Source organism: Bubalus bubalis, chromosome 4 (genome assembly GCF_019923935.1).
Source record: "Bubalus bubalis isolate 160015118507 breed Murrah chromosome 4, NDDB_SH_1, whole genome shotgun sequence".
NCBI lineage: Eukaryota > Metazoa > Chordata > Mammalia > Artiodactyla > Bovidae > Bubalus > Bubalus bubalis.
In genome coordinates, this window is record NC_059160.1 from 54,423,899 (window position 1) to 54,545,794 (window position 121,896).

General features: G+C 43.1%; 1 protein-coding gene and 2 long non-coding RNA genes across 5 annotated transcripts; 2 read left to right on the forward strand and 1 right to left on the reverse strand.

The window, feature by feature from the left end:
• Positions 1 to 12,855: 12,855 nt before the first annotated feature.
• LOC123333075 lies at positions 12,856 to 16,091 on the forward strand. The gene is made up of 3 exons (XR_006550247.1): positions 12,856 to 13,571; positions 15,060 to 15,225; positions 15,960 to 16,091. It is a non-coding gene; the product is annotated as an uncharacterized LOC123333075 (long non-coding RNA).
• A 19,919-nt stretch (positions 16,092 to 36,010) lies between these two features.
• GNPTAB (N-acetylglucosamine-1-phosphate transferase subunits alpha and beta) lies at positions 36,011 to 121,454 on the forward strand. 2 transcript variants are annotated; one of them, XM_025283627.3, is made up of 21 exons: positions 36,011 to 36,371; positions 71,424 to 71,509; positions 79,413 to 79,532; positions 80,581 to 80,622; positions 83,097 to 83,302; positions 91,250 to 91,314; positions 91,583 to 91,717; positions 98,822 to 98,983; positions 99,572 to 99,751; positions 99,971 to 100,141; positions 101,529 to 101,652; positions 102,691 to 102,894; positions 103,534 to 104,612; positions 106,659 to 106,858; positions 107,078 to 107,297; positions 107,959 to 108,072; positions 111,207 to 111,292; positions 111,543 to 111,641; positions 115,270 to 115,437; positions 117,418 to 117,508; positions 120,056 to 121,454. In XM_025283627.3, exons 1-21 carry the CDS (start codon positions 36,255 to 36,257, stop codon positions 120,131 to 120,133), a joined length of 3,747 nt encoding a protein of 1,248 aa, XP_025139412.2. In that variant the 5' UTR covers positions 36,011 to 36,254; the 3' UTR covers positions 120,134 to 121,454. The 2 variants fall into 2 exon arrangements, with proteins under 2 accessions (XP_025139412.2, XP_025139414.2); XM_025283629.3 differs by having other exon boundaries at positions 36,012 to 36,304.
• Positions 38,521 to 48,212, reverse strand: LOC123333241. Of its 2 annotated transcripts, XR_006550468.2 has the most exons (4): positions 48,125 to 48,212; positions 47,460 to 47,629; positions 42,366 to 42,515; positions 38,521 to 38,629 (listed from the first exon to the last, which is right to left on the reverse strand). It is a non-coding gene; the product is annotated as an uncharacterized LOC123333241 (long non-coding RNA). The 2 variants fall into 2 exon arrangements; XR_006550467.1 differs by lacking the exons at positions 42,366 to 42,515; positions 47,460 to 47,629; positions 48,125 to 48,212 and adding exons at positions 39,580 to 39,686; positions 40,118 to 40,244.
• Positions 121,455 to 121,896: the final 442 nt, after the last annotated feature.

Genomic DNA, 121,896 nt, shown 5'->3' on the forward strand with positions numbered 1-121,896 from the left:
AGGTTGTGGGCTGGTCTCTGGCTGTATCAATAACCAATGTGGCTGGACCAGCCTGTGTGGTCATTTTGAGTGCAAGATGTCCTGTAGCAATAACCATCAAGAAACTTTGAAAAGATAAGGGGTTATTACTTATAAGACCTGGAAATCATACAGCACACTTGTGAAGTCAGAAGCACACCTGTGACAGAGTGAGAGAGCAGGCACAAATGAGCCTGGGTTCTGCTTTTATTGGGGTGGGACAGATTCCTGCAATTTTTTTAGATTATGGGAAAGTTACAAAGATAGCATAGAGCAGGAATTTAAATCAAGGGAAGAGAAAACAAAAAACAAAAAAACAAATAGTCCACATGGTCAGTTATTGAAGTCGATAAAGATCTCTTAAAACAAAGAAACGTGCCTCTTTATCTAGTGTGTGGCTGGTAATATGTTTATCTCAGATGGTGATCCTTGGATGCCTTGGTGACCAAATCTTAAGTCAGGGGACTTCCCTGGAAGTCCAGTGGTTAAGACTCTGCACTTCCACTGTAGGGGCATGGGTTCAACTCCTGGTTGGGGAATGAAGATCCTGCATGCCGAGTGGCAATGAGCCAAAAAAAAAAAAAAAAATGAATCAAGCTCTTGCATCACAAAAAAGGAAAAAAAAAAAAAAAAGGTCAGGGCTTACAATACACACCAGCACAAAATAAATGCTTAATAAATGTTTTTGAAAAAATGTGTACCGATGAATGCTTGATACTAGTTAAATACTGTTACCGAGAGAACCTGGTCTTTATACAGTCGTACATACTATCAGGACATTAACGACTCCTAAGAGACACTACTTCCAAAAGCTTCTTATCCTCATCCATCAGAGGGCAGACAGAATGAAAACCACAATCACAGAAAACTAGTCAAACTGATCACATGGACCACAGCCTTGTCGAACTCAATGAAACTATAAGCCATGCCATGTAGGGCCACCCAAGATGGTTGGGTCATGGTGGAGAGGTCTGACAAAACATGGTCCACCAGAAGGGAATGGTAAACCACTTCAGTATTCTTGCCTTGAGAACCCCATGAACAGTATGAAAATGCAAAAAGATATGACACTGAAAGATGAACTCCCAAGGTTGGTAGGTATCCAATATGCTCCTAGAAAAGAGTGGAGAAATAACTCCAGAAAGAACGAAGAGATGGAGCCAAAGTGAAAAAATGCCCAGTTGTGGATGTGACTGGTGATGGAAGAAAAGTTTGATGCTGTAAAGAACACTATTGCATAGGAACCTGGAATGTGAGGTCCACAAATCAAGGTAAATTAGAAGTGATCAAACAGGAGATGGTAAGAGTGAACATTAACATTTTAGGAATCAGTGAAAATAGACTGGACTGGGTGAATTTAATTCAAATGACCATTTTATTTACCTTAGAAGAAATGGAGTAGTCTTCATAGCCTACAAAATAGTCTGAAATGCAGTACTTGGGTGCAGTCTCAAAAATGACAGAATGATTTCTGTTCATTTCCAAGGCAAGCCATTCAATATCACAGTAATCCAAATCTATGCCCCGACCAGTAATGCTGAAGAAGCTGAAGTTGAACAGTTCTATGAACCCCTATAAGACCTTCTAGAACTAACACCCCCAAAAAGGTGTCCTTTTCATCATAGGGGACTGGAATAGAAAAGTAGGAAGTCAAGAGATACCTGGAGTAACAGGCAAATTTGGCCTTGGAGTACGAAATGAAGCAGGGAAAAGGTTAACAGTTTTTCCAGGAGAACACACTGGTCACAGCAAACACCCTCTTCCAACAACACAAGAGAAGACAGACTCATCAGACTCACATATGGACATCACCAGATGGTCAATTCCAAAATCAGATTGATTCTATTCTTTGCAGCCAAAGATGGAGAAGCTCTATACAGTCAGCAAAAAATAAGACCAGCTCAGATCATGAACTCCTTATTGCCAAATTCAGACTTAAATTGAAGAAAGTAGGGAAAACCATGAGACCATACAGGTATGACCTAGCTCAAATCCCTTACGATTATACAGTGGAAGTGACAAATAGATTCAAGGGATTAGGTCTGATATGCAGAGTGCCTGAAGAACTGTGGTCAGAGGTTAGTGAGGTTGTACAGGAGGCAGTGCTCAAGGCCATTCCCAAGAAAAAGAAATGCAAAAAGGCAAAATGGTTGTCTGAGAAGGCCTTACAAATAGCTGAAAACAGAAGAGAAGCAAAAGCAAAGGAGAAAAGGAAAGATATACCCATTTGAATACAGAGTTCCAAAGAATAGCAAGGAGAGATAAGAAAGCCTTCCTCAGTGATCAATGCAAAGAAATAGAGGAAAACAATAGAATAGGAAAGACTAGAGATCTCTTCAAGAAAATTAGAGATACCAAGGGAACATTTCCTGCAAACATGGACACAATAAAGGACAGAAATGGTATGGACCTAACAGAAGCAGAAGATATTAAGAAGAGGTGGCAAGAATAGACAGAAGAACTATACAAAAAAGATCTTCTTGACCCAGATAACCACAATGATGTGATCACTCACCTAGAGCCAGACATCCTGGAATGCGAAGTCAAAGGGCCATGGGAAGAATCACTACGAACAAAGCTAGTGGAGGTGATGGAATTCCAGTTGAGCTATTTCAGATCCTGAAAAGATGATGCTGTGAAAGTGCTGAACTCAATATGCTGGTAAGTTTGGAAAACTCAACAGTGGCCACAGGACTGGAAAAGGTCAATTTTCATTCCAATCCCTAAGAAAGGCAATACCAAAGAATGCTCAAACTATGCATAACTGCACTCAGCTCACACTCTGGTAAAGTAATGCTCAAAATTCTCCAAGCCAGGCTTCAACAGTATGTGAGCCATGAACTTCCAGATGTTCAAGCTGGTTTTAGAAAAGGCAGAGGAACCAGAGATCAAATTGCCAACATCTGTTGGATCATCGAAAAAGCAAGAGAATACAAGAAAAACATCTATTTCTGCTTTATTGATTATGCCAAAGCCTTTGACTGTGTGGATCACAACAAACTGTGGAAAATTCTTCAAGAGATGGGACTACCAGAGCACCTGACCTGCCTCCTGAGAAATCTGTATGCAGGTCAGGAAGCAACAGTTAGAACTGGACATGGAGCAACAGACTGGTTCCAAATCGGGAAATGAGTACATCAAGGCTGTATATTGTCACCCTGTTTATTTAACTTATATACAGAGTACATCATGCAAAATGCCAGGCTGGATGAAGCACATTCTGGAATCAAGACTGCTGGGAGAAATATCACTAACCTCAAATATGCAGATGACACCACCCTTATGGCAGAAAGAGAAGAAGAACTTAAAAGCTTCTTGATGAAAGTGAAAGAAGAATGTGAAAAAGTTGGCTTAAAACTCAACATTCAAAAAATGAAGATTATGGTATCCGGTCCCAACACTTCATGGCAAATAGATGGGGAAACAGTGGAAACAGTGACAGACTTTATTTTCTTGGGCTCCAAAATCACTGCAGATGGTGACTGCAGCCTTGAAATTCAAAGATGCTTGCTCCTTGAAAAAAAAGCTATGATCAACCTAGACAACATATTAAAAAGCAGAGACATTACTTTGCCAACAAAGGTCCATCTAGTCAAAGCTATGGTTTTTCCAGTGGTCATGTATTAATGTTAGAGTTGGACTGTAAAGAAAGTTGAGTGATGAAGAATTGATGTTTTTGAACTGTGGTGTTGGAGAAGACTCTTGAGAGTCCCTTGAACTACAAGGAGATCAAACCAGTCCATCCTAAAGGAGATCAGTCCGGAATATTCATTGGAAGGACTGATGCTGAAGCTAAAACTCCAATACTCTGGCCACCTGATGCAAAGAACTGACTCCTTAGAAAAGACCCTGATGCTGGGAAAGATTGAAGGCAGGAAGAGAAGGGGATGACAGAGGATAACATGGTTGGATGGCATCACCGACTCAATGAACATGAGTTTGAGTAAACTCTGGGAGTTGGTGATGGACAAGGAAGCCTGGTGTGCTGCAGTCCATGGGGTCACAAAGAGTCAGAGACGACTGAGTGACTGAACTGAACTGAAGAGGTACTACTATCCCCATTATCACTAAGTGCCAAGATGGGAAAGTCTCAGTAAAGGTTTAGAAATTCTGGTTACTCAAAGAGAGAGAAGCCAGAGCCCTTTGTGGGAGTGATATCTGCTCATTACAAGTTACTACAGGTTTGGGCAGTGGAACCAGAAACTTCTTCAGTTTCATCATACTCCCTAACAGGTATTTTTAGGCTCCCAGAGATAGAGAAGAAAGAAAGTATTTGAGAAATTTGGGGATTTCCGTTACAACAAAGACAGTGAGAATTTCTTAAAAATTTTAAGTCTTTTTTTTTCCCTCCTTCCCCTTATGAATAGTTTCTAAATTAACTTACAAATATAGGAACTCATATGATCTGACTTTCTCAAGTTCAGTTCAGTTCAATCGCTCGGTCGTGTCCCACTCTTTGCGACCCCATGAATCACAGCATGCCAGGCCCCCTGTCCATCACCATCTCCTGGAGTTCACTCAGACTCACGTCGATCAAGTCAGTGATGCCATCCAGCCATCTCATTCTGTCGTCCCTTCTCCTCCTGTCCCCAATCCCTCCCAGCATCAGAGTCTTTTCCAGTGAGTCAACTCTTCACATGAGGTGGCCAAAGTACTGGAGTTTCAGCTTCAGCATCATTCCTTGCAATGAACACCCAGGGCTGATCTCCTTTAGAATGGACTGGTTGGATCTCCTTGCTGTCCAAGGGACTCTCAAGAGTCTTCTCCAACACCACAGTTGAAAAGAATCAATTCTTCAGTGCTCAGCTTTTTTCACTGTCCAACTCTCACATCCATACATGAAAAACCATGGCCTTGACTAGATGGACCTTTGTTGGCAAAGTAATGTCTCTGCTTTTGAATATGCTATCTAAGTTGGTCATAACTTTTCTTCTAAGGAGTAAGCGTCTTTTAATTTCATGGCTGCAGTCACCATCTGCAGTGATTTTGGAGCCCAAAAAAATAAAGTCTGACACTGTTTCCACTGTTTCCCCATCTATTTCCCATGAATGGGACCAGATGCCATGATCTTCATTTTCTGAATGTTGAGCTTTAAGCCAACTTTTTCACTCTCCTCTTTCACTTTCATCAAGAGGCTTTTTAGTTCCTCTTCACTTTTGGCCATAAGGGTGGTGTCATCTGCATATCTGACGTTATTGATATTTCTCCCAGCAATCTTGATTCCAACTTGTGCTTCTTCCAGCCCAGCATTTCTCATGATGTACTCTGCATAGAAGTTAAATAAGCAGGGTGACAATATTTCTCAAGTTAGCTAGTCTTAAATATTCACTTCAATAGTCCTACATAGGTTTTTCTTAGGAGGTGTAGTTTATGCTTTAGTTGTCATAATCTATGAAAAACTAAGGTATATGCTCATGTTTACTATGATCTCATGAATTTATTCTTGTACATAGTAAAGATATTATAGGAAAGGGGGGAAAAGATTTTGTCAAAGCTATTCTGCTTTTGATAGTCTGACATGAATTGGACAAGATTTGAAAATGGCTAGGATAATAGAAGAAATACTAGGAGAGCAGACTGTTGTGTGCCTCCCACTCATCTGAATTAAAAAAAAAAATGTAATTTCTCTTTTTTTGGCTATAACATGTGGCTTTTGGGATCTTAGTTCCCTGACTTGGGATTGAACCTTGGCCCACAGCAGTGAAAAGTACTGAGTCCAAACAAGTGGACTGCCAGGAAATTCCCCAAAAGTAATTTTTTGAAGAAGACAGTCCTTTAACAATTATTTTACTTACTAAGCTGGTAAAGAGTCCATCTGCAATATGGGAGACCTGAGTTTGATCCCTGGGTTGGGAAGATCCCATGGAGAAGGGTCAGGCTACCCACTCCAGTATTCTGGCCTGGAGAATTCCATGGACTGTATAGTCCATGGAGTAGCAAATAGTCAGACACGACTGACCAACTTTAGCTTACTCACTCAATGTCTTATTAAAGAACCAGTCACTCAAGATTTGTGGTTAATTCATTCAACAAACCTTGATTGAAGATGTACAAGTTGTCAGACATGCTTTGAGATTAATGATACATATAGTGAACTCTCAGTACCTGAAATTAATTATTTGGTGTTCAAATAAACTTGTTTTGCTTAGGGGGAAGAAAAGTGGTCCTGTGTGACTGGAACACATGAAGATAAGGCTGGGAGATCCTGGGATGACACTGTGAGGGGATTTGCATCAACATGGTAAAGTGATTGAATATAACATGGAAAAAAAACTTTAAGAAAAAGGAGAAAGTTCATGAGTAGGATGGTTTATTCTTTGTGGTGAAACTCCTGCAGGCCTTAGGTGAATGGACTCCAGATAGTAGTGGGGATTAAGGACAGGTTGGTTCTTTTAGGAAATGCTAACCAGAAGAACTATACTAGAAACGTCTTAATGACCCAGATAACCATGCTGGTGTGGTCTCTCATCTAGAGCCAGAAATCCTGGAGTGTGATGTCCAGTGGGCCTTAGGAAGCACTACTTCAAACAAAGCTAGAAGAGGTGACAAAATTCTACCTGAGCTATTTAAAATCCTAAAAGACGGTGCTGTTAAAGTGCAGCATTCAATATGTCAGCAAATTTGGAAAACTCAGTAGTGGCCACAGGACTGGAAAAGGTCAGTTTTCATTCCAATCCCAAAGAAAGGCAATGCCAAAGAATGCTCAAACTACACACAACTGCACTCAGCTCACACACTAGTAAAGTAATGCTCAAAATTCTCTAAGCCAGGCTTCAACAGTATGTGATCCATGAACTACCAGATGTTCAAGCTGGTTTTAGAAAAGGCAGAGGAACCAGAGATCAAATTGCCAACATCTGCTGGATCATCGAAAAAGCAAAAGAATACCAGAAAAACATCTATTTCTGCTTTATTGATTATGCCAAAGCCTTTGACTGTGTGGATCACAACAAACTGTGGAAAATTCTTCAAGAGATGGGACTACCAGAGCACCTGACCTGCCTCCTGAGAAATCTGTATGCAGGTCAGGAAGCAACAGTTAGAACTGGACATGGAGCAACAGACTGGTTCCAAATTGGGAAAGGAGTACATCAAGGCTGTATATTGTCACCCTGCTTATTTAACTTGTATACAGTGTACATTATGCGAAATGCCAGGCTGGATGAAGCACATTCTGGAATCAAGACTGCTGGGAGAAATATCACTAACCTCAAATATGCAGATGACACCACCCTTATGGCAGAAAGAGAAGAAGAACTTAAAAGCTTCTTGATGAAAGTGAAAGAAGAGTGTGAAAAAGTTGGCTTAAAAATCAACATTCAAAAAACGAAGATGGTATCTGGTCCCAACACTTCATGGCAAATAGATGGGGAAACAATGGAAACAGTGACAGACGTTATTTTCTTGGGCTCCAAAATCACTACAGATGACGACTGCAGCCTTGAAATTCAAAGATGCTTGCTCCTTGGAAGAAAAGCTATGACCAACCTAGACAGCATATTCAAAAGCAGAGACATTACTTTGCCAACAAAGGTCCATCTAGTCAAGGCCATGGTTTTTCCTGTGGTCATGTATGGATGTGAGAGTTGGACAGTGAAAAAAGCTGAGCATTGAAGAACTGATGCTTTTGAACTGTGGTGTTGGAGAAGACTCTTGAGAGTCCCTTGGAATGCAAGGAGATCCAACCAGTCCATCCTAAAGGAAATCAGTCTTGAATAGTCATTGGAAGAACTGATGCTGAAGCTGAAACTCCAATACTCTGGCCACCTGATGCGAAGAGCTGACTCATTGGAAAATACCCTTTTGCTGGGAATGATTGAAGGCGGGAGGAGAAGGGGATGACAGAGGATGAGATGGTTGGATGGCATCAGTGACTCAATGGACACGAGTCTGAGTAAACTCCGGTAGTTGGTGATGGATAGGGAGGCCTGGCGTGCTGTAGTCCAGAGGGTCACAAAGAGTTGGACACAACTGGGCGACTGAACTGAACTGAACTAAACTGAACTGGTGCAGAATACAGCATGCGAAATGCCAGGCTGGATGAAGCACAAGCTGAAATCCAGGTTGCTAAGAGAAATATCAACAACTTCAGATTTGCTGATACCACTTTAATGGCAAAAATTGAAGAGGAACTAAAGAGTCTCTTGATGAGGGTGAAAGAGGAGAGTGAAAAATCTGGCTTGAAACTCAAAATTTGGAAAACTAAGATCATGGCATCCAGTCCCATCACTTCATGGCAAATAGATGGGGAAAAAGCAGAAGCAGTGATAGATGTCATTTTCTTGGGCTCCAAAATCACTGCAGATGATGACTGCAGCCATGAAATTAAAAGAAGCTTGCTCATTGAAAGGAAAACTATGACAAACCTAGACAGCATATTGAAAAACAGAGACATAACTTTGCCAACAAAGGTTAATATAGTCAAAGCTATAGTTTTCTAATAGTCATGTGTGGATGTGAGAGTTGGACCATAAAGAAGGCTGAGCACTGAAGAATTGATGCTTTTGAACTGTGGTGCTGAAGTAGACTCTTGAGAGTATTTTGGACTACAAGGAGACCAAACCAGTCAATCCTAAAAGAAATCAACCCTTAAAATTCATTGGAAGGACTGTTGCTGAAGCTGGAGCTCCAATACTTTGGCCAGCTGATGTGAAGAGCTGACTCATTGGAAAATACCCTGATGCTGGGAAAGATTGAAGCCAAAAGGAGAAGAGGGCAGTAGAGGATAAGATGGTTAGATAGTATCGCTGACAAAGGACATGAATTTGAGCAAACTCCAGGAGATAGTGCAGGACAGAGGGGCCTGGTATGCTACAGTCCATGGGGTGACAGAATTGGACACGACCTAGTGATTGAACAACAACCTAAGGTAGTGGATTGTAGATGGAGAAAAAGATTTGGTGGCCAATTGAATGAATGAAATAAGAGAAAAGAACTGAAGATGAAAAGGAGTTGATTTCCTGCTTAAGAGGCTCAGTGCCTATGAATCATGAATTGAGCCAGGAAACAGCAGTATAATTTTGAGTTTGGTTTTAGATACAACAACAGTTTAATGATTAGTTTAAGATGCTCTAGGAGGATTTCCCTGGTGGTTCCGTGGTTAAGAATCCACCTGCCAATGCAGGGAACATGGGTTCCACCCTGGTTCAGGAACTAAGATCCCACATGCCTTGGGGCAACTAAGCCCATGTGCTACAACTAATGAAGCCCTCCTGCCCTAGAGCCTGTGCCCCACATCAAGAGAAGCCACTGCAATCAGAAGCCCATGCACTGCAATGAAGAGCAGCCGTGACTAGAGAAAGCCTACATGCAGTGATGAAGATGCTGCACAGCCAAAATTAAATAAATAAATAAATATATATATATTTAAAGGATGCTTCTAGGAAACCTAGGCCTACTAGGTATGTAGCTGGAAACTGACTTAGGTGACATCAGTGGACTGAGGCTGGGTGGCAATATTGAAATAGGTGAGATCACCAAGGGAGTAAATGACCCTGTGACACCAAGCACAAGAAGAAAAAGGATTGATTTGGGCAGATAAACTGTCAATGAACGTCTATCTCTATGAGAGAAATTTCAGAAGTGTGGTACGAATGGAAGTTTGACTGCATTGAACTGAAAGTAGTAGGTTTATATTTCAGATTCCCAGATGATAGAGAGAGAGAAGTACATGAATACAAAATGGGAAGATGCTCACATTGATGGGTTAGGACGGAATTCAGTCTGAGGGAGAATTTGAAGACTAATTAGCAGAGGAAGTAAGTGATGAGACAAGGTCTTGGTGGTGGAGGAGAAAATGAATATGAGCAGAAGTATATTTCATTTCCAGAAATTTTTTGAGTTTCTCGGTTTCTGTCATGTAATTTCTGAGCCTGTGCTTAGATTGGGCCTATTGAAACCGCACACCTCATCTCAGATGGGACTGGATCTCAGCCAAAACTCAGATTGGAACTTGAACCCAAGACTTGGAGTCCTCACCACTGGACTGCCAGGGAATTCCTATGAACCCATTGTCTTTTAATTAAAATCTCACATATAGTCTCAGGAGTTAATGAAGCTTAGGTTCTTCATGTCTCAAAGGGCAGAGTGATAAGTAAGAAGTAGATTTATGGACAGAGATACACATTTCATAGACAGTGTGGGTCATTTCAGAAGCTGAGAGGCCCTCAAGAATGGGTGGTTAGGTTTTATGGGCTGAGTAATTTAATAGGCTAGCGAATGGGAGAACTATTCCAACTATTTTGGGGAATAGGTGGGGATTTCCAGGAAATTAGAAATTCACTGCTCATTTTTTGGCCTTTTATGGTTAAGAGTTGGACACGGGTGAGCTATTGAGCTAAACTAAACTGATGTTTGGACTGTTCTGGGATCCGTGGGTGTGGCATTTAGTATACACTAATGCATTACAATGAGCATATAATGGGCTTCCTACGTGGTGCTGGTGGTAAAGAAAGAGAGAAAGTGAAGTCTCTCAGTCGTGTCCTACTCTTTGCGACCCCATGGACCAGGCTCCTCAGGCCATCGGATTTTCCAAGCAAGAGTACTGGGTTGCCATTAGAATCTGCCTGCCAATTCATGAGATAGAAAAGATACGTAGGTTCGATCCCTGGGTCAGGAAGGTCGGAGAGAGGATGGCACCCCACTCCAGTATTGTTGCCTGGAGAATCTCATGGACAGAAGAGCCTGGTGGGCTACAGTCCATTGGGTTGCAAAGAGTTGGACATGACTGAAGCGACTTAGCATGCACAGGCATATAAGGAGGCTCAAAGTCTACTGGAATTCGAATCTGCCACCATCTTGGGCTATAGTGGTTCTAACCAGTTTTCGTGTGTCCCTGAAGGAGGAAACAGACAGAGCTGGACTCCATCTTAGGCCAGGCTGCGAACATTAGGCTACATGGTCACCCACCCAGTGGACTCTAAACTTTGTGCCCGGTGTCTATAGAAATGGCATACCAATGGAAAACCAGACCCCCTGGATAAAAGGCCTCAGGACTTGTACTTGGACTCTCCGTTGCCTGAAAGAATATGCTAATTATCTCTGTAACAGAACAAAGTGATGAATTCCATTATGTTTATCTGGATATGATAAACATTGATAAATCCTATTGATAAATATTCACTGTTTATCTAGGCTTATGACACATGTATCAAGGGTTAACTTTGATCATATCTTTCTTTTACCTTGTCCAGACTAGTTTCAAGGAATTTGGGGAGGTGGGTTTGAGCAAGTACACTTAGGGTATACAAGGTTTTCACAAAAACTGCTAACGGTCCTTGGCTAAGAGGAGACTCTGCCTTGGGCGCACCGGTGTAATAAACTGCACTCCACTATCTGCATCGTCCTTCTGAGTGAGTTTGTTTCCTGGAACGCGTGGCTACAACATTTGGTACGTTGGCCGGGAAACTCCTCACTTTGAGGAGACAAGTCCCATTTGGGACTACTCCAAGGCCTTGCAGCTTGAATCTTCTAGAGGGGGGGAAGGTGCCTCGCCCTTGTGGAAGGATTCGGCTTCTCAACGCCTGGACCTTTCACATTAGCAGGTAGTGGATGCCAACAGGGGAACTGAGCGCTCAGGTGAGGAGGAACCCACCTGACAGGGTGGAAGAGGGGGCCTGATCACCCCCCTGAGAGGGACTAGAAGGGGCACGGGCCCACAGGAGCCTGGAATAGGCAGGCAACAGTGATTGCTTGGTACACAGGTTGACAAGCATATTAGGGTTTAGGAAGGAAATTTGTGAAGGTCATTTAGGAGGTGTGTCCACGTCATTTTGGGGAAATTATTACCAAGCAATCGCCAGGGGATTTTTAGGCGTAGAAACTTGGTCCTTGTGTGCTTGTATTCTACCCTCCCCCAGGAAGTGCCCTATCTGCTGCGAAACACCCAATCCCTTAAACTAGTTAGGGCAGAAAGAAAAAAAAGTGTATCAGTGAATACGAATTGGCCTTTCCAGGAGAAACCTGGGACGTGGGGTATCTAATTCATCTGTGTTTTTATCCTCATCCAATTAAGCCTGCCAGGACAAGAAAGACACCTAAAACATCAACAAGAAGGAAATCTTCCAGGATCCAGAGGGGAAGAACTTGCCCCACCACTGTACTGGATGATGATCCCACCAACCAACGCTCCTGAGGTGCCGAGAGCTTCCCCACAGGGAATTGGCCAGAGGCCAGTAAGCCTCCCAGAGCCTCCACTTTCACCAGTCCTCCCGACAGCCCCACAGGTTGTAGAGCCGCCATTCTGGCAAGCTCTGACCTTAGTTGAAGGGGCAACAGGCTACAACCCACCGGATTCAACCACTGCTGATGTCATGCGCCCCAAGCTCTAGCCTCCGCTCCCAGTAAGTACTACCGTACAAGGGGAGGGAGACACTAGAATTAAGCAGAGACTGCACTCTGCCAGAGAGCTGGAAGGAAAGGCACCACTACAGATGCTTCTTAGAGAAGTCCAACAACCTCCGGTGCAAGGGGAGGATGGTAATTACCATCAAGCTCCTGTAGCTTATTACTACCAGCCTTTCTCATCAACTGACATACTAAATTGGCAAAAGCATACCCCTCCTTCCTCAGAAGAGCCACGAGGTATGACTAGATTGATGGAAACCATCTTTCGCACCCATCGACCAACATGGGATGATGTCATGTAATTACTGACATCTCTTTTCAGTACTGAGGAGAGGCCCACCTTCTGGGTGGGCATTATGACTTATTTGCTCTCTCTATATATAGCCCCCATCCCCCCACCCCCACCCCCTCCCGCCCCCAGCAAGATGAGTTGCATGAGCCTCTGAAGGAAAAACCAGGTGGGCCGGAAGAATTTGAAAGAGAGCTAACTCAATTATTCCCCGAGGTCTGGGTGGAAGACAACCCCCCCGGGGCTGGTTAAACATCAAGCCTCAGTGATAATAGAACTCAAGCCAGGTGCCATTCCGATAAGAAAATGCCAATACCTGCTATTGATAGAGGCCTGGGTTGGCATATTACCCCACATCAATAGATTGAAACAAGCGGGCATTCTAGTAGAGTGCCAGTCAGCTTGGAATACGCCCATCCTGCCAGTCAAAAAGGAAGGAGGACAGGACTATAGGCCTGTACAGGATCTCAGGCTAGTCAACCAGGCTACTGTGACTTTACACCCCACTGTTCCAAACCCCTATACCTTACTTAGTCTCCTCCCACAGAGAACTAAAGTTTATACTTGCCTGGATCTCAAGGACGCCTTCTTCTGTATACGCCTCGCCCCAGCGTCACAACCCATCTTTGCCTTTGAACGGGAAGGTCCAGTCGGGGGCACCAAGCAACAGCTCACCTGGACTTGTCTCCCACAAGGGTTTAAGAACTCCCCAACCATTTTGGAGGAAGCCTTGGCTTCTGACCTGGACTCATTCCATTCAGAAGAGTATGGATGTTGGCTCCTACAATACATGGATGACCTGCTATTGGCTGCCGAGACCAAGGAAAAATGCTGGGAAGGGATGAAAGCACTGCTCCAACTGCTGATGGAAGCAGGTTACTGGGTGTCAAAGAAGAAGGCACAGATCTGCAAGGAGGAGGTAAGGTATCTGGGGTTTGTTTTGAAGAAGGGCACAAGGTTATTAGACCAGTCCAGAAAAGAGGTGATCCTGAGAATCCCAACACCTAAGACTCATCAGCAGGTCCAGGAGTTTTTGGGAACTACTGGGTTTTGTAGAATTTGGATTCCAGGATATTTCCAAATGTCCCAGCCTTTATATGAATGCCTGACAGGGCCTGAAGAAAATCCACTAAATTGGACTGAAAAACAACAAAAAGCCTTTGATGAACTAAGGTTTGACAGTTATATCAGCCCCCACTTTAGGGCTGCCAGACCTTGCCAAGCCATGTACTCAGTATGTAACTGAAAAGGACAAAACAGCAATGGAGTGTTAACTCAGACTCTGAGAATGCGGGACAGACCTGTAGCCCGTCTCTCAAGCCGGCTTGGCAATTTCACCACCAGGTGGCCTGGATGCTGGCAAGCAATTGCCGCAGTTGCCCTACTAGTACGAGAAGCTACTAAACTGACTTTAGGCCAAGATCTGGTTGTAAGAGTCCCACATGAGGTCAACTCACTCTTACAAGGAGATCCCCACAAATGGCTATCAAACTCCCAGATTATTCAATATCAAGGGCTGTTACATGAAAACCCTAACCTCCAGTATTGAGCCTTGCCAGACTTTAAACCCAGCCACACTCCTTCCAGTTGGAGAGGGTGGACCCTCATGACTGTGGGGAAGTCTTGGAAGACACCAATGCTAGCAGACCCAACCTCCGAGAGCAACCGATTCCAGACCCTGATTGGGTCCTATATACTCATGGCACTAGCCTGATAAAACAAGGACAGTGGCTGTCGGGTTACACTATAGTCACAGAAAAGACTATCATCGAGGCTGGCTCCTTGCCACAACACTGGTCTGCTCAACGAGCTGAGTTATGGGCCTTGATTCGAGCACTCCAGCTGTCAAAAAGCAAGAGAGTAAATATTTTCACCGACTCCAGGTATGCTTTTGCCACACTACATATACACGGGCTCTGTATAAGGAGAGAGGCTTCTTGACAGCTGGTGGAAAAGATATCAAAAACAAGGAAGAAATTCTGACCCTATTAGATGCTGTCTGGGAACCAGAAAAGGTTGCAGTCATACACTGCCAAGGACATCAAAAAGAGGATACCCCCCAGGTTCGGGGAAATATATTGGCAGATAAGACTGCTAAACAAGCAGCTTAGGGCATGGGGATAGCAAGTGAGGCCCCTATTAAAGTGCTCGTATTGGCGGAACTGCCTGAGCTAGCATTGGACTCTCCAAAATACACTGAAGCCCAAAACCAACTAGCCAAAGCGGAAGGGTCTATTAAGACTGAAAAGGGATGGTGAGAATTGCCAAGTGGCAAATTATTGGTACCAGAGGGGCTGGCACGCACTCTGGTAAGCCAAACACACCAAGCGACCCACCTACACCATGATAAACTGGAAGAGCTAATTCGAAAATATTTTTTGGTTCCCCGCCTCTCTTCCCTATGCAGAACAGAATCTCAGAACTGCACTGCCTGCTTACAGGCCAATGATGCCTCTTGGCACAGACAGAAACCTCCAGAGATTCAACTAAAAGGCACGCTGCTCTTTGAACACCTGGAAGTAGACTTCACTGAAATGAAACCTTGCCAACACTACCGTTACCTGCTGGTCATGGTATTTACATTCTTGGGATGGGTAGAAACTTTTCCTATCTGGACTGAAAGAGCATCAGAAGTAGCCCGGTGCTTGCTTAGGGAGATAGTCCCCAGATTTGGATTTCCTACCAGCATTGGATCAGACAATGGCCTGGCTTTCATAGCTAATTTAGTACAATAAGTAAGTAAAACTTTAAACATCAAATGGAAACTACACATTGCATAGAGATCCTAGAGTTCTGGGATGGTGGAATGGACCAACCGGACATTTAAAGAGACACTCTCCAAGTGGATCATAGAGACTGACTGCTCCTGGGTGGACTTGCTTCTGATAGCTCTACTCAGACTCAGGGTGACCCCATGGTCCCATGGCTACTCTCCATATGAAATTGTATATGGGAGACCCCCTCCCATAATAAAACAACCAATTTGCCTCAGGTAAGGGGGGATGGGATTTCACAGCAGATGGAGCAGTTCAGTTCAGTTCAGTCGCTCAGTCGTGTCCGACTCTTTGCAACCCCAAGAATCACAGCACGCCAGGCCTCCCTGTCCATCACCAACTCCCAGAGCATTTAGGTAAGGTAATTAGTCAGGTAACTAAGTTTGTACAAGAAAGAGTGCCATACCCCTTGGGGGAACAGATTCATGAGTTTACGCCTGGTGACCAAGTGTGGGTCAAAGATTGGAGACATGATTCACTAGCCCCTCGGTGGAAGGGTCCTTATACTGTTATTCTAACTACCCCTACTGCAGTTAAAGTTGCAGGTATTGTCCCTTGGATCCATCATACGAGGGTGAAGAGAGCATACCACGCAGATCCAGAAAACGCTGAGTGGACTATGCAGAGGGACCCCACTGACCCTCGAGAGACTAGGGTCATCCTTAAGAAGAAGAAAGAAAAGAAGATCCCAGACGAGCCCCTTCAGGATGAAGCCGCACAATCAACTCCTGCTGTTTGGCCTCATCAACTCATTAAAGTGAGTTTGAATTTAACTTCCATTTCAACTCAAGACAATGTTTTCATCTCTTGAGCACATTCCTATGCAGACTTCCACAACACTTCCAACTGCTGGGTATGTGGGGCTATGCCGCTGTCAGTGATGGATGGACTTCCTTGGTGGGTGTCACCGCTCTGCCAAGGAGATTTTAAACCACTTTGCTCTTTTCTGGGAGGACAAAAAGAGACTTTCCTCTCTCTTGTCAATCATAACCTCTCCTTGCTCTCTTGGTGTAAGCTAGATCTATAGTCAATAGACTCGGGTCATAAGGTTACATTTGATATAAATGCCAATGTAACAAAAGCCTAACCTAACACAAGCCCCAGTAAATCTACCTTATTTACATGCTAGGCGGACAAGATCTGTGTTTCAATGGTATGAGTATATTGCTGCCTTATTCGTATCCTCTATAGGGACCACAGATATTATGATTAAAGTAGAGGCCTTGACTAATTTCACAAAACAGGCCCTCCTAGATAGAACAAAAGCCATCCAAGCCTTAAATGAAGAGCAAATCCAAATGAGAAAAGTGGTAATTCAACATAGAATGGCTTTGGCCATACTCACAGCTGGCTGCTCAAGGAGGGACCTGTGCTATAATTAAGGTTGAATGCAGTGTATGCATTCCTGCCTTATCTGGCAATGCATCAACTGCATTAGATGACATGAAAAACCAGGTAAAAGCAATGTCAAATGAAAACATTCCTTTCTGGACTTCGGTCCTATCTTGCGTGAAGGGTGATTGATGGAAAACTATATTTACCATTGTTATAGTTGCCTTGATAGTTCTGCTTTGTGGACCCTGAATTTTACAATGTATTATGAACTTTGTAACCCGAAGGTTGATGTCATTCTCCCAAACTGGGGGTCGGAGAGCCAGGGTACAACATATCCCTATGAATGATGCTCATAATATGAGTTAAGAGCATCAAGAGCGGGGAATGAAGGAGGAAACAGACAGGAAACAGAAACTCCATCTTAGGCCAGGCTGCGAACATCAGGCTAAACGCATGGTCACCCTCCCAGTGGACTCTGAACTTTGTGCCCGGTGCCTATAGAAGTGGCATACCAATGGAAAACCAGACCCCCTGGATAAAAGAGCCTCAGGACTTGTACTTGGACTCTCTGTTGCCTAAAAGAATATACTAATTATTTCTGTAACAGAACAAAGTGGTAAACTCCATTATATTTATCTGGATATGACCATAGGTCTATTGATAAATATCCACTGTTTATCTAGTCTTGTGACACAGGAATCATTTGATCCTATCTCTCTTTTACCTTGTCCAGACTAGTTTCAAGGAATTTGGGGAAGTGGGTTTGAGCAAGTACACTTAGGGTATATAACGTTTTCACAAAAACTGGTCAGGGTCCTTGGCTAAGAGCAGACTCTGCCTTGGGCCCACCGGTGTAGTAAACTGCATTCCACTACTGGAAACTGTGTCAGACTTTCTTTTTTGAAATCACTGCAGATGGTGAGTGCAGCCATGAAATTAAAAGACGCTTACTCCTTGGAAGGAACGTTATGACCAACCTAGATAGCATATTCAAAAGCAGAGACATTACTTTGCCAACAAAGGTCTGTCTAGTCAAGGCTATGGTTTTTCCAGTGGTCATGTATGGATGTGAGAGTTGGACTGTGAAGAAAGCTGAGTGCTGAAAAATTGATGCTTTTGAACTGTGGTGTTGGAGAAGACTGTTGAGAGTCCCTTGGACAGCAGGGAGATCCAACCAGTCCATTCTAAAGGAGAACAGTCCTGGGTGTTCTTTGGAAGGACTGATGCTAAAGTTGAAACTCCAGTACTTTGGCCACCCCATGTGAAGAGTTGACTCATTGGAAAAGACTCTGATGCTGGAAGGGACTGGGGGCAGGAGGAGAAGGGACGACAGAGGATGAGATGGCTGGATGGCATCACCGACTCGATGCACATGAGTTTGGGTGAACTCCAGGAGTTGGTGATGGACAGGGAGGCCTGGCGTGCTGCAATTCATGGGGTCGCAAAGAGTCGGACACAACTGAGAGACTGAACTGAACTGATCTGCATTGTCCTTCTGAGTGAGTTTGTTTCCTGGAATGCATGGCTACAACATCCTCAACAGTTATGTCATTCTTTTAAAGATTGTGTCTTCGCATATACACACACACACAGACCTCATTTCAATATCATCCAGGGGTTCTTTCTGTTGCCCAAGGCAAGCTCCATGCAGAGTGAGGCCAAAGGAACTGAAACATTGGGAGTTTGGAGTAGAGAAAGGTTTGCTGCAGGGTCAAGCAACAAAAACCTCAAACTCTTGGTTTTGGGGGAGAAGTGTTCATAGGTACAATTTGAAGTTAGGGCTCCTGGGTGATTTATTTCTGATTGGATGGTGGTAACAGGGCTGTGGCTCCAGGGATCTTGTGCTCAACCTAAAGTTACCATCCTCCACCTAAGTGGAGGCTTTAGTTCTTCAGAAGAGCTCAAAGATATTATTATGTATATCCCTTCAGGAGGAAACCAGACCTACACCAAGGCTTCACCATTCTTTTTGGACTGCTCCTCCTCTGTTCCTGCATTCCCTCACTTTCCTGCTTAGTAACTCCTGTTTGAATCTGCCCTTTAGTACTCGGAGAAGGTCTAGGAGGCCTAAACCTTTTTTCCTAAGAACCACAACAAAAGAAACAGGGGACATAGAAAGGATTTGTATCCTGCTTGGTTTCATAATTTCCAAATTGAAGATTTCAGTTGTTCTTACTCTATAAGGTTAAACTAGTTAATATTTTTAAGGTACTTAAAACAGTGTCAAGGTTATAGTCAGACATATAGGAAATACTACTTTATTGTTATAATAGTAATTGACCTTCCCTGGTGGCTCAGATGGTAAAGCGTCTGCCTAAAATGCGGGAGACCCGGGTTTGATCCCTGGGTTGGGAAGATCCCCTGGAGAAGGAAATGGCAACCCACTCCAGTATTCTTGCCTGGAAAATCCCATGGATGGAGGAGATTGGTTGGTTTCTGTCCATGGGGTCTCAAAGAGTCAGACACGACTGAGAGACTTCACTATTCACTATAATAATAATTATCAGTATTTTGTTATAATTTTATTATACTGGGGCTTCCCTGGTAACTCAGTGGTAAAGAATCTGCCTCCCAACGCAGGAGACATGGGTTCAATCCCTGGATTGGGAAGATCCCCCGGAAAAGGAAATGGCAAGCCACTCCAATATTCTTGCCTGGGAAATCTCATGGACAGAGGAGCCTGGTAGGCTACATAGTCCATGGAGTTGCAAAAGAGTCGGACACAACTTAACAGCTAAACAACAATAAGTTATTATTACTAGCTTTGTTATTATCATTACTGTAAGCAGATATGTTAGGGAGTCCCCAGAGAAAGAGAACAAAGTGTTGACTAAAAAAGATGCACAACATGAGAGTTACGAGTAAAGCTTGTTCCAAAGAGGTAGTGGGGGGAGGTCAATATATATGATTTTGGTGAAGAGGGAGTTCAATGTAATCAAGCCCTTCTTTTATAAAAGGTTTTCTGCAATCACAAGGATCGGATGTCACCATGAAAGGATTTAGTGCTTTTCTAGATAAGAGGAGATGAAAGACTTAGATATGAAATCAGCTCCTGAAAATATCTGACTATCTAAAAACCTATTCCACCAGTTTGCCTGGAGCACAGAATGCCTCACTCTCCACTCTGAACTCCCTTCAGAGCATGTCAAAGGTCAAGAGCTGCAACAGCACAGGGTTCAGTCTCTGCAAATGCTATTGGAAAGCGCCGATTTGCAACTGACACAGGAATGGCTTTCTTGACATAAGAGAAGCCATTTCAGCCTAAGCCATATTTTTAAAAATTTATTTTAGGCTCTGCTGAGGCTTCATCCGGACTTCCCAGGTGGTGGATCTTCATTGCTGAATGCAGGTTTTCTCTAGTTGCAGTGCACGGACTTCTAACTGCAGTGGTTTCTCTTGTGGAGTATTGGCTCTAGGGCTCAGGCTTCAGGAGTCGTGGTGCCTGGGCTTAGTTGTCCTGTGGCATTTGGAATCTTCCCAGACCAGGGATGGATCCCATGTCCCCTGAATTGGCAGGCAGAGTCTTAACCACTGGACCATCAGGGAAGTCCTAAATGTAAGTTAATGGTGAAGTGTTTAGGTATGATGTATACTGATCTCTGCAACTTATTTTATTTTTTTAATTTTTATTTTATTTTATTTTTTAACTTTACAATATTGTGTTGGTTTTGCCATATAACAACATGAATCCGCCACAGGTTTATTTTAAAATAAAATTAAAAAAATGGATTAATGAATGGATATTGACATAACTGTTTGAATAGATATGTGAAAAAAGCAAGTAAGGCACTATGTTAATAGTATTGTAGAATTTTAGGAACTAGATGAGAAGGTGGAGGATATGTATTGTACTTTCAACAATAAAAGCTTCAACTTTTTAAAAAAATAATTAAAATCTGAAAAAAACAACCGTCTGGAAAAATATGCATCCTGTTGTTAACAAGGGTTACCCCTTGAGATTGGAAACAGGGCTTTGGAGGGAAGGAAGTCTTTAACTTCTTACCTTATTCAGTTATTGTTTTTATTTTTATGAGCATGAATTGTTTTGGAACAATAAATTTAAAGGTCAATTTGTGGGAATTCGCTGATAGAATAATAAACATCTAAAAAATAGATAAGTCAAAAACGAAGGTCAATATGCAAAACATACAAACAAAAAAGTAAGATGAAACATTCACAGAGAAAAGAAATTGTACCAGAGCTATAGGAGATTTTGTCTTCTTTGACCTACTAAAAACGTAATACTTTTATAATAAGAAAACCAAACTTAAGATTTACTTAAAAACAAAAAGATATTAAAATTCATAGAAATAGGGACTTCCCTGGTAGTCTTGCCTAGTGGTTAAGAATCTTTAGAATTCATCTTTCAAGATGGTAATGATGACCATATATGCAAGACAGCAAAAGAGACACAGATATAAACAATAGACTTTAGGACTCTGTGGGAGAAGGTGAGGGTGGGATGATTTGAGAGAATAGCATTGAAACACGTATATTACCATATGTGAAATAGATCGCCAGTCCAGGTTCAATGCATGAGACAGGGCGCTCAGGGCCAGTGCACTGGGATGACGCTGAGGGATGGGATGGGGAGGGAGGTGGGAGAGGGGTTCAGGATGGGTGACATATGTACACCTGTGGCTGATTTATGTGAATATATGGCAAAAAAAACACTACAATATTGTAAAGTAATTAGCCTCCAATTAAAATAAATTAATTCATTAAAAAAAAAAAGAGTTCATCTTTCAGTGAAGGGGATATGGGTTCAATCCCTGGTCGGAATGCAAGATCCTGCATGCTACTATCAACTACAAATTGGCACTTACCAAGAGCATTGCCAATGACTGAACAACAATGGCATTTGCCATCTGCCTCTGTGGAGATATAACCCCATGCAGCTATAACTGTTGACCTTCAACAACCTCTGTGGGAGCTCAGGGAGGAGTGAGGCACTCTGTGCTCCAGGAAATCTTGTGGGACAGGTCTTTAGGTAGTTGGATGTTTTTAGGAACAGATTTTATGATCTCAATCCTTGCATCTCCTCATATCTAGTTCAGTTCAGTTCACTCGCTCAGTCCGAATCTTTGCAACCCCATGGACTGCAGCACACCAGGCTTGCCTGTCTATCACCAACTCCCAGAGCTTGCTCAAACTCATGTCCATCAAGTTCATGATGCCATCCAACCATCGCATCCTCTATGTCCCCTTTTCCTCCTGCCTTTAAACTTTCCCAGCATCAGGGTCTTTTCTAATGAGTCAGTTCTTTGCATCAGGTAGTCAAATTTTGGAGCTTCAGCTTCAGCATCAGTGTTTCCAATGAATACTCAGGATTGAGTTCCTTTAGGATTGACTGGTTGGATCTCCTTGCAGTCCAAGGGACTCTCAAGAGTCTTTTCCAACACCACAATTCAAAAGCATCAAGTCTTCAGTGCTCAGCCTTCTTTATGGTCCAGCTCTCACATCCACACATGACTACTAAAAAAACTATAGTTTTGACTATATGGACTTTTGTTGGCAAAGTAATGTCTCTGCTTTTTAATATGCCATTTAGGTTTGTCATAACTTTTCTTCCAAGAAGCAAGCATCTTTTAATTTCATGGCTACAGTCACCATCTGCAGTGATTTTATAATCAGATTGATTATATTCTTTGCAGCCAAAGATGGAGAAGCTCTATGCAGTCAGCAAAAACAAGACCAGGAGCTGACTGTGGCTCAGATCATGAATTCCTTATTGCCAAATTCAGGCTTAAATTGAAGAAAGTAGGGAAAACCACGAGACCATTCAGGTATGACCTAAATCAAATCCCTTATGATTATACAGTGGAAGTGACAAATAGATTCAAGGGATTAGGTCTGATAGACAGAGTGCCTGAAGAACTATGAAGGGAGGTTCGTGACATTGTACAGGAGGTGGTGATCAAAACCACCCCATGAAAAAAGAAATGCATAAAGGCAAAATGGATTGTATGAGAAGGCCCTACAAATAGCTGAGAAAAGAAGTTAAGTGAAAGGCAAAGGAAAAAAGGAAAGATATATCCATCTGAATGCAGAATTCCAAAGAACTGACTTGATTAATGATTAAGAAAATGCAGAAACAAAGGAAAAGCAGTTGAGCAAGAAAAGCAAGAATATTGGACTGCAGACTTCCCTGGTGGTTGAGTGGCTATGACTCTGCACTCCCAATGTAGGAGGCCTGGGTTCGATCCCTGGTCAGGGAACTAAATCTCATAAGCCACAAGATCCCACATTCAGAGACAAAGACCTGGTGCATCCAAAAAAAAAAAAAAAAAAAGAGAATACTAGAGTGGGTTGCCATTTCCTCCTCCAGGGCAACTTCCCAACCCAGGAATTGAACCCACATCTCCTGTGAGCCATTCGGGAAGCCTGAGCCTCAGTATACTCTCACTGTAACACATCAGCAAGCTAAAGTGACACCCACCAGGGCCCTGACAGTTCTGAGGCCGAGTAAAAATGAAAGCATTAGTTGCTCAGTCATGTCTGACTTTGTTGTTGTTGTTGTGTTGGTCACTCAGTCTTGTCCAACCCTTGGCAACCCCATGAACTGTAGCCCTTCAGGCTCCTTTGTCCATGGAATTCTCCAGGCAACAAAGAAACCATTTACTACAGATTGGGACTTGAACCCACATGCTGGGACTCAAACCCAGCCAAAACTCACAGTATCTAGTTTCAGGACCTAATGAAGCTCAGGTTCTTGATGTCTCATTGCAGAAAGAATTCCATGAGAGACAAAGTGATAGGTTCAGTTCAGTTCAGTTCAGTTGCTCAGTTGTGTCCGACCCTTTGCGACCCCATGAATCGCAACACACCAGGCCTCCCTGTCCATCACCAACTCCCAGAGTTCACCCAAACTCATGTCCATCGAGTCAGTGATGCCATCCAGCCATCTCATCCTCTGTCGTCCCCTTCTTCTCCTGCCCCCAATCCCTCCCAGCATCAGAGTCTTTTCCAATGAGTCAACTCTTCCCATGAGGTGGCCAAAGTATTGGAGTTTCAGCTTTAGCATCAGTCTTTCCAAAGTAAGAAGTGGATTTATTCAGATACAGAGAGAAGCACACTCCACAGAGAAAGTGTGGGCTATCACAGAGGGCGAGTGTGGCCCTGAAGTTTGGCGTGGTTGGTTTTTATAGCCTGGGTAATTTCATATGCTAACAAGTGGGAGGATTATTGCAACTATTTCTAGGACTTGAACCCATGTGGCTGGGACAGAGGATGAGACGGTTGGATGGCATTACCAACTCGATGGACATGAGTTTGAGCAAGCTTTGGGAGTTGGTGATGGACAGGGAAGCCTGGCATGCTGCAGTCCATGGGGTCAAAAAGAGTTGGACATGACTGAGCAACTGAACTGAACTGATTTTGGGGAAGGGGTGGATATTTCCAGGATTTGGGCCACCACCCACTCCCTGTTCTTAACAATCCCTGGGAACTGTCATGGCACCTCTGGGTGTGTCATTTCACTTGCTGATCAAGGATCAAGGTCTACTCTCCCATCTTGGTCCCATTCTTGGTTTATTTTGTGTCCTTGGGCTATGTCATTCTTTCAAAAGTTGTGCCCTACCCCTTTCCCTCCTTTTACAAGAATATTGGATTGGGTAGCCATTTCCTTCTCCAGGGGATCATCCTGAACCAGGGATAGAACCCAGGTCTCTTGCATTGCAGGCTGATTCTTTCCTGTCTGAGCCACAAGGGTTTCCCTGAGGGCAACTATCACAGATCAAAAAGTGGATGGTGGCCCAATTCCTGGAAATCTCTGCCTCTTCTCTGAAATAGTTGGAATAATCCTCCATTTATTAGCCTATGAAATTATCCAGCCCATAAAACTAACCATGGGACTTCCCTGGTGGTCCAGTGGTTAAGACTCTGAGGTCCCAATGGAGGGGGCATGGGTTCTATCCCTGGTTAGGGAACTAAGATCCCACATGCTGCATGTCCAATAAATAAATAAAATAAAACACTAAAAAAAACAACAACAAAACAAAAGTAACCATACCAGGGCTTCCCTAAAGGCTCAGTGTGCCAATGCAGGAGACACGGGTTCAAACCCTGATCTGGGAAGCTCCCACATGCCAAGAGGTCACTAAGCCCATACATTACAACTGAAGCCCACACTATAGAGCCTGTTCACTACAAGAGAAGCCACTGCAATGAGAAGCCCAAGCACTGCAACTAGGGAGTAACCCCATTCGCCACAACTAGAGAAAGTCTGTGTGCAGCAAGGATGACCCAGTGCAGCCAAAAATAAAATAAAATAATAAAATTATTGGAAAAAAAAACTAACTACACCATATTTTGGAACCACTCTTGATGTCTAAGACGGCTCACACTCTATGGAGTGTGTTTCTCTAAATAAATACACTTTCTACCTGTTACTTTGTGATGAAATGTCAAGAACTTGAGCTTGGACTTCCCTAATGGTTCAGTGGATAAGAATCCGCCCACCAATGAGGGGACTCAGGTTCAATCCCTGGTCTGGGAAGATGCCACAAGCCTTGAAACAACTAAGCCCATGTGCCACAACTACTGTGCCCACTTGCTGCAACTACTGAAGCCCTGGAAGTTAGAGCCTGTGCTCCACAAGAGAAGCCACCACAATGAGAAGCCACACCAAACAGTCCCAACTTTCCGCAGCTATAGAAAAGCCAGCACAGCCAATAAATAAATAAATATTTTAAAAAGAAAAAAAGAGAGAACCTGAACTTCAGTAAGTACTGAAGCCTGGTATGTGATCTCAGTTAAAAGACCATGGGTTTTGCCCGGGTTTGTGTCCCAATCTGAGATGCACAGTTTCAGTTGCTCCTGAAAGGCTATAGATAAATAGATATACAGATATATAGAACAATCTGATGCATATCCTGGAGTTGTTTTATGGACACCAGGACCCTCCTTGAATAGAAACTGCTAATCAGACTTGCTGGAACCAGAAAGTTGAGGATTGAGGTTCCAGAAATATTATCTTGTTACCTCACCACCACGGCTTCCCAGGTGGCGCTAGTGGTAAAGAACCCGCCTGCCAATGCAGGACAAGGAGGAGATGCAAGTTTGATCCCTGGGTTGGGAAGATCTCCGGAAATAGGAAATGGCAACCCACTCCAGTATTCTTGCCTGGAAAATTCTATGGACAGAGGAGCCTGGCAAGCTACAGCCTATGGGGTCGCAAAGTGTCAGACTTGACTGAGTATATGGAATAAGTATGTAACATGTGGTCTCTACCTCACTACCACCAACAATTAGAAGAATGTCCACAAGCTGATCACACCCCTGCAACCTTCACCCTAATGTTGCCTTTAAAAACCATTGCCAACAGGGAGTACCCGGTCTCCTTGTCTGATATCCTACAAAATAAACTGTCTATAGTTTCCTTCACTACAACCCAGAGTCAGTAGATTGGCTTTGTGCACACTGGGTGAGTGAAACTGAGTTCTGTTCAGTAACAAAATGGGTTGAGTGTTTGTTCTCAAAATCTGTAATTTGGACAAAGGATTTAGGCAAGTTTTAGGCCCATGTCTGAGTCATTCATTTATTCTTTTTATAAACATTTCCTGAATGCCTACTCTAACAGAAACCTGATGGGCATGAAGAAGGTTTGAAGGAATATAGAGAGTAGAAGTGAAACTGAAAGTGTTAGTCACTCAGTTGTGTTTGACTCTTCGAGACCCCATGGACTGCAGCCTGCCAGGCTCCTCTGTCCATGGAATTTTCCAAGCAAGAATACTTGAGTGGGTAGCCATGCCCTTGTCGAGGGGATCTTCCAGACCCAGGGATGGAACCTGGGTCTCCTGCGTTGCAGGCAGTAGACCCTGCCCCCCCCCCCAAAAAAAAAAACAAGGTACTATCTTGTTCAAAAGACAAACACACATGTGAGAATTACAGTAAAATCATGATGCTCTATTGAGTACCATAACACCATGGAATCTCACATTTATGCAGCATCTTAACCATTGTTTGATTCAACCTCATGAGGTGGCTAATGTCAAATAAGGAACAGACAATTTGTAAGCAGAAGAGATCGCTGACTGAGGGTCAGAGTGATTTCTGAGGTGCCGGCCTGGGAGACTATGAGAATAGTGTACCATTGACAGAGGCACAGGAGGTGAAACAGGGAGGTGATGTAGGCGCTATGATGACATCTGTTCTAGACACTGCATGTGGAGGAACAATAGGATGTTATGTTGACTATTCTCCAATTTCTCCCAGATTCATTTCCATATCTTTTGCTGACCCCATAAAGGTCTTTCTTTCCCCAGACTCGTGTAGCTTCTGCCTGACTAGCTGCATCTGTTCTGATAGTATCTGCATCTCTAATCCATGACTGCAACTCCTTTGGGCAGGTCCCCCTTCGCAGCTTCACTTCTCACCAGATTCTGAGGACACCATTTCCTTGAAGATGTTGTTAAACACCTCCTTTCTTCTTAGATATTTCCTTAGAGATATTATAATATTATAATATGCTATGGAAAAAAACGGAAAAGGAGAAGAGCAGAGGGCAGAAATCTAGTCGATGTGATCTAGACCACCTAGAGAGGACAGGAGAATACCACCCAAAAAAGGAAGTTATCAAAGACATTTGAAGGGAATTCCTTGGCGGTCCAGTGGCTAGGACTCTGGTTCAATCCCTGGTTGGAGAACTAGGATCTCACAAATCTGTGGCACCTGGCAAATAAAAAAAAAATACTTCATAAGTATCAGGGAAGTATTCTGTTATGAACATCAAAGTAAGACAACATTTCAAGAAGGAGGTTATTTGGGAATTCCCTGGCTGTTCAGTCGTTAGGACTCTGTGCTTACACTGTCATGGGCCCATGTTAGATCCCTGGCTAGGAAACTAAGATCTCACATGGTACAGCCAAAGAAGGGGGTTATTGAAGATATTACTACATGGTGCAGAAAGGTTAAGGTGAAGACGAATAAGAAAACACTTCTGGATGTGTCAAGATTCATTATTTCAGTGATATTTTATTGTTTCAGAGGGCAGTTTTAATAGCAGTAAGGATAGAAATCAGGTTGTCAAAGGTTAAAAAGAGAATCCAATTTAAGAACTGGTAAGGGGGACTTCTCTGGTGGTCCAGTGGTTAGGAATCTGCCTGCCTATGCAGGGGACATAGGTTTGATCCCTGGTCCAGGAAGATCCCACATGCCTCAGGGCATTCAGGCCCATGTGCCACAACCACTGAGCCCACACTCTCAGGACGGACAAGAGAAGCCACTGCAATGAGAAGTCCGTGCACTAGCTCCCACTCGCCACAACTAAAGAAAGTCCAAGCATGGCAACGAAGACTCGGTACAGCCAAATAGAAATAAATAAATGAAAGTAAAATTTAAAAAAGAATTGGCAAGGGATTGGAATTGACATTTCATCACAGAAGACACACAAATAACTAACAAAGATCTGAGAAGATGCTAACATCATTAGTCATTAGGGAAATGCAAAGGAAGTACAAATCAAAAGTGTACCGAGTGACCATAATTAAAACAAGAGACCATGCGGCGTGTTGGAGAGAATGAAAGAAAACTGGAATCCTCTTGCATAGCTCCTGGGAAAGGAAAATTTGTATGCCCATTTTGGAAAATGGTTTGGGAATTTTTTCAAATGTCAACATAAACTTACCACATAAGTCAGCAAGCCCATGCCTTTATATTTACCCAAGAGAAATGAAAACGTAAGTCCACCTGAAGACATGTATGTGCATTGTTCATAGCAGCATTACAAATAATTAGATGCAATCCTAAAAACAAAGCAAAACAAATAATTAGACCCAATGCAGAAATGATTCAAATGTCCATGCATGCACATGTGCCGTCATTTCAGTCATGTCTGACTCTTTGGAACCCTGGGGACTGTAACCCACCAGGCTCCTCTGTCCATGGGATTCTCCGGCCAAGAATACTAGAGTCAATTGCCATTGCCTCCAGCAGGTGATCTTCCCGACCCAGGGATCAAACCTGAGTCTCTTATGTCTCCTGCATTTTCAGGCAGTTTCTTTACCACTAGAACCACCTGGGAAGCCCTTCAAATGGTCAGTGAATGGATAAACAAAACATGGTCCTGGAATACAATTGAATACTATCCAGAATGGCAAACAAAGTCCAAGACAACTTTTTTTTTTTGCTGCTCTTCATGGCTTGCAGGATCTTAGTTCCCCGATCATGCAGTTTCCTGTACCCTCGCATTGAAAGTGTAGGAGTCCTAACTGCTGGATCACCAGGGAATCCCCAAGAGAATTTTAGAGTAATGAAACTATTACAAATGCTAATTCTGGATTACCATAATGGTTGAACAACTCATAAATTTCCTTAAATAATTGTTGACCTAAAATGGCTCAATTTTATGGTATGTAAATTATCCCTCTATAAAGCTGTTTTTTTTTTTTAAAATAATGTTAACTAGATAATATTCTAGGAAATCAAGGCAAAAGAATTAGGGTAATAAATGAATACAGAAACCAAAACATTGTTCCATGATTGCTCAACAGACACTGGCTTTGACCCATAACTTTTTAAAAAAATGTGATCATTCTTATCTTTTTAAATTAAACATTCTTTTTTTGTTTATTTATTTATTTTTTGGGCACACCACATGGCTTGTGGGGGTCTTAATTCCCTCATCAGGGATTGAATCCACAGCTCAGCAATGAAAGAGTGGAGTCTTAACCACTGGGCCCCCAAGGAATTCCCAAGATCTATAACTGTTTATTTAATATTATTAGAGAGAAATTTGTCTTAATATAAAATAATGTTTCATTTTTTAAAAAAGGAATGTTCCTAGCTTATCTAGAAGAACTTCTCAGAATTAATTAGCAGCAAATCTGCACATAGTGAAGTGAAAATAAAGCCAAGAAGAATAACTTAACTATCCAATTTAGATCAGTATGAGGTGGGATGGGAGACATGAACAAAACTAGCTCTATCTCATCTTAACTGAGGACCCAAAGAGGATATCAGCTTAGGGAGGAATAGAACTGTCTACGTTGCAAGGGAAGGAGCTCAGAATGCAGCTTTTGGAAATTTTTTTTTTTTTTTTTTTTTTTTTGGTCACAGGAGGCATGTGGAATTTTAGTTCCCCAACCAGGGATCAAACCCATGCCCTTTGTATTGGAAGAACATAGTTTTAACCACTGGACCACCAAGGAAGTCCTAGAAATTTGTTTTGTTTTGTTATACATACAGTTTACAGTGAAGCAATAGAGCAAACCCTGCAGCTAGTTTGTACATGATGATAGAAAAGAAAGACAAAAGAAAATGGATTTTCTTTTTCATGAGTTTCCCTCTATTCACACATAATGCTAATCATTATTAACTCATTCCCTTTGTACCCTCTCGGCAGTCTTACCATAGTTATCTCCTAACCCTTTTGGCCTGAAATGTCAGAGGCAACAGTTATATTGCCTTCTACTGTGACATTTGCACTTTTTACTTATTTTTTAATTTTTAAAATATTTATTTGGCTACATCGGGTCTTAGTTGTGGCGTGTAGGCTTAGTTCCCCTGCGGCATGTGGGATCTTAACTCCCTGATCAGGGATCAAAACTTCATCCCCTGCATTGGAAGGTGGATTCTTTTTTTTTTTTTTTAGGTAATAAGTGGATTTATTTAGAGAGGAACACACTCCACAGAGGGCTTCCATGGTAGCTCAGCTGATTAAGAATCTTCCTGCAATGCAGGAGACCCTTATTTGCTTCCTGGGTCAGGAAGAGTCCCTAGAGAAGGACATGGCAACCCATTCCAGTATTCTTGCCTGGAGAATCCCCATGGAAAGAGGAGCCTGGGCGGCTACAGTCCATGGGGTTCCAAAAAGTCAGCATGACTGAGTAACTAAGCGCACACACATGTGCGCACGCGCACACACACACACACACACACTCCACAGAAAGAGTATGGCCATCACAGGCGAGAGTGGCTGGAAGGTGAATTCTTAACCACTGGACCACCAGGGAAGTCCAACATTTGCACTTTAAACAAACTGTCAGTAACTGAAATTTGGTGCCCATACTGTTCCTTAACATTGGTTATAGTGACTATAATAAATTTAGAACCTTGCCAAAGCTTTGTAGCAAACTATCAGAGTACTCCTGACAGTCTTCTTGAAGGCAGGCTGTGCATGATAGAAAATTCTTCCTATTTAATTATGTATGTAACATGCAATAAGTTAGATAATCAGGGTTTACAGATTATCAAATACATACATTGAGTGCTCATTACTTTGGCTATATGGAGGAGAAAACCAGAAAACAATTTTTTAAAAATTGTGGAGATCAGAAAGTTCCCAAAGTGTGGGAATCAGGAAATGGACACAACTTTCAAACAGAAGGGTAGGATTAAATTTTGCAAATAGATTCTGCAAAGTGTATCATGGTGGGCTTGATAATGATCTTGGGAAATTGTTGGAACCTCTAGTTAAATGGATGGCTCATGAGAACTTAAATGGGGGAGTGTAGGAGCCAGGATACAGAGAGAAAGAGAGAGAAGAAGGGTAATACACATTCTTTTGGAGCAAACCTGAAACTCGCAAAAAATTGACCAAGTACTAGGCAACAAAGGAAGTCTATGAATTCCAGGGTGTCAACATCATACAGAATACATTCTTTTGTTTTAGTCAAAGTATTATTTGTAGACTAAAGAATCTATTCATTGATTTAAACAGAAAAGGATTCAGCTGGTTCATCCATGAACAATCAGGAGAGTTGAACAAAAAGAGACTTTAGGTTGAATTTGCAAGTAAGTGCTCCCCAACTCTGAGCTGAACTGAGCTCCAAGGGAGTTATGGATTCTGCCACGGTGGGCCAGGGAAGAGCAGACCAGGACATCTGCTACAGAGTCAAGAAGCCACTTCCAGCAATGCTGGCTTCAGAACCACATCACATCTCCAAACGTCTCTCTAGCAAAAAAGCGGGGTTCCCTTTCCCCAGCTTCTTATCCCATGTCACTGCCAGATTAAAATGTTCTGTGAATTCACCTGACTAAGAGAATCTAAACTACACCCAGAACCCTAGTTTCAGGCATGTGCTGGTTAACAGTGGGTGCCTCTCAGCTCCAAATTCATCCGCTCAGAACTGTCTCTGTGTTAATGGACTTGAACTAAGCATTTCTCTTTCGTAGTGAGTGTGATCCTAAACCTTACCAGTAGAGGGCGGTGGAGGGCTATTGCAGGGGGGAAGGGGGCGCTTCCTGAGTCCAGCGTGTGATTTTCGTTTTTTTCTTCCACGTCCTGCGTGGTGGGTTAGTGTACCAGTGTGTGGAGATACAGTGCTGCTCTGCCCCAGCCATGCACGCCCAGAGAACCCAGGTTACCACCTTAGCCTCGGTCTGGAACCGAGCCCCAAGCCTCAGTGTACATCTGCATTTCATGCAGACGTTCATGGGATTAAGTAAAATTCGTACTTGAAGCTTATAGTTTTGGGACATTAATGGAAAACAATAAACACTAAAAATAAAAATTGATCTAAGTATTACATTTGAGAAATCAGCTGAAGAAGCAACGAAGAAGGGAATTCCTTGGTGGTCCAGGAGTTAGCACTCTGTGCTTCCACTGCCGAGGTCCCTGGCAGAGAATTAAAATGCCCCACTGGCGTATCCTGAAGAAGAAGAAGAAGAAAAAAAAAAGCAAGGGAGTAAATTAAGAGAATAAGAGGAAAGGAAATTACAAAGATAAAGGCACAAATCAATGAAATATAAGACCACACAAAAATAGAAAGAATGAGCCAAAGCATAAGGGGAAAAAATTATTTAGCAAAAAGTTGAGACAGTACAAAGTAACAAACAAAATGACACAAACAAAGAGTAAATAACAATAAACATGACAGAGATTTAGAAACCTAGATGCTGCTGCTGCTAAGTCACTTCAGTCGTGTCCGACTCTGTGCGACCCAATAGACGGCAGTCCACCAGGCTCCCCCGTCCCTGAGATTCTCCAGGCAAGAACACTGGAGTGGGTTGCCATTTCCTTCTCCAATGCATGAAAGTGAAAAGTGAAAGTGAAAAGTGAAAGTGAAGTTTCTCAGTCGTGTCCGACTCTTTGTGACCCTTCTGCATTGCAGACAGATTCTTTACCGTCTGAGCCACACAGGGAATGCTAAGGGTAGGGATATAGTTATGAATAAGATGAGCCAGTCTCCTGCCTTTGTGATGTCTGTATTGCAGAGATGTGTGTGTGTGTGTGTGTGTGTGTGTGTGCGCGCGCGCGTGCACGCAACACTCACTGTCATGTCTGACTCTTTGCGACCCTGTAGCCCACCAGGCTCCTTTGTCCAGGGGATTTTCCAGGCAAGAATACTAGAGTGGGTTGCCATTCCCTTCTCCAGGGGATCTTCCCAATGCAGGGATCGAATCCAGGTCTCCTGCATTGTAGGCAGATTCTTTACCACCTGAGCCACCAGGGAAGCCCCACTTATGTGATAACTATGTGTATCTGTTTATATATACATGATATATTTGCATTCACAAAAAAATAAGCAGTGGGCCATGTTATGTTTTGGCTCTTGGAATTCTATCAGAAGCAATGAAATTTCTTAATAATTTTCTTTAGTTATTATTTTGCAAAAATAAATAAAAGCTGTCTTGGCTTTCTTTTTTAGAAAAAAAAAAAAGAAAGGCATGAGGTCACTTACAGTAGACTTGTGTTTTATGAGCGCACACTGTTTATCTTGAAAGGAAGAAGCAGGGGAAAAAATTAAAGTATGTTTTCTGACAACAAGCAAGCTTTTCTTTCTTTTTATTTTATTTTATTTTATTTTTAACAAGCAAGCTTTTCAAGCCTAAAGCTGAAAAGTACAAGTATTTCATAATGTTAACATTTTTATCTTTTTACCTTGAGTAAAGCAAGGACTAAGCTAAATATAGACATATCAGGAGTTATTTCAACTTTGCTTAAATCAACTTATTAAAGCTCTCTGTTTAGGGTCATTTTCTTATCAAGCTCAAGGTATGCCTTCAAGTACACCTTATCTATATTCGAGGTTATATTTTGCAAGCCCAGGGCAAGAGGCTCTTCACTGTGTAGGATTGTTTACTTGGTTGTTCATTTTTCATCAAGACTGGGCAAAAGGTGACTCAGAGATAGATGGTGTTTAGGTGCCCAACACTTAAAGCATTCTTGTCTCCTGAGTTTCAAACTCATTGAGAATATGGTGTAAGATACAGACAGATGGAGATGGATGCATCGGTTTTAGTGCTGATACAGTTAATTGAAGAATGTTGTTCACTTCCTCAAACCAGCGAGCAGCTAATATTTTCTCTCTGAATGAAACACACTTTCTAGGCCCAGGCCCAGGCTGGGCCCCAGCTGCTCCTATGGCTGGCAGACAGTGGATGAGAACTTCTGTCTCTGGCAGACAAGCTCAATTTCTTGCAACCTTGCCAGTCAGGTACCTCCCTCCTCTCTTGGGATGAGGGGTGGAAAGAGACACCAGGAGTGTTAATAAAATGTTGAAAGAGAAAACTGTGTGTCCTGATAGGAAATATTGTTGTTTCAAACCCCTTGAGACTTAAGTCCTCTGGTTTTATCCAGTCAACCCTGAAGGAAATCAAGCCTGAATATTCATTGGAAGGACTGATGCTGAAGTTGAAGCTCCAATACTTTGGCCACCTGATGCGAAGAGCCAACTCATTGGAAGAGACCCTGATGCTGGGGAAAATTGAGGGCAGGAGGAGAAGGGGATGACAGAGGATGAGATGGTTGCACAGCCTCAACGGACATGAGTTTGAGCAAACTGCAGAAGATGATGAAGGACAGGGAAACCTGCATTCCATGGGGGTGAAAAGAACTGGACACAACTGAGCGACTGAACAACAACACTGTCCACAGGCTTCCCAGGTGACTCAGTGGTAAAGAATCCACCTGGTAATGCATGAGCCACAGGAGACTCAGGTTCAATTTCTGGGTCGGGAAGATCCCCTTGAGTAGGAAATGGCAACCTACTCCAGTATTCTTGCCTGGGAAATCCCAAGGACAGAGGGGAGCCTGGTGGGCTACAGTCTGTGGGGTTGCAACGAGTCAGACACGACTGAGCATTGCATGCATGGATACTGTCCACACCCCCTCTTCTACCTGAAGGCCCTCTTAAAAATCATCTGGTGCCAAAGTAGAAATAACTGACCTCCTTTGTATGGGTTCCCATCCAATACATGGCACAACGTCTGTTGTAACAACGTTTTTGTTTTTTAAAATAGTATTTAGTGGTTTCTGTGTTTGTCTTCCCAACTAGACTCTCTCTGGGAACAGTGGCCAGATCTAGTTCATTTCTGACTGTTTCTTTGGCCCTGCCTGAACAACAACAACAACATGGGGGCCTGGGAGATCTTAGTTTCCCAACCAGGGGTGTAGACCTAGGCCACTGCAGTGGAAGGGAGGAGTCCTAATCGCTGGACAGCCAGGGAATTCCCTCTAGTTCATTTCTGAATACCTGACACCAAGCACCCTGCCAGATACTGGACACTAAATACGTATTTAATAAATAGATGAATGAATGAATGAATTTTTAGCACATTTAGTGGTGTTGGAGAAGGCTCTTGAGAGTTCCTTGGACTGCAAGGAGATCCAACCATTCCATCCTAAAGGAGATCAGTCCTGGGTGTTCATTGGAAGGACTGATGTTGAAGCTGAAACTCCAATACTTTGGCCACCTGATGCAAAGAGCTGACTCATTTGAAAAGACCCTGATGCTGGGAAAGATTGAGGGCAGGAGGAGAAGGGGCTGACAGAGAATGAGATGGTTGGATGGCATCACCAACTCAATAGACATGGGTTTTGGTGGACTCTGGGGGCTGGTGATGGACAGGGAGGCCTGGCGTGCTGCGATTCATGGGTTCGCAAAGAGTCGGATACGACTGAGCGACTGAGCGAATGAACTGAACTGAACTGAGTCCTCCAAATTCCTCTTTCAACAATACGGTTAGATAGCAGGAGGGGAAGAGATCTATAACAGCTTTTCCTCTTGGCGTTGTGAAAAACCATGATTTGCCAATCATTGTAAATGCAGGAAGGTTTTTGTGCATAAAAACACTGGTGCCCGTGCAGCACTGTCTAGGGCACGGCCTCCTTACAGAGGCCTGTTCAGTCCGGTTGCCGGCACAACTCAGTTTCAAGGATCCCTGTCAGGCCCGAAGAGCGCACCGCGCACGCGTAGTCACGGGGGCTCGCGCCTGTCCTCCGCCCCTCCGCCCTCCAGGTGGCGCTGCCGGCCCGTTCGCCGCCGCCGCCGCCGTCTCTAGCCCGGCTATACTGGGGCGGCGCCGGCTGCCTTGGGGGCCGCGCGACCGCCTCCGCCGCTAGGAGGGCGTGGGTTCCTGGCTCCCGGAAGCGGCGGCCGCGGCGTGGAGCCGAGCGGGCGTCGGTCCCCGGAGCGGCAATGCGCGGCGGCCGGAGGCTGTGACCTGAGCGCGGCGGCCCTGCGGGGGCCGCGGAATGGCGGCTCGTTGAGGCGGCAGCGGCGGCGTCTCCGACTCCCCGGGCACGGCGCGGCGTGGCGGCGGCCAGGGTGATGCTGCTCAAGCTCTTGCAGAGACAGACCTATACCTGCCTGTCCCACAGGTATGGGCTCTACGTCTGTTTCGTGGGCGTCGTTGTCACCATCGTCTCCGCCTTCCAGTTCGGAGAGGTGAGTAGCGGCGCGGGAGCCCTTGCCAGGGCTCCCTGGACCGGCACGACCGCGCGGTGTCCCGGCCCCGGCGCGCTGCACTCTTGCCTCCCCATCCTCCCTGCAGACACAGGGATGAGCCCAGCGCCTGCCCTTCCCTCGGGGGCGCCGCCAGCTCGGACAGAGCTCCTCTCCGGGCTGCGGCGTCAGCATCTGGGGTCCAGATCTCGCCTCACGACGGTTTGGGAGATCCGCGCTCCTTCTGCGGAATCCCTTTCCCCCCAGGTACCTTCAGCAGGGACCCCAAGTCATTTGACTTTCTCCCTAAGGCCTTGGTTCGGCACGCAGCCCCCCTCCCGGGACCCAGAGTTCCTAAATTTTACCGAATTCTCAGTCCTTGCCCCTCCTGCGGCTTCCTCTTCTAGTGTCACCCTTATAACCTTTTCCCTTTACAGAGGCGCTTTATATTCTTAATCCCGTTTCTTCCCGGATCTCAAAACTTTGTCCAAGAAGGGTGTTTTCTTGGCCCGTGAATTTGCTGTGGGGAGAGTGTACTGGCCCCAAATTTAAAGGACTTACACGTGAAAGGTTTTTTTTTTCCCCTTACATTTTTGCTGTCTTATTTGAGACAGCTTAATCTGTTAACCTTTAGAGGCTGTACTGGTAGATGTACATACACTGGTGTGGGAGCGCCCCTGACAGGTCCTGCTCTTCTCTATCAGGAGATAGCTGAGGCTAGGGCTTTGACTTCATGTGACCATGACGCCCTTAACCATCTTGGACTCCAGCACCCGATCTCTTGGGAACCCTCACAAGCCTTCAGGTCACGGGATATGCTAATAACTTAGATTCCGGATCACACTAGCCCAACCTTTCCTAATCTGCTCACAGTTGATAATGCATAAAGTAACTCGGTATGACTGTAAACCCCAGAGGGTCCAAGCAACAGGTTTGGCAGGTGGAAACACCCAGGTTTAATAGATTTTGTGCCCCTCTGGATATGGACTTTAAACATTTTCTTGAGTGAAACAGCCCTTTGGTTGAGGTTGGATAGTTATTTCACGATTGACCATCCAGTATAGTATCCTTTGTTGTAAACAAATGTGTAGGAGACTATGAGTAGGTGAGAACTGAAAGTGTACCTGGATGTGATTTTAGAGAACACTCCATTTTAAAATGTGGCCGTAGCAACTGGAAGAAAGTTGTGTTTTCAGGTTGTTATAAATCCATCTCTTTGTTTTAATATATATATGTATTTTTGGGGGTGGGTGGGTGGGTAAGAGGTTGCAAAACGTTTTAAAATGAACAGAGTGCTGTTCAGAAATGCCACATTATACATTTGCTATGTACACAGAATATATGTACATTTCCAGCATGAAGTCTGGACTCCTGCTGGATTCTGGGCTCCATAAGAGAGGGTGCAGTCTTTAACCACTGTGACCAGGCGCTGTGCCAGGTAATGCCAGAGTATACAGTCTAAATATTTGTCTGATGAATGAATAAATTATATGGGACAGTTTGCAGGTTTCCAGTTTTAGTAGTTCTTGGTCTAGGGGCTGATGAAAATAAGTCTTATTAAGTAAGGGTTGAGAAAGTGACTCAGACCTCTAAGTGTGAAATATGTACCTAATATTATACCACCTGCTGTTCTGTTTTGTTTCATGTATTGCACCTTAATACAGTGATCGTATGTGTACCTCGTTGTGTCCTATTGCTGATAGAAGATTTGTAAGGCGAGTGCAGAGAAAAAGACAGTGAGTCGGGCAGTCAGGCAAGAAAAGGAAATGTATTAGAGGGAAAAGAGAGGGTGACTGGCTCTTAAGGAGAACCAGCATTCTCCCTTTCTGAAAGAGTCCTTCTTATACCCCACCAATGAAAAAGTCTCTGAAGGGATGGTCATGTAGCCGGAGGTCTGGAATCTGGTGGTCTTGCAGCTTTGAGAAGATAAGCGCCAGTGAGATAACGGGATGCCATTTGGGCAGTTTGGTCAGTCCCACAGATCACTGTGATTTTATTCTTTGTGCAAGGTCGACATAAAGAGCCATCTTATCAATGAGACCCCATGTAGGCCCTATCATTCCAGCCTTTTGATTTAGGATAAGGGCTGAAGGTCAGTCATCTGTAACTGCTTCCTGTGGGACAGAGGCTTCCTGGGGGTAAGGTAAGAAAAGGCTGGAATGCGGGTCAAGGGGATTTGTGTGGGGTCGAAGTATTTGATAATCCGAATGAGTTGGAAGTAGCTCGTGGATAGTTCAGTTGGTGAAGGCTTGTAAGTGGTCCTGAAGAAATTTTGAAAAAAGATGCATTAAACATGGGCTGAAAGTTAGAATAAGGGCAAGTAGAAGGAGAGGGCCTAGAAAAGGTAGGACCCAGGGCATCCAATTCCAATTGCTTACCCAGTTTTCCCATGAATTACTGAGGTATTGGCGTATTCTCGAGGCCCTGTTTGTCAAATTTATTGCTGCTTCCTTTACAATGCCTGATTTATTGGTGGAGAAACAGCAGGCTTCCTCCAAAAATAGGCATAGTGAGTGAAGTCACTCAGTCGTGTCCGACTCGTTGCAACCCCATGGACTATAGCCTACCAGGCTCCTCTGTGGGATTTTCCAGGGATTAGTACTGGAGTGGATTGCCATTTCCTTCTCCAGGGGATCTTCCCGACCCAGGGATCGAACCCGGGTCTCCTACATTGTAGACAGACGCTTTACCGTCTGAGCCACCAGGGAAGTCCAAAAATAGGCATAGCCCTCCTTTTTCTCTGTGAGGAGATCTAATCCTCTTCTGTTTTGGAGGACCACGGCTACCAGGGAATCTAGCTGGTTTTGGATAGTGATAAGGCTGTTAGCTATTTCTTCTAGGCTGTCAGTGAGGTCTTTAGAAAGGCTTTGATAATAATTAAAAGAGGTTGTGAGTCCTGCGGTCCCTTTCCCAATCCCAGCGGCTGTTCCTAAACCAATTGATAGAGGAATGAATTGAATTGCCCATCTGGGTCAGTTATGAGTTAGTGGGATAGGAAGGGTCTGATTGTTAGGAGCAATAGAAATAAAATACCTGAGGCCAGATATACCAGGGTGCATGTTCCTGTCCGGTTAGTGGGAAGATATAAATAAGTAGTGGTTCCACATAAGAAAAATATCCCAGGAGTAAGAAGACAACAGCTGAAATCAATAGCAAATAGGAGTCTTTCTGGGAAATTGTTAGTAGTCTCCGAAACTGACAGCGAACTCACCAGTGTAGCCCCTGCAAGAGGAGTATTTACACCATATGCAGAAGGGAGTCTCCCTGAGAAAGTAAGCGAATGTCTTGCAGTTCCTGAGACATGATAGACAGATCAGCCTGAAGGGAAGGAGAGATGTGAAGTACGATTACAGAGGTGTGGCGGTATAGTTCCTAGTTGGGGGTAAGAATTGTTCATAGAGTTTTGTCTGGAAAAACAGAAAGGAGCCTGTTGTAGATGAATGTCAGAAGTGGTGGGTGTTAAGGAGCAGTAACCAGGCTAGAGGGTGGGCTTGGGATAGTAATTGAGGCTTTGAATTTTGAGAGAAGGTCTCTCCCAAGAATAGGAGTGGGGCATTTTGGGAGTATGAGAAAAGAATGGGAAAATGGGTTATCTTGAAGTGTGCAAGGTAGAGGCTCGGTTATTTGGGGTGTAGATATTAAACTGTCAACCCCCATAACAGAGACCTGAGAGACCTTGGTTTTTCTGGAGTAGGCAGGCATAGGAGACTAAGTGGCCCCCGTGTCAATGAGAAAGGAGATCAGCTTACCTGCCACTGTTTAAGAGTTACCCTGGGCTCCGTAGAGGTGGTGAGAGTCGGGGTCTGGGGCCCTGGGTACCTTCAGTCTAAAGTGGAGAGTCCGAGAAGGCTGGGCAGAGCTGGGTTGGAGGACTCCTGCCCAGGACCAGGAGGAGGGATCCCTGGAGGGGGATTTGGGCAGTCGACCTTCCAATATCCCTTTATGCCACAGCTGGGACATGGACCTGGAGGGGGCCTTGGCTTTAGGAATGAGCAGGCGCAGTGGCCTTCTTTGCCACATTTGAAGCAGGGCCCAGGTGGCTTCCTTTCTTTGTTGATTGATGAGGCTTGGAGCCATGTAGGGCAGTGACTAAAAGGTGGTATTTGGCCTGATCTCGTTGGGCCTTCTCTAGCTTTGCCTGTTCTTCCCAATTATTGAAAATCTTAAAGGCTAAATTTAAAAGGTCTCGTTGAGGGGTTTGAGGGCCTTCTGCCTTTTTTAGTTTCTTTCAGATATCTGGGGATGACTGGGAGATAAAATGGGTATTAAGGACAATGGTGCCCCCTGCTAAAGTGGGGTCTAATTTTGTATATTTTTGTAGCTTCCATTAACCTGGCTAGAAATTGTGCTGAGTTTTCATCTAGCCCTTGAGTTATTTTCTGGAGCTGATCAAAGTTGATGGCTTTATGCCCTGCCTTTTGAAGGCACACAATGAGGCAAGCAACCATGTGATTACGGGCTGCTCATCCAGATGTCTCTGCCTGATAGTCCCAGTTGGGATCTTCTGGGGGACAGATGTCGTCCCTACAGGCCCAGTGTCACCTGTCCTGTGTATCTCATCAGCATGCGCCTGGGAGGCTTGCCATACTCATTCCTTCTCTTCTGGGAGAAGAGTGGAGGAAAGGCTGATGCAAATATCATGTCAGGTTAAGTCATAAGACTGGGTAAGATACTTGAATTCTTTTAGATAATTATCTGGGTCTGAGGAGAAGGAGCCAAGACGCTTTTCAATCTGAGATAGGTTGGTAAGGGAGAATGGGATGTGAACTTCCTGTAAAGGCGGGGTGGGGGGAGGGCAGGGGAAGGAGTGGGGTCCTGAGTGAAGTTTCCTATTTTAAAGTTCAGACTGGGTACTGGGAGGGGATCTAGGGAGGTCTGGGTAAAGCCTTGGGACCCTCAGGGTAGAGGGTGGGGCTGAGGTCTTAGAGCTTATCTCAGGCCCAGGCTGGGGAGTGGGGTTGGGAGCTGTGACTTGAGAAAGAGGGAGGGAGGGACGTAAGGTGGAGGTTGTGGAACTGGATCTGGAGTGGCTGCAAGGGGATTGGGAGCTATAGGGGGTGGGCTGTGGTCAGAACGGTCTAAGGAAGAAGAAGAAAAGTCTGAACAGGGATCGGGAGACATTGTATTAGGAGGATGTGGCCCAGAGTGGGCTAGGTGTATTTGAGAAATAGGACAGAATTCACAGAGAGAGGGTTGAGAGCCAAGAGCAAAGCAAGACTGAACATAAGGGATTTCTAACCACTTGCCATTGTGGCAGCAGAAGTTATCGAGGTCCCATGCTGCTGCTGCTGCTAAGTCGCTTCAGTCGTGTCCGACTCTGTGTGACCCCATGGACTGCAGCCCACCAGGCTTCCCCGTCCATGGGATTCTCCAGGCAAGAACACTGGAGTGGGTTGCCATTTCCTTCTCCAATGCATGAAAGTGGAAAGTGAAAGTGAAGTCGCTCAGTTGTGTCTGACTCATAGCGACCCCATGGACTGCAGCCTACCAGGCTCCACCGTCCATGGGATTTTCCAGGCAAGCTGGAGTGGGGTGCCATTGCCTTCTCCCATTGAGGTCCCATAGAGTATTATAATCATGAGTTCCATTTCTGGCCACTGGGACCTGTTATCAAGTCTGTATTCTGGCCAAACAGTGTTAGAATAGTAAATAAGTCTTTTTGGTCTTATCTCCCCGTGGAAGCCTGAAGCTTTTAGGTTTCGGAGTAGGCATCCTAGAGGAGTAGATTTTGAGGGCTGGGATTGAGAATTTCCCATTGCAGCCGAATAGGGAGCTAAGACAAAGGCAAGAGAAAGCAAGGAGAAAGGTCCGAGAGAAAAGGTTTCCCCCTTCTCAGGACTTTCTCAGAGAGTAATAATAGTCTGCTTTGGAACGGGCGTTCCCTATTTCAAAGTCAGACGGGGCGCAAGGCCGAGGGCCATGGGGATCCTCCCACCTAGCTCTGGGGCTTGGAAAAGAGGCACAAGAGAGGATCTGAGGGAACAGGATTTCACTCACCCTTGTAACCGATGGATGAAATGTGGGCCGGTGTGTGTATGTCAGTCCAGTAAGGCAAGTGGAGAGTCCCGTCCAGGAGCTCATCTCAGTTTCTCGGCAAGGTCCAAGGGAGGGGACCACTCAGTTGCGGTGGATCTTCCCTCCTGGGTTCTGGCAACAGAATGTAAAGCGAGTGCAGAGAAAAAGAGAGCAAGCCAGGCAGTCAGGCAAGAAAAGGAAATTTATTAGAGGGCAAAGAGAGGGTGACTGGCTCTTAAGGAGAACCAGCGTTCTCCCTTTCTGACGGAGTCCTTCTTATACCCCACCAATGAAAAAGTCTCTGAAGGGATGGTCACATAGCCAGAAGTCTGGAAACTGGTGGTCTTGCAGCTTTGAGAAAATAAGCACCAGTGAGATAACAGGATGCCATTTGGGCAATTTGGTCAGTCTCACAGACCATCTTTTTTTGGGTGTTAGTTCTAAAAGGTCTTGTAGGTCTTCATAGAACCGTTCAACTTCAGCTTCTTCAGTGTTACTGCTCAGGGCATAGACTTGGATTACCATGATATTGAATGGTTTGCCTTGGAAACAAACAGAGATCATTCTGTCGTTTTTGAGATTGCATCCAAGTACTGCATTTTGGACTCTTTAGTTGACTATGATGGCTACTCCTGAACTGAACTGAACACAGATCATTGTGATTTTATTCTTCGTTTGCAAGGTCGACATAACTAGCCATCTTATCAATGAGACTCCATGTGGGCCCTATCAAGGTTATTTTGGCCTGAGTACTTTTAAGTTTTAAATTTTGTGTGTTCCACACCTGGTTATTTATTTACCAAAAGAAAGTCTATAAATGGCCATAGATCTTAAAGTTTGGAACACTTAAGCTTGTGTCTGTGGTTTCTCAAATAGCCTGTGCTATCCCTTGTATGATCTTCAAAAGGATACTTAACCTTTCCCATCTTCAGCTTCCTCATCTTTAAAAAGGAGGCAGAATTACTTTCTTCATAGAGTTCATGCATGCATGCTAGGTTGCTTCAGTCGTGTCTGACTCTTTGTGACCCCATGGACTGTAGCCTGCTAGGCTCCTCTGTCCACAGGATTCTCCAGGCATGAATACTGCCTGGAGTGGGTTCCCATGCCCTCTTCCAGGGGATCTTCCTGACCCAAGGATCGAACCCCTGTCTCTTCCTTCTCCTGCATTGGCAGGCAGGTCAGGTTCTTTACCACTAGTGCCACCTGGGAATAGTGAGGATCAAATAAGTCATGTCTGCAAAAGACCTTTTAGTTCCTGGCACTTGACAGGCTCTCATTAAGTGGTAGAACTACAGCTGCTGTTTTTACTGTCACCAACTATCTTACGCCCTTAGTACTTAATTTGAAACAGATCTTCGAAGTAGAATACACTCATAATACAGTAAATGGTGGTGGTAGTTTAGTTGTGACTCTGTGACCCCTTGGACTGTAGCCCACCAGGTGCCTCTGTCCATGGGATTTCCCAAGCAAGGAGACTGGTGTTGGTTACCATTTCCTTCTGCAGGGGATAGTCCCAACCTAGGGATCAAACCCACCTCTCCTGCTTGGCAGATTCTTTACCACTGAGCCACCTGGAAAGCCAACACAGTTAATATTACCAACTTAATAATAGCTTCACCAATTGTAATGGATAGAAGGATGAAGAAGATAACTGTTAATTATGAACTCATCGCTTTTTTCTCTCTTAGGGTAAGTGGTATTGGCTGCTACCTTTTGATAAGCCATTTGTACACTCGTCCAAATTTTTAGGAAGAAAAATGGAATTGAGGGAAGGAAGTATTAAAAGCATATATATATATATATGTTTTCCCTTTGAGTCAAGTACTTTCTAGAGAGACCTTGGGAACTCTGATTGAACAAAAGCAGAACCCAATCCAAACCCACAGGGAGGGCCCTCTGGATAGGTACCAATGTCCACTGAAGTGCACTGCCTTCAGTGATGGTAGCAGGTAAACTAGTTGATCTGGGCAAGACATGTGCCCTGTGGGAGCCTCAGTTTCCTCATGTATAAATGAATGATTATCCCTTTTAGCTCAGAGACTTCTGATTTTAAATGTTTGTCCTCTGTTGATATTGTGTAGACTTTATTTTTTGGACTATGGGACATGACTGAGCGACTTCACTTTTACTTTTCACTTTCACTTTCATTTCTCACTTTCATGCATTGGAGAAGGAAATGGCAACCCACTCCAGTGTTCTTGCCTGGAGAATCCCAGGGACGGGGGACCCTGGTGGGCTGCCATCTCTGGGGTCGCACAGAGTCAGACACGACTGAAGCGACTTAGCAGCAGCAGCAGCAGCAGGTGGCATGTGGGATCTTAGTTCCCCTGCCAGGGATCAAACCTGTGCCTCCTGCAGTGGAAGTGCAGAGTCTTAACCACTGGACCACCAGGGAAGTCCCTGTGTAGACTTTAACACTTGCTTTTGAAGTAAAAGATGTTATTTCAGGGTCATCATTATTATTTAGTACATTTTATATGCAAATCCACAATCCCATATCTGAAAATTCTACTGAATTACCTTCGTATCTTTTAGAATGAAACGTGTGAGTATTCACAGTCAGTGAGGAAAATAAAGACTATAAATAGCTTCAAGTCAGTTTAGGTCGGGTTTTGCCACCAAATGAGGTCAGGTCAGGTTTTGCTGCCAAATAAAGATCTACAGTGTTGAGAGCTTTTTGGATTTTCAGATTGTGAATAAAGGGTTGTAGATCACCTCTGGGTATGTGAGTATCAGTGTGCATGCATGTGTATAAAATAGATCACTTCCTTTACGTGTCTGAGGAAGTGATATATTCCTAAGTATGGAAACAAAGAAGTATCCAAAAATGAACTTCAATGAGCAAGTCAGGCAAGTTCAGATAGAATCTGCCCGTGTGGGGCAGTAACTTTTCCCTGGCCTCTCTCCTTCTCTTTTGTTCACCTGCCTTCTTATCATTCTGAATTAGTTAGATACTGTTCAGTGAAAAAGAAGACTGAAAACTGGGTCCAACTCCAGTTTCTCATACTGGCTTAGTTTCAAGAAAGAAATTAGTTGTTTGTATTTGATTAGCTCCCTCATTAAACAGATACATTTTGATTATGTTCTTTGCCAAAGGCAAGAAGTAGGTGAAGTTATAGGAACCTGGCCTTAGAACTGGGAGGCAGCCTCTGGCCTGCTTCTAGCTCCACCAGAAACTGACCCTCAGTGCTATTGCTTTGTGTAGATTCCTTTTGGGGGTGGAGAAGACTTTCATTATTAAAAACGGTTTAAAATTTCTAGACTGGATTTCTGACATCTGCATTTTTTCTTTAATGTTCTGTGAATTTACATTTATTGGATGTTTCACGTGGGGAAGCATGAATTATAATGTAATGGAGTTTGTGCTACAGAAAAAATGCCAGTGGCTGCATTGAGCCTCTTTTTTTGGCCATGCCACAAGGGTTGCAGGATCTTAGTTCCCTGACCAGGGATTGAATCTGTGCTTGGCAGCGAAAGCACAGAATCCTAACACTGAATGGCCAAGGAATTCCCATACTGAGCCTCTTTAAATGGTATCTTTTGTGGGGGCGGCGGGGCGGAGGGGTGGGGGTTGGAAGAGATACATACTCTTGCTGTCAAAGCAGAGACCTTGTCATTTTTCCCTGCTGTATTCTTAGCACCTCAAAAGTGCTTGGTACCCAATAGGTGCCAAATAAATGCTTGATGGGTGAATGAATGAATTGGGGTGATCTTAACCAACATCTCTTGAAGCTCATTTCCAGTAAAGGTAAGTTTTCTATTTTGATGCAGATCGTCTGTACTTGCCTTTTATTTCTCAGACATGATTGATCAAGTTGTACCTTACATAGTGGAAGATACTGTCAGATATGAAGAATTTTGTACAGCTCATCCTTGGCCATCTTTGTCAGGTTGAGATGAGGCCATGATACACCTATGAGTAACAATACAAGAGAGTAGGTAATTGAAAGCCTGAGTAGGTACACAACAATGGCTTAGAAAATCAGAGGAGGGGAAGAGGATTATGGGTCGAAACATTCTAGGGGAAGTTGAGACTGTTACAAGGAGGTGGGAGCCTTTTCTTTTTGAATTATTAGGGGTTTTAAATTGTTGCTGGTATTAGCCAGCAGCACTTGGTTGCAGGTGAGAGAATCCCACCTCAGACCTGGGTTAGGAAAAAATTATAAAAATTTTTTTTTTATAATTGAAAAATATAGGGTGAAATTTCTGGCAGGATCAGATCGAGGTGCTTGAATGTTATCATCAGTACTCTTTGTTCCTGCTCTGCAGGGTTTAGTGAGTCTAGTTCTGACAGGCCTTCCCCGTATGGGAGCCGAGGTTGCTGGCAGCAACTCCGGCAGCTAGTCTTCCAATTTAGTAACCTTCCTCATCAGCGCCAGCTAGACCCAGGACGGCCTGCCTCGCCGGGGAGTGGGTACCCTTGTTCCCTCGTTAACCTCCTGGATCATCCCTGGAGCTCCGGTTATAGGGGGGACTGTCAGTTTCAGCTAAACCAGGTGAAGTGAGAGGGGCTCCCCAGAGGGAGATTAGGAGGCTGCTGTCAAAACAGCGCCAGAGCAGCAGGCGTCCTAGCCTGGCTGAGACAAAGCCCATTTCCTTTCCCTGGCCTTAGCATGGACACATGGACCCTGTGAATGTGATGGCCTTTAGCCCTTTACCTTGTTCTGGGAGATGTGAAAGTGGGTTGTTTCCGTTTTTCATTTTTAATGTCATGTTGTTAAATTACCATGTTTTTCATTTTTAATATCATGTTGTTATTATCTGTGAAACTTGTATTCCTGGGTGGGCATACTAATGTGGAGTTTTGTTAAACAGTGCAGTGTGCCCTCATAATCTTTTAGTAACAATTCAATATATATTTTTAATGGGTAATAGTTGTATTCAGCTTGACTGACTCTTGAGGTCTAAATAGTGTTGACCTTATTAATGACATTAAATAGTAAATTAGGAGAGAAAAACTTAACCCAACCTTTTTGCAGCATCTGCCACCCCCTGCATATAGAAATGCTCACTCCCTCTTTCTTCAAGAAGACCACCCCCCCTTCCCCCCCACCCCCTTTCTCCTCCTCCACTCACTGTTCTTTCTCAGGCTTTAATGCTGGGTCTCCCCAGGCTTTGCTCCTTGGCTGTCTTCTCTTGGGCAGGGTTGTCAGTTTCAGACCCCCATCCTGATGCTTGTGACTCTGTTACCAAGTTCAGGCTTGCTCTGCTCACCACATGATAGGCCAGTGAATCTGAGAGACAAGCTGTTGAGGCAAGGAATACGACTTTATTTGGAAAGCCAGCTGACTGAGAAGATGGCAGACTCAAAATAACCATCTTGTTGGGGTCTAGATGCGGGTTCTTTTACAGAGCCAGAGAGAGAGAAGCAATGGGGAACTGAAATCAAAAGGCAGAATAGAGAGGGAGAGGCAGGGAGGAAGTGAAGTGGAAAGGGTCTTCAGTCTTGCAAAACATCTCAAGGAAGGGCCAGGCTATGGAAAGGGATGTGTTAATCTCTTCTTTTTTTGTGGCCATTCACAGGTGGGCGGGGTCAGATTTATCTCTTTATGAGTTGAACAAAGGCAGTTTTAACAGCCAGGCCCAGGGGTAGGGTCCTTTGAGACAGGCCTTTATGATTATAATAACAGCAGCAACTAAAACCAAGTCAAAGAAACACTTTCCAACATGGAGTCAGAATTGGCTTCTTCCTGTAACAGCTCCCCATCTCCAGTGCCTTGCTACCAGGCCTGGCGGCATACCTCCTCCCGGCTGCCCGCAGCCATGTCCCAGTCGTGTCCCTGTACCTCCCTGTGACACAGGGTGCTTCCTCCTCCTGGTGCTTTCTCCTTGCTGCCTCCAGACATGACTGCAGAATAAGCCTTTAAATGATGTGGGATTCTTCTGGCTCCTGAGCTTTCTCGGAACATAGAGGAAGAACTTGCTCCAAGACCTCAACAAACCTTTCCAGGAATTGACCTCAGTTGGATCATTGAGCCACCCCTAACAGATACCTTGGAAGAAGGAAGAGATTGCTTTTTGACCCATCTGATTCCTCCTGTGAAGTGGGGGCCCATCTCCTGAAGATCTGTTATGAGAAGGTGGAATTCCACTGGGAAAGAATAGTTCTGTGTCGCTGGGGGCTCCTGACTGTGACTGTCGTGTTGATGAGCACAGCCAGTGGGTATCTTTATCGCCCACTTGCCCTTTCCTGTAGGGTTAGCTCTGCCTCTGCCCCTGGATGAGACCTCTGGTGGGCCTAACTCAGCCTGCTCTTCTCTCACTCTTAAGTAAGAAAAAGTCCTGTGGTTGCTTCAGGTGACAAAACATAGTGTTAGGTCAGCATTAAAAGCCTGCAGTCACATGCCCAAACAGACCTTTGAGCCTGTTGAAGTTGAAGCTTCTTGCCTCCCTGGCCCAGGCCTGCTCCGGGTAGAAAGCCAACAACTGAAGAAGGCAGTTTGGCCATGGTGGGTTTTTTCTCTCTTTCTGTCCAGGAACCGGTTTCTGGGTTAGAGGACTGGGATGAAGGACAGGAAATGAGGGCCGGAAAGCCCTTCCTAAACAGGTATTGTTGCTTTGGGATTTGCTGGTGTCAAAGCTCATTCTCTTTCAAGTGCTTTCAAAGGCGTCCTTTAGAGACCCCACCCTGATCACAGTCACTTGCTTTTATTCTGATGAGAGCTAATGTCCTTTTCTTTGGACTCATTGCTTGCTCCTTCCTCAGCCCCAGGAATCTGGCAACACTGTGGCCTTATCTCAGGGGACCTGCTGCTCTAGGGGACCGCAGACCTAGTCTAAAGTGACCCTCCGCAGTACTCTCTTGTACACGGCCCATGTCTCTTGCACAAGAGACCTTCATCCTTTGTGAGAGAGAAAAGATGCCTTTTTCCTCTCCTTTCCTCAGTTCTCAGTCCTGTAACAAAAGACAGGTCAGCAAGAGAAAAGCATACACATTTATTTTAGGTAAGGTTTACATGACATTGGAGCCTTCATAAGGAAATGAAGACTGAAGAAGCAGTTAAACCCGAGTGATTTAACGCTAGGTTTGATGAAGAGAGTAGCGGGAAAATGCAATAGGACAGAAAAGGGTATGAGCTCTGAGACACGTGGACTCTTCATTCAGATTCCTTGTGGAATCCCTCTGTCTTTGGAGATAAGGGCTTCTCCTTCCTGTGTAGAGAGGGTCCCTCTCAAGGAAAGTTTTATGATCTGCTTCAGGGGAAGGTCAGAAAATCCTTTTTACCTGCTGTTTCTCAGCTTCCTTCAGCTTGAAGTACTCAGTTTGCTAAGGTGCCATATTTTGAGGTAGCCCTTTCTGATCTCTGAAGGGGCTTCCCTGATAGCTCAGTTGGTAAAGAATCCACCTGCAATGCAGGAAACCTGGGTTCGATCCCTGGGTTGGGAAGATGCCCTGGAGAAGGGAAAGGCTACCCACTCCAGTATTCTGGCCTGGAGAATTTCATGGACTATATAGTCTATGGGGTCGCACTGAGTCGGACACGACTGAGCAACTTTCACTTTCTGATCTCAGATGTGAGGCAAATGTTGCAGCCACCCAACTGCATGAACCAGAGGTTGCCACCTTTGGTGATCCTAATTGAGTCTATGGGAAAGATGTTTCTATGCCTGTTCGTTAGATGAGGTGGAGCAGGATTAACAGAATGCCAGCAGCTTCCAAAAGCTGTCCTCTGAACCTTGCTGCAGTGATTTGGATGACTTTTCAACCACCTTCTTAGGAAACTGAATCTTGCTCCTGCACATCACTTAGGAATATGGTATCTGGTATTCTGGTGCCATTAAGAAGAGATGGCAAGAATACACAGAAGAGCTGTACAAAATAGATCTTCACGACCCAGATAATCACGATGGTGTGATCACTGACCTAGAGCCAGACATCCTGGAATGTGAAGTCAAGTGGGCCTTAGAAAGCATCACTACCAACAAAGCTAGTGGAGGTGATGGAATTCCAGTTGAGCTATTCCATATCCTGAAAGATGATGCTGTGAAAGTGCTGCACTCAATATGCCAGCAGATTTGGAAACCTCAGCAGTGGCCACAGGACTGGAAAAGGTCAGTTTTCATTCCAATCCCAAAGAAAGGCAATGCCAAAGAATGCTCAAACTACTGCACAATTGCACTCATCTCACACGCCTAGTAAAGTAATGCTCAAAATTCTCCAAGCCAGGCTTCAGCAATATGTGAACCGTGAACTTCCTGATGTTCAAGCTGGTTTTAGAAAAGGCAGAGGAACCAGAGATCAAATTGCCAACATCCTCTGGATCATGGAAAAAGCAAGAGAGTTCCAGAAAAACATCTATTTTTGCTTTATTGACTATGCCAAAGCCTTTGACTGTGTGGATCACAATAAACTGTGGAAAATTCTGAAAGAGATGGGAATACCAGAACACCTGATCTGCCTCTTGAGAAATCTGTATGCAGGTCAGGAAGCAACAGTTAGAACTGGACATAGAACAACAGATTGGTTCCAAATAGGAAAAGGAGTTCGTCAAGGCTGTATATTGTCACCCTGTTTATTTAACTTATATGCAGAGTACATCATGAGAAACGCTGGACTGGAAGAAACACAAGCTGGAATCAGGATTGCCGGGAGAAATATCAGTAACCTCAGATATGCAGATGACACCACCCTTATGGCAGAAAGTGAAGAGGAACTCAAAAGCCTCATGATGAAAGTGAAAGTGGAGAGTGAAAAAGTTGGCTTAAAGCTCAACATTCAGAAAACAAAGATCATGGCATCTGGTCCCATCACTTCATGGGAAATAGATGGGGAAACAGTGGAAACAGTGTCAGACTTTATTTTTGGGGGCTCCAAAATCACTGCAGATGGTGACTGCAGCCATGAAATTAAAAGACACTTACTCCTTGGAAGGAAAGTTATGACCAACCTAGATAGCACATTCAAAAGCAGAGACATTACTTTGCCAACAAAGGTTCGTCTAGTCAAGGCTATGGTTTTTCCTGTGGTCATGTATGGATGTGAGAGTTGGACTGTGAAGAAGGCTGAGCGCTGAAGAATTGATGCTTTTGAACTGTGGTGTTGGAGAAGACTCTTGAGTCCCTTGGACTGCAAGGAGATCCAACCAGTCCATTCTGAAGGAGATCAGCCCTGGGATTTCTTTGGAAGGAATGATGCTAAAGCTGAAACTCCAGTATTTTGGCCACCTCATGCGAAGAGTTGACTCATTGGAAAAGACTCTGATGCTGGGAGGGATCGAGGGCAGGAGGAAAAGGGGATGACAGAGGATGGGATGGCTGGATGGCATCACTGACTCGATGGACGTGAGTCTGAGTGAACTCCGGGAGTTGGTGATGGACAGGGAGGCCTGGCTGCTGTGATTCATGGGGTCTCAAAGAGTCGGACACGACTGAGCGGCTGATCTGATCTGATCTGATTCTGGTGCCTTAGAAGAGACATGTTTAAATGTACAGCTTCTCAGTGCGCATACCAATTGACTGAACTTGCCCAAGAGATGAAACTTTTTTGCCATCTCTGCGCTCAGCGTTCTGGACTCAAAGATGTTATCTTTTGTTATTTTGGAATCCCTGTGCCCCAGCAAAGCACTTAAATCATTCATTTAGTTAGGAAGATTTCTGTTCCAGCACGGTGCCAGGCCCCTGGGAATAGAGCAGTGAACAAAGCCCCCAGGTGCCTGCAGACAAGGAGTTTATATCCTGGTTGTACAGTAAGACATTAAATACGATTTATTTACAATTGCGAAAAATGCTAGAAGGGGAGATTATTGTGAGAGAGACCCTCAGGAGAACCTACCCTGTAGTGACTGGGTCAGGAGAGGCTTTCTTGACGTCATTGGAGCTCAGAAGGGTCAGAATTACTGAGGCAGAGGACCGAGAAGAGCAAGTCTGCTCTAGGCCATTGGTTCTCAGCTGGGAGTGATGTTGCTGCCTCACCCCCACCCTCTGAGGCATTTGGCAAAGTCTGGAGGTATTTTGGGTTGTCCTGACTAGACATGTAGCGAGTAGAGGCTAGAGATGTTGCTAACACTCTACAATGCACAGGACAGCTTCCTCCAACCCTCCCCCACCCCAAGCAAAGATGGTCCAGCCCCAAACATTGGTTGTGTCCCGCCTTAGAAACAGCACAAAGGTCTTGAAGTTAGTGAAGGCCCATGAGGCTGGAGAGCAAGAGGAAGTGTGATCTAGGGGAGGTTGGTGCAGTGGGTGGTGCCCTGTTGCCAGCCCTTGGTAGATACCATTCAAGGTTACTTACTGTGCGCTGGCATCTAAGGAGTGGAGGCCAGGGATGCTGCCTGGGATCCTGTCCATTACCGGATATCCATTACGGGATGCTGGACATCCTGTAATGGACAGGACAATCCCCACAGCAAAGAGTTGTCAGGCCCTACATGTGATAGTGCCAAAGTTGGGAGAGCCTGAGTTAGAGGGAACAAGAATGGCTGCAGGGCAGTCAGTCAGGGGCCTTGGACTAGGCTGGTGGAGGGCAGATAGAGAGGAGTGGACAGATTTGAGAGATTTGGGAGGCACAATCATCTGGCCTTTATGTTTCCTTACGTGCCAGACACTCCCCTGATATCTTGGGATATAACTAAGCAAGACAGACAAGTTCATTTGTCCTCCCACACCCTAACTATAGGTACTTGGTGAATATTTACAAGTATTTATTTTTGCTCACTGATTATGATTGAGCCTGTGAGGAAAGGTGGTTTAAAAGTGATGCCTCAAATATATGCGGCATCTTACATAGTGCCTGGTGCAGGGTGCTCAGTAAATGCTAATTAAAAGCCAAGTGCTACATCCTAGTGCTGTTGTTCCCTTGACTACAATGCTCTCGGTAAGACAGCAGGGAACCTACCTTCTGAGCTGACGTCCCAGGTCACACTGAAGAGAATATTAATCTCTTCTTAGAGTAGAAAAGTTCAGGTGATTTCTTTACCCGAGTATGCTTTATAGTGGTTGATATGAAACCATAGGGGGCAAGTGCCATATTAGTTTAATACAGCCTGCACTTTACAGTAACATCTGTTATTTTAAGGAGAAGGCAATGGCACCCCACTCCAGTGCTCTTGCCTGGAAAATCCCATGGACGGAGGAGCCTGGTGGGCTGCAGTCCATGGGTCGCTAAGAGTCCAACACGACTGAGCGACTTCACTTTCCCTTTTCACTTTCATGCATTGGAGAAGGAAATGGCAACCCACTCCGGTGTTCTTGCCTGGAGAATCCCCGGGACGGGGGAGCCTGGTGGGCTGCCGTCTATGGGGTCACACAGAGTTGGACACAACTGAAGCGACTTAGCATAGCATAGCATGTTATTTTAGTTTCTTATGAAATGTAACAAACAAGTGTAGCTGTGATCGGTGAGGTATATTCATAACATATCATTTTAAGTCCTTACTGTCTTTAGATGATTTCAGTCTTGTGATCCACATGCAGTATCTTTAGCAGGTGATTAGTCAGCCTGTGTGTGATTCATACATACACTAAATTAAGCAAGGGAAAAAATGATCTTTCAGAAATGTTACATCTAAGTCACCCCTGTGCTGGGGGAGGGTGTGATTTTGTGATCAGACAAAACGAATTCTGTGATCGGACTAAAAACTGTGTTGTGCCCTTTAAAATTGCTTCCTAAAATTGTTTCTTCTTTTAGGTTCTAGTTTATCCCCCCTTCATTATCTCTTTCCATTAACTTCATTTCTGTTTCTTGACTAATTATAAATTGGATAAAGTTTCTTTACCACATTTTCCTGAGTCCGTTCACTCAGCAGAGATCAGTGGAGGTACTCACCCTGGGCTTGGTACTGTACTGCCTAAAGACACAAAGATGGTTACTTTTCTTTTTTGCTGTTGAGGAGCTAACTGTCCAATCAAGCCAAGCAAACAAACTTAAGATGCATTGTGATAAATTAAGTCGAAGAGCTAGGCCTGGGTGTCAGGGGAAGTTTTTCATCTGAGCTTGATTGTGAAGGAGATGGCTGAGGGAAGAAAGGGGAGCCCCTTGCTACTCCCCAGCCCCCTTGTAAGTGAAGGAAGCCCTGGGTGTAAAGGTGTGGGGTGAGAGGTAACTCTCACCTTCTAGAACAGAAGTGGTTCTTGTGGTGACCCAAGGACGAAAGAGCAGATAAAACCACGGAGGGCCTTGGAATGCAGGAACAGAAAAACCAGACCCTTATTGTCCTTCCCTCACCCATGTGGTAATTATTAATGGATTTCAGGTTCTCCTGAGCAGTGTAACCTGTCTCCCCTCCTACCCCATAGGGAGAAGATATTTGCCTTACTCTTCCAACCCCCCACCTAGTATACGTGCCTCATCCAATCAGCAAATGACCTACAAGACCCCTATCCGACTCGTTGTATCCTGGGTATAAAAGTGGACTAAGGACCCCTGTTCAATGTCAGTTCTCCCTTGAACTGGCCCACTGTTCTAACAGCGTCTCCCACTCTAATAAACTTTATTTCCCTCCTCTCTGTCTCATGTCTGGAAACTCTTTTCCAAAGTGCGCCTGGACCGCGACAGTTCTGAAGGGTCGTAGAGCGTACCCGGGAGTGATGCTGGAGAGGCAGGCAGTGGCTGGTTTAGGACTTGCCTGTAGAGTGACTCCAAAGAATTTGGATTCCTCCTGAAGAAAATGGGGACCATTCAAACGGTTTTAAGCAAGAGAGCCAGGAGTCAGATCTGTGTTTAAAACGGTTGTTCTGAGGTAACACGGATGGTGAATTGCCGGCAGGCTGAGACCTGGGAGCTGGAAACTGTGGGATGTAATAGGGATCCAGGAGATCCTGCCACACTGGGTGTGGTGTGCAGAGTCAGCGGGCTTTGCATGTCAACTTTTTAAATTATTTATTTTTGGCCGCACTGGGTCTTTGTTGCTGAGCACAAACTTTTCTCTAGTTGAGGTGAGCAGGGGCTAGTCCAGTTGCGGTGCACGGGCTTCTCGTTGCGGTGGCTTCTCTTATTGAGGAGCACAGGCTCTAGGGCCAGCGGGCTCCAGTGGTTGTGAACATGGGCTTAGTTGCCCCAAGGCATGTGGGATTGCACCCCTGTCCCCTGCGTTGGCAGGTGGATTATTAACCACTGGACCAAGAGGGAGGTCCCAGTCCCTGGCTTAAAATGAAAATCATTCCTTCTCTGGGATGTGCAGATCGGAGGGGAGTTGGCTCCTCTGGGTTGGGCTTGGTTGGCTCTGCTCCACATATCTTTCATCCTCCTGGGACCAGTGGGCCCGCCTGGGCATGTTCTTCTCAGGGCAGTGGGGAAGGCACAAAAACCAGGCAGATACTCCCAAACCTCCTGAGGCTGAGACGCAGAATGGGGGCACTCACCTTTTGTTCCTTGAACACATCAGATTTGTGTCCCTCTTAGGACCTTGGCACTGTTGTCAGCCTTGGAGCACTGTCCACAGACCCCCATGTTCCACATGTCTCAGCTCAGAAACTCCTTCTTGGATGGGCCTTCCCCACCACCCAGCCTAGAGCAGGCTCTTTTCCTAGGTCACTGCTGTTTATAGTCCCATCTTCTTCTTTTTTAAAATAGTACTTAGTTTCAGTCTGAAAATGTTTATGTGTGTATTTAATATCTCATCTCTCTCTCTCCGCTCTCTAGTACGTAGGCTCTGTGGGAGAAGGGTTTCTGTCTTATTCACCACTGTATCCTCAGCCCCTGGAATACAGCCTGACACTAAGAGGTGGAATGCAGAAAGATTCTTTCTTCCTAGTATCTAAACATGGAAAGGTCCCCTGAGTGATCAGTGTCTAAAGTGAACCTTAATGGAAAATATATAGGTTTAGTTGATATTAGTTGATATGTAATTATATTAGAGTTCTTCAGAGAAATGAAACCAGTAGGATGTATGTATATATGAACATGCATGCTCATGGGCACGTGTGTGTGTGTATGGAAATAGACTTATTATATGGAATTGACTCACAGGATTGTGGAGGCTGACAGGTCTCCAGGATCTGCATTAGCAAAACTGGAGACCCAGGAGAGCCAGGGATGTAGCTCCAGTCCAAGTCCAAAAGACCCAGGAACCGGAGAAGCCAATGGTGTAGTTCCTACCTGAAAGTTGGCTGCACAGAGACCCAGGGAGAGCTGATGTTTCAGTTCAAGTTCGAAGGCAGGAAAACTGGTGTTATGGCTCAATGCACTCAGATCAGAGGATATTCTCTCATACTCAGCTTTTTTGTTCTATTTAGGCCATCAACTGATTAGATGAGGTTCTTCTACATTAGGAAGGAGGGCAAGCTGCTTTACTAGTCTAATTTCACCTGAAAATACCCTAGTTGAAGTTTCTTTCTATTCCTAATTTGCTGAGGTTTTTATTTGTTTTAAATAAAAAATGGGTTTTGAATTTTGTCAAATACTCTTCCTATATCTATTGATAGGATCATAAGATTTTTCTTCTTTTACCTATGAATATGATGGATTACATTAATTGATTTTCAGATGTTGAACCAGCATTCAAAAACATGTATCTAGAATAAATCCCACTTGGTTATATTATATGATTCTTTTTCTGCATTGTTAGATTTTATTTCATAACAGATTTTCACATCTATATTCTTGAAAGTTATCAGTTTGTAGTTTTCCTTATAGAATGAATTAGAAGGTATTCACGCTGGTTCTGTTTTTCTGGAAGAAATTGTAGAGAATTGGTGTCATTTCTTCCTTGAATGTTTGGTAGAATTCACCAGTGAACCCATCTGGGCCTGTTGCTTTCTGATTTGGAAGGTTATTACTTATTGATTCAAATTATTTAACAAGTAGAGGCTATTCAGATTATATGTTTCTCCTTGTTTGAGCTTTGGTAGATTGTATCTTTCAAGTATTTGGTCCATTTCATCTAAGTTATCAAATCTATGATCATAGAATTGTTCATAATGTTCCTTTATTACTCCTTTGGGAGGAGTATTGTAGTGATTTCCAAAATCGTGTGGTAAAACACAAACAACAAAATTTGCATTTTAATGATTTTTAAAATTATTTGTTTGGCTGCACAGGGTCTTAGTTGCAGTAGATCTAGTTCCCTGACCTGGGATCACACAGGCCACCTGGATTGGGAGTCTGGAGTCTTAGCCACTGAACCACCAGGGAAGTCCCATTTTAATAATTTTTAAGTGTATCAACAACTCCATGGCATTAATTACATTTACTTTGTTGTGTAATTGTTACCACTGTCTGTTTGCAAAGGGTATCCATGACCCCAAACAGAAACTTGGTAGTAAGTAGTAACTCTGTATTCTCCCCTTGGGCCCTGGTAACCTTTAGTCACTTCCTGTCTTTATGGATTTGCCTATTCTGGAGATTTCATATAATGGATCTCTCATACACTATTTGTCTTTTCTTGTTCTGGAGTTTCTGCTTGTTTTTCAGTGTTTCTGAGCGGATGAGAGATTGGAGTTGCCACTCTGCTGTTTTGCTGAGGTTCTGTTCCAGGATGATAGTTTTGGTGGTTGTTTTTTTCACATAATATTTTATCAGACATTTTACCATTTAACTAGTCTGCATGTTCCATAAAGGAAGATCTTTTGTTTTGGTTGTTGCTGTGTGTCTTAATTTGGAATGGTGCCATATAATATCCGCTCGTTGACTGAATTAAGTTACTAATTTTTAGCAGTTTAAAACCTGCATAATTTTTAATAGCTTCGTAATATTTGTGTGACTGTACCTTAATTTCAGAGAAGGCAATGGCAACCCACTCCAGTACTCTTGCTTGGAAAGTCCCATGGACGGAGGAGCCTGGTGGGCTGCAGTCCATGGGGTCGCGAAGAGTCAGACATAACTGAGCGACTTCCCTTTCACTTTTCACTTTCATGCACTGGAGAAGGAAATGGCAACCCACTCCAGTGTTCTTGCCTGGAGAATCCCAGGGACGGTGGAGCCTGGTGGGCTGCCGTCTATGGGGTCACAAAGAGTCGGACATGACTGAAGTGACTTAGCAGTAGCAGTACCTTAATTTACTTCCCCAATTACCTATTGTTTAATTATTAAAACTGTCTTCAGGTTTTATTTATATAAGTAATAGTGATTATCATCATATTTATACAGAAGTCTTTGGGTACACCTATGTTGATTTTCCTGGCATGTATTTCTAGAAGTGGAATTAGCCAGAACAAAAGACATGAGCATTTCTGTGTTCCTTTGAATCATATTGCTAATTGCTCCTCAGGAAAGGGTTTTTTAAATGACTTTACAGCTATTTAAGTGGCACCCCACTCCAGTACTCTTGCCTGGAAAATCCCATGGACGGAGGAGCCTGGTGGGCTGCAGTCCATGGGGTCGCTAAGAGTTGGACACGACTGAGTGACTTCACTTTCACTTTCACAGCTATTTAAAAATATATAACCTTCTTGCCTAATTTATGACTTCTTTGCAAAGCAAACTCATAAAAAGAGAACTCTGCTTGGTGAATTAAAAAAATTTTTTTTATCCAAGTAACAGTATGAGATTAAAATTCAGTTGTCGGTGGAGGTGAGTTGCAGTAAGCACCACAAGCAGGTATTTTGTAAAACTTGTCTCATTTCACTAAACTTTTTTAGGACAATTAAATTTTACCAAAATAAACAGGTAAAACTTAGTTTGACTAATTTTGACTTCTTGTTATAATAGAAATATTTACCAGGTTCAACTACACTTTTATGTATACTTTGGATATATTTTTCACATGATATATTGTAATTGTTTCATATTTGTCTCCCTAATAGGCTGTGAGACCCTTGAAGGACTAAATATGTTCAGTGTTCTTTCATTGTCTTACTACCTTATATTTCCTTTAGTACTTTGTAGTTATTAGAATCGATGGATTTATATCAGGTCACTTGATTTTTTTATAACGCCTTTTGGGATAAGGGATTATTATTTTAATTTTACATTTGGAACTTACAGGGCTATAAGTGTCTTGTCTAAAATCACAAAACTGGGGGCTGGGGTCCAGGCCTCCTTTTGTGACCAGAACTTAATCTTTAAGGAATGAAAAGCTACAGTGCGGTCCAAGAGGACATTGTGCCGTGTGGAAATGGTCAGTAATTGTGACCTGTCCAGTGCAGTAGCCACTGACTACCTGTGGCTGGTGGGCACTTGAGGTATGTCTAGTGTGACTAATGTGCTGAGTTTTAAATTCACCTTAGTCTTAATTTAAATAACTATGTTTGGCCAGCGGGGATACCAATTTTTTGGACAGTCCAGGTCTAAACTCCTAGGTAGAGTAACTGTTTGCAAGGACATGCTAGCAGGGCACTGGGTTTAAAGTCCCCCCTGCCCCCCATACAATTCTGTGATCCTGTAACCTCTGAACTATAAGACAAGTGAACCTGCATATATGTACCCAGGAAGTTGGTTTGAATACTCCTGAAACCATCTTTGGTATGGTTATTTCCGCCCCCCTCCCTTTTACTTTTATTCAAGTGTGGTTGAGATTATTTTTTGCCATTTAGATAAAACTTTTTATAGTAAAGTGTACTGTCACAGGTTTAACATTCTTCATTCTATGTTTTATTTACTTTTTAAATAGTGGATCTTCTTATTTAATTTATTTGACTGTGTCCAGGCTTTGTTGTGGCATGCAGGATCTTCCTGCAGCACCTGGACTCTATTTGAGGTGCATGGGCTAAGTTCCATGGTATATGGGATCTTAGTTCTCCAGCCAGGGATCAAACCCATGTCCCCTGCATTCCAGGAAGGAGTCTTAACCACTGGACCACCTGGGACACGCAAAGACTTAATTCTGTGTTTTAATATAAGTTCCTTTATTATTTTGTCTCCTATCCCCTCAGTGGCAGTCCTTTCTTTGCTTCTTTTTTTGTTGTTCTTAGTTCCCTGACCAGGGAGTTGAACCCCGCCCCTTGGCAGTGAAAGCTGAGTCCTGACCACTGGACCACCAGGGAGTTCCCTCTCTTTGCTCCTGTAGTCTCTTAAAAATCTCAGCTTTCTCCCAGGAAAAGGAGAGAGATTTTGTTAAGCTATTATGTTGAACCCTGTCCTTGATTATTCCTTTTCTCCAACAGTAATCTATTTCACTTGTGTTCATTTAAAAGCTGAACAGTAAATATTCATAAATCATTTCATGCAAGTCAATGATTAATCCTTAACAGGATGTCTGCTCCCTGATAACGAGCCCTGGTTCCCATTTTGTGCCCTTTAAAATGGTCAGCAAATGTGTGTTGTGTGTCTAATTATGTGAAGAATTCACAAAAGGTAGAAGTGGTCTAGGAAAGTATCTTTGAATTTAATTAATATTTGAGTAAATAGTGGTCATGCGTCTTGGGTTTAGATCATTTCCAGTATGTGAAAAATGGAAACTACTCCAGTTATTAAAACCACTCTAGTTATTTTAATAACCATTCAATGCTTAATATGAAATGGGTTAATCTCTTGTTTTAGCCACTTTGTGTTGAGAAATGAGATCAATTGACTGTGTCCTCCCAAAATCTACAAGCTGAAACTTTATTCCCAGTGTGATGGTATTAGGAGGTGAGGACTTTGGTGATTAAGTCATAAGGGTGGAGCCCCTATGTGTGAGATTAGTGCCCTTATAAAACAAACCCCAGAGAGCTCTCTTGCCCCTTCCAACATGTGAGGTGACAGAGTATGAAGACAGCCATCTGTGGACCAGGAAGCAGGCCCTCACCAAACAACAATCTGCTAGCACCTTAATCTTAGTCTTCCCAGTCTCTAGAACCGTGAGAAATTGCCGTTGTTTATGAGCCACCCAGTCTGTACTGTCAGAGAAGCTCTAATGGACTGAGGCAGGAAAATGAGCATGTTTCATCAAATGTGATTAGAAAACGCTGCTGGTGATGAGCAGATTTGACTTTCTGATTGGTATCAAAGGAGAAGGTTGATTACTGGAAAAAAAAAAAATAGAACTTAGAATATCTCTTAAGTTATCTTGGTCTCTCATTTAGCACCTGTTAACACAAAGTATATTTGGTTCTCAGAAACTGTGAAGAACTTGCAATTTAGGAATATTATAAACTTCTGATGTGGTTATCAATGTATGAAAATCTCTGTCAGAGTTACTTAGAGTTCTTGCTGTTTGAGATTGGAGGGTCTCAGCATCTTAAGTTTTATAAGATCGCATGTCACATTTCTACATTCAGACACTGAGGAGGGGACATGTGTTTTAATGGAGAGAGTTTTGCACCCTTGTGTGCTGTCATCTCTGTATCTCCGGCCTTTAGCTTTTACCTTGACTCTTTGGGACTGGATCTGAAAGCAGGAAGTTCTGATGGGAAACCATGGAGCGGTAAGCTGTTCTAAGGTGTTTTGCCTTATAAAACTAGTAGCCATAATCACTCATTCTAGAAAGTTTTATTGATTTTGTGCCAGGCACTGTGCAGGGTTGTGGGACTAAAAACACAGAGATCAAGTTCCTGGATTTGAGTTGCTCGCAGAGGTGTAGACAGATATTTAAACAAGTGAACAGCTTATACTGTATGTGGCATGTAAATGCTGTCTCTAAGAGACCTGCGAGCAGTTGGCAGGAGTATTGTGCAGCTCTGTTGGATTTGCATGTTTCATCAAAACAATCTTGTGAAGTCGGTGCTGTTGATATCCTCATTCTATAGGCGAAAAAGTTGAAAATGGAGAAGTGCCCTGGATTTTATTATTAAAGTCCAGATTTAAACTCATGTCTTCTGATTGTAAATCTTATGGTCCTTGCACTGTATACCAGATCCCTTCTTAATAATTACTTCCGTCCTCCTCTTTTTAAAAAAAGGTTTATTTTTATTTATTTATTTGGGTGCACTGAGCCTTAGTTGCTGCATTTGGGATCTTTAATCATGGCATGTGGGATCTAGTTCCCTTGACCAGGGATCGAACCAGTTTCTCTGTATTGGGAGCTCAGAGTCTTAGCCACTGGACCACCAGGGAAGTCCCCCTTCTTCCCTTCCTTAACTGGGAAACCCCCAAAGGATTACAGAGCTGGCACTTCATTCTCTATAATCCTACCACAAACGTGCATTCAGTCCTCTTCCGGAACCATCAAAGTCATCAGCAAAAGTGTGCACCAGTTTTAAAACTGAAGAAAATCTTACCAACTGAAAATTGTAGCATTTGTGGGCAAAAACCAGCTAAAGGACTATTAGACATTCTACAAATGTTAAGGAGAAACACAACTTTTATTATGTGACTTGTGGTTATTTATAAACATGCTGCTGTTGCTGCTGCTGCTGCTGCTAAGTCGCTTCAGTCGTATCCGACTCTGCGACCCCATAGACGGCAGCCCACCAGGCTCTCTGTCCCTGGGATTATCCAGGCAAGAACACTGGAGTGCGTTGCCATTTCCTTCTCCAATGCATGAAAGTGAAAAGTGAAAGTGAAGTCACTCAGTCATGTCCGACTCCTAGCGACCGCATGGACTGCAGCCTACCAGGCCCCTCCGTCCACGGGATTTTCCAGGCAAGAGTACTGGAGTGGGTTGCCATTGCCTTCTCCGTATAAACATGCTAGGGAAACAGTTTTGGGCCATCGAATTACAGATGGTAAACATACCAGTCTCAACCGGTTAAATGACCACATTCATGAATGTGTATTTGACAAAGCTGGCTCTGTGTAAATAAGCATCGGTGAGGCAGCCGGGTAACAGCTGGGCAACGCTGAGAGAGCCTGGGCCAAGCTAAACAGGAACATGGGCTACAGCCTTGGGTTGATTAAATTTCAGCACCACCGCACACACTGCTTCTTGGCCTGGAGTGTCTCTTTGGGTCACTGTAGTCCCTGCCTCACAGTTGGTACCTTGTTCCAGGGATTCGAGACGGAGGGCATGGTGGCACGATGGAGCTTGTGAGTGTGTGTGCACGCCCTTTCTCCTCTGCGGTCAGCACTCAGACTCACTTTGGCTGCCATTTTGTAAAACTAACCAGCAATTGATCTTGAATACCTTCTATGCCATGATTATTAAAATGGAGTCTTAAAAGTTAAAAACATTTTGGATTAGTAGAATAAACTACCTTTAGATGATTTTTAGATAAATTATTAATAATACATTGTTTATGTGTTATTTCAGAGCTCATATAGTATTTCAGAGCTCATGCAGTATTTTAATAAATAGCATTTTAGTTTATCGTGTCTTAAATTTTTACCAATGAACTACCGTTAGTAACAGAGAAAAGTACTCTGAGAAGAATAATGTAGGGGTGTGGGTGTCTGTGTGTGGAATAGCTCAAAATGGCAAATAGGACATTTTTTTTTGTTTGTTTTGTTTTTATTTATTTATTTAATTTTATTTTATTTTTAAATTTTACATAATTGTATTAGTTTTGCCAAATATCAAAATGAATCCACCACAGGTATACATGTGTTCCCCATCCTGAACCCTCCTCTCTCCTCCCTCTCCATACCATCCCCCTGGGTCATCCCAGTGCACCAGCCCCAAGCATCCAGTATCGTGCATCGAACCTGAACTGGCAACTCGTTTCATACATGATATTTTACATGTTTCAATGCCATTCTCCCAAATCTTCCCACCCTCTCCCTCTCCCACAGAGTCCATAAGACTGTTCTATACATCAGTGTCTCTTGTGCTGTCTCATACACAGGGTTATTGTTACCATCTTTCTAAATTCCATATATATGCGTTAGTATACTGTATTGGTGTTTTTCTTTCTGGCTTACTTCACTCTGTATAATAGGTTCCAGTTTCATCCACCTCATTAGAACTGATTCAAATGTATTCTTTTTAATGGCTGAGTAGTACTCCATTGTGTATATGTACCATAGCTTTCTTATCCATTCATCTGCTGATGGACATCTAGGTTGCTTCCATGTCCTGGCTATTATAAACAGTGCTGCGATGAACATTGGGGTACACGTGTCTCTTTCCCTTCTGGTTTCCTCAGTGTGTATGCCCAGCAGTGGGATTGCTGGATCATAAGGTGGTTCTATTTCCAGTTTTTAAAGGAATCTCCACACTGTTCTCCATAGTGGCTGTACTAGTTTGCATTCCCACCAACAGTGTAAGAGGGTTCCCTTTTCTCCACACCCTCTCCAGCATTTATTGCTTGTAGACTTTTGGATCGCAGCCATTCTGACTGGTGTGAAATGGTACCTCATAGTGGTTTGGATTTGCATTTCTCTGATAATGAGTGATGTTGAGCATCTTTTCATGTGTTTGTTAGCTATCTGTATGTCTTCTTTGGAGAAATGTCTATTTAGTTCTTTGGCCCATTTTTTGATTGGGTCATTTATTTTTCTGGAGTTGAGCTGTAGGAGTTGCTTGTATATTCTCGAGATTAGTTGTTTGTCAGTTGCTTCATTTGCTATTATCTTCTCCCATTCTGAAGGCTGCAAGTAGGACATTTTTTGAAGGTTAGAGTTGTATTTTTATCAGATGAGTTTCCCATAAAATTTTTGCATTGCTACCAACATAATGTTTCAGATGTCTTATAAAAATGTTGTTCAGGAAGTTACGCTTGCTTCCCCATGTTGGCCTTTCATATCTATGTGCCTGTCATTGCTTTGGTGCTGTTTGATATCAAAGGTGGAACCCATATCTCCTTCTCTGGGAATTGCAAGTCCAGGTGGACGGACCAGTTGTCCATTGGGCACAGCACGCTCCCTATACCTTTTATTTGCCCATGTCATGGGAGAATCACCGTCCTGCTCTAGCAGCACAGTGGATTGATGAAATAGATTAAGTACTTAGTTCCTAGTTGAGGAAGGTGAGGCCCACACATTTGTAACTTACCCAGCATTTCATAGCTCCCAAGCCAGAGAGCAGGGCGGTTCTCTTAGGAGTCTCCCAAGTTCTCAGATCCAGCCTTCTCTTACATCACTTCTGCAGTAGCTAGGTAATATTTACTAAGAAGAAAATGGTATATAATGTGCTGGAAATGAGTTTATAGTTAACAGAACTGTAAGTCATTCTCTCCCCTCAAGCAGTTTGGCCTGTCAAGATGCTAACATGGGATGAAAGGCAAGTAGCAATAAAGAAGCTAAATGACGCAAGGCCAGAGGTTTTACAAGGCAGTGGGCAACCGATTTCCAAAGAAGTGATAGAGCTAGAAGTTATTCAGTTCTGAGAAGGAAGCATTCAGATTGGGCTAAGAATACAGAAAGGCTTTGTGCCAGAACAGAAGCTTCATTTTACGGTAGTCAGTGTTTCTCTAACCTATTTGTCTTTTGTTTACTGCTAATAATTGCTGAAAACTATCTAATTCCATGTGTAAGCCTTTTTTTTTTTTTTTTTGGCTTCCTTGTTGTTTGGAAGGTGTTCATATTTTTGTAGTTTACCCTAGGAACAAACAATTTTATAATTGCACAAATTTCTACTCTTGATAGTATTAAGAAAATAATTTGACGCTAACCCTTAGATGAATTTTATTTGATTTACAAGTTTCCTTTTTTCATTTCTCATTGAGCATAATACTTATTCATCTAAAAAAGTTTGGAAAGATTTTCATAATAATGTTTAGTTGACAGGAATAGCAGAAAGGGAAATGGTTATGATGGAAGAGAATCAAGTTCAAATGTTGATGGGCTTAGGACCAAGGACAGAAGACCCAGAGAGGAGGTGAGGACAGGAAGAGACCCAGTGTCCTTATGGAGTTGACATGTGGGCATAGGAGGACGCTCTGATAGCCACACAGTTGGGTGCCTCCTTAAGTCTAGACTTTTAGGAACGGCAGGGATTTCTAAAACAGTTTGGTCAGGCCCCCTTCATTATACAGATGAAGGAATAGCCAAAAAGGCTAAATAACTTGCTCAGAGTTACTCATGTGCTTCCCAGGGCATGCTAGTGGTAAAAAACCCCACCTGCCAATGCAGGAGACCAAAGAGACGCAGGCTTGATCCCTGGGTTGGGAAGATCCCCTGGAGGAGGGCATGGCAACCCATTCTAGTCTTCTTTGCCTAGAGAACCCCATGGACAGAGGAGCCTGGGGTGCTGTGGTTCCTAGGGTTGCAAAGAGTTGGACGTGACTGAAGCAGCTTAACACATATGCATGCAAAGGTCACTCAAAGTGACAGAGCTGGGATGAAAACCTGCATCCCAAGTAATAACCCAGCATTCCTTCTGTCTCCCCCAAGGTCTAAGAGTGGAGAACTCTGCACTAGAAGAGTGTTCCTAAATGTGTTAGAGAAGGACCCTTCGCTGTTGCTGTTCTTTCCAACACACTAGAGTGGTTTGGAGATGGTGAGATTAGTTTATCTGATGAAGGAAGGCACGTTATGTTCATATCAGCACATCAGCATTGCCCAAACATTGGTGAAGCTCGTGCTCTCTGCTGTTTTCTCCCCACCTTCCAGGTGGCCCTACTAACTGAGGACAATTATATTGAGCTTTATTTTTTTGTGGCTTATTTTACAAGAAAAATAGATATACTGGTTGTCCTTTTGCAAGCTACCAAGGAATATTGATGGAGAGTCACTTCCTTTTGAGCTCATAAGCTGATACAGATAAATACAATTGTATTACTGAATATAGATACGTAGTCTTTTATATATTTAGCAAAACAGATGGCATTTCTTAGCTATGTGCCTGTCATTGGTTCAGTGCTGTTCAATATCAAAGGTAGAGCTCATTTCTCCTTCTTTGGGAATCAGCAAGTCCAGGTGGACAGGCCAGTTGTATGCACTTACAACCTCAAGTATACCATGACTAAAGTGGGACTCTCGAATCCCACCAGCTCTCATCCCCTCTATACTTGCTCCTCCCATGTCATTAAATGGCCCTAGTCTGTGTTCAGTTACTCATTCTGCTGCAGCTGCTGCTGCTGCTGCTGTTGCTAAGTCGCTTCAGTCGTGTCCGACTCTGTGCGACCCCATAGACGGCAGCCCACCAGGCTCCCCCGTCCCTGGGATTCTCCAGGCAAGAACACTGGAGTGGGTTGCCATTTCCTTCTCCAATGCGTGAAAGTGAAAAGTGAAAGTGAAGTCGCTCAGTAAGTGTCTGACTCTTCATGACCCCATGGACTGCAGCCTACCAGGCTCCTCCATCCATGGGATTTTCCAGGCAAGAGTACTGGAGTGGGGTGCCATTGCTAGAAACGCTGAAAACCTAGCGATCGCCTTGATTCTCTTCTCCTTCACTCCCCTCTCCCATCTGGGAGCAGATCCCTCTACCATTCCTTGTTTCCCAGATGAACTGCTGACAGACTTCCATTTATCCTTTAAGACTCTGCTAACGTTGCTGGAATCAAGACTGCCGGGAGAAATATTAATAACCTCAGATATGCAGATGACACCATCCTTATGGCAGAAAGTGAAGAGAAACTCAAAAGCCTCTTGATGAAAGTGAAAGTGGAGAGTGAAAAAGTTGGCTTAAAGCTCAACATTCAGAAAACAAGGATTGTGGCATCCGGTCCCATCACTTCATGGGAAATAGATGGGGAAACAGTGGAAACAGTGTCACACTTTGTTTTTTTGGGCTCCAAAATCACTGCAGATGGTGACTGTAGCCGTGAAATTAAAAGACACTTACTCCTTGGAAGGAAAGTTATGACCGACCTAGATAGCATATTCAAAAGCAGAGACATTACTTTGCCAACAAAGGTCCATCTAGTCAAGGCTATGGTTTTTCCAGTAGTCATGTGTGCATGTGAGAGTTGGACTGTGAAGAAAGGTGAGCGCCAAAGGATTGATGCTTTTGAACTGTGGTGTTGGAGAAGACTCGTGAGAGTCCCTTGGACAGCAAGGAGATCCAACCAGTCCATTCTGAAGGAGATCAGCCCTGGGTGTTCTTTGGAAGGAATGATACTAAAACTGAAACTCCAGTACTTTGGCCACCCCATGCGAAGAGTTGACTCATTGGAAAAGACTCTGATGCTGGGAGAGATTGGGGGCAAGAGGAGAAGGGGACGACAGAGGATGGGATGGCTGGATGGCATCACTGACTCGATGGACGTGAGTCTGAGTGAATTCCGGGAGTTGGTGATGGACAGGGAGGCCTGGCGTGCTGCAATTCATGGGGTCTCAAAGAGTTGGACACGACTGAGCAACTGAACTGAACTGAACTGAACGTTGCTTCTAAAGGGCAGTCTTTCCCGGTATCTTCCTGGAAAGAGTCAGGTGCTCCTTCAGTGCAGCTGTAGCCTGCAATAAAGTTCTTTATTAAAAATAATCAACTATAATTCCTTGAAGTCAGGTAACTTAGCTTAATTCTCTTTGTAAATATGGTACCAGGCACATTAGACTCAACACAGTTTAAAATTAGTTGTTTTATTTATTTTTTGATTTTTTTATTCTTCTAAAAAATTTTTTTGGGCTGTGCTGTGCAGCATTCAGCATCTTAGTTCCCACATCTGGGGTTGAACCTATGCTCCCCGCGGCGGCAGTGCGGAGCCTTGACTAGCTAGACTGCCAGGGAAGTCCGTAAAATCAGTTGTTTTTAAATCAGTGCTTTGAGTGGGAGAGTTATTAATTTGTGGTGTTTATGAAACATCCCAGTGAAGTGAGGTTGTCAAGGTAGGCAGAGGCCAGGTCTTGAAAAGTCTGAATGCCAGAAAAAGAAGCTAGTAGCAGTTGTAGCTCATTTGGGTCCACAGGGCCTTCAGTGTAGCCAGCTGTTGTCATGTGACTGCATTCTGGCCAATAAAAATGGAAGGTGTACATGCAGCTTCTGAGAGTCTCCTTAAAAGAGGGGCTTGTCTTCCCTCGCTCTCCTCTTCTGTTGGCTGGAGTGATATCTAAGTGACCGGGGCCCCCACAGTCATCTTAGTGTATCAGGGCCGCATCCTAGGGTTGGTAGAGCAGGACCCCAGAAGAAGCCTTGGCAAGAGCGAAGGCCTTCCCGGAAGGGGAGCAGAAAGGGCACATTAAAAGGTCAGATAGATGGGATTGAGCTGGCAAAGGAGACTGAAAAGGAGCCACCAGAACGATGGGTGGAAAACCAAGAAAGTGGTTCAAGAAGGAGGCACTGGGTGACGCTGCCATCTGAGTAAGATCGCAACCAGGAAATTGTCATTGGGTTTGACGCTGTGGAAGCCTTGGTAGGGCCAGTGAAGTGGTGAGAGCATAAGTGGTGCTGGAGCAGCTGGAGGGTGGGTAGGAGAAGTCTCTCTGAAGATAGCTGCCCTTAAAGAGACAGAAAGTTCAGAGTAGAGTGACTAAGATGGAGGGGATTTAGAGGGGAGGGAACGTTTCCCTGAGATGATGGAATATGCTGATATGCTAATGGGAATAATCCTATTGAAAGGGAAAGAGAAAGGAGGCAAGGTCTTGAGAAGATGAGTTGATGAGATCCAGACAGAGGATGAGTGTTTGCAAGGATGGGGGACACTTTCTCTGTTGTAAAGGGAGTGAAGAAGAAACTGGGGCACGTGTGTAGGTAGGTTTATAGATTTGGGGTGCACGCATGAGGGAGCTTTTATCTAAAGCTTTCCATTTTCTCCTGAAATGTTGAGCAAGGTCAGCTGAAACCTCCACAGGTTGTAAGGTCACCATCCCCCATATCTTGTCCATCTCTTCTGTTGTAACTCATGTTCTGTGCTGCAAAAAGTTCCCCGTGTTTTGGATGGATCATGTGGCTGCCTTGAAGTCCTCCAGTGCCCCCGTTTCCCACAGCACACATGGCAGGTCCCCTTCAGGGCACCCTTCCTCAGCCCCATCTCTCTTTAGGTACTCTGTGCTCCAGCCAAAGCCACTGGAACAGTTGCCCTCAAACAACCCCCATTGCCGCCTCTCAACCTTTGAACATGCCCTCCTGGCACTGACCTTTTCTCCCTACCTGGTGAACTTGTTCTCCAAGACTCAGTCCTCATATCACAATGCACTAAATCCCTTTGACTCCCCTCCCCCTTCCACAGGCCAGAAGCTGTAGCTTTTATTTACATAATTATATAACTATCCTTTTGAATTTTTTTTTTTAAATTTTATTTTTTGGCCTTGCCACACGGTATGTGGGATCTTAGTCCCCCAGCCAGGAATCGAACCCATGGACCCCCTGCATTGGAAGCACAGTCTTAGCCACTGGACCACCAGGGCAGTCCTGAACTATCCTTGTACTGTAGCTCATTCATTTGGATAGAGCACAGTATAGGGCAGGCACTGAGTGAATGGATGAATTTTGATTGCTTTACCTGTTTCTTTTGCAATTCTTTATTTAAAAAAATTTTTATTGAAATATAGTTGATTTACAATGTTAATTTCTACTGTACAGCAAAGTGATTCAGTTATACATATGTATACATATACATTCTTCTTCTAAAAATTCTTTTCCATTTTGGTTTATCATAGATATTGACTATAGTTCCCTGTACTATACAGTAAAACTTTGTTGTTTACCTGTTCTATTTATATCCTCTAACCGAAATTCCCACTCCATCTCTCTCCTACCCCCTCCCTGGTATATATATAAAACTGCATTTTTTTTTTATCCATGCCTCTGTTAATGGATATTAGATTGTTTCCAGTCTTGGCTATTGTAAATAGTGCTGTTGTGCATGTATATTTTTGAATTATATTTTTGTCTGGATATGTGCCCAGGAGTGGGATTGCTGGATCATATGGCAGTTCTATTTTTAGTTTTTTGAGGAACCTCCTTGTTTTTTTGAGGAATCTACTCTTTTCCATAGTGGCTGCACCAACTTACATTCCCAGCAGCAGTATGGGAGGGTTCACCTTTCTCCACACTCTGCCAAGCATTTGTTATTTGTAGACTTCTTAATGATGGCCATTGTGACTGTGTGAGGTGGTATCTCATTGTAGTTTTAATTTGCATTTCTCTAATAATTAGCAGTGTTGAACATCTTTTCATGTGCCTGTCGGCCATCTGTATGTCTTTGGAGGAATGTCTATTTAGTTCTGCCTATTTTTCAATTGGATTGTTTGTTTTTTGTTGTTGAGTTGCATGAACTGTTTATATATTTTGGCAATTAAGCCCTTATTGGTCACATCATTTGTAGATACTTTTTCCATGTCCATAGGTTATCTTTTTATTTTGTTTATGGTTTTCTTTGCTATGCAGAAACTTGTAAGTTTAGGTCCCAATTGTTTATTTTTACTTTTATTTCTGTTGCCTTAGGTGTCCTTTAGCAATCCTTAATGAAATTAAGATGAAATGAAAGTTATATACTCTCAATATTTGATGCAAAGTAAACATTGTTTCTTTTTCTTTCTTTCCCTAGGTGGTTCTGGAATGGAGCCGGGATCAATACCATGTTTTGTTTGATTCCTACAGAGACAACATTGCTGGGAAGTCTTTTCAGAATCGGTGAGAAGAGACCACTTTTGGAGAGTAGCTTATTTGGGCTCAAATGATAAGTTGTGAAATCACCCATGCTTTATATGGAACAGTTGAAGGGGTCTTTCCAAGTTGTAGATATGATTTAGCTTGTCACACGTGAAGGAACCTTGTAATCCATCCTCACATTTCTAGGGATGACAAATTTGATTCTCAAAGAGCAATCCTGCCTTGTTGAGTATTGAGTACTTTAAGTTACATGAGCTCACTCTGTCCTTGACCCAGTTCTGTGAGGTAAAGATAATTCCATCCCCCTAGGATGAGAAAGCCAGATGGCTACTCTGTAGCCAGTTCCAAGCCCCAGCCAGTTTGCCCATCACTGTGTTCATAACCAGGGCATCTGCTGTGGCATCCACCAGGACCCTCACATGCCCTTGTGGTCACCACACCTTGCTGCCTCGCTATGGGGAGGAGCAAAGCACCTCACATGTGGGGTCTTTTTCTCCTTAAGGCCAAGCTTCTTGGTGCAGCCACTCCTGAATGCTGCCTTCACCCTTCCTCTTCCTTGGAGATTTCTTTCTGCCTCACGAGGCAGACCTCAGAGTGCAAGCAATCTTTTCCAACATCCTCCTTCCCTCTCGCAGCTAAAATGAATCACACAGGCTCTTTTCCTGTTTTGCCTGTAAAACTGTTACTTACATTGTTTTATATCATAAAAGCAATATATGTCTGTGGTTGAAAACAGTTCAAGCAGTACAGAAAAGTAGAAAGTAAAGCCTATCTCTGTCTCATTCTGAATTTCCCCTGACCCAGAGCAACCATGGCAAATGAATTTTTGTTTTGGATTCTTCTGGTGTCTATCCTTTTAACCTAAAAAAAAAAAAAGAATGGAAAACAGAATTGTCTCCTTTTTGACTTACTTTATGCAGTATCTGTTGAACTCCTTTCCATTGTAATGGTACAAGGCTAGTCACTGTAGGGCATGGAGCAGGGGGTGACCAGAAACAAACATGGGGTAGCCAATAAAGCTAGTTACCCTCTTAGAAGACAATTATGTAACTATCAAAGGCTGTAATCAGAAATTTCCCTAGGTCCTGACTGTTTATTTTCCCTGGAGAATAGACTCCATGAGTCCTCTTTACCTTCACTGAACCAGAAAACCTAGTAAAAGTATAACTAGTAATTGGTGTTGATTGGTGCACCTCGAACATTTTCTGGGAGTGCCTCTAGACTACATCAGCAATTTATACGAAGCTCTTGTTTCTGTTTAGAATTACTGCCTGGCGCCTCCATCCACTTGTTATGAGTACCTATGTGGTTCCTATCAAATAAGTAGTTTTTATAAAAAGCTATGTCAATTAGTTTTAGACGTATGCACTATTATAGTCCTGAACATCTCAGCGAGGAAGGGCTGTGGGATTCCTTGAGTTCACTTAAAGCTTTACTCTTTAGTCCTTAAAGCATCCTGTGTATGAGTGGCATCCCTGAATTTGCTCCTTCAATTAAGGTTGAATCTTTGAGCCCTACTCTGTTTTAGATGCTGAGATCTGACTCTCTACTATAAAGCATTTTGCAGTTACGTAGGGGAGATAGCTTATCAACAAGTACCTGAGGAAGTAGGGAAACTCTAGATCTTTCTCTTAGGAGCTCTTAAAACAGCAGTTTCCAAAGACACGGGGTGGGGGACAGTGTGGGGGGGCGGCAGTGGAACCAAAGCTACTTTTATGACAACATTGAGGTGTTATTTGCCTTTTTTATTGCATTGACATTTGCACTCATCGTGTGAAAGCCATGGTGGGTAAAATTGCAACACCATTACCACATATCTGCAGGAGTCAGAAAAATGTTGAGTTTGCTTAAGAGTGCTCCTGAAACGTCAATTTGATTATATCTTGGCCCTGTGAGTACACATTTTCTTAATGTTGCGTGTGATGCAACGGAAAGCACACTTCAAGCACCACATGGTGCCTGTCTTGAGGAAAAGCCCTCATGCACTTGTTTTTAGTTGCAACCTGAACTTTGTTTATTTCATGGATCATCATTGTTATTACTTGAAAGGACAGATGGCAGTGTCAGTACTCAGGCTTGGTTATATTTGGCAGGTATTTTCTTTGCGGTGAACAAAGCAATCCTGTGTTTGAAGGGAAAGAAACAAAGTCATTATGCCAATGATAAAATTTGAGCTTTCAAGTGAAAATTAGAATTTAAGAAAACTTGTTTCCACCCCTGTGAGCCTAACATTTCACAATATTATATAAAGACTTCTTTGATTAGATTTGCAGCATTATCCAAGAAAATCACATTTGTTAATATTATGTAAGAAAATTAAGGAAATACATCACCATGTGGCTGAGCTGCGTAACTCAAAAGTAAGCTTTTGTTTTCCAGATAACCAATGTATTGATGTTATAGAATTTTTTTTTTTAATTTTATTTTATTTTAAACTTTACATAACTGTATTAGTTTTGCCAAATATCAAAATGAATCCGCCACAGGTATACATGTGTTCCCTGTCCTGAACCCTCCTCCCTCCTCCCTCCCCTAGAATTTTACCTCTCACTGAATTTTTGTTTTGTTTTTTGAAAAATACTACTGTTTTCATTTAAAACAGCACATGAAGGGATTTACTGTTGTTTTTAAATGAATTAATATTTTTTAAATGTCTGACTAACTTTTGAAAATGGCAAGTGTGGGTATTTACAAACTATAAACAAGCTTTGGGGCTCCTTAAGAATTTTTGAGTGTAAAGTGTCTGGACTCTAAAAAGTTTGAAAATCATTCCTTAACATAGCAGTTCTCAAGCTTCAGTGTGCAGCAGAATTCCACAGAGGGCTTGACAAAATGGAGTTTCTCCCCACCTCCAGAGTTTATGCATCTGTAGGTCTCAGGGGTACAGAGAATTTTCATGTCTTAAAAAGTTCACTGGTGATACTGAAACTGCTGGTTTGGTGACCACGCTACGAGAACTGTTGCAGTAACGGATTTGTAATGAGACATAATTTTCCTACTTCTCCAGTTTTTATTTTAAAACAACGCTGATTGTCCTAAGCAAAGCTCAATGTGGCTGTCTTTTTCACCCCAGCATTTGTGAGCACTCAGCCTCCTCTGTCTGATGCTGTGCTGCATGCTGATGGTGCCTCTCAGCCTTGACAGAGCCTCAAAGCTTTTAGAAGGAAAACTAGCTCACGCAATCTAGATACTGAGGTCAGCTCTCTTAATCATGTTCTCTTTCTAAAGAGTATGTGTGTGTTCTCAGTATTTCTTCTTACAATTTTGTTGTTGTTTGGTTGCTAACTCTCTGTGACCCCCAAGGACTGTAGCCCATGATGCTCCTCTGTCTGTGGGATTTCCCAGGCAAGAATACTGGAGTAGGTTGCCATTTCCTTCTCCAGGGGATCTTCCTGATCCAGGGCTCAAACCTGAGTCTCCTGTACTGCAGGCGGATTCTTTACTGCTGAGGAACTAGGGAAGCCCCTCCTAATTTTAGGTTGCATTAAAATGTAGTTTGATTTTTATGCAGGGATATTTCAAAATTACCTAATTTTGATGATGACAATAAAAGGTAATATTACATGGATGTTGATGGTTGGATAGCTCTCCAATTCAGGGAACATGAACTTGGGCAAACTCTGGCAGATAGTGAGGGACAGGGAGGCCTGGTGTGCTGCAGTCCATGGAATTGCAAAGAGTCAGACATGACTTAGCAGCTGATGAAAAACACCATAACATCATATGTTCTAGTATGTTTTAAAATAGCCATAATTTTTATAGGAAGTTTTCAGTGTTTTGCTAGTGTTTCTGCATGTCTTTTTAATGTTGTCCCTGAATGAAAAAAAAAAAAAAAATTCCCATTCTATATGCCAGTATCAAGTGAATATATAAATTATGTACTGCTACTAATTGTGAGGTATTAAATTAGGGGCTCAGTTTTGTCATCTCTAAAATGCAGATATTAGATTAAGTGTAAAATCTCTTCGAGCTTTGGTTCTCAGATGCTATTTATGTTCTAAGTTTTCTTTGCTTTATGGAATGTAGAACCAAGGGACTATTAAGTGCCTTCATATTCATTTAAACTAAAGTGATTAAAATAAGAGTGGTATCACTGTCACCTCGGCTTTGGTTCTGAATCATAGATCACTTACTTAGTCTTCAGCTCTAAGATAAAGGCTTCCTTCTCATCTGGAGACTAAGATAGTGGTCTGTGGTTAGATTGAAAGCCTCAGACTCACTGTGACCATGTCTAAGAAGTAGAAAAACAACTGACTCACTGGCCAGGGGCAGATCACAGGATCTTCTCAGGGTTGTCAGTTTAACACCAGAGAGTTAGGTTGATCATGTAATACAGTCTTAGTAGAAGAGCCAGGACATAAATGCATTATATATTTAATGTTGCTTTCCTTGGTTGAGCTTGTAGAGATAATCTGTTGACTATTAAAACAATCTTTAATAGCAGATAGTTACTGTACAGGAAAACTTTGGAATGTGCATATTTCTCCTTCCTTTTTAAAAGCCTTTCTAAAATATGTCACTTAAGTGGGATTTTTGTTGTTGTTAATTGGTCTGTACGTAGACCACAAGATCCCCTGGAGAAGGAAATGGCAACCCAATCCAGTATTCTTGCCTGGAGAATCCCATGGACGGAGGAGCCTGGGGGGCTACAGTCCATGGGGTCGCAAAGAGTCGGACACGACTGAGCGACTTAACTTTCACTAACTTGAACTTAGACTACCTGTGACCTAACTCACATATAGGTAATGTGAAGCATTCTTTTTTTAATAGAAGAGACAACTGTTTATGTTGAGGGAATGAACTGATAGTTATTTGGACAGTATATACATATTAAACCCCACTGTGTCTCAGGCACTATTCCTAGGCACATAGTATTGAACAGGAGGAACTCATTGACCTCACACAGAAGTGATATTTTAGTGGGGGAGGCTTTTATTTATTTATTTTAATTAAAAAATTGTGAACTGTAATCTACATATAAGTCAGTAGTTCTCAAAGTGGGTTTCTGGACCAGCAGCATTGGCATTACCTGGGAACTTGTTAGGAATGCAGTTTCTGGGGCCCCCAATCCAGACCTAGTCAATGAGAGACTCTGTAGATGGAGCCTAGCCACCTGCTCAGCAAGTCCTATAGGTGCTTCTGATGTCTGCTGACATTCGGAACATCCATATAGAAACATGCAGAAGAAAATCAAGAGAAAGTAGTGTTTGCATATCATGACAGTAGGGCGAGAGAGCCTGAGAGTGTATGGGAAAGAGAGGAAGGAATTAATGAAGATGGGCACAGAACGTGTGACACCATTTCTGCCTTAGAGCTGGTCAGTGTAGTGGAAGACAGAAAAATAGCACAACCAGTATGCTAAGGACTCCTTAGAGAGTGGAGTACAGTGGAAGCTGCCTGTTAAACGGTACATTTTCTTTGTGAGAGATGAGGGAAGAGGGCGTTTGGGGAATGAGGAAGTAGTTAAAAGAAGCAGGAAAGAAAGGATATTCTAAGCAGAGGAAGTGTGTTCAAAGGTACATAAGCCTGCAAGCTCTTACCCTGTTTGGGTAAGGGCATATAGCTCGCACGTCTAGAGCATGAGGTATGGATTATGAAGTTTAGATTTCATTCTGCAGGCAGTGATGCACCTTGATGGGAGGACTCGTAGATGTTCAGCTGTCACTTGTGCCTGAGTATGAGGTGATTGATTCCACATTTTTCCCCATGAAACTCTGGGTCCCCTGGTACCTCTTTGACTCTTGTTTCTTCTTAGGTTCTTCCCTTTGCTCCTGTTTGTCTCTGTCACACTGGCTTCTCATTCTTTAACCATGCCAGATAAGCAGCTGCATCAGGGCCTTTGCACAGGACATTTCCCTTCTCTGGGCTCTACTTGCCCAGTTGCCCACATGGCGGCTTCCTCACTTTCTTTACCTCTTTGCTGAAATGCCAACCTTTCCAGTAAGGCCATCTCTGATCTCCCTATTTAAAACTGACTCCCCCCCGCCACACATAAGACCTACACACACTGTATATCCCCCTTTTCTGCTCCATAACATTGAATATCATCTGACTTCATTTATTTGGTTTATTTCCTGTCTTCACCTTTCTAGAATGTAGGCTTCATGAAGGCATGCATTTTGGTCTGCGCTGAGTCCCCAGCACTTAGAACAGTGCCTGGCACGGCATATACTAGTGCTCTGGTGATAGTTATTCAATCAGTGGATAAATACTTCTTTCATCCAGTCATCTCATCTTCTTTTAAGCCAGAAGTGATTATCACTCTATTTTCTTCCTTCCATAATTTGAATGATTTATCCCCCAAACAGCATTATTTCTCCCTGAGATTATTAACCTGTGGCCAAAACAGATTGTTAAACATTTTAGTCTTTGGAGCCCTTTGTGCGCTGGGGGCCCGATCCTGTGCCTGACCTGTGAGGAAGACAAAGAGGAGGGTAAGCTTGGCCTAAAAATAAAACAACCCCCCTCACACCCCCTAAAAAAAATAACCCTGAAAGTATAGTGTTCCTTGGAAAAGATCAAACCGGAAACAGAATCATCCAAAATACGTCTTACGTTCCCATGAGCTCTGTAGTATAGTTCCAGAGCAAGCACTGAAAGATGGGTAGGATCTTGGTAAGCTGATGAAGGAAAGGAGGAAAAAACTTTTTAGCAGGGATTAAATCTGAGATGGAGCTTAGACAGGACAGTCAGGGATTAAAAGCCTGCCTGACGTCTGGGCTTCCCTGGTGGCTTAGATGGTAAAGAATCCGCCTGCAGTGCGGGAGACCTGGGTTCGATCCCTGGGTTGGGAAGATCCCCTGGAGAAGAGAATGGCTACCCACTCCAATATTCTTACCTGGAGAATTCCATGAACAGAGGAGCCTGGCAGGCTACAGTCCCTGAGGTCGCAAAGAGTCGGACATGACTGAGTAACTTTCACTTCATGGACTCCTAAGGTCAGGGGTATGATAGATAGTAAGGGAAAAATCGAGCAGGTTTGGAAAGGTCTTCTATGCTAGTGTCTCAAGTAAGTCATCAAGCTCCTACCTGCCAGGCACAAATCCTAGTCCACAGGGTACTTTAGGGAACAAAGCAGATGTGATTCCTGCTGCCCTGGAGCTTACATTCTAGGGGAGGCACACATGAATTACCAGTATATGTAGCATGTCAATTATTTAATATGTTAGGAGATTACTGCTATAAAAAAGAAAAAAAACAGAGTCCAGCAAACAAGATTGGGAGGGGCCCGGCTTGGTGGCAGCAGAGAATGGGAAGTCTATAGCGTTAAATGGGTAGGTCTTCGTTGTGGAAAGTGAAAGTCGCTCACTTGTGTCCGACTCTTTTTGACCCCGTGGCCTATACAGTCCATGGAATTCTTCAGGCCAGAATACTGGAGTGGGTAGCCTTTCCCTTCTCCAGGGCATCTTCCCAACCCAGGGATCGAACCCAGGTCTCCCGCATTGCAGGCAGATTCTTTACCAGCTGAGCCACAAGAGAAGCCCCAACATTGTGGACTGCTGGCTGACTTTTTGGGGGTCATTTTGTTTAAGCTTCTAATTTCTTTTCTGTGTTTGGCTGCATTTGTATCCCAGCTTCCTCATTTGCTAAACTGAGAAAGTAGCAGTTTGAGCTTCTAAGACCTCCTCTACAGTCTTAAAATGAAAAGGACAGCAGCCTCTTTACAGGGTGGTTGTGATGATCAAATGATGCAAAACTACATCAAGTGTCTAGCAGAATGCAGCTCACAGAGAAGGTCCTCAGTAAATATTAACTGCCCAAGCCCCAGTTTCAGAACATGCAAGTCTGTGATATGCACCATGGTTGGATTACCTTTTTGTTGATATTCTTCCATAACCTCTGAGGTTAATTCCTGTATGCTCTTCGTATTCCCAAATATATTGGAAAAATGCGTATAAGCTGGAGGACTTATGGGTTTCCCTAGGCTCTGTCTGCCCATGCCGATCGACGTGGTTTACACCTGGGTGAATGGCACAGATCTTGAACTGCTGAAAGAGCTGCAGCAAGTCAGAGAACAGATGGAGGAGGAGCAGAAAGCAATGAGGTAAAACCGATTGGATTGTTAGAGAACAAAACACAGCACGTTCTACAGTTATAAGTAACAGTACATTTCAGAAGGTAAGATAATGCTCACATTGTTGTTCAAATAAGAGTCTGCATCTCAAGTTCATGCCGTTAGAGGATTCTGGCAGTCATGCATCCGACCCTTGTTTCTTGGTGCCCAACGAGGACTTAGCCACTTTGGCCGAGATCTTGGCCTCACCCTGCCAGGTGGCCACTGTCTCATGAACGTGGTGCTCTAGGTCTCTGAGGGCCTAAAGGTGGAGGAGCCACCCAAGGGAGCCCTGGTCTTCCTTCTCATTTAGCCTGAGTCCCAGGTGTGATAGTTTCATGAAGTGAGGTTTTGTTATTCAAGACAGCTAGATTAGTCCCTTGAAAATAAAACAGACCTGCAGACATAACTTTTCTTCCATTTGATAAAGGTAGTAAAAAGTATATTTGTTACCCTTTTTACTATCAAACAGTACACTATGGAATTAGAAACCTGGGTAGTTGTTTTAATGGAATTTTGATTATTTTATTTACTTTATCTGGGAAAAGTACAGTGGGTTTCTGGAGAACCTTCTGAACCAGGGGTCTGGCTGATGTAATTTCCCCTTTGATTCCTCAGGAGTATTTACTGGGAGTTCCCCTATTCATTTCTTTGTAAATGTTATGGGTGCACCCCAGTTTCAGGTCTTTGGCCCTGTTATACTGCAACACATTTGTCTGTCTTTCTCTCTGTTCTGTCTGTGCATGAAAATGACTTTGATAGCCTTGTACCAGTTTTACTAGTAAAATGTAAAAGCTTATATTTTAAGTAAATTTTCCTGGTTACTATGTATGGGACATGATAATATTTGTTGATCGTATCTTATTAAAATGTAGAATTTATGATGCATAAATATTATACATAGTACAGTACTTCTTAACCTACTGGTTGGTCCTTGTGGAGTAACCAGGAAAATCAATGTTGTTAAGTTCCCTTGTATTCTCATGTAAGGCTAATACTTGTCCATGCATGTGTAATGAAATCTGTTTCCTTTCACTAGAGAAATCCTTGGGAAGAACACAACAGAACCAACCAAGAAGAGGTAAGCATTTTGATTTTCCTCTCAGGAGTGAAAATCAAAGGAGTGAAGTGAAATGTCCAGATTTTTCTCCCTTGCTTTTGTTGGCTACACAGTATTTTTTATTTTACTCTGTTGCTCCTGTTCAGTCACTCTTCTGCAGTCATTCTTCCCTAAATTAAGTGCATACATCAGATGAGAACACAAAGGCAGAGTTGATTGAGAGCTCTGATTATTCTTGTTGTAGGTAACCAAAGCATTATCGTTTCTAGATGCATTAGGTAACGTTTTTCTTCTTTGCCCTTTCTATTAGTCTGTCTTGATGTGCTATTCTCTTGGTCCATTCAATGTCCATTGTTTAATTATGTGTTCAATGTATATTTCCTTATCTTTAAAAGCCAACATAATCATATGTCTTATATCTAAGGATTTGGGAAGGAGATTTAACCCAATGACAAGAATCAGATTATTTCTCTTCATTGGAATCATACCTGACACTAAATAGGCCCTTAACACAAGACTGTCTCACGAATAAGTGGAAATCCGGTAACTGCCACTTGCCCACTGAACCATTAGACTTAAAATAGAAGAGTTATTCTTAGAAGTGATCCAGAAGTGCCTTCTGAATCACCTCTTAATGTTAATTATGCTTATTTATTTATAAATATCTATTACTAATACTGTTATTTTTAAATGACTTTTAAATTAAAGCTGTGATGCAATGTTACAGAAAGGTCAAGAGGAAAGAAAAGAACAAGCTCACATAATTCTGTGGCCCTCACTCCACAATTATGATCATTTTCTTATTTCTTTTTCATGCACATTTTTATAGTAAACAATTTCTAATCTGTACAGTTTTGTATTCTATTTTTTGTTTTATGTAATCATACATATTTCTGTGTTATCATACTACTTCTTACTTATCCATTTTAATGCTGCTACTGCTGCTGCTAAGTTGCTTCAGTCGTGTCCGACTCCGTGCAACCCCATAGATGGCAGCCCATGAGGCTCCCCCATCCCTGAGATTCTCCAGGCAAGAACACTGGAGTGGGTTGCCATTGCCTTCTCCAATGCAGGAAAGTGAAAAGTGAAAGCGAAGTCGTTAAGTCTTGTCCGACTCTTAGCGACCCCATGGACTGCGGCCCACCAGGCTCCTCCATCCATGGGATTTTCCAGGCAAGAGTACTGGAGTGGGGTGCCATTGCCTTCTCCGTATCCATTTTAATAGTTATATAATATTCCATAAAGTATACTATAATTTGCTAAATGTTGGGAACCTGCTGTATTTTCATTATTGATGCTATATGTGGGTCTGGCATTTTCTGTGCGTGGGTTTGTTTGCTTTTCCTGTTTTTGTTTCTTTTCTACTTGGACTACATTCCTGGACATAAACTACTTAGGAAGAGCATGTGTTTGTTTTCATGGGTCTGATGGAAGTATTGGGGGTGTGTGTGTGTGTGTGTGTGTGTGTGTGTGTGTGTTAGTCACTCAGTCTCGTCTGACTCTTTGTGACCCTATGGACTGTAGCCTGCTAGGCTTCTCTGTCCATGGAGTTCTTCAGGCAAGAACACTGGAGTGGGTTGCCATTCCCTTCTCCAGGGTATCTTTCTGACCCAGAGACCTGACCCAGGGATCTGACCCTGCATTGCAGGCAGATTCTTTACCATCTGAGCCACCAGGGAAGCCCATAGGTATACATGATATATGTGTATCATGTTAGCAAATTGCTTTTTCAAAGAGGAAATGGGGAATTCATCTGGAGGGACACTGCAGAGTTTGAGAAGGGTAAACATGCTACACTTGGACGAACATTGCCTCTTCATATTTTGAGGGGTGCTAATTTAATAAGCTAAAGGTCATCGTTTTCTTTGCATTTCTTTGACCATTGATGAGGTTGCACAATTTCATGTATTGTTTATTAACTGGTCATAGCTCCTACCTTCTGAATTCTGTTCCATTGACTGTTATTCTAGGTATTTCTTATGTTTAGGCAGGAATATTTCATGTAAATTCATCTCACCTTGTCACATTTGCTTTTGTTTGCATTGTGTCCTATTATATTCAGTGTACAGAGTTGTATTCTAGTTGGAATTGGTAAACTGTATCTGATGACATTGTTAACCAGAATTTATCTACTTCCTTATCTGTCTAATAATGGGTTTTACTGGAGTTACAGATAATGTTGAAAACAGTAGTAATGAAATGCTTAATTTCTTGTACACCTTTGAGTTAGTAAATTTTGTGGCAGTCTTATTTTATTAATAGGAGTTTGAAAGCTTTATCTTTTGAGTTGTACTTGTTTAATAGTTTTCTACCATACTTGCTAACTTACTAAATTTTTATATTCTTGAAATAGAACTCCTTGTTTATTGAGCATTTATGATTTTTAAATAAAACACAGAAGAAACATCTGTAAAATTTAGTAGTAACCAGTGGGCTTCTCAGTGTTGTTTATATTTTTCAAGCACGTAGTTGTGAGTATGTCCCTGTCTTTCCAGTGAGAAGCCTCTGGAGTGTTTGCTGACGCACTGCATTAAGGTGCCAATGCTTGTCCTGGACCCAGCCCTGCCCGCCAACATCACGCTGAAGGACCTGCCGTCTCTTTATCCTTCTTTTCATTCTGCCAGTGATGTCTTCAATGTTGCAAAACCAAAAAACCCTTCCACTAATGTCTCAGTTGTTGTTTTTGACACTACTAAGAACGGTAAGATCTTCTTGTGGGTGTTATAAAGTCTTGATATCATTGGATGCTGGGATAACAAAAGTTTGAATGGAACAGAATTGATTAAGTTTTTAAAAAATGCCTGATAAATTAAAAATATAACAAGGGAAGCAGAAGAGCGGCCACTGTATTTCAGAAAGGGGTTATATATTTTTCATTCTATGTAATACACATGCCAGCCTGAATGCTGAGGTCAGGTCCTAAAACCTGGAACTCACGTTTACTGTATTCTCTTGGCTCTGAGTTATTCTAGAAGCTTTTTTTTTTTTTTACACCATATAATTCCTCAGTGAGGTTGTCTTCTGCAGCTTGGACTGACCATACTTGGAGCATTCGCGCTGAATGTTCTGAAGCGTCTGGTTATGCAGTTGATTTGGCCAGATAATATAATGAAATTTGTAATTCTTCCATAAAACCTGCACCACATCCTTAGAGATCCCGCCCTCCCATCTGGCCACTGAGCTGCTGAGCCCCACGCCTGTGTCTCCGTCAGTAATCCTTCCTCTTGTCTCTTATCCTTCCTTGGCACTGAGCCACTCTCCCTGGAACCTCTGCTTTCACTTGTGTAAGATGAAAGCTGTCTCATTCCTTTTACAGTTCTGTTCTCAAGTTCTCATTCTTTCAAGGTTGTACCTCCCAGCTTAAATCTTTGGAACTATCTTTGACCTGTTCTTCCTCTAATCAGTAATCAGCCGCATCCTATGAACTGCTTTTTTTTGCAAGAATCTTATCTTTCATACTTAATCAGATTTCCTCTACACCCTACCAAATTTCTTCACTCAGTTCCAATAATAGAGTCCCGTCTGCTCTGTCTACCTCTAAAGTTCTTCTCAGATCTGTCCAGCACATAACTGATAAAATCAGCATTTTCCAATCTGTTTATAGTTGCTCTCTCTTTGGAGAGAATAATAGTAGTATGTGTTTGTTTTTTACATGGATACAAACCCTCTTGCTGGTGATCCAGATCAAGGTTTAATTGCCTTGGTCCTGCCCGTCATCCCTTGCTTCCCAGCCCTCCTTGCATCTCCTCACAACTGTCAGCGTCTTCACACACAGATATGGGGTTGCCTGTCCCTTTCTTTTTCCTCTCCCAGCCCATCTCCTGTTCTTTGTGTGTGTGTGTGTGTTTGGCTGTGCCATATGGCTTGTGGGATCTTAGTTCCCTGACCAGGGATCGAACCCTGGCCCTCGGCACTGAAAGCACAGAGCCCTAACCACTGGACCACCAGGGAATTCCCGCTATCTCCTGTTCTTTCCAGCCCCATCTCCAGTTCTGTCTCCATGAGGATCCTGGACTAGTACATTCACAATGATTTTATTTTTCTGTATCCCTGTAGTACCTGTAATCTAACTCACAACTTAGTTTTTGACTGCATAGGAGTTTATGGGGTTCTCATCTAATTTCTTCAGAGCAGAAACCTCCTCACCAGTTTGTGTACTGAACAGTGTCTAACATAGTGCTCATTTCCTGGGACTTATTATTTGTGATTTGAAAGGTCCAAGTGCAGACATCTCCCCCTTCACATTACCAACCTGTTTCTGAACTATTTTGTATAGAAACTTATTTTTTAAATTCATGCTATATTTTTAAATATATAGGGAAAGTAAAAGGATAATTTTTGACAAATTTAACAAGTTAATGATTTATTGTTTGGCTGAGTTTAGCCTTCAGTTCAATTCAGTTATGTCTAACTCTTTGTGACCCCATGGACTGTAGCACCCCAGGCTTCCCTGTCCATCACCAACTCCCAGAGCATACTCAAACTCATGTCCATCAAGTCAGTGATGCCATCCAACCATCTCATCCTCTGTCGGCCCCTTCTCCTCCTGCCTTCAGTCTTTCCCAGCATCAGGGTCTTTTCCAGTGAGTCAGTTCTTCACATCAGGTGGCCAAAGTATTGGAGTTTCAGCTTCAGCATCAGTCCTTCCAATGAATATTCATGACTGATTTCCTTTAAGATGGACTGGTTGGATCTCCTTGCAGTCCAAGGGACTCTCAAGAGTCTTCTCCAACATCACAGTTTAAAAGCATCAATTCTTCAGCACACAGCTTTTTTTATAGTCCAACTCTCACATCCATCCATGACTACTGGAAAAACCATAGCTTTGACTAGATGGACCTTTGTTGGCAAAGTCATGTCTCTGCTTTTTAATATGCTGTCTAGGTTGATCATGGCTTTCCTTCCAATGAACAAGCGTCTTTTAATTTCATGGCTGCAGTCACCACTTGCAGTGATTTTGGAGCCCAAGAAAATACAGTCTCTCACTGTTTCTATTTTTTCCCCATTTGTTTGCCATGAAGTGATTGGACTGGATGCCATAATCTTAGTTTTCCTAATATTGAGTTTTAAGCCACCTTTTTCACTTTCCTCTTTCACTTTCATCAGAAGGCTCTTTAGTTCATTGCTTTTTGCCATAAGGGTGGTGTCATCTGCATATCTGAGGTTATTGATATTTCTCTCAGCAATCTTGATTCTAGCTTGTGCTTTATCCAGCCCGGCATTTCGCATGATGTACTCTGCATATAAGCTAAATAAACAGGGTGACAATTTGCAGTCTTGACGTACTCCTTTCCCAATCTGGAACTGGTCTGTTGTTCCATATCCAGTTCTAACTTGCTTCTTGACCCGCATACAGATTTCTCAGGAGGCAGGTCAGGTGATCTGGTATTCCCATCTCTTTAAGAATTTTCCACAGTTTGTTGTGATCCACACAATTAAAGGCTTTGGCGTAGTCAATAAAGCAGAAGTAGATATTTTTTTGTACCTTGCTTGCTTTTTCAGTGATCCAGTGGATATTGGCCATTCACTGATAACACTTCACTGGAAGAGAAAAAGGAATGATATTATGTTAGCAATTATAACTCAGTTATAAAGTCTATGGAGAGAATCTTGGGTTTTCCTCTACTCATTTTATGACATGTCAAAGATGTAAAAGATTGTAAAGTTTGGGGTTTCCCTGGCAGTCCAGTGGTTAAGACTCCACACTTCTAATGCAGGGGGTGTGGGTTTGATCACTGGTCAGGGAACTCAGATCCCATATGTGGCCAAAAGAAAGGATTGTAAAGTGTGATATAGATAAGATTCATAGTAAGTAATAGTCTCTTAAACACTGGTTTTTAATTTGCACTTGGGTTTTTATTTGACTGTCCTGCTTATCACATTGACTCATTTAGTAAATATTTGTTGAGCCACTGCTCTGACTTGGTTGTTGTTTTAGGCAAACAGCAGAGGAAAAAAGGGCACATTCCTACCTTCATGTAGCTTCCATTTTTAGTAGGCCACAAACTCACTCTTTTATCATGCTTAGGTATCTAGATCACGGATAGCAGAATTGTTTCATAAAGGACCAGGTAGTAAATAGTTTAGGCTTTGTGGGCTAAGAGGCAAAATGCCAGATATCATGTAGGTATTTGTATAAACATTTAGCCATTTAAAAATGTTAACATTGTTTTTAGATTGGGGCCATGCTGAATCCAGTAGTGGCTAGATTTTGGACCATGGACTGCCAAACCCTGATCTAGATTAAGAAATTTTAGCCATGTTTGGCATTTTAAAGATAATCTCATTTAACCTCTTTCCAGTTTATCATTGAGATCTGTTGGTTTGTTTTTTTTTTTTTTCCTTCTGAAATGTGTCATTTCTGCCCTCTCCTGATCACCCTACCACTTCTGTTGTGTCCTTGACTGCCGATTGGACAGGACTTCAACAGTCACACAGTCCAGCCCTGCAGCCAAGACCCGCATCTCCTCAGCAAAATGGGTTTTCCAGTCAAGCTTATCTCCTTTGATGTTTAGGAAATGAATTTCCTCCGGTGACAATTGATTCTGCCTCTGGACTACATTGATTTTTATGAGGAACTACAAAGGGCTTCCTTATAGCTTTCTCACACTGGTTCAGTTTGTACCCTTGGGATCCTATGGAGCTTCCCTGTCCTGTGTAACATTTCCTCTTCTTCCTTTAGCTGTCTCTTAGGTACTTGACTGCACCCTAGTTTGCTCCTCTCAGAAGGAACTTTAGTTTCTATTACCTTTAAAGTGTTTCAGCTGGAGTTGAACATTATTCCAGTGTGGTTCAGTCTTCAAAGAGATCAGGACTATTTCTTCACTGTTTATCAAGTGCATATTATATGCCAGATGCAGAAGTGAACAGATGGACAGAAATCTCTGCCCTCATCAAATTTACATCTTGGCACAGGGATCAGACAACTGATACAGCATACAGGTTAAATCCTATAGTTTGTAGATGAATGCTGTAGAGAGAAATAGAACAGGGGAAATTGGGGGAGGAGGGTAGGGCAGTTTCCCCGAGAAGGTGATTTTTAATGAAAATTTGAAGGAGGTGAGAGAGCCTGCCACATGAGTATGTGGGCAAGCAGTGCTTCTCCATATATTCCCTATATACAAGGTAAGTGGAATAGCAAGTGGAAAGCCCCTGAGGCAGGAGTCTGTCTGACATGTTCGAAGAAGAGCAGGGAGGCCAGTTTGGCTAGGATAGAGTGAACAAGAAGGAGAGAGCAAGAGATGAGCCCAGAGAAGTAACAGGCACCAAATGGTACAGGCTGAGGTTAGCCATGACAGGCTTTTGCTTTTAAATCAGAGTGTGTTGAGGAATCAATCATTGAAGGGTTTTGTGATCTGACTTATGTTCCAGAAGAATCAGTCTGGCTGCTATAGTGGGAATAGACTGAGGAGGGGCAAAGGTTGTAATAATTGAGGTAAGAAGGAAAGGGGCTTGGATTAGTGTGGTGGTGAGAAGTGGTTCGAGTCTGGACATATTGAAGGCCAACTCAATAGGGTTTCCTGATGGGTTGGTGTTGGGGAATATCACCCTTCTTATTCTAAGCCCTCTCCTGCTTAGAAGCACAACGTTAGGAGGAAATTCAGTATGGCCTTAGCATTACTGACTCATCCTGAACTCACTGTCAACTAAAACTCCTCTAAGTCTTTTTTAAAAACTTACATTTACTAACTCAAATACCCATTTTATTTAATTTTTTTATTTTGATTTTTCTTCAAAGATTCCTTTTAATTTATACTTGGTTTTGTTTTGTTGCCCAGTTAAAGATCTTACCTTTATTTGTAGGAGACTTTATTTTGCTAGATTTGACTGATGGCTCTAAACAGTCAAGGACTTTGGAGAACCCTTGGTCTGTTACCAAGGTAACAGCTTCTCTGCTGGCTTCCTGTAAGCCCACGCATTTCACAAGCATCACTTCTGTATCTCCCAAAACCTTGATGGATTGTTGAACAAGACAGAACCTATAGCAGACCTCCAAAACCCCTCTCTGGGTTGACTGCAGCTTTTATAATTTTATACTCTCTGGTCAGAATTGGTTATAATCTGCCTAACTTGAGATCTAGTCTCTTTTAGACCCATAAAGATGACATGAGGTGTTGTTTAGCTGCCTTCCTGAGATTATGAACAAATACAAACTCTTCTAATTGTCTGATCGACCAGTATTGTTGTTCAGTTGCTAAGTCATGTTTGAGTCTTTGTGACCCCATGGACTGCAGCACGCCAGGCTTCCCTGTCCATCATCAACTCCCGGAGGTTGCTTGAACTCATGTCCATTGAGTCAGTGATGCCATCCAACCATCTCATCCTCTGTCGCCCTCTTCTCCTCCTGCCTTCAATCTTTCCCAGCATCAGGGTCTTTTCCAGTGAGTCAGCTCTTTGCATCATGTGGCCAACGCTTCAGTTTCAGTATGAGTCCTTCCAGTGAATATTCAGGGTTGATTTCTTTTAGGATTGACTGGTTTTATCTCCTTGCAATCCAAGGGACTCTCAAGAGTCTTCTCCAGCACCACAATTTGAAAGCATCAATTCTGTGGTGGTCAGCCTTTTTTATGATTCAAAGCTCATATCCATACATGACTACTGGAAAAACCATAGCTTTGACTATATGGACCTTTGTCAGCAAAGTGATATCTCTACTTTTTAATACGCTGTCTAGATTTGTCATAGCTTTCCTTCCAAAGAGCAAGCGTCTTTTAATTTCATGGCTGCAGTCACCATCCGCAGTGATTTTGGAGCCAAAGAAAATAAAATCTGTCACTGTTTCCACTTTTCCTCTGTGTGTTTGCCATGAAATGATCTACCAATATAGAATCCACCTTATCAACGGGGAGAGACAGATGGGGACAGAGTGAGGTGTGTATCTGATGAATTTATCCATAATGAACTCATGCTGTTAGCACTCAGTGCTTCCATTAAAGATAGACAGTATATTGTGAAGACTTTCTCCAGTACTCACCAACTATATTTTTATGGTACATTTGAGACTCTTGCCCAGGGTTGACATCCATCTTGCAGGGTATAATCTGTAGACCCTGCTTTCTCTGTCTGTTTTGAGAATGAGAATTACAGCCTTCTGATCTCTTCTGTTTTCCAAGATCCCCAAATGTCAGCAGGTTTGCTGATTTCATCTGTCCCCATCACTTGACACCTGTCTCCTGCTAGGCACGCGTCATCACTTTCCTTGCTTGTACATGCTTAGTTGCTCAGTCATGTATGACTCTTGGCGACCTCACGGACTGTAGCCTGCCAGGCTCCTCTGTCCGGGGGATTTCCAAGGCAAGAATACTGGAATGGGTTGTCATTTCCTATTCCAGGGATTGTCCCAACCCAGGGATTGAACCCAGGTCTCCTGTGTTAGCAGGCGGATCCTTTACCACTGCATCACCTGGGAAGCCTGTCACCCTCCCTGCTGCTGCTGCTAAGTCGCTTCAGTCGTGTCTGACTCTGTGCGACCCCATAGACGGCAGCCCACCAGGCTCCCCCATCCCTGGGACCCTCCAAGCAAGAACACTGGAGTGGGTTGCCATTTCCTTCTCCAATGCGTGAAAGTGAAAATTGAAAGTGAAGTCGCTCAGTCGTGTCCGACTCTTAGCGACCCCAGGGACTGCAGCCCACCAGGCTCCTCCATTCATGGGATTTTCCAGGCAAGAGTACTGGAGTGGGGTGCCATTGCCTTCTCCTATCATCTTCCCTACCCCTGACTTAATTTGCTCTAATCACATTACCTGATAAATCACAGGAGTTCACTGTGACTCTGGGGAATCCCCAGGACCTACAGTGGCTCCCCACCATCCATCTATCAATAAATGCCACTGGCTTGGCTTTCAAGGGCCCCTTCTGGTTGCTCTCTTTTCCGCATACCCACCACTCCCAAATGTTTTACTCTGGTCAAACAATTTTATTTTTTAAATGAAACGTCGATGTTTGATGTTTGGTCCTACCTCTGTGATTCCTGTCAATCTTTCATTTCTGTTTCCTCTGTACACAGGAGCCTCTCCTTCAGTACTGCAGAATTATAGTGGGTTACAGTAGCTCCCCTTTTATTGAATGGGTTAATTTTGTCTCCCCCAACTACCTTTTCTTTGAGACCATGTGTTATACTGGTTTCAGTTCAGTTGCTCAGTCGTGTCCGACTCTTTGTGACCCCATGGACTGCAGCACACTGCCCTGTCCATCACCAACTCCCGGAGCTTACTCAAACTCACGTCCATCGAGTCGGTGATGCCATCCAGTCATCCCATTCTCTGTCAGCCCCTTCTCTTCCTGCCCTCAATCTTTCCCAGCATCAGGGTCTTTTCAAATGAGTCAGCTCTTCACATCAGGTGGCCAAAGTATTGGAGTTTCAGCTTCAGCATCATTCCTTCCAAAGAAATCCCAGGGCTGATCTCCTTCAGAATGGACTGGTTGGATATCCTTGCAGTCCAAGGGACTCTCAAGAGTCTTCTCCAGCACCACAGTTCAAAAGCATCAATTCTTCAGCGCTCAGCTTTCTTTATGGTCCAACTCCCACATCCATTCGTGGCCACTGGAGAATTTGGCAGCTCTCAAAATGCCTTGTACAGTGTCCTGCCAGACATCATGGTTAAGTATTCACTAAAATCATGCTTGTTTATTGTATTCTCTGTTGTAGTTGAAGATGCCCAGGCTGGAATGTTTAAAGGAAACAGCAGACAGACAGTTTGGAGGGGCTATTTGGTATGTTACTTCAAATTAGCTGTGTTTTTGCAATCCATCAGAATAAAAGTGTGAGAAATCAAGCTGTTTTACTTTGAGAGGCTTTTTAATGTTTACTTTTCCTCTAAGCCTAGCTTTCCAGTACTAGTATTGATTTAAATAATCATACCATTCTTGTTTTGAAGTTGGTGTGATGCAATAATAGATCTTTCCTAGTTTTCTCAGCTGTAAGTTTTCACCAGCCTTATAATGTGGAAAGTGAGCTGTGTTTTTCCTGTTCTTATTTTAGACAACAGATAAGGAAGTCCCTGGGCTAGTGCTAATGCAAGATTTGGCTTTCCTGAGTGGATTTCCACCGACATTCAAGGAAACAAATCAACTAAAAGCAAAACTGCCAGAAAATCTTTCTTCTAAAATAAAACTGGTAAGAGCTTAGAAAATAGAGCAACTAGTATAGCACATCCCGTTTAACGTATGCCTCTTCTTGGCAGCCCCTTCCGTTATATTAATAGTATAGCTGACAACAAGAAGCAGAGAGGGGGAGTTCCCTGGTGGTCCAGTAGTTAGGACTCTGCTTTTACTGTTGAGGGTGCAGGTTCAAGCCCTGGTTGGGGAACTAAGATTCGATAAACCGAGTGGCATGGCCAAAAAATAAACCAAAAAACCCAAATGAAGCAAAAAGGTTCTCCATTCTGTCACATATGCTATCGTGAAGACAGCTTTTTATTTGTAGAAGATTCTGGGGTTTTTTTACTCTTAATTTTACTCTTTTTACTCTTAATTCCAAATTTTAGGAGTCTGACTTGGATTGTAGGTTTCCCAGGCAGAATAAGGATTCATTTGTTTAACAAAGGAGCGTCTGTGTGGGTCAGGTGCTGTTACAGCTGCTGAGAATGTAGTCGTGGACAGAAGTCCTGGTGGCAGTGTGAGCATGGAAGGAGGCGGTGGGGGAGGTCCAGCACGTGTTTGTACGTACACTAGTCCCCACCCTGCAGACTTACTTGGAGCTTCCACTCACATAGGGGAATGCTGCAGATACTTGGAAATTTGAGCCTTTCATTCCTTAATAGCTAGCTGAGCCACAAACGTATATAGTATTTATACATGTTAACTCTTCACACCTGAACACCGAGCCCATCCGTTTGAGTTGACCTTGGAGGCTGTGACATGTGTTAACCCTTCTTGTCCTTAGAGCCATGTGTCTGATTGATGTAGGGCACAGGTTGTGTGGGTGTACCGTCCTTTCGACCTTCTGTCAGGACGCCTGCTGTTCTGTCAGCAGTAGCCTGGGTTGTACAGTATGAATGCTTCCTCCCTCAGCATGGAGGGCATACAGGTCTTGGTTCAGAATTTGCTAGGCTCCACTCTTCCCTGATTTTACAAAGAAATGTGCTCTAAATTCTGCCACTGTTTTTAGCTTCCTGCTTCTTCCCTCTGTCTCCTGTTGATGTCATTTAACAATGGGAGGTGAAGGGATGGAGGTGGAGGTAGTGGCGGGGAGAGCTGTGACTATGGGGTTATTGAGTTTACGTCTAGACTGTGTTTTCTATCTGCCTGTCCAAGTTCCCTTTCTTTCCTTTCCCCTTAAGTGTTTCCCTGTTTTAAGATACTTTGTATTACCTTTGTAAATACCTTGGTAATATGAATGACATTTCTGTCTTTTCTTCATATTATCCCCCATAATTTTCTTTCTGGTACCTGGAAATACAGTAATGCCCAGCCCAATGAGGGTTGAATTATTTCTTAATCTGTAGTTTTTTCTTAAAATAAATATATTCCTCCTTCCCCTGAATTATTTTTAGTATTGATTTGGGCAGATAAAACCATAGATCAGCATTTATTCGGCTTCTTGGCTTCCTGCTGCTGCTGCTGCTAAGTCGCTTCAGTCGTGTCCAACTCTGTACGACCCCATGGACAGCAGCCCACCAGGCTCCACCATCCCTGGGAATCTCCAGGCAAGAACACTGGAGTGGGTTGCCATTTCCTTCTCCAATGCAGGAAAATGAAAAGTGAAAGTGAAGTCGCTCAGTCGTGTCTGACTCTTTGAGACCCCATGGACTGCAGCCCACCAGGCTCCTCGATCCATGGGATTTCCCAGGCAAGAGTACTGGAGTGGGGTGCCATAGCTATTACTTGTACCAGTGTAGACTTAGTGTCTGTACTTTTGACCAGCGAATCTGCTGCTGGGTGGGCGTGGCCTGCCAAAAGATCCAAGTCATGGTCACCTCTTTGGTAGGCTAGTTTGGGGCAGTGTGGAGTGGTGAGTGCCAGGAGAGGCAGGGAGGAGCAGGACTTGAACTAGGCAGTAGAACCCCAGGCTCTGTCCACGGGGACGCCCCCTCCTCCGCCATTCACCCGGCTGGAGGTTGATCTGGATTCCCCAGACCTGTTGTTGTGGAGGCTGGCACCTCCTGGGGAATCCAGTCAGGTATACACAGTATTTATTGCAGCTCATTGTCTCAGTGCCAGCACCTGTGATTGGCTTCAGGTATAAGGGCTTCTGATTTTTGGAGGCTCAAGAATAAATGAGAAAGAGGAAGCACAGAAAGATGGTGGTGTCAGCATTCAAGCCTGGTTCTCCAAGGCACTGTCTTTCCTTGGGTCCTACTTCCTGGTTCTATTACGGGCACCCTGAGAATGAAGTTTCCAACCACTGGGTTCCCAGTTTAGCACTGATTAAACACCTGCTATGTGCCAGGGACTGTGCCAAGGATAACCGAGTGAAACCAGCCCAGCCACTGCTGCCACAGCCCAACAAGACATTCAGGTTCCACAAGGGCCTTGGCAGTGGTGCCAGTGATGAGAATGGTTCCAGAACCATCTGAGAAACCCTCAGCCTGACCCGGTGACTTATTAGCTCCTGGAGGACATAGAAGGAAAAATGAAAGGGGAAGTGGATGTGAACCAGTGAAGATGGACATAGTGACATTAACCACACTCAGAGCTTCATGGGAGAAGTAAGATTTGGGGAAGGAAACTGAAAGCTCAGTTTGGGGTAATATATTGGAGGTGCCCTGTGGCACGTGGGAGGAAGGGCTGAGACGTTGGTTCCTGTTCAGGACCTGAACGGCTGAACCACTGTGCCTTTCCAGGACCCTCCAGGTGGCTTTTGCTAAGGCTCGTGACCTCCAGAGCCACCTAGGGCTCAGTTCTGTCCCAGAGACCCTGGGCGGGCTGCGAGCATCTCAGGACAGGTACTGCCTGCCCATTTGTACCCTAGTGATCATCTCTAGGCCTGGCATTTAGGGGGCCTTGTTGAGAATGAGCAAGAAGCAAGACTGACACCTGCCATATACAGTGTCCTGGGATGTAAAGGGAACCGTTTTAGTGGAGTCATTATTCAAAGGAGTCTTTTAGTTTTTTGATGTCATGATTTTATACATCCAACAACTTGGCCTTCATCATCTTGTTTAGTGAAAAATAAGGTCAGATTCCCTTCTTACCCCCATCAGGGAAAGTGGGAGTTAGTTGAAAATGGTTTTGTTATCAAGGTGATAGATTCGAATTCATGAAAATTCTTCTGTGGACTGTAATCTTATAAATCAAGCAGTCTTCTCTATTGAAAAATTTCTAGTTTGAGATACTGGGTTGGCCAAAAATTTTGTTTGGGTTTCTCTATAACATCTTAGGGCTTCCCTGGTGGGCTCAGATGGTAAAGAATCTGCCTGCAATGGGGGAGACCCAGGTTTGACCCCTGGCTGGGGAAGATCCCCAGGAGAAGGGAATGGCTACCCATTCCAGTATTCTTACCTGAAGAATCCTATCATCTTAACAGAAAAATCCAAATAAACTTTTTACCCAATACCTTGAGATGTGAGTCCTTTTGTGATCTGATTAATTACCCTCTAATTTTGCTGTAGAATTTTTTTTTTTATGTGATGGACACAGAATTCAACTTTTGAGAAATCAGGTTATCATGGTCTTTTAAAAAATTTTTATTTTATAGTAGCATATATGGGCTGCCATCTCTGGGGTTGCACAGAGTCAGACACAACTGAAGCGACTTAGCAGCAGCAGCAGCAGCAGCAGCAGCATATATCCATGGTCTTTATTTTCAGCTTTCTCTAAATCATTTTCTTTTTGGATGTTTTCATTCATGGTGAATTTTTCATTTGTTTTCTTGGCTTTTGTTTTTGTTCACTTCAACATATGTTAGAGCAGGCAGAAGATCTTCCCCAAGCTGTCAAGTGCGTTCTCACATTTGGTTGAATTAAGTGATGCTGGTTGCTGAGTGGGTGTGCAGAAATGGAGGACATGCACTTGTCCTCAGGCTGTTTTGGAGGCAATATATTTGTATATGTGGTCAAGTAGCAAAACAGGATAGTATGAGGTTAGCTATCAAGAATGAGCTGGCATTTTAGAGACAAGAAAGAAAGATCTGCATGGATCAGAGACAGGTTTCCAAAGAGAAGGAGGCTACATGGGATCCTCGAAGCCTGATCAGTTATTGATAATTTGTTTCTGCAGGAAGGACAGTTGGGCAAGGTGGGAACAGCATACTGTCTGACTTGGACTCTGACCCCTCAAACCTCTGTTCAAGGCATGACACGTTCAAAGTCATAGTAAATTGTATTAATATTTGTACTAATGCCCCTTTTTCCAGTGCTTTCCCTGAAGCCATCTTGTGAACCTTTTAAAGCATACACAATTGTGTTTGTTTTGCAAACAAAACCGTTTTCAGGCACCCTTTATTTTGGTTTTGTTTCTCATGTGAGCATTTTGGTAGATTAAACACAGGCACCTCTGAAACTGATACAAGTTTTAGAAAACCACCAGGACATATTAAGACCTAGTTGCTTGAGTTCTGTAATTACTAAAAAGAGCTAATTTGCTTTTCAGTTGCATTAGCTGGCACATTTTTTTCCCTAACCTCACACTACCATTTAAAGGTGTTATCGGTCACATCATTCTAGATAATGTTATTGTAACAAACATCCTAAAGTCCCAGTGGCTTAAAAAATAGCACAACTTCATTTCTCAGTCATGTTACATGTCTGGCTATGGGTCTGCAGGGGGTGGGTGTAGAACTTGTTCTGTCTTGTAATTTATAGAATTAAGACTGACTTCTAATCTCAAGTAAGAAGTTATATATGGAACCAGTTGACCCATAGATTCCCAAGCTAAGAACTCCAGCCTGAGGCACTCACCACACTGCGGTTTCCTAACCACCTCCTGTCTCTTCCCTGAAGAGTAATTAAGGCGTCCGGGATTAGGGTGCCACCTAGCGGCCAACACAGGACCCTTTACACCACTCAAGACAGTTGACAGAAAATTTTTTTCATACATACAAACGTTCCTTTAAGCTCTTTAGTTTTCACCTCTTTTCCAATTTTCCATCTCTTAGACAAATCCCTGTGAAATTTCAAAGTAGTTTTCTAGAATAAAAGCAGAGATTAATTAAGGGTACTTTCACTTTCATAATTAGGCTTCCCTTGTGGCTCAGCTGATAAAGAATCTGCCTGCAATGCAGGAGACCTGGGTTTGATCCCTGGGTTGGGAAGATCCCCTGGAGAAGGGAAAGGCTACCCATTCCAGTATTCTGGCCTGGAGAATTCCATGGACTATACAGTCCATGGGGTCACAAGGAGTTGGACAGGACTGAGCAACTTTCACTTTCCTAATAAATTTAAAATTAAATTAGGATATTAAAGTACGACGTTTATATATCCTAGAATAGTGATTTTTGCACTCTAGGGAGCCCTGTGAGGTTCTGTGAGTGTCTTTATGGGAGGGGGGCTGGGGGAGGACAGGGAGGCTGTTAGGTACTTAGAACAGACGGAGGACGCTTGCCTTGCGTGGCCTGCCTCCAATCCCTCTCCTACAGAGTGAGGCAGAACAGTGGCAGTGGCATGAACAGGTCTGCGGTGAGTGCTTTGTGTATACCAGATACTGTTAGGTGAGAGAAATTGATCAGTAAAGAGGACAGCACGTGCGCGCGCACACACATACACACACACACACACACACACAATTTGCAGTGAGAGTTAGTGTCTACATAATACAAAGGAGAAGAGAGATAAATGAAATTCTAACTCTGACCTCTACTTTTGGCCTACATAAACTCAGGAAACTTTGCAGTATGACCTAAATATAGTCATGTAGCATATGCAAAAAAGGGAGAAGATAATGGCACCCCACTCCAGTCCTCTTGCCTAGAAAATCCCATGGACAGAGAAGCCTGGTAGGCTGCAGTCCATGGGGTCGCGAAGAGTCGGACACGACTGAGCGACTTCACTTTCACTTTTCACTTTCATGCATTGGAGAAGGAAATGGCAACCCACTCCAGTGTTCTTGCCTGGAGATTCCCAGGGACGGGGGAGCCTGGTGGGCTGCTGTCTATGGGGTCGCACAGAGTCGGACACTACTGAAGCGACTTAGCAGCAGCAGCAGCATATGCAAAAGCTTTCTCTGTTTTGATATTTATTTATTTTTTAAAATTTGGCTGTACCTTAATTGTGGCACCTGAGATCTAGTTCCCTGACCAGGGATCCAACTTGGGCCCCCTGCATTGGGAGTGTAGAGTCTTAGCCACTGGACCACCAGAGAAGTCCCTTGCTCTGTTTTATAAATTAAGAAGGCTAAAAATTAGGAAAGAAATTGACCCTGTTAGGAAAGCCAGTTCACCAGTAGGGTGTTGCTGTCCTAGATGAGTGATTTTCAACCCTCTCCCTGCTTTTTCAGTTCTGAAAGCCTCTCTTCACAGGAAATTGTATGATACAGAATTAAAGCAACAACAAAAAAAACTTATCAAGGGTGGTGTGGACTCTGGTCGAGGTGGGGAAGTGTGCTTGTAAAATGTTTTGGTGTGTGTGATGTTCCCTCTTGGATTTATGGTTGCTTTGAAAACACTGCCCCTGAAGGTGGTTTTCCTGTGCAAGCACTTCAGGCAGCCCTGCCAGGACTAGGTGTGGGCACGAGTGCTGCGAGACACCTGCCGACAGAAGTGCTCTCCACCTGGCACAGTTGCAGCGCCATTACCCGGCAGGACTTCCCCCAATGTAGGCAGATGGGCGGTATTCTAGAACAGAGGTCACAGACTGGGGACCAGATGTATTTTGTTCGTATGCATGACAATCCAAACTATATGAGCCACCGTTGAAAACTGGGAGATTTCATGTGATACTAGGGATTCTGGCCTCTCCAGGGATCTGGCTGCCTTTGTCCCTGTTGACTAATGGCTGCATTTGCAGATGGGGCCTGAGATGTCCCATTTGTCATAGCCCCCAACTCTCTCTTGTTTCTAAATAGCTGGTCTGTTGCATTCATTTGGGAAATGTGTCTGGCCCATGTAGGTTTTCTCTCCATGATACTGGCTTGCTGTTTCAAATATGTATATGAAACTTTGAATCTTTTAAATATATGCAATATATATTTAATGGGCATAATAAACAGCACGTAGTTTGGTCAGTACACAATATGTAGTATATATAACATTATTTATATTTAAGATCAAGGATCAACTGGGAATTTAAAGATGTCTTCTTTGTTGTTCAGTTTTCCCACATGTAACTCTCCTATTATTTTATAGTTGCAGTTGTATTCAGAGGCCAGTGTAGCACTTCTAAAGTTGAATAATCCCAAAGATTTCCAAGAACTGAATAAGCAGACGAAGAAGAATATGACCATCAATGGAAAGGAACTGACCCTAAGTCCTGCATATTTATTATGGGATCTGAGTGCCATCAGCCAGGTAAGGAAGGCAGAGATTCTTTTTGAACCCAAACTGAGGGTTTTGATTATTAAAGATTTGTAAGTCATTGTATTAGAAGAGGGCTTCCCAGGTGGCTCATGGTAAAGAATCTGCCTACCAATGCAGGAGATGTGGGTTCACTCCCTGAGTTGGGAAGATCCCCTGGAGGAGGAAATGACAATCCACTCCAGTATTCTTACCTGGAGAATACCATGGACAGGGCCTGGTGGGCTACAGTCCATGGGGTTGCGGAGAGTTGGACATGAGTGAGCGCACACATACCTGTTAGAAGGAAGAGGGCTCCCGGAGGAGTGACTTGATTCCCAGTCACTGCCATTGGTTAATACTAAGTGAAATGACCCACATTCAGAGCCAAGAACCTTTTCTTTTAAAAGGTATGTTGAAAGAAATGCTGTTTTTCTGTTGCTGTTTTAAATATGCTGAGTGTTTTGCATTTTTTTTTAAGTTTAAAAGCTGGATGCAGTCTTTGAAAGTTTGCTGGAGTTCCCTGAGCACAGAGGGGACAGTCGGGGGGGCAGTGTGACTTAGGGGTATTTTCTATCTTTCTATGCCCCATGCTTTCCTCAGTCTAAGCAAGATGAAGATGTCTCTGCCAGCCGTTTTGAAGATAATGAAGAGCTGAGGTACTCGCTGCGATCTATCGAGAGGCATGCACCGTGGGTTCGGAACATTTTCATTGTCACCAACGGGCAGATTCCATCCTGGCTGAACCTCGATAATCCCCGAGTGACGATAGTCACGCACCAGGTAGAGACTTGCCACGTGTTACAAGGCTGCAGTGTCCTGTTCCGTCTTTCCCTTTTCTTTTTCTGGTCCCTCATTTCATCCCCCGACTCTCCTCTCCTCCACTTCCACCTTCCTTTAATCCTTCCATTCACCTCCCTCCCTAATTTCTCTCCAAAAACAAAACAAAACTCCCTTCTCATTCCCCTTCTTCTGTCTTGTTTGTTTTGTGTCTGTTAAAAGGATGTTTTTCGAAATCTGAGCCACTTACCCACCTTCAGTTCACCTGCTATTGAAAGTCACATCCATCGCATCGAAGGGCTGTCCCAGAAGTTCATTTACCTGAATGATGATGTCATGTTCGGGAAGGATGTCTGGCCAGATGATTTCTATAGTCATTCGAAAGGTCAGAAGGTGAGTAGCTAAGAGCTGTCTGGTCTAGGAGTTACTTAGAAGTTGTAGATGGGACATAAAGAAATAGGTGTATATATATCATATTCAGATTTGTCCAAGTGAGCAGTTTTGAGTGCTGAGCTCAGGAGAGGTAACGATCAGGGAGTGAGAAAAGTTCCTGCGGCAGGAACCTTGCTTCCTTATGTTCTCAACACCCAAACCCACCCTGTGTGTTTTCTGCTACTGCAACAGCAGGAAAAGCAAAATCACTGGGAAACTATTGCGCTCACCACGTCAGCAAAACGCCCAAGACAAATTTAGCTCAACGTAGTGCTTTAAAGCCATGGATGAAGTGTCACGAGGCAGCCGGTCCCACTCTGGCTTTGAGGGGCAGGATGGAAAAACTGGTCCTGAGCACAGATGTTACAGGTGTCAGCTGTGTAGGCACCGCCCTCCCGGGAGTGACATGAGCTTGGAAGAGCAAGTAAGAGTTAACCAGATGAAGAAAGCCCTTCCAAGTAGCTGGACCGTGCAAAGATGTAGAGATTTTTAAAGTTTTCAAAAATGTTAGGAAGCAACCATATAGCAGGGCAGGGCTTCCCAGGTGACGCAATGGTAAAAAACCTGCCTGCCAATGCAGGAGACACAAGAGATGAGAGTTTGCTCCCTGGCTTGGGAAGATCCCCTGGGGTAGGAAATGGCAACCCACTCCAGTGTTCTTGCCTGGAAAATTCCATGGACAGAGGAGCCTGTTGGGCTACAGTCCATGGGGTTGCAGAGAGTCTGATACGACTGAGCAACTGAGCACACACCATGCATGTAGCCTGTCAGCTGTTTTGAAAGCAGAGTTGTTCACAGCTCAAGATGCTATGCTGATTAATTCATCACGACCTCACGTGTGGAGGGGAGGACATTGAGAGGTCATCTGCCCCCCTTTTCAGCCTTGCGATGAGACGATACATGAATCCACTTGGGAGCTGACAACAGCATCACAGAAAAGCAGTGACTTCTTGCACACTTTCCACCTGCACACTTTTATACTTGGGTTTAAGTCTGGCGTATTGCTGCTTTATTTAACAATAGATTATTTATAAGACCATTTGTGAGACTAAACCTGTAAGCTGAGTCTGCTTTCCTCCAGTGACAGAAAAGAGTGACTGTGCCGGCTGAGACCTGTCAGCCGGGCGGGACCAAGAAGCCACCACAGGAAGGCCCTTTCTTCAGGCTCCATTTGTTTGATTTTTCTTTTAAAGGAATCCTAGCTTAAGAATAGGGCTTCGCAGATGGCTCAGAGGTTAGAGCATCTGCCTGCAATGTGGGAGACCTGGGTTCAATCCCTGGGTCAGGAAGATCATAATAAGTGTCAGAAATCAGAAACCACTTTATTTTCTCCGTGGCTTTATCCTAGGTGTATTTGACATGGCCTGTGCCCAACTGCGCTGAGGGCTGCCCAGGATCCTGGATTAAAGACGGCTATTGTGACAAGGCTTGTAATAACTCGGCCTGTGATTGGGACGGTGGTGACTGCTCTGGTGAGGATGTGTTCAGGTGTAACTTGTCTATGTTGTTGGAATTTTTTTCATTAGCCATCATTCTTGGACCCATGACCTAGTTTATGCATGTTATCATTGTTGGGGGCATTTTCCCATGTTGACCCTGCACTTGCAAATGCCTTTTAGTATTCAAAAATATGAAAATCAGCCCTACCCTTAATTATGTGAGCTCAAGAGCAAGAATCACTCACTCTCACTGGTTTTTGTAGGAGTTCATGGCCAGTGGCTGTCAGCAGATTGCTCCAGGTCAGTGAACGACTAAAGAGGCACAGAAGAAATAAACAATCTCATCTCCTTAGCACCTCTTCTTCCTGTCTTGTACACTTATATTTGGACTTGTCGAGGAAATAAGTTTTTACATTTATTTATTGCCTTTCAGTTTATAAAGCATTTAAACTTAGAAAGCATCCTCCATTATCCACTTAAATTTCTCAGCCGCCAGAGGAAAAGAGAGTAGGTGCAGACACTGTCATCTCCCTAGTCCATGTGAGGAAGCAGGTGTGGGAAAGAGAAGAGTGTTGGAAGAAACAAAGCTTGTGTTTCAGTCAGATCTGTCAGAGGCACTTTTGAAAAATACACACTGCTTCAGGCAGAGAATGCAGCCGTGCCAGAGGGCCTGTGCAGCCCCGAGAGCTCGGCCTCTCGTAGAGCGGTGATGCTCGGGCAGGGGGTTGGCGCCTGCATTAGGACGTGCTCTTGTCAGTCCTCAGAGTCACAGTGTTCAGAATCATCTGCTTCTCCGGACACATCTACACGTGTCCCCGGGAGCACATCCAAGGCCTGTACTGGTAGGTTGCACAGCTGTACGTGCCAAGGCCTGGTCATCCCACACCCAGTTCACTGTCAGGTGGTACCCCCTTTTCAGGTTGTCTCTTTTTAAGCTACATAAAATCTTCTGTTGAAGAACAGGGTGAACCTTTCCTGGTAGAAATTCATGCATCAGTCTTGATTGAGAACCAGGAGCTGTCTTTTTTCCCGAGATTGTAAGCACCACAGGATCTCCTCCTCCTCCTCCAGGTAACAGTGGAGCCAGCCGCTATATTGCGGGAGCTGGGGGCACTGGAAGTATCGGAGTCGGACAGCCCTGGCATTTTGGTGCTGGAATGACTGGCGTCTCTTACTGTAATCAAGGATGTGCAAATTCCTGGTTGGCCGATAAGTTCTGTGACCAAGCCTGCAATGTCTTATCCTGTGGGTTCGATGCTGGCGACTGTGGGCAAGGTATATTTACTGCCATAAAAACATATTTAGAATAAGGGGATAACAATCCTTGATAAATAGAGGGGATTTGGATCACTTTTATTATTTATTCTCTAGGTAGCCCTTTCCCAGCCTGAAATCCAAACGAATTGTGAGTTACAAGAGGACACAGATCTTTAGAAAGCCATAGACACTGAAGCTGCATCTATTCCTGTTATTGCTCTAGTCTGCTTTTTTTCTTAATCTAAGCAGATTTATCTAAGTTGAAAATATACAGTGAAGGTTTAATTGGGGAACAATAAAAAGAGACCAGTGGTTGATTAAATAAGCATGGTAGAATACTGGATCTTATTGCTGGATTATTAACGAAGGTCCTTTTGGTCAGAAAGTTCTTTTTTTATAGAAGTTGACCATTGGAATTTGCCGTCCAGAATCGTGTCGTACCTTGGTAGGGAACCAGCCCCAGCATTCCATGTCAGTGATGGTGAGAGCTTCAGAAAGTACAAAAGAGCCCTAGCTTTTGTGGTAGAATTTCTGATTATTTTAAAGTCCACTTAAAGTCACTCTTAGAAAGTGAAAACTCAAACCCTAAGAATTAAAGGAAAAAGGGGGGAAATGTGTAGTTTTTTTTAAAAGTCATGTTTGTGTTTTTTCCTCTAGATCATTTTCATGAATTGTATAAAGTAACTCTTCTCCCAAACCAGACTCACTATGTTATTCCAAAAGGTGAATGCCTGCCTTATTTCAGCTTTGCAGAAATAGCCAAAAAGGGGATCGAAGGTGCATATAGTGACAACCCAATAATCCGACATGCTTCTATCGCCAATAAGTGGAAAACCATCCACCTCCTAATGCACAGTGGAATGAACGCAACCACAATACATTTTAATCTCACACTTCAAGGTAAAAATGATGAGGAGTTCAAAATCCAGATAGTAGTAGAGGTTGACACGAGGGAGGAGCCCAAACGGAATTCCACGACCCAGAAGGCTTACCAAAGTTCGATGAGCTCCATAACACTTCTTCCAGAGGCAGAAATCTTGTTTGAGGATATCCCCGAAGAAGAACGCTTCCCTAAGGTCAAGAGACATGATGTGAACACAACAAGATTCCAAGTGGAGGTGGAAATTCCACAGGTCAATATTTCACTCCTTCCAAAAGAGACCCAGTTGAGCCTTAATAACTTGGATTTGCAACTAGAACGTGGAGACATCACCATGAAAGGATATAACCTGTCCAAGTCAGCCTTGCTGAGGTCTTTTCTGATGAACCCACAAAATGGAAAGTTAACAGTAAATCACCCTCTAACAACAGAGCAAAGAACTGGCGGTTTGGAGGCCCCATTGGCAAAAGAGGTTCACAAAAGCAACTTAGGAACATCTGAAAGACTCCAGGGGTCATCGCCTTTTCCAGCAGTGACAATGACAGTGAACAACCATTCCCAGAGCCAGATTCCACCCCTGGAAGCAAGAGTCAGGGCAATAACCGTGACTCCGAAAGTAGGAGGCAGAACTGTGTCGAGAGAAAAGCTTTCATCTCTAACTTTCCCCCTGGAAAGCAAGGACACACAGGAAAAGGTAATCACAGGGAAAGAACAAGAGAAAAAAATAGAGGAAAATGCCAACGGTTACCGTGGTGGCAATGAAGTAGTACCTGGAAGAAAACTGCAGCAATACTCAGACAGTTACCTGGGCTTTTTGCCATGGGAGAAGAAAAAGTATTTCCAAGATCTGCTTGATGTAAGTTACATGCAGCCTTATTCCTTCCCATGCTCAGGAAAAAAGTAACCTTGTTAGTGGTGGTGATAAAGTAATAGCTACTGTTTATTCAGAACTTCCCTGTGCCCGCCACTGAACTCAGCACGTGTGGCTAAGTTGCTTTAGTCATGGCCAACTTTTTGTGACCCCATGGACAGTAGCCCACCAGACTCCTCTGTCCATGGGGTTCTCAGGCAAGAATTCTCCTCAGGCAAGAATACTGGAGTGGGTTGCCATTTCCTCCTCCAGGAATCTTCCCAATAATTCTAATAATAAAAATACCTTGTAAGGGTCTCAGCTATTGTTGTCCCCATTTTGCAATTTCAGAAGCAGCCTTTGTGTGAGTGAGTAAGAGATCAACCAGGGGCATACCCTGAGTTCCTACCAGATCAGTGATGGTATCTTATCTTCACTTGGCATGTTATTTCAAAAACCGCTTTTGCATACCTTGTGCAGTCAGATCACATACTTTTCCAATAACGGAAAGCCTGAGACACAGACAAATTCATTAGCTTTCCCTATGTCACGACAGCAGATGAGTGTGAGCTGATCCTCAGAGTTGGAGCTCTCCCTCCTTTACCACAGCCTTCACGGTGCCCGGGGGTCCTTTGTGCATCTTGGGAGCGCCATCCCTCTGCTGACATCCAGGAGCGCAGGATGGTCAGTAGGGTCCGTGCTCTTAGAGACTCAAAAAGCAAGCTGGGAGGCCAGAACTGTGGCCGTGTGATAAGGATCCATTGAAGTGTGGGACCTTTGAAAAGTGGGGAGTAGTCAACAGACTGAGGAAAAAACCTTGTGGTCTAGGTTGGGTCATGAATAGAGCACAGCCTGAGCAGACGTTAGGCTGGAGGAGAGTGGTGAAGGGGGTGCAGTTTCATTCCTTTCATTGTCTCCAGGGTGTTTTTTGTCCCTGACATGGTGGCATTTACTAGTGGTTGAGTCCTCACCACCACCACCCTCCTTTTTTCTGAATTGCAGCACTATAAACTTGTGGTAAAAATTGAAAAAATGCAAAAAAAAAACCAAAGCAATAAAAAAGGAAAAGGCCTCCTCCTCCTCCCTTCCTTAATCTCCTTGAGACAGTCACTATGAATATGTGGCTTGGTGGGTATTCTTCAAGTATTTTCCTATAGCTGTATAAACTATATAATTTGTTTTGGAGCAGTGGAGTTATACACACATTGCTCTGCAGTCACCTTTGATGTGGTAGTATGTGGGCAAACCGCCATTGTTTTTTAACAGCTGTAAGTTGTTCCGAGTGTTTTGCAATTACAGATACCTAATGTTGCAATAAATACTCTTGTACATACGTCTTACTCTTGGGGAAGCTTCACTTCTGTAGGTAGAATTGCTGGGTTAAAGGGTCTAGTGTGTATGAAATACGTCCTTTTATGTTGCACCCCTTCCTCCTTTGACAAGCAGTGTGCAAGCCTGCTTGTTTCTCCACAGAGTACCCAACAGCAGTTAATACCAATCTATACTCTCATGAGTTTGAGAAGGAAAACTATTGCATCTTCTGTAAAGTGTGTTCAGGTTCTTTGCCAATATTCTTTGCCCATTCAGTTTCACCTCTTAGTGGTTTTGACAGGGCTCTTTACATTTCATAGTATTAACACTGTTATATGGTGAAACCAATTTTGTATTCTAGCCTGTGTCTTCAAAACGCAAGTCCTTGCTGCTTTGATTTCACCAGTAGAAATAACTTCATATTGAAAGCACTCTCAAATGGACTGTAAATCGATTTTCTAAATGTTGCATTGTAATAGGCTGTGAAATCTCACGGTCAATGACTAGTCCCTGAAGAAAACCCTATGAACAGCTGTTGTCTGCGATACTTTCACTGAACTCGACCAGGTCAGCCCTGGTCTTAGGATGCAGAAGGAGACCTGTGTAGTGCTCATTTCATTTTCCCCACACGACAGTGACTAGTTATTTCCATGCTACCTGAAGTAGTACCCCCGTCTCTTGTTAACACAGGACCCTTGTGCAGTAAATGTAACGCTGTGCTGGGTGGAATTCTCCTTTCAGGAAGAAGAGTCACTGAAGACACAACTGGCCTACTTTACTGACAGCAAGCACACCGGCAGGCAGCTAAAAGACACGTTCGCCGATTCCCTCCGATACGTGAACAAAATTCTAAACAGCAAGTTTGGATTCACATCTCGGAAAGTCCCTGCACACATGCCTCACATGATCGACCGAATCGTGATGCAGGAACTGCAAGACATGTAAGTCTCGCTTATGTCTGCATTTTCTGCTTGTGCTCAGAGCCAGGGCAGCTTGACGTTCACATCCTCACTATGCTGCATCTATGGCTCTGACACTTGATGACTAGTGTGGTGAAAGTACTATCTCAGCAGGAGGGAAGTAAGATTCTGATGCCACAAGTGTCAGGTCCCATATATATCGTAAGTATCCAGGTCTCACAATGTGTTACATTTGGACAGGTTCCCTGAAGAATTTGACAAGACGTCATTTCACAAAGTGCGCCACTCCGAGGACATGCAGTTTGCCTTCTCTTATTTTTATTATCTCATGAGTGCAGTTCAGCCGCTGAACATATCGCAAGTTTTTGATGAAGTTGACACAGACCAATCTGGCATCCTATCTGACAGAGAAATCCGCACGCTGGCCACCAGAATTCATGACTTGCCTTTAAGTTTGCAGGTACTGTAATTTTATAACCCCCTCCCCCTGCCGACTTGTGTGACATTTTAAATGAAACTTTTAAGTTTGATACTTTCTCTTTCTCCTGCATACTTCAGTGTAATGCAAGTACAAGTAAACGAGGATGTTCATAACTAGTCCATTTTTAATGCCAGGATTAAAATCAGTTTTGAAGTTTGTGTTTCATAGGATGACTTTTTTTAAGACTTTCATTAGGGATTGCTATGGTATTGTGTGGAGAAGAGGCAGACCATAACTGCACAGAAGATTCTCATGACAGGTTCATCCAGGGGCTTCAGATGTGGCTGAGTGGAGCCCTCAGCCAGACCCGTGGTGCTGCAGAGTCCCCTCTGCCTTGGCATCCTCTAGTCCCAGGAGTGGGACACTCAGGAATAAGGGGCACCAAGAGGATTCCAGCTGGAGGACACCATCTGGTGATCCCCTGGCTCACCTAGTATCAGAGGGGCCTCCCGGTCCTGTACATTCCACTTTGAGGCAAAGATGAGTTGTTTGTATTGTTCTTTTTAGTGGGTCTTTTAGAATCATACAGTCAAACTCTCTTGGAAGGTAGCACTTACACTTTGGTGACTTTAACATATTTTTAAAACCACAAGCATTACTTGTATGTAGAAGGTTTATCCTTTTATTTTTGCTTTGTTAGGATTTAACAGGTCTGGAACACATGTTAATAAATTGTTCGAAAATGCTTCCTGCTAATATCACTCAGCTAAACAACATCCCGCCAACTCAGGAAGCGTACTATGATCCGAATCTGGTGAGTGATGTGGGTTCATTTATGTAAAACAGAGTCCATCCTTATTGGGTGTTACTATCATTTCTGTACAGCACTTCAAAAACTAGAATCTGGCTCTCTGTTTATAGGTCTGGTAGAAATCAGTAGCACCAATAATCTAGAATAATTTATATTTTTCTTTGGAATATCTTTTTTTCCTCCCTAATGGTTTAAGCTAATATTGAGATTAGTTGCTTATATTCTATAAGCAGACAACCTTTTACTAAGGATAGCAGAAGGTAACCCTGGAGTATACTCATTGCTCAGGAGAGCAATCCTGTTAAACATTAACCAAGGAAATACTCAGGCTTCCCTGATAGCTCAGTTGGTAAAGAATCTGCCTGCAATGCAGGAGACCTGGTTCAATTCCTAGGTCCGGAAGATCCCCTGGAGAAGAAAAAGGCTACCCACTCCAGTATTCTGGCCTACTCATCAAATTGAACCCCATCTTTCCTCAAAGCTAAGTTGCTTTGATGATGGATCTTACCAGTAGGGTCAGTAGATGATCTGCACACAAATGTATTAGAGTGCCACTTGGCTGAAATGGTTGGAAGACTTTGTTGATTGTAAGATGCATCCCAGTTTCAAAGAAATGAAAATGTAAAAAAAAAAAAAAATCTGCATTTAGAATTGATGGAACAAGGATATAATACAGCCATTTATGTGATGCTTACAGTTAATTTTACTCATATATATATATACACACACACACACACACACACAAATACACACACACACACAAATACACACACATGGAAAAAATGTTTACAAAATAGGTGGTGGGTTAAATCATAGGTAGTTTTCTTTTAAAATCATATAGTCTTTTGTATCTGGCCTATTTTATTTTTTACTGGTAGTTCTTAATATCTTTTTTCACACTAGTATTTTCATATTTTCTGTAATGAATAGATAACTTTCATAATCAAAATTATGTTTTTTCAAACCTAATTTTTATTTTTTTTTTTTTAATTTTATTTGGCCACATAGCATGCAGGATCTTAGTTCCCCCACCAGGCATTGAACCTGTGTCCCCTGTGTTGGGAGCGTGGGACTCTTAACCACTGGACCACCAGGGAAGTCCAAAATAACATGTGTTTTTAAAAACTGACCACCTTGCAAATGTTCAAGCCCTATAATTATCTGGAGACAAGATGTTTGTAAATGAATGTAGAGAAGAGTAATGTAATCACTCTTCTAATCAGTTACAAGTAACTCTATAATCAGTTACAAGTCTGATTTCTGAAAGAAGGCAGTCATTCGTTTCGCATTCACTGCACACAGCAGGGATGGTGTTTCTCAGGGCCCGGGGAAGCCCACCCATGACGAGACATGTGAGGGCCACCTTGACAGCTGTTGGAATATGCAGACAAGCTATACGTATTGCTGGTTGTGTGTTGGTCAGTCCAGCTTATGACACGGGTTGGTGTATAGATATGTGTCACTGAAAGCCAGCTCTCTAAATATTCTAAACTATGAAGTCAATAAAACTGAGGTAAGGTGTAAGACCTGGTGTCAGCCTAAGGGAGTTTGCTTTAGTGGGGTGAACAGGCAAGAATCAGCAGCCAGAGTCTGAGACCAGCTCTGGTTGTGGGCCCTTGGGAGGCCTGGCTGATAACAGATCAGCAGCTTGTCTCATGAGGCGCAACAGCTTCTCTGGGATGTTGGGCCCATACAGTGAAAAGTGCTCTATAAAACCCAGACTGTTACACATGTTAGTAGTTTTTTACAAGTGTGTTCTTAAAGATTAAAAAGGCACATTTGTAATCATTGTAGGTGTTTTCCCTGCCTCCTGAGAGAACAGAATCACAGTTGAAAAGAAGAAATTAGGTTGTGTAGACTAAAAGACATTCTTTCAAACAGTGATAGTTTTTTTCTGTTTTCCCCACATTTGGAATTACCCCCAACAAAGCTAATATAATCAACTCTGAATCATCTGGATATCAATATCCTGGTTTAAAAACACCCTTTATTATGTGTCAAGATAACTGAAGTTCTCTCAAAGATCTGGGTACACCCTTTTCCCAGGAGGGGGACAGTGAGCCATGAGCTCCGGGCTGTCCTGATTTGTCCCTTCTGGTATCTTCTTGGTGGGCAATCCCAGAGCATTGACGACAGGAGGAAGTGTGCTGGGCTCCTAAACCATGTCCCCTCAGCCTCTCCCCCGGCCCAGGCCTCTCTGGTCTTCACCGTCCTCAGGACCACATTTAGATTGTATTGACAGGTTGCCTTAGAGGCCACGGAAGTCACCCCAGGTGTAGCCTGCCTTGGCACTCACTCCAAACTTGTCTTTTCACCACCCTTTATTTCCACATCTGTCTTTTCACTTTTCTTTCTTTCCTTCTCTATAAACTTTGGCTTCCTCGTAAGACTGTAGAATTGCCAATCCCCTGTACTTATATAGAACTTACCGAAGCATATTCTTTTCTAAGGAAGATGATCTATGCAGTTATTCGTCTTGCCCTTTTATAGGCATGATGAAAGGTTATTGAGGGATTTTAGCATGTTGGGTTTTTTTTTTTTTTTTTTTTTAAGAAATACATACATCTTCATTTATTAGCAGAGTATTTTATTATTTTACCAAATAATCTGGCATAAGGTTTACAATCAGCAAATATCCTTTGAGTGCTAAGAATTAAGTAGGGGCTGCTTTGCTCACAGTTACAGGTCAGTCCTGAGGCTCATGCAGGTAACTGTTTAGTGCAAGCACCAGCGACAGTGGCAGCACTGGCTGACATGACTTGAATGAACTCTTAGCCGGATGTTGACTTCATTTCTCTAATTACCTGTGATTACGCACAGGATTAAGTATTTTCTAATTAGACTATAAGAATGATAGCTTGGCCTATGAGTATCGTTATAGACCAGTCCATTACAGTTTGTGAGAAATTTATTTCTGAAAAAATTAAAACTTTATTTAAAAAACAGACAATTAGTATGTGGGCCATAGTATGCCAATTTGATTTTTTTTTTTTAATATTGCATTAAAATACTCATCTTGATTGCTGATTCATGTTGGTTCCTCTTTTCATGCCCCCTTAAAACTTGCACTTGAGATGAATGCTTCCCTTGCCTCACCCCAGGCTTTGCCCTGATGCAATGTCTGTGTTTTCTCACAGCCACCAGTCACTAAAAGTCTAGTAACCAACTGTAAACCAGTAACTGATAAAATCCACAAAGCATATAAGGACAAAAACAAATACAGGTAAGTACTGTATACATTTTCTCTTTGTTTCATTTAAGAATAATTATGAGCGTGGTATTTTCATAATTTTACCATAGTTTATCTATTAACCATCCTTTGAAATTTATATGTGATTGTTCTCTTTAGTAATATGGAAAGATTAAGTCGTCCTGAGAATGTTGGTTCTTTAAAGTTTTATAAAACTTTCTTATTGAAATTTTGTTTTACATATTCATATACATATTTACACTCATTATGTTTTGATAATTAGGTTTGAAATCATGGGAGAAGAAGAAATTGCTTTTAAGATGATTCGTACCAATGTTTCTCATGTAGTTGGCCAGTTGGATGATATAAGAAAAAACCCCAGGTACTGTTTTGTTTTGAATTTAGAACATTTTAGGTTCATAGCACAATTGAATAGAATGGACAGAGAATTCCAATAACTTTGAAAATATCTTTAATCATGCAAGTAAACATGAAAAAAAAGGCAGCAGTACTAGAGAGAAAGGAGTGCCTTAGTTTTGTTTGGAGCAGATGGAAACCTCTAATGGTGGTGATAATGTTTGAATTAAGAGATGGGAGTTGTGAGTTGAGATCGGCCCCCCATGCACAGGGATTGGCATGGATATCTCTGAGTCCAGCAACAGGACTGTTCAGTGAGGCTGAGGGTGCGTTGTAGGGTAGGTGAGGCCACATGACTGGGACTCTTAGAAATTTCTATTTTTCTATTTCTTTTATAGTAAAAAAAAATATTTCTGTTAAAGAAAATAGATTTCTATTTTTAGAAATAGGGGGTTCCAGAGAAATTGTTGTGATTAGACCTGTCTTTGCAATTCAAAGGAAAGTTCAAATTAGCTTCTGAGGAAAAAGGAATGCTACCATAGTTGTGAAAATTAATCCAGCAAACTGCAGTCATTCTTTGGGAATGAATGAAGTGTTCAGCTTTACATAGCCCTGAAAATTTCCAGCCTCACCTCCAACAGTTGCCCTAGTTTGATAAAATTGGTTAAAATCTGCATTTTGAGTTTTGAATTTCAGTGGGAAATAGAAGTAGTTTCTTGAGAAAAGGCCATTGATACGTGAAGTTCAGTGTTTTCATCTGAGTCTTTTAAATGCTTTTGGAAGTTTTCAGTTGCCCCCTCATTTACATTATGATTTTAATTATACATGATCAGAAGTGTAAAATTTCCAGGCATTTTAAAGCCAGGGAATTTTTCCTTAAAATTTCATTCTCGTTTCTTTTGGGGGATGGGCGGAGGTATAGAATTTTAAGAAAAATGAAAATATTTAACACTTACATAGTATATTCATAAAATATTTTATTTCCTACAAAATACCATTTCCCACAAGCTAAAAAAACAATAAGTCATAATAATTAAGAACCATCTAGTTGGCAGCTTTTTGGATATGCTCTTCCCTCTGTTCAGAATGCCCTGCTCTAAAAACTAAGAGCCAGTTTTGGTACTTGCTTTTTGCTTCCCCCATCCTGTTAATGTGCTCACTCAGTCATAGGTTATCTGTAGTAAAACCAAGTGAGAACTTAGTGTTTTTAGTTGTACCCTATACGTTCATGTCCTGTGCTAGTTTAAAAGTCATTGGGTGAGCAAATTCACAGACATCTTCATGTAACTTAAAGGGTTCAGGTTTTGCTAAGAAGATCCAAGTCAAGACAGGCTTTTCCAGCATTGTCTACTAGGCTCAGATCCCTCCCATGGACCTGAACAGATTTTATCATTTTTAGCTCTTCTGTTTTACTTTTCTGAGGCTCACTTTAAAGTCAGGAGTGGAAAACCTGCCTTCTGACTGGTGTTAAGGACAGGTTTATCGCATTAACAGGGAATCTGGGATCGGCAGGAGCATCTGGGCTCTGCTGCCTTCCTTATGTCGCTTCATCCCCAGGGTGGAGGCAGGCCTGCGCCACAGTTCTTATGTCCCTGCAGACACAGCCATGTGCTGAGTCAGGTGAGGTTGCCTCCCTTTGAGTCAGTTCACAGGGGCAGAAATACTGAGCAAAGTGCAAGTTCTTTTGGGAAAGAGAGGGGAGTGTGTGCTGGGTACCCCACATGGTCTGCTTTGGTTACTCTGTATCTACACATTCTCTTTGTCTCATACCCATACTTTTCTTCTTTACATTTTCCCAACTGTTGGAAAAATTTTGAAGATACAGAAAGACTGAAAACAATAGTACATTAAACTCAGACTCTTAAATTTTTAGTGTTTTGTTATGTCTGATCTCTCGCTTCATCTCTCTATACAGACTAACACACACACAGGTTTGGTTTTTCTTTTGTTTGCTGGACCATTTGAAAATTAGTTGCAGACAATGATACGCTAATTTACCCTCATTATCATAGCATAGGTCTTTTAAACAAAGTTATTCTCATTTATACCATAGGACTGTTCACACATATCCAAAAACCTTAACACCAACTAAATAATACCATCGAATAGATGGTCTATACTCAAATTTCCCGAGGTGCCTCCAAAGGCCCTTTTTAGCTGTTCTTTGTTTTTAGTCTAGGAAGCAGTCAGGGCTCCTGTACTGTATCTGGTGGACATAACTCTTTAATATCCTTTAATCAAAAGCATTCTCCAAGTTTAAAGAAGAGATAGGGCCATGAACTTTCACTTACTCATCACTCATCTTCAGTAAGAAGCAACTAGTTGATCTTGTTTCATCTGAACACACCCACTCCTTCACTACTACTTCCCAGTTATTTTAAAGTAAATTTCAGTCACTGTATCCTTTTTTTTTTTTGTAAAATTTTCAGTATATATCTCTAAATTAAAAGGATTTCTTGAAAATAACCATAATACCATTATTTATTCCTTAACATGATAACCTATCTGGCCCCTGTACACATTTTTCCCCCATTGTCTTTTATAAGCATTTATGTTTTTAACTTTGTTGGCTTGAAATGGTATCAAGTACATTCATTACAATTATGTCTATAGGTTCCCCCATCTCTCTCTCTCTCTCTCTCTCTTTAATCCATATGCATTTTTGCATGTGCATTGGTATAGAGCTGTCTGCCAATGCAGGAGACGTAAGAGACACGGGTTCGATCCCTGGGCCAGGAAGATCCCCTGGAGGAAGGCATGGCAACCCACTCCAATATTCTTGCCTGGAGAATCCCATGGACAGAAGAGCCCGGCAGGCTGCAGTCCATGGGGTCACAGAGTCCAACACAACTGAAGAAACTTAAAATGCACGCACATGAAGAAATCAGATTACATATTCTGTAGATTTCCTGAACCTTGAACATTTCTTATCGTCTCCCAGTTATCTAATGTGTTCCTGTGTCTTCTGTGTTTCCTGTGGGTGGCAGGATCTGAGGACTTTATTATACTTGATAAAATTGTAAAAACAAAATTTAAATGTAATTCAGGGGTGGTGTTATCTCTACCGACCATTTTAATGGGCCCTCAACTTATTGACTTTTGCCTCGAAGGAACTTGAAACAAGTTGGGAAGCACCACTGTAATTTACTTTTTGCTGAAACTCATCATACAGCCTAGTTGGAGACGTGTCAACATTAAGAAGTCATCAACCTCATAAAATCTGTAGCTATAAGGAACCATCTCTATCTCAGCTGTCTACATGACTGTTCTTAGTAATGTAATTCTGTCAGTTCAGAGAACTCAGTTGTAGGCACTTACTAGTTTTTCCCTGGATGTTAAAAGAGTGCTTCAGTCAGTTAACACTAAACTGGGCATGTGCCAACCCCAAACAGCAATTAAAATAATGTATTCCTATAGCTAGAAGGCATATTCAAAATTATCTATCATCCCTAGTTCTTTTTGTTTTATAGGAGAGAAATATCTAAGGAAAAATTTTACAGACTGTCATTCCCCCAGAGAATCATATCAGTAAATGCCACAACTTGGGACATAAGTCCATTTAAAACATATTCCAAATCCACACTTCTTGTTTTGTTAGGTAAGGATCATCCTCATAAGAACCAATAACAACCCTGGGTCTCTGTTGTCTCCAGGAAGTTTGTCTGTCTGAATGACAACATTGACCACAATCATAAAGATGCCCAGACAGTGAAGGCTGTTCTCAGGGACTTCTACGAATCCATGTTCCCCATCCCATCCCAGTTTGAGCTGCCAAGGGAGTACCGAAACCGTTTCCTTCATATGCATGAGCTGCAGGAATGGTAAGTGTCCATGTTTCATATACGTGTATGTTTTTCTTCTTTAGAGTGATGAAGTTTCTTTACTTTGTTATTTTCTCTAATTTCTTTGTAAAAAGACATGTATAGTTTTTATTGATCTAATTGGTCGAGTACATCTGCTGAGCTTTATTCGTCATCATTGCCCTCAGAGTGGCTTCCCTGTTTCTTGAGTACCTGCTGTACAGCCGACACTGTGCTGGGCAGTATATTTACTCTTTACAATGAAAAGTGCTACTCTGACCACCACAGATGAGATGAGAGTTAGGAATAGAAGTGAGTGGTTTTCTCTCTGAGCTGGTTGTTGGTCCTCTTAATGTAGGAAACACAGGAGGAAGAACAGTACAGGGGAGGGTGCCATTTTGAATATGTGGCTTGGGTTGGAGACACCCCCTACCAGGCAGCTGTGAATGACTCTGGAACTCAGCAGAGGCTATTAGCATATCTTATAAGCCTTATGTTAAGCATTTATTTAATCTTCATAAAAATTATTATTTCCAAATTACAGACGAGAAACCTGCCATATTTCCCCATGTGCCATGCCCCCCCCAACCCTGCCCCACCTTTATCCTTACTATCCTCTCACCTAGTCTGATTCCATCCTCAGTGTCTCTTATGTTGCTTGTTTCCTTCCATCCTCGCTGCCCTCATCCAGCCCTCATTTTTTCCTTTGCCTGGACTAACTGGACTGCCTGCCTCTGGTCACTTGCTTGTGACATCCATCCTTCAAATAGCCACCCCGATTGTGACACATGTGTGCACACACACATACGCTATATATCATCCCCCTTCCCATTAGAGCATTGTGTACAACCCACAGTGTATGGTTTTCCAGAACAACTGCAGTCCACACCCACCTGCTCTTTCTTGGCTGCATATCGCTGTGTCCTCCAGGCCAGACTGGACTCAGCTCTGCAAGGCCTGGGTTTCCAGTCTGCTCATGCTCCTCCCCTTTCTCAGCCACGGCTTTCCTGCCCCACTTCAAGGCTTAAATGAAGCGTCACCATCTGTTTGATGCACTCCTCATTTCACTGTTTCTCTGCAAGACTGCTTTTGATAATAGGTATCTCTGTCCACCTTGTGTGGTGGCTGGTTATCTGCACATCAGCACCTCCCCAGGTTCACAGGTGCTTTAGAGCAGGGACCTCTCCTCATCACTATCCACAGGAAGTGTTTACTAGGTGATTGCATGAATAAATGTGCTGTGCTGTGCTTAGTTGCTCAGTCGTGTCCAATTCTTTGTGACCCCATGGACTGCAGCCCACCAGGCCCCTCTGTCCATGGGGATTCTCCAGGCAAGAATACTGGAGTGGGTTGCCATGCCCTCCTCCAGGGGATCTTCCCAACCCAGGGACCGAACCCAGGTCTTCCGCATTGCAGGCAGATTCTTTACCAACTGAACCACCAGGGAAGCCGTAATTCAATATGACAGTCAAATTGCACACACTCTAACATCAGTTTGAATAGCAGACATGAAAATCTTAGCTCCAAAAACTTCTTTTAGGGTCAAGAAAGAGCAGGTCTAAGCTCAATACCTATGAGACTTGAGACATGGCCCAAAATTCTGCTTGCAGCTGCCAGGTGATGTGTCCACTAACAGCTGAAGTGCAAGCGCTTCACTTGAGCTCTGTTAGAGGCATTTTAACGGTCCAGCAGTGTTGAGGGCGGAGGCTAGGTGCTCAAGCCACTGTGTGGTGGTGACCAGCCTTGCCAAGCTGGCTGGAACTGTTACTGATTCAAATATTTACTGTAACAATGAAAAACCTGAACTCACATGGGAAATGTATAATTATGTTAACGTTTTAGAATTGCCTTCAGACATTGTTTTTGAGTTCCACAACATTGTTTTTTGTTAAGCTAGTATAGTTTGCTAAACTAGTAAATACTATATAGTTAGTTTTACTAGCTAATGATAGTTAAACCTTACACAGAACTACATATTTGCTTTCTTTTTTCTCTGAACAGGAGGGCATATCGAGACAAATTGAAGTTCTGGACTCATTGTGTGCTAGCAACATTGATTATGTTTACTGTATTCTCATTTTTTGCTGAACAGGTAAGTTTTATCAATTTTATGTGGATGTCAATTTCTTGGCATCTAATTTTTTTTTTTTTTTTAAGAAAATGATATAAATTCATAACAAGAAAATGTTTATTTCTCCTATTGGCTTATAGCTCATATGTCAAATATTTCATAATATTCAGGCAGCAGTCACAACTGCCTTTTTAAAATCTATCTTCTAAACCTATTACCAATATTCTTTGTTCGTGGAGTTCAGTAAATAGAGCTTTTCAGTTTTAGCCTGAGGTCTACAAGTCAAACTATTTTAAACCAAAAAAACTACCCAGAATCTGCATCTGATACTAATTTTTTGTGGGTCTCCAATCTTCTTTCTTTTAATCTTTCTAAAAGAGACCACAGTGTCTTGATCTGCAGGCCTCCTCCAGTTCTGCCAATGGCGCCTGGCTCATGCGCCAGGCCATCCTCTCCCATCTACGTTTCTTCCTTGAATTGCTGGCAGTTCTTCCCCAGGCAGGCAAGCACACAGCCTCCTTCATGGGACAGTCCGGAAGTAAGAGGGAGATTTGTGAGGTCAAAAGAGGAATAAGAGAATCCTCTTCAGGCCACAGCAGATGTGAAATTCTCAGAAAGAAGAAAAAGGATTCAAGGAAGGGGGAATAGTGTCGGGCTGACCTGACCTGTGCCGGGCAGGTGAACCCACCTCAGCCTCCTTCCTGGTGATTCTGGAGTGAGGCTTATCTGGCGGTCACTGTGGGATGTTTTCACTGAGTTTATTTACACCGAGGAGGCAGTGGCGGCCTGAGAACTGAGAGCTTTAGGATAAACACTCCCAGGCTTCCTGCTGTGGATGGAAGGAAATTCCGGAAAGAAAGGTCTGGCAGGCAAGAAGTTTCACCTTTGTCCACCTCCCAGGGAATAGAAACGTCACTCTTGATTGTGTTGCCATTGTTCTTGGCAAGTAAAAATCTTGGGAAGAAATCTTATGCTGTGCCTGCTTTTGAAGAGAGTCCAATGAGGAGGCTGTGGGTCAGCTGTGTGCTGGCTGAAAGGAGCAGCTGGAGGCCGTGGAAGGAACAAGAGGGTCTTTGCTTACTGTTGTTTATACCAGCAGGAGGGGGAAAGGAAGAATAAATCCCCTCTCCTCCCTGGCACCTTGTTCTTTACCAGCTTGAATCAAATTCCTTACCTTCTACCATACTCACAAACAAACCAAGGCTGCCCCTTCCTCTGCCCAGGAATCCAGCTTGTCCAGAACACTGTAGTCCATGCTTGGGCACACCCCACTCTCACCTCAAGATGGAGGATTAGAAATTGAAACCGTAAAGAACACATTTTTCTCATTGAAACTTTCTTCTAACGGTGGTCAGGTTTTCTATTTCAGATGTATCATGGATAAACTGTTTCTGTTAGAAGTATTTATTCCAAGTTCTAATCTACAAAGTCATAGATGAACTTTTGCATTTCAGCCTATTCATAAACTTGAAAATACAGGTAATGCCCAATGATTGTTGATATGGTTACTAAGTACAGGGAAACAATGATGATAGAACTCTTAAAAAAAAAGTTAAAATTCTAGCTTACACATGCTCAGTTCAGTTGCTCAGTCATGTCTGACTCTGCGACCCCATGAATTGCAGCACGCTGGGCCTCCCTGTCCATCACCAACTCCCAGAGTTCACTCAAACTCATGTCCATTGAGTCGGTAATGCCATCTAGCCATCTCATCCTCTGTCGTCCCCTTCTCCTCCTGCCCCCAATCCCTCCCAGCATCAGAGTCTTTTCCAATGAGTCAACTCTTCGCATGAGGTGGCCAAAGTATTGGAGTTTCAGCTTTAGCATCAGTTCTTCCAAAGAACACTCAGGACTGATCTCCTTTAGAATGGACTGGTTGGATCTCCTTGCAGTCCAAGGGACTCTCAAGAGTCTTCTCCAACACCACAGTTCAAAAGCATCAATTCTTTGGCACTCAGCTTTCTTTACAGTCCAACTCTCACATCCATACATGACCACTGGAAAAACCATAGCCTTGACTAGATGGACCTTTGTTGGCAAAGTAATGTCTCTGCTTTTGAATATGCTGTCTAGGTTGGTCATAACTTTCCTTCCAAGGAGTAAGCGTCTTTTCATTTCATGGCTGCAGTCACCATCTGCAGTGAATTTGGAGCCCAGAAAAATGAAGTCTGACACTGTTTCCACTGTTTCCCCATCTATTTCCCATGAAGTGATGACACGTGTAGTTGTCTTCAAACCCAGAGACGTATCTTAATAGGTGAAGAAGAGTCGGTGTCCTTCAGTGCAAAGACTTGACAGACATCTTGAAAATAAATACATGTGGTAATTGTTATATAAAAATATGTAGTTTTTATAGATCTTAAAGAAAAAGAAACGGGAAAAAATAATTTGAACCCTATAAAAAGCCATTAGTTTTGTTTTGAGGGGAGGAATGATGGAGCCATGTTTGCCGTCTGTTCTTTATGTATAGGGCTAGGGAAAGATTAAGGTCATATGACCCTCAGCAAGAAAGTTAAAGTTTGTCAACCTGGAAAATTAACAATTTATCTTCTGTCTTTCATCCTTTAGTTAATTGCACTTAAGCGGAAGATATTTCCCAGAAGGAGGATACACAAAGAAGCGAGTCCTGATCGAATCAGGGTATAAAAGATCTCCATCAGAAAATCTACCTCAGCATTCACTGAGCATTTGAAAACTCGGCATCAGAGATGTCTTCGTGATGTGATGCTCAGCCAGCTTGGCCTGCAGAAGGGAAAACACCCAGTACAGTACTTCTGGCGTGAGCATAGCCTGCTGACCAGGAACTGCTTAGCCCACACAGAGAAGACTTGCGTGTTGAGCAGCTCTGGTTTTACTTCTAAAACATTTGCTCATGGACCTGTCTGTCATTCTTGAAATGAAGTAGCTCACGGATGAGAGACAGAGGTTGCTATGGGAACTGAGCAGCTAGCTAAAATGAGACGCCTAAGCCACCTTGAGTGCTGTTGCTAAGAGTCCCCAGTCTTTTGCATTCCAAAGCTTTTTGCTGTGGTTTTACCTTTTTTTTGGGGGGGGGGGGGTTCTTTTTTTCCATCTCTCATTTTTAAAGTAGCTACTAAGTTAACTAAGTTATTCTTCCTTTCAAAAACAATGAATTAGGATGTGTAACATGTTTTTATAGATATTATTTAAATAATGCAGCAGTAACACATCCTATTGACAATTTCTAAATTATAAATTTTATTAACATTGAAGACTATGTGATCTTAATCTACTTGCCATGACTTATGAACTCAATGACAGACATCTGATATTTGTACTTATTTTCTTTAGCCCCTAAGAATACTGTGATTTTATGTGCAGACCTGATTACAAAGGGCTAGAGTTAAGTAGCAGAGCTACTTCATAGATGTAATTATGTTTTGAAGATGTACATATTGAAAAAGAAGTGCCTCATTTTAGAAATGAGTAGTGCTGATGGTACTGGCACATAACAGTGGTGTCTTTTTTTAAATACTCACCAGTATATTCCAGTAGCTGTCTCTCAGTCAGCTTCATGTAATGCAGGGTCAGGAAACTTTTTCTTTAAAATGCCACAGAGAGTAAATACTTGCCGGCCACATGGGTCTGTGTTGCATATTCTTTATTTAGTTTAGCTTTTGTTTTAATAATCTTTTTAAAATGTCAAAACCATGTCTAACTTGCAGCTGTACAAACAGGCCATAGGCCATGATACAGAATTAGTATTCTCATGTGTAAGTAAGCCTTGACGTTCAGCCATGTTTTATGTCATTGTACTGTGGATTTATGAAGACCAGATTCCATGGGTCCTTTTTGAATTCTTGACAGGTATTTTAGATCATGATCTTAACAGTATTCTTTCAAAATGGCATACACATTTTGTAAAAAGAACGTGTAAATAACTTGTGTTTGTGCTGTAAGAGTTACGTATTTCAAAAACTGAAGTCTCATAAAAACTTAAATTTTATCTGATGCTTTAATTTTTTTTTTTTTTTTTGCAGGTTGCTTGTCCTTTATTTAGTTTTGATCACAGAGACTATCCCAATTTTGCATAAAATCCTCTTGATACTGATACAGTATTACGGCATAAAAGATTCAAAGTGCCACTAGACCTAAGGACCAATTCTTTTAACCATAAACCATGGTGCTGGGTAATGTTTGAATGGGAACAGTTGATATGGATGGTCAGATGAAAGATACCAAAATGTCATGATGCTTTAATTTTTAATCTTTGAGGAGTGAGTTTATCTAGATTCAGCAATCATCTGAGTGCTTACATGGCATGTCAGGGGCTTCCCAGGTGGCTCAGTGGTAAAGAATCCGTCTGCAATGCAGGAGACGCAGGTTTGATTCCTGGGTGGGAAAGAACCCCTGGAGAAGAAAATGGCAACTCACTCCAGTATTCTTGC

What these genes read in the sequence shown, in the direction of transcription:
- GNPTAB (XM_025283627.3), top strand. Translation starts at nt 36,255, where the DNA reads ATGCTGCTCAAGCTCTTGCAGAGACAGACCTATACCTGCCTGTCCCAC. An exon ending in TTTTGACACTACTAAGAACG is followed by an intron (nt 83,303 to 91,249) that starts GTAAGATCTTCT and finishes TCTCTGTTGTAG; the next exon opens with TTGAAGATGCCCAGGCTGGA. An exon ending in GTCATTCGAAAGGTCAGAAG is followed by an intron (nt 100,142 to 101,528) that starts GTGAGTAGCTAA and finishes GCTTTATCCTAG; the next exon opens with GTGTATTTGACATGGCCTGT.